Genomic DNA, 144179 nt, shown 5'->3' with positions numbered 1-144179 from the left:
AAGCTGAAAAGCAAACCTTGAAAGTATGAAACTGTTTTCAAGAAAATTATCTGTATCCCAGAACAAAGCTTAAATATATTTAAAGAAATATAAAAATATAAAGCACCAGATAAAGTAAGATTTGCAGTCCCATCCTTCCACTAAAAAATTAATAGACATGCAAAGAAGCAGAAAAAATATCATTCATAATAAAGAACAAAATCAACTCACAGAAACAGAGTTAGGGATTACACAGATGACAGAAATAGTAAAGTCATTAAAACAGGTATAATAAATATATTTCATATGTTCAAGAAAGTGAAGGGGAATATGCACATACTAAGAAAGATGTGGAAGATATAAAAAGAAGACCCAAATTGAACTTCTAGTGGTAAAAACATATAATGTATTTGAAGTTAACATCAGATTAAACACTGAAGAGGTTAATGAACTCAAAGATACAGTCGTAGATAGTATCCAAAATGAAACAGAAAGAGAAAAAAATACTGAAACCACATAGCAACAACAGAGCTGAACTACTTCAAGGGGCATAATATACATGCAAATATAGCCCCTGAAAAGGGAAGACGATCATATTTAAAGAAATAGTGACCAAAATTTTTCCAAATTTGATTAGTACTTTTAAACTACAGATTTATGCCAGTACCATGCTGTCTTGGTGATCACAGCTTTGTAATATGGCTTGAAATCGGGCAACGTGATGACCCCAGCTTTTTCTTTTTCAACAATTCCTTGGCGATTCAGGGTCTTTTCTGATTCCATACAAATTTTAGGATTGTTTGTTCCAGCACTTTGAAAAATGTCACTGGAATTTTGATCGGGATGGCATTGAAGGTATAGACTGCTCTGGGTAGCGTAGACATTTTAACAATGTTTATTCTTCCGATCCATGAGCATGGAATATTTTTCCATCTTCTTGTGTCTTCTTCAATTCCTTTCATGAGTGTTCTGTAGTTCCTAGAGTATAGATCCTTTACCTCTTTGGTTAGGTTTATTCCGAGGTATCTTATGGTTTTTGGTGCTATTATAAATGGAATCGTTTCTCTAATTTCTCTTTCTACAGTTGCATTTTTAGTGTATAAGAAAGCAACTGATTTCTGTGCATTGATTTTGTAACCTGCCACATTACTGAATTGCTGTATGAGTTCTAGTAATTTGGGGGTGGAGTCTTTTGGGTTTTCCACATAAAGTATCATGTCATCTGCGAAAAGAGAGAGTTTGACTTCTTTGCCAATTTGAATACATTTTATTTCTTTTTGTTGTCTGATTGCTGTTGCTAGGACTTCTAGTACTATGTTGAACAATAGTGGCGAGAGTGGGCATCCTTGACGTGTTCCTGATCTTAAGGGAAAGGCTCTCAGCTTTTCCCCATTGAGGATGATATTCGCTGTGGGTTTCTTATAGATGGATTTTATGAACTTGAGGAATGTTCCCTCTATCCCTATACTCTGAAGAGTTTTAATCAGGAAAGGATGTTGTATTTTGTCAAATGCTTTTTCTGCATCAATTTAGAGGACCATATGGTTCTTCTCTCTCCTCTTAATAATGTGTTCTATCACATCGATTGATTTGCAAATGTTGAACCACCCTTGCATCCCGGGGATAAATCCCACTTGGTCATGGTGGATGATCCTTTTAATGTATTGTTGGATCCTATTAGCTAAGATTTTGTTGAGGATTTTGGAATCCATATTCATCAGGGATATTGGTCTGAAATTCTCCTTTTTGATGGGGTCTTTGCCTGGTTTGGGGATTAAGGTAATGCTGGCCTCATAGAATGAGTTTGGAAGTTTTCCTTCTCTTTCTAGTTTTTGGAACAGCTTCAGTAGAATAGGTATTATTTCTTCTTTGAATGTTTGGTAGAATTCCCCAGGGAATCCATCAGGCCCTGGACTCTTGTTTTTTGGGAGGTTTTTGATCACTGCTTCAATCTCGTTACTGGTTATTGGCCTATTCAGGTTGTTAATTTCTTCCTGTTTCAGTCTTGGCAGCTTATAGGTTTCCAGGAATGCATCCATTTCATCCAGATTGCTCAGTTTATTGGCATATAGTTGTTGACAATAATTTCTAACAATTGTTTCTATTTCCTTGGTGTTAGTCGTGATCTCTCCCCTTTCGTTCATAATTTTATTAATTTGGGGTCCTTTCTCTTTTCTTTTGGATAAGTCTGGCCAGTGGTTTATCGATCTTATTTATTCTTTCAAAGAACCAACTTCTAGTTTCGTTGATCTGATCTACTGCGCTTCTGGTTTCTAATTCATTGATCTTTGCTCTAATCTTAATTATTTCACATTGATATACCACCTTACACCAGTTAGAATGGCAAAAATGGACAGGGAAAGAAACAACAAATGTTGGAGAGGTTGTGGAGAAAGGAGAACCCTCCTACACTGTTGGTGGGAATGCAAGTTGGTACAGCCACTTTGGAAAACAGTGTGGAGGTGCCTCAAAAAATTAAAAATAGAGCTACCCTATGACCCAGCAATTGCACTACTGGGCATTTACCCCAAAGACACAGATGTAGTGAAAAGAAGGGCCATATGCACCCCAATGTTCATAGCAGCAATGTCCACAATAGCCAAACTGTGGAAAGAGCCAAGATGCTCTTCAACAGATGAATGGATAAAGAAGATGTGGTCCATATATACAATGGAATATTACTCAGCCATCAGAAAGGATGAATACCCAACTTTTACATCAACATGGATGGGACTGGAGGAGATCATGCTAAGTGAAATCAGTCAAGCAGAGAAAGTCAATTATCATATGGTTTCACTTGTTTGTGGAACATCAGGAATAGCATGGAGGACATTAGGAGAAGGAAGGGAAAAACGAAGGGGGGGACATCGGAGGGAGAGATGAACCATGAGAGACTATGGACTCTGAGAAACAAACAGGGTTTTAGAGGGGAGAGGGGACGGGGGATTGGTTAGCCCAGTGATGGGTATTAAGGAGGGCACGTACTGCATGCAGCACTGGGTGTTATATGAAAACAATGGATCGTGGATCACCACATCAAAAACTAATGATGTATTGTATGGTGACTAACATAACACAATAAAATTTAAAAAATTTTAAAAAATTATAAATTAGGAAGAGTAACAGATCAATAGTAATAAACAATAAAACAGAGAACAATTATAACAATATGCTGTAATAAAAGTTATGTGAATGTTAAAAAAACTACAGATTTGAGAAGTTACACAATCCACAAATATAAAAATCACAAAGAATATTACACCAAGGCTATTGTATTCAAATTTCTTAAAGATAAAGAGAAAAATCTTAAAGCATCCACAGAGAGGGGGGAAAGGGCACTGTATCTAGAGAAGAACAAAAATAAGAATGAAAACGGAAACAGTGCAAACCAGAGAACAATGGAGTAATGCTGGGAAATTACTTGTGAATGCAGGGGAGGGAGGGTGTGTCAACCAAGAATGCTAGATCAGATGAATATATCTTCCAAAAATGAAGGCAAAATGAAGTCACTTTCAGAGAGACAAAATCTGCAATAGCCCATCAACAGTGGATCCGCAGTACATGAAATGTTAAACGTATTCCTTCAAACAGAAGAAACACACAGATGGAAATGGGAAACCACACAAAGGGATGAAAGAACTCCTAAAATGGTGACTATATGGGTACATATAAAGGATGTTTTCACTTATGTTTAAAAATCTCTTTAAAATGTTTAATTTTTTTGAAGCAAATTTTAAAAAATTAGTATGTGGCTTATAAATATATAGCAGTTTTTATCTTATTTTATTTTTCCTTCCACAGAGAGGGAGGCAAATCATAAGAGAGTCTTAATTGTAGGGAACAAACTGAGGGTTGCTGGAGGGGAGGTGGGTGGGTAACTGGGTGAAGGGCATTAAGGAGGGCACCTGATGTAATGAACACCGGGTGTTATATGCAACTGATGAATCACTAATTTCTACCCCTGAAACTAATAATACTCTATATGTTAACTACATGGAATTTAAATTAAAAAAAAAACATATAGCAGTAAAATGTAAGACAATCATAACACAAAGGGAAAGAAAGGGAAAATGAAAGAATACTTTTTTAAGATAAAAGGATAACCACTATAAAAATTAAACCAGCCACTAAAGAGAAAATACAAAGGGCTATTGCCAATAAGCAAATAAAGATAATTTGAATCTGTAAAGTATTCAGTCCAATAACTCACTGCATTCTCCCTGTTTCTGTGCTGGTTAAAATGTCATCTCTATCTGTTTTTGCTCCAGAATACCTGGTGAACTCCTACTCATCTCCCAAGGATCAGTTTAGCTAACACCTACTCTGGTGAGCCTCCCGATGACCTCTACAGTATGCATATTTTTAGAAAAATAATTATGTAATGACCTTAGTATTGTTTGTTTCCATGCTAACTCCTTACTAGACTTTAAGTTCTTAAGAAAAGAGGCAATTCATTTTCATGTTCATATTCAGCAAAATAGTGTAACTCTTCCCCACAATAGGTCCTTAGTAAACATTTATTGAATGAATAGAAGAGACTATAGTCAATGCTTCTATTATTTCTAAATTACCATATGGGTCTTGCCATCCAAAGCAGATTTAACTTGCTAGCACCTGGTGACCTCCTTAATTCTAAAATAATCTTTTGAAAGACTGACAACTCAGTTTAAATAATACTTATCCTTATTACTCCTGAGGTCATCAAATATTTCTAGTAAAATAATAAGACTAGCTCCAAGGAGAGTTCATGTGTTATCTAGTTCCAAGAAAAATCCAAGATGTCTTTGAGAATTTCTACTATTAACATGATCTATGAACTCCTTTCTGTCAATAGTCTGCACGGTTCCACTCAAATGATTCCTTTTCATAAAGTCTTCCCAGTTTCCCAAAATAGAAATAATCTTTTGCCTCTTCTGAGCTCCTTTGGCTCCTTGCATATCCATTTGACCATCAGTTATAGTATTTTTGGATATAAACTAATTCTGTGTGCTTAACTCTGTTCCTAGACTATGAGCTCCTTTAATTTTATTCATCTGCCTGTCCTTCTCTGGAGCATACTAACAAATTTAGCATAAGTTCAATTACCATCTAAAAAAATGAATGAAGGATTCAGAACACAATATGCACAATTTGATAAAGTTTGTCACAACTCTATGTAATAGTGAGGATTGACTGAACTAAGATTTATACAGGGAGAAACTGAGGCTTAGAGAAAAACAGCAACATAATGCCTTTGCAAAATGTTTTTTTTATCATTCACCTAAAATTCTGTATCTATTTTATGAAATTTTAGAAGATACTTGAGATTTCTTAACAAGAGGCCAAAATTCTATTTTTACTTTTGTTTTCTTCTTCAAAAATACTTTTGGAAATATTGTTAGAGATCCATACTGCTTATCAGTTCACAAGTCATTCCATTATTCCTTCACTCACCTCTTCTTTCAATACGTGTTCATTGTGGGTTATGTATGTGCAAGTCATGGTACCACTAAAGGATGAACAGACAAAGATTGATAAAATCACAGCCTCTGCCCTAAATGTGCTTCCGGTGATAGAAAAGATGCACATAAACAAAATATTAATGGCACGCATGTACAAACTTAATGATATAGGTACAAAGAAGAGATGCCTATCTAGAAAAAAGTGAGGGACAGAAAGGGCATGCCTGAAATAAAACCTAGGTGGGGGCAAGGGTATATAGTAGAACAAATACAACAGGACATTATCAAGAGAGATGTATATGCAAAATGTAAGTAAAAGACAAAAAACAAAATTTAACTTTATTCTGAAGACAGAGAATCACTGAAGTGTTTTAAGTGACTGACATGTTTATATTTGCATTAACAGAATGTCAGTGAATTGTATAGCGGATGTGTTGGAGAGAGAATGATTCCAATGAGAAAGATAATGAGTTTGCACTGGGATTCATTTTCCTTACCTAGAGAATGACATGAAAGCAACAGAGGATTCCAAGAATCTATGATTTTCTAAATGTGGTGTCTCTCCTTTGACATGGTCTGAGGGTCAGGTATAGCACTTGCCTCTAAATCTCATCATCTCTAAAATGAGGAATTTGGACAAGGCAATCTCTGAGGTCTCCTTTCACACAAATAATCCATGATCCTAAGGCCATTTTCTTTCTTTCTCTCAGGTAATAACAGAAGTGTCAGAGTGTATAAAACAATGTTCAATAATTTTTCAATTAAAAAAATACAGGAAGATAGTACTCAGATGTCTACTCATCTCCAGCAATTAGAAAGTAATTATACTGCAAGTTTTTAAAAAGTCTCCCCAAACTTGATAGCTCAGCAAGAATTATTAATTGAAACTAAAAATAAACATGTAATCCTCTTCGTGTTCCCCTTTTCTACTACCCTAGTGTGATATCCCCAGTGAGCCCCTCCCCATTTCAGCAAGTAAGAAAATATGCAACTAGCCTTCCATTATTGATTCTTTATTAGAATCATGTGTCTTGCTTGAACAGAAAACTCTGCGGGTGACTGAGGGCTCCCGGTGCCCACTGGGTAATTAAGCTTGGGATTATGAAAGTTGGAATTGCTTACACCCGCCCTGGAGCTCCTGGAAGACCATCACAGCTGACCCTAAATGCAAATGGTATATATATCATTTGCCAATGGGAAAGAAAATGTAAATTGGAACTCAGAAGTCCAGGCTGTGGTACAAGACTACCTCGGGTTTTCAACCAGCTCCATCTCTAAGAGTATGATCATGAGAAAACTCACAGACCTATGTAAAACTCAATCACTCCTCTAAAATGGGGATAATAATGACAATACCCCTATCATTTTGTGAGTAGATAATAAGATGCTTAGCTCCCTGTTTAATACTGGAAACTACCTCCATCTGCTACTGATCCCTCTCACTTAGCTCAACTTTTCCACTTACTGTGACACTTACCACCTTCCAGCATACCATATAATGCACTTATTTATTATTTTTATGCTTATTTCTCTTTTTTAAAAAGATGTATTTATTTGGGAGAGAGAAAGAGAGAGGGCTGGGGGCAAGGGCAGAGGGAGAGAGAGTCTTAGGCAGACTCCATGCTGAGCTCAGAGCTGGATGCAGGGCTTGATCCCACAACCCTGAGATCACAACCTGAGCCAAAACCAAAGTCCAGCACTTAACTGACTGAGCCACCCAGGCATCCCTATGCTTATTTATTTCTCCACCACTATGAAGAATATGTGATCCATGAGGGCAGAGCTCTTTGCTTTGTCTGATGATTATCCCAAATGCCCAAAATGTTTCCTGGCACAAGTAGGTACTTGATAAACAGTTGTTTAATAATTAACTCATTAATTAACAGTGATTTTGGACATTAGCATATGATGAATGTTAGACTAATTTATTATCATTGATATCATCATCAAAATTCTATGTAATTTGGTATTTTTTGCACTTATCAAGAATTGCCTTATTTACTCTTATTTTATTTTTCCACCACTGATAGCATCCGTGGTTACATTTGCAAGAGATGATGAAATCAGATTTGGTTCCTCTGGACTCAGCGTGGTTGACTGCCTACTCGGCCAGGCACTCTGCCACATGCTGGGGAGATGGAGAGAAGGAGAGCTAATTCCCAGCCTTGGAAGCTTACAAACACGGTAGTGATTATTACCTTGCAATTAATGAACTGAATCTGAAGCCTCTAATGAGTTCATTCCTTATCTCATTATATCACTTGTGATCCTCACATACACACACAGATAAATGGCCTTTCCTCTCCTTCCCTAACCCAGGAACTTCAAGGAGAACCTAAGGCAACTTCCATGGCAAGAATAAACAGGGACTGTGAAAATCACTGGGGAGACTTCTTAAATAGGGAAGGACTGCACCAAGAAATTCTGGCTCAGTAGGTCTGAGGTGGGGGTCAGAAATCTACATTTTTAAAAACATCTCAGGTGATCGTTTCCCAGTTGGGTTGCAGACAATACATGGAGAAATAGTGATTTAGAGGGTGTATTTCATCTGGGAAACAGTTATCAGAGCATGTGATAGTTTGGGATTGTGTGTATAGTGCTAGGAATCATGAATAATGTTTGCCAAGGGACAGTGGGGCTGAAATATGCATCAAGGTTGTCAACAGGAGCCATGGCTAAGGAAACGACTGAGAAAAAAGGGAGAGAATCCAGGAATTATCAAGAGACAGAGGACAGTCTTCCTAGGCGGACAAGCTTGCTCTCAACTTCAACTTTGGAAGGGGACTTGCAGCAGAGAACCATCCTGTCACCCTGCAGCTTCTTCCCTTCACTCAGTGCTTTCCAAGAAGCGGAGGCATGACCTAGGGTAAACTGAGGCAACAGCTGGTCATTGGCATGGCTTTCTGTTTGTCTGATTTTATTTTTAGTCTCTCTCTTTTTATTGATTGTTTGATTGGTCTATTTGAGGCGCTGAGGGCAGAAATGTGCCCTTTAGAGATAGACACTAATGAGGACAAGGCAGACTTTCCTCTAAAAATTCCACATATAAAAAAATAATAAAATAAAATTAAAAAATAATACAGGTAGATAGAAGTTTATTAGTATTTGCATCTATGCTTTTGTACTGGTCTATATGCTGTTAATTCCACATTTGACTCTTAAGATGTTCAGGATTCTAGATGCTAAATATTCTTATCTAACATTTTAAAAAAAGAGAGAGAAGTATGTAAGAGAAAATGATTCTTGTATCAGGAAAGTACCCAAGAGAGCCCAGTGTTCAGTGGGGAGGGAAAGGAGGCAGAGTTTATTAAGAAAGAACATAACCCTTTTGTAGAGAATCAAGCAGAAGGACCCTGAACCAAGACACTGAACTGGGAGTCTCAATTTCCCTCCCCAAAACTAAATTTGCTATTACCACACTGTGTGGTCTTAGGAGACATCTGTTTATAATCCTATCAGGGTCCTTAACCCCCATCTTCTCAGGTAGAGTCTTGGAGTAGACCACAGAGCTGTGTCAGCCTCATGTGATTATAGTATTAGATTAACATGTGAAGAAACGATGTGCATGAGATTTCTCCCTGCGACACATCGAACAGAGACAACTCCAGCTGTTCACATAAAATGCACGTTTCATTTCTGAAAAGCTCTGTCAAGCCCTCCACAGCTTTGCCAGAATCAGAGCTTACTCACAGCTGTGGGATGGTTTCATTTTATTGTCTTCCTCTCTACTCCCCCTCTCCAACCCACCATGGGCCATCAACAAAGCCTTCTTGCCATAACTTCCCTTGTGCACAAATTGGAAAACTTGATGGACCAAATGCCATTCGAGACCATGTCACTTTTTCTCCAGAAGGAGAAAGGAGTGCTGTTTCCTTCCATCTGTAGTGATGACAGTCTTCAGCCAGACCTGAATATGGTAATTGTTCAAGAGAGCAGCTACTTTTCCAGCATTTTCTACATGACATCCACTGCAGTTGTCCATTCTCTTTTCTCACAAAGATCCTGTAATATTAGTGATTTTTGAGGAGGCAGGCTTATAAAGGAGACATTTATGAAATTGGTGGAAACCACCCTGGATTCTTAACTCTGTGAGGCAAGGTCACAGGCTAACTTGCCCGGACAAATATTTTTTTGTCCTATTGATCTCCAGGTCGGGATCTGGTATACTGTTTCATTTCTCCTGTTTCGTGATTGGTGAAAGCATTACCAATGATAAACGCAATTCTCTTTTGTCTAGGAATGGTCTGTCTTTGTCTTTTCCCATTTTGATATGGAAGAATAATGCAACTGAAACAGTTGTTTGTTCAAGTGTTGCTGGCCCATGGGAAGTGCATTGAGTAAGAGGGATTCAATCATCATCATCAACCTTGGGGGGGGTGGTGTTAGGAATGTCTGAGTTCATCTGACACTATTTCAGTGCTTACAGGTCCGTTTCTGTACTGTATGTCACAAGATTCCTGAATTAATTATGCCACAATAAAAAGACCAGATCACTGAGGACAGAGATCTTCAGATTATGAATGAAGGTTGCATTGTACCTCTCCTACCCATCTCAGGAATGGTCCAACTTCTTGCCACAAAACTGCAATTGCTATGTGTCGGAAGAGAGCCCAAATCAGAGAAATGTTATGCAAGTCTTACACCGGGACCAAGGATTTTGGACTTTAGAAAAGTATACTCCTTGGGCGCCTGGGTGGCTCAGTTGGTTAAGCGACTGCCTTCGGCTCAGGTCATGATCCCGGAGTCCTGGGATCGAGTCCCACATCGGGCTCCCTGCTCGGCAGGGAGTCTGCTCCTCCCTCTGACCCTCTTCCCTCTCGTGCTCTCTATCTCTCATTCTCTCTCTCTCAAAAAAATAAATAAAATCTTTAAAAAAAAAAAAGTATACTCCTTTGAGTCAGGGTTAAATTACACATGGCCTGCTTCCATGTCGCCAATAGGCATCCATGAGGCTAATAAATTTGTTTGAGGTTCTATGAGCCCAAAGCATCCCTGATTCAGAACCAAAAATATGTTTAATTATTGTTATTGTCATTTTTAACGACTTCCATAAGTACTATGGCTGAAATAAAAAAATAAATATACTAGAATGATAAATGATCATATGATCCCAAATAAAACACCTAATATGCAAGAGACTTTTATTTAAGATAAATCTGGATCTCAACATAAATGAGAGTCATTTTACTTCTTAATGGCACTGGGGCATAGGCTACTGTGGGAAATAAAGGAGCATAGAAACTTGGTTGCTAAACCTTTCATCAGTTTCTGATGAACAGGGTGGGGGTGGGAATCTTGGGGAAATTTCCATTAATACTCAGGAGGGCACATAACATCAACCAAATCTGCCCCCCAGAGGAAATATTCAAATAAAACAATTTCCAGGTAAAAAATATTTGAACTTGGTAAAACAACAATAAAATTTTAAAATAGCATGCTATTTTGCTGGAGTGGCTATAGCCAGAATTCGGCAATTCTCTCACTGTTGGACACACAGAAATCCAACAGAATCAAATTAACTTTATTTTTGATCAAGATGAATAAAGCTGTAGGAATTTAGGGGCTGACTCAGTCAAAGGAAAGTTTGTTGAGGTGATGGCTGACTGAGGAATAAAAATGTTGCTGATAAGAAAATGCAGCGTCTTTCTTTTATGAAACAGCTCACCTCTTCCCTCAGGACTCATGCTGCATCTGATCTATAGTTTTAAACCAGAAAATATATAGGAACACCCTCTTCTAAGTGAAACCCGTATGCAGATATGAGGTAGCTGCACTAGAAACAGTAGAAGCAGCAATGGTCACACTAGTACTGATAATGGCAGCAGTGGTCAGAAGCGGTTGTAGTATCAGTTACAGTAGTAAGAGCAGTGATGGTAACAGCAGAGGTCATGTTTCTACCATAAAACCAGGGCCGGCAGACCGGGAGCCTACCTTCCCGTATGCCTCTCCCATTGTATAGACTAGGAAAACTAGTTAGGAGAGGACAGAGGGCTTATATGAGGTCTTCAAAGAAGTAAATGAAACACCTAGGAACAGAATTCAAATTTTGTAATTCTCAGTCTTAAAAGATGTTAAAAATAGAGCTAGCTACCCTACAATCCAGCAATTGCACTACTAGGTATTTAACCCAAAGATACAGATGTAGTGAAAAGAAAGAGTACATGCACCCCAAGGCTCATAACAGCAATGTCCACAATAGCCAAACTGTGGAAGGAGCTGAGATGCCCTTCAACAGATGAATGGATAAAGAAGATGTGGTTCATATATACAACAGAATATTACTCAGCCATCAGAAAGGATGAATATCCAACATTTTCATCAACATGGATGGAACTGGAGAAGATTATGCTGAGTGAAATAAGTCAAGAAGAGAAAGACAATTATCATATGGTTTCATTTATTTGTGGAACATCAGGAATAGCACAGAGGACCACAGGGGAAGGGAGGGAAAACTGAACAGGAAGAAATCAGAGAGGGAGGCAAACCATGAGAGACTCTGGACTCCAGGAAACAAACTGAGGGTTACAGAAGGGAGGGCCTGGGGGGATGGGCTAACTGGGTGATGGGTATTAAGGAGGGCAGGTGTTGTGATGAGCACTGGGTGTTATAAGCAACTAATGAATCATTGAACACTACATCAAAAACTAACGATGTACTGTATGTTGGCTAACTGAACATAGTAAGAAAAAAATAGAACATAAATCTATGATTCTCAAAGCCGTTCAAGAGGTAGAAAATCTGGAACTCATGGCGGTCTTTGTGGAGCACTGAGACATGTTACATAGCTATGCCTTCATATAAACTAAGAATATTCCCAGCAAGAAACCATGATTCGTGCTCTTTGTCTACAATGCATTCATTAAAGGGGGCAGGGGAGGAAGCTGCTAAGGTATCCTAATGAACAGTTTCTGAGTCTTTACATTAATATTTTTTTTCCTTAGTGAGCATTTATTTGGATTTTTTTAAGGAGGCCATAGGAAAATGGAGGTGGAATATTTAAACAAGAATATCTTGAGAGGTTGCAGTGAGAAGGGTTATTTAAGTGTTGAAAGAATCTCATGTGTTCATACATGTTTCCTATGAAAGATACATTTCCAGCTTGGATCCAATCTTAAAATTACTCTTTAAGTAAAGTTTTGGAGCTGTTGATGGAAGAAGAACCCAGAGACCTGAGAATCCAGAGTTCTCATATGTGAGAGAGAAATCCTTAAGACTGAAACAAGAGAGAACAGACATTTCCCAAGATGGCTTAGTGACAGCAGTCTTGTCTGCAGAGCATAGTATTAGGAGTTAGTTGGACAGTTTAGGTAGTCAGGGCTGGGGTCCCCAGTGAGAAAATATGGAGTCAGGACAGTTAAAATAAAACAGCATTAACATTCTGTTTTACAGCGTAGACAGGACCACACTAGCATTCTGATCTACAATCTTTGCTGAAATGACTTCTGCAAAATGTCCTAAAATAAGGGAATTAACCACAAAGCATTTGTCACTATCAGAGGCAAGGGGCAGTTTATAGACATAAGCCCCCAGATGTCAGCTGAGAAAGATCATCAGCACGTAGACATTAACCTAATAGGTAGACAGATACATGACCAAAGCCCTGATTGGCATGACTCAGCACACCCTGACTGCTTAAGATAGTTCTGCAAAAGAGCTCATAAAACCCCCTAAACTTAGAAATTCTGACAGCAACCCTCTCGGGTCCCCTCCCTCTCCAGGAGCTTTGTACTATTGCTCAATAAACTTTGCTTTGCTGCCCACCACTTTTGGTCTGGCATAACTCTTCATTCTTCAAAGTGGCATGACCAAGAACTTCAGGCACTAAAGGCAGAGAAATCCTGCAACAATAGTAGAGGGCTAAAAAATAAAGGTTGTTTGAGGAAGTCAACCTTTGCAGCACCAACTAACATGGGCTAGGATCACCTAGAATATGCAGAAGGGAATCCTCAGAAGATGGACAATCTAAGGAGATCAATCTTCAGAGTTCTGTTTTAAACAATTCTGTGATAAAAAGGGATTAGAAATTAGTATCAGACATCCCCAGGATGCCATCAGTAGTATGTTGTATATAATTATGCTTCAGTGAACAGTGTATTATACAGTGTCTGGTTCTCATTCCCGAGAATGGTTCCAGCATTCTCTGCTAATCCTGTCATCTCCATGAAATCTTGAATTACAGGACTGATTATCATAAACAGGGAGTTAGGTTAAGGGGACATTAATTGACCATCAAAGTCAAGATCCGTGTGTGCAGACTGACAGACTCCACACTGACAAAACGTTCGGCAGCTCCTTCCTAAATGTGTAATAACACGATGATACAGCACTGCCAGTAGATAGGCAATGGCAGATGCAAACATTTAAGGGGAAAAATAAAGGAAGGGAACAAAGAAAAGAAATCCACTATTTTCCCCTGTAATTTTTACAGAAAAAAAATCATTATTACTCTACATTAGCTCTAGATCACAGGACCTGAGAATTGTGTGACAAAAGATTATTTGGAGACAAACTTCTAGATTATTAAAGTATCTTTCTCCAGCCCTTCTCCTAGTCCGTTAAGCTACAGCTTCCTTTCTCCCCTTCCCACCGATCCACTACCCTACATTCTCCTCCCTTTTTCATCTTCCACTCCATAACCCATTGTCTTATAGCTGGTTAGCTCACCCGATCACCGTGGTCCAAGCTCTCAATCCCCTGTCCTCCCAAGAATTAGACCTCGTAGAACAAGGTTGCTTTCATGCTTTTGAAAAAAAGCACTAGGCACCTATCATCTTTAATGATAACTCCTACATTCAAGCATTTGAATAAAGATTTCCTTTGCAGCCTTGCCAAATGAGGAGAGGTACCCTTTGTGCTTTGCTTTAATGGGTATGGCAGACAGAAAGAGGAGAGGTTCCGCCATTATAAAGTGTGCTGGGGTTGCCTACAAAGACTATCAGTGACCTTTAGAGCAGACAAACAATGATATCTGGAGCAAATTTTGGTACTGTAATTCTGCCCCAGGCACGGCAGGAGTCTGCGGTAGAAGCCTCATGCTCAGAGCTAACTCTACTATTTGGCCTCGGGAAAAGTTTCCTGGCCAAGTTTAAACCCCTGGAGACTAGGAGTGTACAATTTAAGCACTAATATAACCTAAGAGGTAAGGCAACAATACTAGTGCTCCCATAATGGAAAGATCATTATTTTTAGGTTTGTATAGAAAGCAGAGCTGGCAGCTGTGAGGGAAAATGCACCCTTTGAAAAGAACCTACCATTGTTATATTTAAGCTGTTGGGATACAGCTTTTGACTTTGAGGCAATTGTCATCTGCTCAGAATTACCCCATGAACAGTCACAGGCTTAATGATTTTGAAAGTAGCAATATACAAACAAAGGAAGGTGAGGGGCTAGGACTTGAGAAGTGTTTTATGACCCATTAGTTCTTTGTCTGCTAAAGAATTTGTTGCCATACTAAGAGCAGATGGAGAAGGATAATGCCACCTTTTAAAGAAAGAAATTTATTTATTTATTTATTTTTGCTCATAAATATTTACCTGTCTTTCTTTAGGCAGGATAACAGAAAGGTTTAAGTACTTGGTCAAACAGACATCATTTAAAATATTAGATCTGCTACTCACAACTGTGTGGCCATGGATAAGTTACTTCTCTCAGTTTCCGGTTATTTATCTGATAATAAATGGACATAATATCAGCATGTCTCAGAGAGATGAGGCATAATGTTTCATTCACTCTACATATAGTCATTGGCAGCTACTCTATGTCTGGCAATATGTCAGGTGCTAAGGATACAACAGAGAACAAGACAGACACAAGATCCCTGCCCTCTTAGAACCTTATGATCTAGTGAATCAGATGAGAAAATAATGTGTGTTACTGAGCACAGTGCCAGGCAAAAAGTAGAGATACTTAACTGCATGGTAGGCTTTATTCAATGGTAATGCCTCACTATAAATTTCATTGTGCATGGGGGTTAGGCTGATCAGCTTTGATCCCAGTTCTACTCCAGAAGAATGACTTGGCTGGGGGTAAGCCATGTAAAATCTTGGAGTGTGTTTCTTGTCTGCAGATTGGGGGCAGTATCTACCTCCCAGTGTTGGGGTAAGGATGAAATGAGGTAACACAGTTTCTGGCATTCACGAAAAGTTTTTGAGTCAGAAATCCATCAGACTGAGATACGGACAAACTGATAATGGCAGAAGAGGACTGAATCTCTGAGTCTGAAATCCAATGAAACAGCTGGCCAATTCTGTCCTTAGTACTACCTGATTACCCTTTATTAACGACGGCTATATTCCAGGTATCATACTATGGGCTGTGCAGGAGGCAGAAGTTGAAAAGCACAGCTCTCTAGCTGGGAGGCCCTGGGATACAATCATGTCTGATTCCCAGGGCCATGTTGGTGAGCAGACCTCTAGACCAGTGAGTACAATGTAAACAGTGCTTTGTCATTCTGCAAGCATGGATATCTACCTGGGAGGACACTCACTGTCACATATGCATGCCACACTAAAGCCACACTAACCAGGTGGAGGAGACCAGAAAAAATAGCATCTGTGGGGATTCCACTGGGGGCAAGGCACTGGGCCAGGTGCATTAAACATCTCCCTTGATCCTTCCAACAATTTTGTGAGGGACATGCTTCTGTGCTACATTTTAAAGGTATGGAAACTAAGATTTAGAAGGTATAATTCACTTGAGCAAGATCAAATAATCAGTAAAAGACAATGCAATATGTGTACCCCCAGGTCTTACTGACTGAATTTTTTTTTCCCTACTATACATTGATGCTTCTCACTGGTCATGTATAGATTAAAGTTTTCCTTGGGGGGGGGAAAGTAAGTTAAGGAAAGAGCAAACAATTAAATAAATTGATTCAAAGTGTCATCCAAGTGCAATGCACTATTAATGTCAAAGATCCAAAAGAAACACAGAATTTTCCAGGTAGCATAATTTACCCAAGAAAGCGAGGTCTGTTTCAGGGCCAGTATTCAAGTTATTTTTGTGTTGATTTTTGCTTGATCCCTTTACAGGATATAATTGACTGTGACCATATGCAGTAGACTTCTAAAGGACATGAATATACACCTTGATTTTGAGTAGGAACCCAGGACATGATTCTGAAATCATTATGGTGGTTAATGAGCATATTAAAATGGTTATATCATCTGGAACTATTCATAAATTGCAATATAATTGGGTCAGTTGGTAGACATTATGGAAATACGGATTCAGGGAGAGAATCAAGGTAACCAAACAATGTGTGGCCAAGGATCAGGGTCTTAAAAGAGGAGACTTACTTGTCCCTTGAGAGGTCAACTCACCAAATTCATGAGATTAGTCATCTCAAGTGATTTTCTTTATGACAGATTTATCTCAATTCAATGGCAAGAATAGATGTGCTTAGAAATTCAGTCAAGGCTTGGCAGGATGTAAAAGAATTCTGTAGCTTGGTCAATGGTACTATTAAATCTGATGTTATGTATGTTAAAAAAAAAAAAAAAAGGAGAAGGGTATTTCTGCATCCAGGAAGAAAAATGGGAGAACAACACTTTGTCAATATTGATTCAGTATGGTCCAGGAAAACAGACACTAAGTAAAGCACTACCCATATTATGGACACCAGGGAGAGTTCAAGAGGTGTCTCTACCACCTTGAGATGCAAGATATCTTATCATTTTTTGATCTACTTTCTGTTCACAATGGAATAACTGCAAAATATGATGTAGATTACTGAGAATTACTGATGTATATATTCTGATTATTTGCAAGGTACAACCTGCCAGTATATCTTTGTAAATTAATACGTTGACCTCTGAATGCTACTTTGATCTCTTGTGATTTTGGTCAGTATGAATTATTCCCAAATGGTCACTTACCTCCGAGTGCCCTGACATTGTTTCTGAACTAATGATGCTGTGGCAAGACCCTAGGTCATGATGGTTACACCCAGGGTCCAGAGATACCTTGTCTGGACATCTGGCCAACACCTTTAGTGTTAAGATTCTAATTTCAGCACATGTGAGCATCGAAATATCACATTTTTTTTTAGATTTTATTTATTTATTTGACAGAGACAGACACAGCGAGAGAGGGAACACAAGCAAGGGGAGTGGGAGAGGGAGAAGCAGGCTTCCTGCTGAGCAGGGAGCTGGATGCAGGGTTCGATCCCAGGACCCTGGGATCATGACCTGAGCTGAAGGCAGACGCTTAACGACTGAGCCACACAGGTGCCCCACATTTTCTTTTTTTAATGTAGAAAGTTATTCCCTAGGCCTTAAGCTGGAAGACAATGGGTGTAGCTCTTTTTTTTTTTTTTTTTTCTGCTTCCAATCCTGTTTGGGTGGCTCTTGCTAGGTGACATTCAGCAGTCATACTGCCTTCCACATATTAGCAGGTACAGAAACGATTAAGACAGAAGCACCTCTCAATAAGTACTGAGCCAGGTGGAGGGAACCATTTGTGCATTCACACACAAATTCACTTATACTTGAATTAATCCATTCATTCATATACACAGTAAACAAATATACATTGAGTGTCTACTATATGCTAGGCTCTGAAGATCCTTCAGTGATCAAAACAGACGAGTTCTTTGACTTCATCATTCAATGAAGGAAGAAATAATGTGGTCCCTACTTTATAAAGAGTGGCAATGAAAGGCTTCTAATCAAGGGGACATTTAAGCAAAGACCAAAAGGATGTGAAGGAATGAGCTACATGAATAAACAGAAGAGTGTTCCTGGAAGAAGGAAATACCAAATGTAAGGGTAGGCTTAGCATGGTCAAGGCACAACATGGAGTGAAATGAACATATGTAATAATAGTAGGAGGTAATTTCAAAGAGTTAATGGGGGCAGGATTATGCAGGGATTTGTAGGTCATGATGAAGACCTTAGTTTTTCCTTGAAATAAAAGAGAACCCAGTAGAGGTGTTTGAATAGAGGAGAGATGTGATGTGACATTTTTACAAAGATTATTCTAACTGCTGTGTGGAGAAAAAGTTGTTGGAAAGCAAGGGTGAACATAAAGATACCACCAAATAACTGCATTCAGTGCTGTGAGAACAATTCTAGTCCAGCAATTCAGGAATAATTAGTCCATGTAGAGAAATCTGTACCTGTCTTCAGAAGCTGAGCCCATGGGCCAGGGATGACTTTTGCTCTGTTAGGGGGCTGACTTTCAAGAGGAAAAAAATAAATAGTGGGACATGATCTATGGAAAGAACACCAGTAAAGCATTTGCCTGGAATCTACATGAGGCTCAATAAGTTATCACATTTTTTTTAAGATTTTATTTATTTATTTGAGAGAGAGAGCATGAGTAGAGGGAGGGGCAGAGGGAGAGGGAGAAACAGACTTCCCGCTGAACAGGGAGCCTGAAGTGGGGCTCGATTCCAGGACCCTGAGACCATGACCTGAGTTAAAGGCTTATCTGACTGAGCCACCCAAGTGGCACTAACTTAAACACTTTTAAGCAAGGTAGGGATAAACAAGAATAACAATTCAGTCTACTACACAAAAGAAAACTCAAATGACTCACTTCTTACCACATTCCTAACTCCACTCTAGTCAGGGGACAATATAAATGTCCTCAAGTGGTAATGAAAAAAAATGGAGATCCCAAGCTGTCTTTACTAGCCGAGAAGCTGAGGAGGAGGGAAAGAAATAATAGGAATCGGGAGTGTCCTCCTTGGAGCTACATTTTAATTTTTTTCCAAAGGTTGAAATGGAAACCTCATTACCACCTTTGGGAGAGAAAGGCCATAGCATTAAGGATAGTGTTGGCAGAGGCAACTGGGTCAGCTAAGATGCCAACATTTATGAATACAGTGGCCTTGGGGATGGCATAGAGCTGGCAGGAGCGTCTGTGATGTGGAAAAAAGATGGCGAGAATGCCTCAGTACTAAAAGTGACTCAGGGCACTACAAATACAACCAAGAAAGAGCCAGGTCAGCAAAACTCTGACTGGAGACCCCAAGGCCATTCCTTTCTGTGGTCACTGCCAGATAGTAGGCAAGGCAGAAGCTGCAATGGAGGAGGGGAGATTAACAGATTCAGAGGGAGGAGGTTAACAAGAGGACCAGATGCTGATGGGAATTGGTAGAAGTGGGGTTTGGAGTATTAAGGTGGTGCTGGTGGGTGTCTCAATCCCCTCTCAATGATCAGGTAATGTATCACAGGTGCATACAATTCTTCCTTCTATCCCAAGCTGGAAAAGACTACACAGGATTGGGACTTATCTAAATGCTGAACAAAAGAGATACTTGCTCCATAATCTCCCTCAGCTTTATTTTTTTCTATTCTAACCTGTGTTGTTCTAAAACAGATGCATGACAAGGTCTGTGTTATAATAAATGTGGCATGTATCAACTCCTACTAGGTCTGGAAAATGGGAAAGGGTAGAAGGCATTATGAATAACTCTGGCTGTGAAAGGAACCACGGTCGTTAGAGAAGATGCAGCGCCACGAAGGATGAACTGGGCTTGTCATTGCAGGAAAAAGTTAGAAAGCAAGGCTGGTTTCTGGAGGGTAGCAGAAACCAGAATTCTTGGGGAGGAAGAGTCTGGGAAAGGAGACGCCTGGGAGAGGAAGGGCTGTGAAAAACTCTTTCATATACCTGGTAATGGAAAAGGCTAAGCACATGTTTGGGCCAGATACAGGCTCAGAAAAAAGTCTAGAAAACCCTATATTTTCACCTCTAGCTGACCTTCAGGCCCTGCGTGAACAGGGAATGAAGATTGAGGCAGAGTTGTAAAAGGTCCATCTATAAGCATTGGGAGTGCCCCAAGACAGAGTTAATCTGTAAAGACTGAGATTGTGTCTTTCTCTTTCTTTCTTACTTTTCTCTTTCTTTTCCTTTCTTTCTTTCTTTTTTTTTTTTTTGTTCTCGTTGCTTAAGGAAACTATCAAAACACTGACTGACTGGCAAGCAAACAGAATGCAGACTCTAGTGGCCACACATGACAAATAATACAAAATTTACAAAAATAGATTAGAAAGTCACTAGACAAAAAAACAACCACCCACAACAAGCAGCTACAATAAACCAGGGGGAGGCAGAGTATCTGATTTCTAGAGTTTCCACATTTTACTATTCAAAATATCTGGTTTCAACAAAAAAATTGATGCATGCAAAAATACAAGAAACTGGGGCACCTGTGTGGCTCAGTCATTAAGCGTCTGCCTTCGGCTTGGGTCATGATCCCAGGGTCCTGGGATCGAGTCCTGCTCTCCAGGAAGACTGCTTCTCCCTCTCCCACTCCCCCTGCTTGTGTTCCCTCTCTGTGTCTCTCTCTGTCAAGTAAATAAATAAAATCTTTAAAAAAAAAAAGACACAAGAAACTATGGCCCATTCCCACATAAAAAATAAATTAATAGGAACTATCATATATGCGGTTGCCCAAAAACTAGTATGACCTTTTTAATAGGTAAGTGGGCAAATAAACTGTGGTAAATCTGTATGGTGTAACACTAAGTCAACATTAAAAGGAAATGAACGATCAAGCCACAAAAATACATAGATGAATCTAAATATATATCACTAGGTAAAGAAGACGGTCTGAAAGGGCTAATATGAATCCAATTGTATTATGTTGTTTAAAAAGCAAAACCATAGAGACAGTAAAAAATCCATGTTTGCCAGTGGAGTGCATGAAAGGGGTAGGAATGAATGGGTGAAGAACAGAATATTTTATAGTGATGAAATTCTTCTAGATGATATTGTAATGGTGGATATATGACCCTATGCATTTGTCAAAACCAAGAGAACTTCACAGCACAGAGTGAACCTTAACATATGTAAATTTTAAAAATATCACTTAGGAGGACACAGGATCCCAGAATGAAATGTATAATGTGATAAAAGAATCTAACCATTTTATAAATTTTTTGAAATAACCATGTCTAAGGGGGTGGGGAAAAAGGATGGTGACCTACATAACTCTAGAATTGAGTAGAGTCTAGAAAATAAAGGCAAATGGAAGTGTACATAAATACTGCACTCTCATCAATAAACTTGTTTTCATGGTGGAGGGCTCATTAATTCTCACACATTATACCAACCACTGGAGTTGGACCCTTAAGTAAATAATGCTGAATGGTAGCAGCCAGGTTTCTCACCGTTGAGTGGGAGGTTACACAAAAGTAAAGGGAGGAGGCCAGAATGATCTATGTGGTAGAGATTTATAGTTAGAGATATCAGTAAGAATTCATGTTTAGCTTAATATAGATACAGGTGGTTTTATATAGAAATATTTACAGATATGTGTATATACACAGTTTTAATATACTTACATCTTCCCTGCTCTGTTCAAGAGAGCCTAGATTCAATGACACCCCAGTGACAATGAGCACAGTGAACTCACAGATGTTGGTTTCTAATGCCATTCTCCAACTGAAGGAAGCAAGGATCGTTGGTAAAATGGATTAAGACAAGACCAGAAAACATACAAGAAGAACATGGGGTATCTTTAGTGCCAGAAAGTAAGGAAGTGCTAAAAATAAATATCAGTAATGGGGGTGTGTCAAGGGGACACAGGGGCCAACTGAAAGAGCTCCCAATGGCCAGAGCTGCAACAATTTGAGTAACAAAATAAAGTAGCATTGGATAAAAATTCTGAGTATGAAGTGAAAACTGATGAATCCATACTGATACAAATAAATAACTGAATAAATAAGTCAATGTGGAAAAAGAAACAAATCTTCCACACAAAAGAATTCCAAATAATTTATGCAGATGCTCCAAACAAAAGGAGATGGAACATAATTCCCCATTTCTTTAGTGTGGAATCTTCCACCCAAAGGCTACAGGATGGAAAGATGGATATTAAGAATAATAACTTTTGTTTCCATTAATTTTTTTAATTCCTCTTTAATTTCCTGGTTGACGCATTCATTCTTTAGTAGGATGCTCTTTAGCCTCCACGTATTTGAGTTCTTTCCAACTTTCCTCTTGTGATTGAGTTCTAGTTTCAAAGCATTGTGGTATGCTTTGAAAATATGCAGGGAATGATCCCAATCTTTGGTACCAGTTGAGACCTGATTTGTCACCTAGGCTAATGTGATCTATTCTGGAGAATGTTCCATGGAACAAATGAAAATGAAAACACAACTGTTCAAAATCTTTGGGATGCAGGAAAGGCAGTCCTAAGAGGAAAGTATATAGCAATACTAGCCTTTCTCAAGGAATAAGAAAGGTCTCAAATACACAACCTAACCCTACACCTAAAGGAGCTAGAGAAAAAACAGCAAATAAAGCCTAAACCCAGCAGAAGAGAAATAATCAAGATTAGAGGAGAAATCAATGAACTAGAAACCAAAAGAACAGTAGAACAGATCAACGAAACTAGGAGCTGGTTCTTTGAAAGAATTAACAAGATTGATAAACCCCTGGCCAGACTTATCCAAAAGAAAAGAGAAATGACCCAAATCAACAAAATCATGAATGAAAGAGGAGAGATCACAACCAACACCAAAGAAATACAAACAATTATAAGAACATATTATGAGCAACTATATGCCAGCAAATTAGATAACCTGGAAGAAATGGATGCATTCCTAGAGGTGTATCAACTACCAGAATTGAACCACGAAGAAATAGAAAACCTGAACAGACTTATAACCACTAAGGAAATTGAAGAATCATCAAAAATCTCCCAACAAACAAAAGCCCAGGGCCAGATGGCTTCCCAGGGGAATTCTACTAAACATTTAAAGAAGAATTAATACCTATTCTTCTGAAAATGTTCCAAAAAATAGAAATGGAAGGAAAACTTCCAAACTCGTTTTATGAGGCCACTATTACCTTGATCCCAAAACCATACAAAAACCCCATCAAAAAGGAGAATTACAGACCAATATCCTTGATGAACATGGATGCAAAAATTCTCACCAAAATACTAGCCAACAGGATCCAACAGTACATTAAAAGGATTATTCACCACAACCAAGTGGGATTTATCCCTGGGCTGCAAGGTTGGTTCAACATCAGCAAATCAATGTGATACAATACATTAATAAAAAAAAGAACACGAACCATATGATCCTCTCAATAGATGCAGAAAAAGCATTTGACAAAGTCCAGCATCCTTTCTTGATCAAAACTCCTCAGAGTATAGGGATAGAAGGTACATACCTCAATATCATAAAAGCCATCTATGAAAAACCCACAGCTGATATCACTCTCAATGGGGAAAAACTGAGAGCTTTTCCCCTAAGGTCAGGAACACAGCAGGAATGTCCACTATCTCCACTACTATTCAACATAGTATTAGAAGTCCTAGCCACAGCAATCAGACAACAAAAAGAAATCAAAGGCATCCAAAATGGCAAAGAAGAAGTCAAACTCTCACTCTTTGCAGAGGATATGATACTTTATGTGGAAAACCCAAAAGACTCCACCCCAAAACTACTAGAACTCATACAGGAATTCAATTAAGTGGCAGGATATTAAATCAATGCACAGAAATCAGTGGCATTCCTATACCCCAACAAGGCAGAAGAAAGAGAAATTAAGGAGTCGATCCCATTTACAATGGCACCCAAAACCATAAGATACCTAGGAATAAATCTAACCAAAGAGACAAAGGATCTGTACTCAGAAAACTATAAAATACTCATGAAAGAAATTGGGGAAGATGCAAAGAAATGGAAAAACGTTCCATGCTCATGGATTGGAAGAACAAATATTGTGAAGATGTCAATGCTACCCAGAGCAATCTACACATTCAATGCAATCCCCATCAAAATACCATCCGCTTTTTTCAAAGAAATGGAACAAATAATCCTAAAATTTGTATGGAACCAGAAAAGACCCCGAATAGCCAGAGGAATGATGAAAAAGAAAAGCAAAGCTGGCGGCATCACAATTCCAGACTTCAAGCTCTATCACAAAGCTTTCATCATCAAGACAGTACGGTACTGGCGCAAAAAGACACCTAGATCAATGGAACAGAATAGAGAGCCCAGAAATGGACCCTCAACTGTATGGTCAACTAATCTTCGATAAAGCAGGAAAGAATGTCCAATGGAAAAAAGACAGTCTCTTCAACAAATGGTGTTGGGAAAATTGGACAGCCACATGCAGAAGAATGAAACTGGACCATTTCCTTACACTACACACAAAAACAGACTCCAAATGATTGAAAGACCTCAATGTGAGACAGGAATCCATCAAAATCCTAAAGGAGAACACAGGCAGCAACCTCTTCGACCTCAGCTGCAGCAACTTCTTCCTCGAAACATCGCCAAAGGCAAGGGAAGCAAGGGCAAAAATGAACTATTGGGATTTCATCAAGATAAAAAGCTTTTGCACAGCAAAGGAAACAGTCCAGAAAACCAAAAGACAACCGACAGAATGGGAGAAGGTATTTGCAAAGGACATATCAGATAAAGGACTAGTATCCAAAAATCTATAAAGAATTTATTAAACTCAACACCCAAAAAACAAATGATCCAATCAAGAAACGGGCAGAAGACATGAATAGACATTTCTGCAAAGAAGACATCCAAATGGCCAACAGACATATGAAAAAGTGCTCAATATCACTCGGCATCAGGGAAATCCAAATCAAAACCTCAACAAGATACCACCTCACACCAGTCAGAATGGCTAAAATGAACAAGTCAGGAAACGACAGATGTTGGCGGGGATGTGGAGAAAGGGGAACCCTCCTACACTGTTGGTGGGAATGCAAGCTGGTGCAGCCACTTTGGAAAACAGTGTGGAGGTTCCTCAGAAAGTTGAAAATAGAGCTACTATACAACCCAGCAATTGCACTACTGGGTATTTACCCCAGAGACACAAATGTAGGGATCCAAAGGGGTACGTGCACCCCGATGTTTATAGCAACAATGTCCACAATAGCCAAACTATGCAAGGAACCAAGATGTCCATCAATAGATGAATGGATAAAGAAGATGTGGTATATATATACAATGGAATATTATGCAGCCATCCAAAGGAATGAAATCTTGCCATTTGCAACAACGTGGATGGAACCGGATGGTATTATGCTGAGCGAAATAAGTCAATCAGAGAAAGACATGTATCATATGACCTCACTTATATGAGGAATTCTTAATCTCAGGAAACAGAAGGTTGCTGGAGTGGTGGGGGGTGGGAGGGTTGGGGTGGCTGGGTGATAGACATTGGGGAGGGTATGTACTAAGGTGAGCACTGTGAATTGTGTAAGACTGTTGAATCACAAACCTGTACCTCTGAAACAAATAATACATTATATGTATAAAAAATAAAAAAGAAGATAGCAGGAAGGGAAAAATGAAGGGGGGGGAATCGAAGGGGGAGTCCATGAGAGATGATGGACTCTGAAAAACAAACTGAGGGTTCTAGAGGGGAGGGGGGTGGGGGGATGGGTTAGCCTGGTGATGGGTATTAAAGAGGGCACGTACTGCATGGAGCAGTGGGTGTTATACGCAAACAATGAATCATGGAACACTACATCAAAAACTAATGATGTAATGTATGGTGATTAACATAACCTAAAAAGAAAAAAAGTGAAAAAATATATATAAATTCCTTTGCAATTTCCCTCAATATATATGTTAACAATCATCCCCCAAGCATATGGCCCACCAATACACATCTGAAGGGTGTCATGACTCAGGTTTTACTCGATGGTAATAAATGACATTTTCCCAACAATAGCTAGCCCTCTCAGGGTCCTAGAAACCTTGCTTCCAAATTTCTTAGAGACTAAGCTATCCCTAACCTCCACCCAACTTGAAAGTATATAATGGGCCACTCCTCATGACCCCAGGGCAGCTTTCTGCCCACAGTCCCTGCCCGGGTGCTTTAATAAGTCCACTTTTTTGCACCAAAAAAAAAAAAAGAATACTAACTTTACAGCACAGAAACTTGACAAGCACTACCTCAGTCAGGTGACCAAAGTTAACATCAACGTAATAAGTCATTTTGAGAGCATGTATGTGGTCTTGATATCATGGGAGGAGAATGGTACTTTACATCTGTCTGTAGTCTTCCTCCCCCAAACAAATAACTCCAGTCTAATCACGAGAAAGACATCAGACAATTCTCAATTGAGCAGCATTTTGTAAAGTGTCTGAATAGTACTTCTCAAAAATATCATGATTATAAAAAATAAGGAAATTCTGAGAAACTGTCACAGCCAGGAGAAGCCTAAAGAGAAATAATAAGTAGATATAGTATCCTAAGTGATCCTGGGACACATAAAAGGCATAGGTAAACAAGGAACTGAATAAAATGTGGACCTTAGGTAATGTATCAGTATTGCTTCATTAACTGTCACAAATGCACCATACTAATGCAAGATGTGCATATTAAGGAAAACTGGCTGTGGCGTCTATGGGAACCCTCAGTACTATCTTCACAAATTTCTGGTACATCTAAAACTGTTTTAAAATGAAAAATTTATGTATAAAATGAACAATGACTAAAATCATTTCATATTTCCCTCAAGTGCCTTTTCCTATTTATTTTATATGTACTTATATAATCTGTCTTTCAATTATTACATAGATATGCATTTACCCTTTTATTTAAAACACTGCAATTACAGCAAAAATATGTATGGATGTACCATAATTTACTTAATCTCTATTACTGTACATTAAGGTATTTTAAAACATCTTTACTTATAACAAACATCCTCCCCATAGTAGAGTAACTCAAGGATCAGATATGGGTGGGTTTTTTTCCACTGACTTTCAAAGATGAGTATCATCGATGTGACCATCTCAAGGGAAGACAGTAGGAAACAGTAGTATATGCTAAACACAATGCTTCTCACATTTTCACATACATAAGCTGGCCTACAGATCTTGTTAGTTAAAATGCAGATTCCAATTCAGGAGATCCAGGGTGAGAGCTGAGGTTCTGCATTTCCAATAAGCTCCCAGATGATGCTCTTGCTGCTGGGTCAGGGACCACACTGTGAATGGCCAGGTGGTAAAGAGCACTTGCCTGGCTGCATTTGGGTGAGCTGGATTGTCTGCTTTACCATTTCTCTTTTCTCTTTCTTGTGTGACCTTCAAAAATCACATGCCTTCTGAGAAACATATGCTCCCTCTCCCTGCCCCTACGACCTTGTTCCACTTTCCTCCCTCACCTGTTGTAATTTAGATCATGAATGTAAAAGTTCTCTGTGAACTAGGAAATACCTAGTATAAGTATGTTTGAGCTCTCTCTCTCCCCCATTGGAAAGCTCACTGTGGTAAAGCCCCCCACACTGCACATTGCAAACGTGTCTCAATCACAAAAATGGCAACATTAGCAACTAAGACATGCATGAAATGGCTGCAGCACCATTAAGGTTCTTACAGCTCTCGTTGCCAGGAGTCAGACCGTTTAATCCTCGTTAGGACTGATACCATTAACAGAAGGAGTTAGGAGACATAAGTGGCTATAAAATCTGAGCCTTGTTTTCAAGGAAATTGACATTCTTAGCAGAGCTGGGCAGGGTACGGGTTGTTAGGAATGGTGGAATCATCATTAAGCAAGAGCAAGTCAATCACACTGGAGACGGCAGGCAATCCTTGTGTTTTCCCAGAAATGGATGCTCTCAGCAGCATGTTCCCATCAGGGGCCCATGAAAGCCCTCTATCCAAAATAAACAGGCATGTTGTGGTTTGCTTCTATGTGCCTGGGATGTGATTGTCGAGTTGTCAAGTAACATGAGATCCAAGAGCTATAGATTCTATGCAAACAGATCCAGTGTAACCTCATAATAAGGAAAATATACTTTATTTCATTTACTTAATTGACTGGCAATTAATCAAATAAGGTATGATTTTATCTTATTATGAAGACTTTGCCAGCACTGATAGATAGATGGATGGGTGGATGGGTGGATGGATGGATGGATGGATGGATGAATGGATGGATAAATGGGTTAATAAATAAGTGAAAAACTAAGCAAGCGAGTAAGTAAAAGAGTGATTGAATAGGCATTTGACAGACCCAATCACTTGGGACTTGGTGAATAATGCGATTACATTTTTAACATGCCAGAAACTCCATTAAAACCTAAGGTTCTAACTAGTATATGAAGAGTGCTAAAGCTAATAGAAAGTAGGCAAATCAAATGTACCCACATGCAGATTGTGAAACTGGGAAAGAGGAAACAAAACAGTAAAAGAATAGACTGAAGAATCTGTGAGGGCAGGAACCAAGGCTATCTTATCCATGACTGTATGTCCAGCATTGAAGTATAGTTCTTGACACACAATGGGTGCTTAATGAATATTGTTTAAAGAATGAATGCACAAGTGACTGCAGTAATTGTTCTAAAACTTTAAAGTATATGAGAATCAGGGTGCATGGGTGGCTCAGTCAGTTAAGCGTCCCACTCTTGATTTCGGCTCAGGCTCAGGTCATGACCTCAGGGCCATGAGATCAAGCCCTGAGTTGGGCTCTGAGGTGAGTGTGGAGCCTGCTTAAGATTCTCCCTCTCCCTCTTCCTGTGCCCCTCCCCCTCCTCTTGTGCACTCTTGTTCTCATAGAAATACACATAAATACTCAAATAAAAATACAGTATACGAGAATCACTTGTAGAATACACTCAAAGGCTCCATTCCCAAAAATTCTGATTCTATAGGTCTGGGGTACTTACTTCTTCAGTAACTATCTTTGGATGACATTAGATACAGGAGAGCCTCACTGAGAAACCCCAACCAATTCTTTATGAAAAGTTATTTCCGAATGGTCCCAAAGAGGCACAAGACATGCCACATGGCATTCTGATATGGATAGTTTAATAGCTTAATATTGAATCTAGATCTTTGATTTCAGGTTCAAGACTCTGGAATGTTAAATCTGCCAGGCCACTGGCTGAACAGATAATTCTGTAAAGAAGATACACTGCAAACTACATTGTATGTTCAGAGATTTCTGTGTCCCACTCTTTTCCAAAATATCAATTAGTACAGATGTTCTTAACCCTGGGTTAACATTAGAACCATCTGATGGGGTGTCTGAAAAAGACCAATACCTGATATACACCATAAGCCAGCAAAGTCACAAATCTGGAGATAGGACTTAGGAATCAATGTGTAGACAGGTGTCCTCAATACAACCAGCTTGAAGGCCTGCCTCATCCATATCTGCATCACTTTCAGTGCAATAGCTCCTTTTTTCCTCTTCCCCACCATTGGTTGTTTTATTTTCTGAATTCTGCTAGACTCAAAGTATTTTATGCCCTGAATTCTGGTTAAAAACAAGGGAAAAGCCCACTGCATCAAAATGAACCAGAACAGAAATAAACTGGGAAAGTACTCATTTTTTGAAAATTAGTTTCATGTCATTTACTTTTATTTAATAATTTAGTTTGGCAAGACCACAGCATGTTCCATTGTCATGGAGTTTGGATTTGAGAGGTGGAAAAGTTTTCAAAGCCAGTAAGTGATCACTGTCTTCCTAGCCTACCCCTTGAAGTGACCCCAAGGCCAGGCCCGCTATCCTTAAGTGGGAGAGGATAATTCACAAATGCATAACCTCCCTTTATTAATTAAAAATACATATGTGCTTTATATATCTTCTGCCTTGTCCCAAAACAAATTAAGGAAGTTTAAATGCAATGCAGTATGTAAAGGAAAGATACATTTGGAAATAGTCTAAGACAATGAAACAGAGACAAGGGCACATCCATGCAATGAAGCCAAATATGAATCCACATGAGGACCCATTTTCCCCAGGCTTCCTGGAGGCTCCCAGAACCTCCCCAGCTTCTACAGCACCATCAGCCCATGCAGTCCTCTCCTGATGCTGAATCCATCATGCCGTCTCTACCTCTCCCCAGCGACACACCACAGCCATGTCCCAGTCTAACATTTGTGCCCCTCTAATATTCCTCCAGCTTCAGATGCATCAGAATCTCTTGGAGGGTTTATTAAAACCCAGATTTCTGGGCTGTTCCCCCTGAGTTTTTCATTCTGTAGGTCCAGGGTGGGGCCTGAGAATTGGCCATTCCCACAAATTTCCAGGTGATGCTGATGCTGCTGGTTTGGGGACCACACATTGAGGCCCACTGCTCTTACGGTCATGATAACATGCACTCCTCAGATGAAGACAAACTATTTCTCCTGATGCACAAGGCCATGTGGTTCTGGCTTCTACCTTCTTCTTTAGGTTTGTTTAGCAGCACCCTCTCTTAACTCTGTAAGCTCCTACCACAGTGCCCTTCACCCAGTATCTCAAGTGAACCATACTCCCTTTGGGGACAAGCCCTCTGCACATGCAGTTCTTTCTCACCATTAATCTCATTGCACAACCCCACCCCACCACCCTCTTCAACACCCTAATTGTCCTGTTAACTGTGTCATTTCCACAGGAAAGCCCTTAGTTTAAATCAGATTTTCTTCTTTGATGGTCCTACAGAACCCTATTCCTTTCCTGTACAATACTTATTTCAGCTGATAATTATACATTCATGAGTGTGATATATGGATTAATGTCTTTCTCCTCTTCTAGACTCCAAGCACCATGAGAGTGGGAGCCATGTTTGTTTTTTGTGCTTTCAATTATCCTTAAATGTTAGCACACTACTTGGGATAGAGGAAATCCATTTACTTTTAAAGGAGTAAGATTTCATACACTCGCTAAAGCTGTCCTCACATTTAGCTCTAACGTTTCAGCCACAATGTAAAAAAAAAAATCCTACAACACATCAATTATGCAACTCACAATCTTCATTCACATTACCCTTGAGTTTGCAAGGAAATCAAATGTTCCAAATTATCACAGCCATCTCTGATTATCAAACTGGGGTGGGAATTGCGTGCAACCCAAACATCCTGGTCAGCTAAAAGCAACAAAACATGCATTGACATCATCCCACCTACAAACCCTGTCATCATGGTCTTGGCTCCTGCCCTTCACTCAGCTCCCAGAGTGGGCCAGGGGAAGACTTCCAGAGCAGGCCATGGTGGTGACAGTTGGACAGAATATGATACTATGCAGGTACACTGCTGATGGTGTATGGTCTGGCTTAACCTAGAGTTGATTTAGAGTCCTCAGAGGAATAGATGGTTTCTACATAGTCCAGGCCATATTCCAAGAATATTGTTTCCCTTGCCAAAATCTTTGAAAAATATTGGACATCACCAGTGTGTTTAAGATTTTACTCCCTGGCAAGTCAGTGGAGGTTATTTTGATCGGCTTCCATTAAAGAGTAGAATCCTCTGCTTTATAAGCCAGCCCAGATGAGAAACCTGAACTTCAGACAAGCTGCCCAGGCTGCCTGAGGTAGTCAGGGTTACATCTATGATCATTTTATTTCTCATATTCTGGCCTCCCTGATCTGTAAGCCTAAAATTTACAGGCTCTAAATTTGCTGCAGTAAACTACAATGGAGGCACAAAAATTCATGTATTAGGAAGAATGTGGGCTGAACATGGATCACAGTAACCTGGGTTCAAATCCTGCCTACGTTAATGGCTGGCTTGATTACATTATGTACGCCATTTCTAAACACTGGTTGCCTCAACGGAAAACATTAAGTGTACTTTTAAAAGATGAAGAATAAATAAGATAATGTATGTAAAGTGCCCAGCTTATGAAGTATAAAGATGCTATTTTTGCTGTTTTCCATGACAACATGGATAATAGCTTCATCAGCTATTATTTTAATAAACCCAAAGCTTGACATACCACCACAAAGTGATGTCACAGGAACTTTCATTTGTAAAGTAAAAAAGATTTGAGGCTAAGCCTGGCTACCAGCCTTTGTTCTCATTCCCTCTAATGCCTTGAGAAAGACCCAATGGATGCTTTTTAAAAATACTAAAATAGAAAAAACGTGATTCCCCAGGGCCTAGTGGATGATGAGGCCAAAAAGGATCAGGTTGCCTATTGCTCACAGTCAGGTGGCATCTGGGCAGGCACCTGGGGCCCACCTCAGAGGCTTCTGCTTGCAGCGGAGCCCTGCAACTGCGGGTGCTCACGAACACCTTGTAATTCAGGTATTAACCTGGCTTGCTCAGCTGCCAGATCCTCTCCCTAGTGGTTTCTGCAAAGAGTTTTAAGTTTGTCAGCTCATTTTTCACTTGCAGCATCTAACTCTGGAAATGGCGAATGGTCTTGGGCTGCCCCCAACTCTGATTAGCACACACAGAACATTTTTTAACAGACTCTTCCCTTTTTAATATTGCTTGGAGCATCAGAGTTAAGCAACACTCACTGGGCATCAGGAGACATGGTTTTGAGCTGGCTCTGCCCCAGAAAGAGCATTCAAGGAGAAGGAATGGCATGTGCAAAGTTGTAGAAGCAACCAAAGGACCTGGGGTATGTAGAAAGCATTCAGAAATTCAGTGTGGCTGGAGCCTTTGCAGTTCAAAGTGGTGGTGGAGAATAAGATCAGGCAGGGATATTGGGAACAGACATTAAAGAGTCCTTCTTGTTCTAGGGTTCTTCTCATAAGCCACAAGAAATCAGAATGTGTAGGATAGACATGGATGTGTTAGCACAATCAGATTATGTTTATGAAATGCCACTCTCACTCTGGCAGGCTCTGTGAGGGTGTAGAAGAGATAATGTAGACACAAGTAAACAAAACACCAGTTAGGATATTTTGAAGTAGTTGTTGAAGTAATCCAGATTTTAAAATTTTATATACATATTTTTTTTTCCTTATGTAAACATCTTAACCACCCCTAACCATGCACATGTACACACACACACACACTGTTCAAACAGAGAAATCAGTAAGGATAAAAAATAGTCATTAAATTGAGGACATGATCCTAATGAAAAATCAACTGGATGTGGGAATAAACTGGGGAAAGATCAGGTTTTTCCTTTGCTGACTTAGGATGACTGGGCGGGTAAGGAAAATTATCATGAGGGAAGCTTTAAACAAATGGCATTATCTGAAGGGTCTTGGTTTTACCGTTTGTAAGATTAGCAGACTGGAAGATAGAACTTTATTGGGGTAGAGGGAGAAAGTGTGACCTCTGCTGCAACCACAGTCACACTGAAGGGGGCCCGGTCAGCAAGCAGCAGCTGTATTTTGGAAGGAAGTTGGTAATTTCAATCTATAGCATGAAGTTCTATATGCAAATGTTTTAAAATCAGGGTAAATGTTTCAGGGCATGTTGCATCGTTGAATCCCAGGACAAGAATTGTGCTTGATGAAATAATTCTATAACCTGGGATAGATAAACCTGGCTTCTCAGTGCGCCTGGGCTTTTTAAAGGAAAATTCAACCATTCCTCCAAAATGGTGAGTTCTCTGCAGCAAGCCTCCATGAGCTGGTTCTATGTCCTTAGATCATTTACATAAATTGCCTCAGCCTTTATTTCCTTGGCTCTAAATGGGGCTACTGATACTGACCTCATCAGACTTCAGTGAGGACAGAATGAGAGAAAGTTAGTAAAATGAGCACCGCACTGTTTGATATACACAAGTCACTTGAAGTTACTCCTTCCATCCTTCTGTTCAGAGGATGCAGCCTCATTATCATGGAATTTCTGATGATTTGGAGTCAGATAGCCCTGTAATCTATGGGGACTATAGTTCATAGTCTTATGAACCTCAGCAATTTAAGTTCCCCAAGCCTCAATTTTCTCATCCATAAAATGGAGCTAGGAGTAGTTACTTTGCCTGGTTGATGTAGCACAGGCAACAAGCTGTTTTCATTTACCCTTGTTCACTGTATGGTCACAATAAATTTTATCAGCTGTTACTGAATGCGCTTCAACAGGAAGTAGGGCGTGATTTTGGAGGCTTGCTAAGATAATAACCAATGCAGAAGAAAAAGAAATGGAGCATTCCCTTTAACTGAGTTAACTGGTAATGAATATGTGGGGGAGATAGAGTCTGAAGCTCTAAATCACTGGGAAAGAAGCAATGTCTAAATACTATTCTTTTTTGCACAATTTATTATATAACAGGATTATAACAATTTAATTAGCAGCAAACAATATATCTGAGCACTGATCGAACATTATATGGCAAATACAGTAGTAGATTTTGAGAGAAATAGAAAAAGAAGAAATAAGAATACACAAACTGAGGGTTGCTGGAGTGGTGGGGGGTGGGAGGTTTGGGGTGGCTGGGTGATAGACATTGGGGAGGGGTATGTGCTATGGTGAGTGCTGTGAATTGTGTAAGACTGTTGAATCACAGACCTGTACCTCTGAAACAAATAATACATTATATGTTAAAAAAAAAAAAGATAGTAGGAAGGGTAAAATGAAGGGGGGGAAATCGGAGGGGGAGACGAACCATGAGAGACTGTGGACTCTGAGAAACAAACTCAGGGTTCTAGAGGGGAGGGAGGTGGGGGATGGGTTAGCCTGGTGATGGGTATTAAAGAGGGCACATATTGAATGGAGCACTGGGTGTTATATGCAAACAATGAATCATGAAACACTACATCAAAAACTAATGATGTAATGTATGGTGATTCACATAACACACACACAAAAAAGAATACATAAGCTCTCACCCGCTTCCCAGGTAACATAACCCACAAGCAAATAAGAGTAAAGAGTTCAATCAGTCTTTCAAGTAATAGTAAACACATTTATAGCAATGCACAGAACCCACTTAGCTTTCTTCCTTTTCCTTAGATGACCAATACTTGCCTTTGCAAGGAGTTAATTCCTCAGTTAGGAATACACCCAACAATTTTGACTAAAGAGCTAAAGCACAGAGTTAATAGAAGATTGTGCTCTCCAAGAAAAGCTCACTCAGAGTCACAAAAAGACCCTGAACATCTACAAAACATGGGCCTCCACTGAGGGAAGCAGAATGCATTTTCTATTTCTAAACAAACTTTAATATTTTTCATCTGGAGTTATTTCTATACTGTCAGCAGAAAAAAAATCTTTGCATGTGGTTGTGTATTTATGAGTGAGTTTTATCTCTAAACAGATTTGTAACTAAAAACAGAAATATCTTTTTATGGGAGACAGCTGGTGGGGAGATTAAAGATACACATGGAGAGAGAGGGGGCTCAAATTAACAAACATTCCTAGACATAGAATGTCTGAGAGTATTAGGAATCTTTTAACTTATGACCTAAAAAATTATCTAATACCCACAAGTTTCCCAGGATAGATTTCAGCTTATTTGGCATTTAAAGAAAAAAAAATCTTGGTAAGCTAATACAGAGCTATAATTCTTCAAAATCTCAAGGAAATCATAGATAACCTATAAATACTATGTGAACATAAAATTCCTAAATATGCAGTTCCATTTATGGGATTCAGAAAAAAAATTAACCAGTCAAATCAGGCCAATTCTGGGCTTACTTTCTCCCTCTCAGAATACAAAAAAGATGTGCTTCTGAAATTTTGGATTTGATCTCCAAATTTCGAGCATCCGCCACATGTTTGTAATGGAAATGCACTGCCATTGCAATAAAACTATCCTTCGGTTTATTTTCCAAAGGGCACTGGCAAACATGAATTTTCAAACCTTTTAATTGAAGCTGGGTGAAACCCTTTGAATTTCATAAACCATCCCCCAAATTGGATTTAGGATATCAATGATCAAAACAGCTCCATTTATTTTCATCCTAGTCTAGGAATGACTTTTAAAATAAATGGCCAGAACTCAGGCTGGCTTTATCTGAGGCTCTGGTCACTGTCACGGGGACAGTGACCAATCACTTCCATGTGGTGAGTTCCATGCCCCAACTCATGTGCTTTAAGCTGATTTAATTTTTCTGATTTTCTGAATAAGACCAAGGCATAGAGTTGGCTACATTCAATGATTTTAAAAGTAAAAGTGAAGTTGCAGTCATCATGGTTGGCTGATACAGGAGAAATTATGCAGAATCCGTTTCCCACCCTTCTCCCAGTCTAGCTGAGTGTTTCTCAAAATTCCATTATTAAAATTGAAGTACATGTTTAATTTGTTTGAAAAGTAAATATATGCCTCTCTCATACATGGAAAACCACTACTGACTGCTACCAGTAGAAGGTCATATAAAAATAAATACATTAAAAGTAAAACAATGTTAGAAACTGTTGCTTCCTGAAGAAGCTCAGCCTGCTGCCTAGTCTTTTGTGGTGGTTGTTTAAAGGGAGGATAGCAACTCTTTTTTTTTTTTTTTTTAAGTAGGCTCCAGGCCCAGTGTGGAGCTTGAACTCACAACCCTGAGATTGAGACCTGAGCTGAGATCAAGAGTCAGATGCTTAACTGACTTAGCCACCCAGGTGCCCCGGGAGGATAGCAACTTGTAATAGATGTTAAAAACAAATTACCAATGGGGTGCCTGGGTGGCTCAGTCGGTTGAGCATCTGGCTTCCACTTAGGTCATGATCTTAGGGTCCTGTGATCAAGCCCTGCGTTAGGCTCTGCACTCAGCAAGAAGTGTGCTTATCCCTCCCCCTCTGCCCCTCTGCCCACTCAAGCTCTCTCTCTCTCAAATAAATAAATAAAATCTCTAAAAAAAAATTACCAACAAAGCTGTTGAATGGATTGATTGATTATAGCAGAAGTTATACTTTTGCACCTTGTAATATATACTGCCATGGGGTAATACTCCATGAACAATCATCTTTTCTTTTTTCTTTTCTTTTTTTTTAGGAAGCTCCATGCCCAGAATGGAGCCCAGTATGGGGCTCAAATCACAAGTCATGCGATCAAGAGCTGAGCCAAGATCAAGAGGGGGACACTTAATTGACTGAGCCACTCAGGTGCCCTGAAAAATCATCTTTAATACCGTCAAAGGCTTGTATTCTAAGCTTTGGGAAATCCTTCACTAGTGTACAGTTGCTACTACTATACAGAACTCGTATCACTTGATGAGGTACAACTCTTCAAGAGCTTAGCAGTCATTAGCACCTGGGAGTGGATAAAATTTAGATTCTTAATTTCTTCCAGCCCATCAACCCTGTCTGCTTCATTTTCATTCTAGGGCTGATCCCTTCTTTGCTCTTATATATCTCCACACTTTTATATACATACATTGCTTCTGTGATCTAGAAAATTCTCCTCAAGGCAGCCCTTCCCCCCACAAACATGACTTTGTGGGCTTAGAAAACTTCCACTCACCCACCAGAAACTTAACAGGACAAACTGATGACAGAGATATGTGCTACACTTTAAGGAATTTATTAATCAGGAATAATTTCTTTTTTTTCCATCTGCTTTGCTTTTTTTCTTTTTTTTATTATGTTAATCACCATATATTACATCATTAGTTTTTGATGTAGTGTTCCATGATTCATTTTTTGCGTATAACGCCCAGTACTCCATGTAATACGTGCCCTCCTTAATACCCATCACCAGGCTAGACCATCCCCATCCCCCCTTCCCCTCTAGAACCCTCAGTTTGTTTCTCAGAGTCCATAGGCTCTCATGGTTCATCTCCCCCTCCGATTTCCCCCCCCTTCATTTTTCCCTTCCTGCTTTTTTTTTTTTTAAACATATAATGTATTATTTGTTTCAGAGGTACAGGTCAAGATGTAGGAATAATTTCTTTTTTTAAAGATTTTATTTATTTATTAATTTGAGAGAGAGAGAGAGTGAGTGTGGGGAGGGGCAGAGAGAGAATCCCAAACAGACTCCCCCATGAGTGCAGAGCCTGATGCGGGGCTTGATCCCAGGACCCTGAAATCATGACCTGAGCCAAAACCAACAGTGAGACGCTTAACCAATTGAGTCACCGAGGTGCCCCTAATCGGAAATATTTTCTTGCAGATATAAAGATATGAGTGATTATTTTAGCATTGTTTGAAAAAACAAAAATGGAAGTAATGGCTATATCCATAAATCTAAGACTAGCTAAATAACCATGCTCCTGCCATGAAATATAATATTTTGAAGTGATTAAATATAATGGAACTATCTGTATTCTTGCATGTGAAGATAGCCACCTTGTCTATATAATTTACTGAGTGCCTCCTTGCTCTTTACCTGGATTGATCAATTCATTCACTGAATCCTCACAAAATCACTAAGGACTAGCGGTATTACCCCATATTATAGATGAGGAACTAAGGATATAGGAAGGTGAAGTCACTTGCCCAAGGTCACCCTGTTAGTGAAGAGGCATGATTTAATCCTAGGAATTTTAATGCCCTACATAGTTCTTTTAAATTTTAGACTATATTGTAGATTTTGAAGAACATACATCAAATTGTTAACTTCACTTCCTTCGAAGGAAGTAGCATATTCATAAGAGACATCTCTGCATCCCTAGCCGAGCACATGGTGTTTGTTCTCATTGCCTAATTGGCTGATGCCACTAGGCCCTAGTTAGAGGGTAAAGGAATGAAAGGGAACATTTCAGTTGATGTTCTGGGTCCAAATACCAGGCTCATAGTGTTACTCTGTGAGCCCCAATGTCTGGGACAAAGACCTTCTGAAAGGACTCACTGCAGCAGAACTGTATTTTCACAACCACATCCCTACGGATCTCACTTGGGCTTACTAGCTCCCAGTCACGATTCCTCCCAGTCACCACTTCCTACCTCCTTAAGCAGTTCTTGCACCTAGCTGTTTTGTTTTTACCTCTTTTAAGATGCGGGGATCTTCTTAGGGTTTCCTGAATATCAGAGCTCAACTTGTCCTCACTTTTGGTGGTGGGGAGATTTCTATTTCTAGAGTAATGCTGAGCCTGCACTATTGTCCCCAATTCAGGATGGGTATCACTGAAGGTGATTACAGCCTGTGGATTTAATCTTTGGATACCATCTGTCTTTTCAAGGTGAAGCACAGAGATACATTCTAGGGAGCTGTTGATGAAATCACTGAGACAGAGGCTGGCTTATTTTTAAGTACATTATAATAACTATTGGCAAATTTATTTTTATAATCTCTCTTTGAAAATGAAAGCTCTGGGCAGAATGACAAGCATTGTGATGTACCACCTTCTTACTGACAATAACCTAATTATTATTATCATGGTTATTATTCCACAGAGGTTTATTTGCAAACTTTAAGTGGCAGGTATTTTTTATCCGGTTTCCTGCCGGATATCAGATGTCCCCTTCTCTGTCTTGGTTAATAACGCCTGTAAACATCAATTGGAAATGAGTCTGCCATTCTGTGAACATTCCCATGATACAGAGTACCAAAAGATGACTGAAAGCCAGGGGAATGATCTTATGGCAACAAGATCAGCCTCCCTGCTGGGTCAGATATGGGGCAAACATTATTATGCTCTTCACATTCAGAATCTCTCATATTCCCAAGAAAACATCAAGGTAAACATAATGATCCCATTTCAGAGATTGGGATACTGAAGATTTGGGAGGTCATGTGATTTGACCAAGGTCATCAGTAAGTGGTAGAACCTGATTTCAGACACACACCTTCCTGACCTACCACCCCAACATAATGTCTGATTCCAATTTCCACAACCACAAACTTGATTTGGTAACCTCCCATCTTTGAAAGGAGTTCCTTTGAGAAATGTGAATGCTAAGGAAATTCTTATTTAATTTTTGGCTTGTGGCTACCATGAAAGGGTGGGGACATACGGGTAGGAGTTTGCTTTTCTCTCTCCTAACCACAGCTATGCATTTTGGGAGCTCCTAAACATCAACACTGTGCTATATCAGCACACAGCTGCAGGATGTCTTCCAGAAAAGATGTTTATTTTCACTGACCCTTCCTCTCCCACGCTTTAGTTTTATTTTATTTTTTATGGGTTTAAGTGTGAACAATCACCATCCACATGAAATATTCCAGCTGCTTCTGGAGCTCTTTGGAGACTAAAGTCTGAAAGCCAATAGTCTGCCCTGCCCTCTTGCCCTTAACCTCTGTCTCTGAGGGAAGAACCCTAAGAACAGGAGCAAGGCTGGAGGGAGCAAACGACAGGGAAAATACCCAAAGATGCCTCTGGACCCTTGGAAGCTGAAAGGGGCTGGCTGTCAGGATGATCAGAAGACATGGAAAGTCCTTCCCACTCTGCTCCTGTTTATTTCCCTACTAGTCCTCTTACGAATTTCAAAACTTGCTTCTAAGTGATTCTCATTTGGTCCCAAGCAAAAGGATCCTTTTGGATTCTGTCAGGAGCTACAACTTTCCATCTGATGAGAAGGGAATGAGAAGTACTGGATACATTCCAAGTGTGATATTACATTATACACTTTAATAAAACTTTTTAAAAACTGAGATAAAATTCACATAACATGAAATACACCATTTTCACCATTTTCAAGCATTCAGTGAAGCATTTTCCAGAACACCCACAGTGTTATGCACTGATTTCAGAATTTTGCCTTCTCATTGTCTCACTGAATCCCATCAACAGTACCATGAAGCATCTTTTTGTTTACACTTGACAGATGAGGAAATGGGAGTCTCAGAGACCTGATGTAACAAAGGTTACAAAGGTGTGAAGTGGTGCAACTGTGATTTACATACCAGAGTGCCTCACTTCAAAACTGAGCTGAGCCTGTTCACCAGAGACTGCTCATAGCAAGGTTACTGTATACGTGGAGATGCTTAAGTGCCATTAAAAGCTGTGATTTGCTTCTCATAAGAAACCCAGAAAATCAGATGGAGGAGAAACAGTTGGTGGCATCAAGCTTAAAAATCTACCAGGGAAAAATGAGATACCAGAAGACTGCAATCTATAACTTAGGATGGGGGTAGGAGGATTATGACTTTGATGTAAACAATGCAGAGGGTACAAATGAAAAAAACAAACCAGAAAAAAAGCCAATAAAGAGTTCCCACCAGAAAGTCTATACTTAGGGTGGATCAGTATCTCACTATCTCCATTTCAGGCATGTCTGCCAAACTCTTCTGTATACGTTACCCTTATGGATAAATGTGTTCTACACTTTTATCCAGGTATCAGTAATTTAGCCAAGAAACTGAGCATCTTGTGGAGGGCAAGGCCAGGTGAGTATAGATGTGGACCACTAGTTGGGAAGAATGGTTCCAAGTGTGAGAAGAGGTCATGCCAGATGTGTGATCACTTAGCATTAGGGGGGCATGAATTCAGGCAGGAAAGACAGGTAGCAGGTGTGACCCAAAATGGAGGGCTCTGATGCCTTGCATCACAAATGCTGTGGGCAAAATTCTAGAAGAGGGGAAACCTGAATAACCCCTGAGGCCACATCTAAACTTCCAGTCTTTGAGTAACAGATGTTTTGGATGCTCTCTCCTCTCTCTGTGTAACATTTTTTCTCTCAGACATGCTGCCCCTTCATTGCAGAGTCTGGTCTACATGGGTTCCCAGGGTAATTCTCATATCCTCTTTACACTGTGTTGGAGGTGAGAATTGGATGTGGTCTTCTAGAAGGACTTTTATCTCCCTTTGGATCTAGACGCCTGGCTTCAAGATCAGAGGTATAATTGTCTCCTTCTCACTGCTGGTCAGGATATTCCCTGGGGTTCTTGGTCTCCAAGTTTATGTTGGTTTGGGGTCTGAGGTTTGCATCTCAGCACTCAGCCTCAACACTGTTTCTGCAATGGTTCCTCCTTTAACTACACACACATTTTTTCAATCCCTTACTCTAAAACCACTGAATATCCCAATTTGAAACAAAATATTTAAAAACATTCCCTTGAAGAATCAATATAGTAAAGACGTCAATTCTTCCAAAATTTATCTATAGATTCAATGCAATTCCTATCAAAATCCCAGCAGATGGGGTGGCAATCCTTATATCAGACAAATTAGATTTTAAAACAAAGACTGTAATAAGAGATGAAGAAGGACACTATATCCTACTTAAAGGGTCTATCCAACAAGATCTAACAATTGTAAATATCTATGCCCCTAACATGGGAGCAGCCAATTATATAAGGCAATTAATAACAAAAGCAAAGAAACACATTGACAACAATACAATAATAGTGGGGGACTTTAACACCCGCCTGACTGAAATGGACAGATCATCTAAGCAAAAGATCAACAAGGAAATAAAGACTTTAAATGACACACTGGACCAAATGGACTTCACAGACATATTCAGAACATTCCATCCCAAAGCAACGGAATACACATTCTTCTCTAGTGCCCATGGAACATTCTCCAGAATTGATCACATCCTAGGTCACAAATCAGGTCTCAACCAGTACCAAAAGATTGGGATGATTCCCTGCATATTTTCAGACCACAGTGCTTTGAAACTAGAACTCAATCACAAGAGGAAAGTCGGAAAGAACTCAAATACATGGAGCCTAAAGAGCATCCTACTAAAGAATGAATGGGTCAACCAGGAAATTAAGGAAGAATTAAAAAAATTCATGGAAACCAATGAAAATGAAAACTCAACTGTTCAAAATCTTTGGGATACAGCAAAGGCAGTCCTGAGAGGAAAGTATATAGCAATACAAGCCTTTCTCAAGAAACAAGAAAGGTCTCAAATACACAACCTACCCCTATACCTAAAGGAGCTGGAGTCAGAAAGCAAATAAAGCCTAAACCCAGCAGGAGAAGAGAAATAATCAAGATTAGAGCAGAAATCAATGAACTAGAAACCAAAAGAACAGTAGAACAGATCAACGAAAACTAGGAGCTGGTTCTTTGAAAGAATTAACAAGATTGATAAACCCCTGGCCAGACTTATCCAAAAGAAAAGAGAAATGACCCAAATCAACAAAACCATGAATGAAAGACGAGAGATCACAACCAACACCAAAGAAATACAAACAATTATAAGAACATATTATGAGCAACTCTATGCCAGCAAATTAAATAACCTGGAAGAAATGGGTGCATTCCTAGAGATGTATCAACTACCAAAATTGAACCAGGAAGAAATAGAAAACCTGAACAGACCTATAACCACTAAGGAAACTGAAGAATCATCAAAAATCTCCCAACAAACAAAAGCCCAGGGCCAGATGGCTTCCCAGGGGAATTCTATCAGACATTTCAAGAAGAATTAATACCTATTCTCCTGAAATTGTTCCAAAAAATAGAAATAGAAGGAAAACTTCCAAACTCATTTTATGAGGCCACCATTACCTTGATCCCAAAACCAAAGACCCCATCAAAAAGGAGAATTACAGACCAATATCCTTGATGAACATGGATGCAAAAATTCTCACCAAAATACTAGCCAACAGGATCCAACAGTATATTAAAAGGATTATTCACCATGACCAAGTGGGATTTATCCCTGCGCTGCAAGGCTGGTTCAACATCCGCAAATCAATCAACGTGATACAATACATTAACAAAAGAAAGAACAAGAATCATATGATCCTCTCAATAGATGCAGAAAAAGCATTTGACAAAGTACAGCATCTTTTTAATTTTTTTATTTTTTAACTTTTTTTTAAAGATTTTATTTATTTATTTGAGAGAGAGAGAATGAGAGATAGAGAGCACAAGAGGGAAGAGGGTCAGAGGGAGAAGCAGACTCCCTGCTGAGCAGGGAGCCCGATGTGGGACTCGTCCTGGGACTCCAGGATGATGAACTGAGCCGAAGGCAGTTGCTTAACCAACTGAGCCACCCAGGCGCCCAATACAGCATCCTTTCTTGATCAAAACTCTTCAGAGTATAGGGATAGAGGGTACATACCTCAATATCATAAAAGCCATCTATGAAAAACCTACAGCGAATATCATTCTCAATGGGGAAAAGCTGAGAGCTTTTCCCCTAAGGTCAGGAACGTGGCAGGGATGTCCACTATCACCACTGCTATTCAACATAGTATTAGAAGTCCTAGCCACAGCAATCAGACAACAAAAAGAAATCAAAGGCATCCAAATTGGCAAAGAGGAAGTCAAACTCTCACTCTTTGCAGATGATATGATACTTTATGTGGAAAACCCAAAACACTCCACCCCAAAACTGCTAGAACTCATACAGGAATTCAGTAAAGTGGCAGGATATAAAATCAATGCACAGAAATCAGTGGCATTCCTATATACCAACAACAAGACAGAAAAGAGACAAATCAAGGAGTCTATCCCATTTACAATTGCACCCAAAACCATAAGATACCTAGGAATAGATTTAACCAAAGAGGCAAAGTATCTGTACTCAGAAAACTATAAAATACTCATGAAAGAAATTGAAGAAGACACAAAGAAATGGAAAAACGTTCCATGCTCATGGATTGGAAGAACAAACATTGTGAAGATGTCAGTGCTACCTAGAGCAATCTACACATTCAATGCAATCCCCATCAAAGTGCCATCCACTTTTTTCAAAGAAATGGAACAAATAATCCTAAAATGTGTATGGAACCAGAAGAGACCCCAAATAGCCAGAGGAATGTTGAAAAAGAAAAGCAAAGCGGGCAGCATCACAATTCCGGACTTCCAGCTCTATTACAAAGCTGTCATCATCAAAACAGTATGTACTGGCACAAAAACAGACACATAGATCAATGGAACAGAATAGAGAGCCCAGAAATGGACCCTCAACTCTATGGTCAACTCATCTTCGACAAAGCAGGAAAGAATGTCCAATGGAAAAAAGACAGTCTCTTCAACAAATGGTATTGGGAAAATTGGACAGCCACATGCTGAAGAATGAAACTGGTCCATTTCCTTACACCACACACAAAAATAGACTCCAAATGGTTGAAAGACCTAAACGTGAGACAGGAGCCCATCAAAATCCTAAAGAGAACACAGGTATCAACCTCTTTGACCTCACCCGCAGCAGCTTCTTCCTAGAAACATCACCGAAGGCAAGGAAAGCAAGGGCAAAAATGAACTATTGGGATTTCATCAAGATAAAAAGCTTTTGCACAGCAAAAGAAACAGTCCACAAAACCAAAAGACAACCGACAGAATGGGAGAAAATATTTGCAAAGGACATATCAGATAAAGGGCTAGTATCCAAAATCTATAAAGAACTTATCAAACTCAACACCCAAAGAACAACTAATCCAATCAAGAAATGGGCAGAAGACATGAACAGACATTTTTCCAAAGAAGACATCCAAATGGCCAACAGACATATGAAAAAGTGCTCAACATTGCTCGGCATCAGGGAAATCCAAATCAAAACCTCAATGAGATACCACCTCACACCAGTCAGAATGGCTAAAATTAACAAGTCAGGAAACGACAGATGTTGGCGGGGATGCAGAGAAAGGGGAACCCTCCTACACTGCTGCTGGGAATGCAAGCCTGTGCAACCCCTCTGGAAAACAGTATGGAGTTCCTCAAACAGTTGAAAATAGAGCTACCATAAGATCCAGCAATTGCACTACTGGGTATTTACCCCAAAGATACAAATGTAGGGATCTGAAGGGGTACGTGCACCCCAATGTTTATAGCAGCAATGTCCGCAATAGCCAAACTGTGGAAAGAGCCAAGATGTCCATCGAGAGATGAATGGATAAAGAAGAGGTGGTATATATACACAATGGAATATTATGAAGCCATCAAAAGGAATGAGATCTTGACATTTGCAATGACGTGGATGGAACTGGATGGTATTGTGCTGAGTGAAATAAGTCAATCAGAGAAAGACATGTATCATATGACCTCACTGATATGAGGAATCCTTAATCTCAGGAAACAACCTGAGGGTTGCTGGAGTGGGGGGGGTGGGAGGGATGGGGTGGCTGGGTGATAGACTTTGGGGAGGGTATGTGCTATGGTGAGCACCGTGAATTGTGCAAGACTGTTGAATCACAGATCTGTACTTCTGAAACAAATAATGCAACATATGTTAAGAAAAAAGAAAAAGAAGAAGATAGCAGGAGGGGAAGAATGAAGGAGAGTAAGTTGGAGGGGGAGACGAACCATGAGAGACGATGGACTCTGAAAAACAAATTGAGGGTTCTAGAGGGGAGGGGGGTGGGGGGATGGGTTAGCCTAGTGATGGGTATTAAAGAGGCACATTCTGCGTGGAGCACTGGGTGTTATGCACAAACAATGAATCATGGAACACTATATCAAAAACTAATGATGTAATGTATGGTGATTAACATAACAATAAAAATTAAAAAAATTAAAAAAAATCCCAGCAGTTTTTTTTTTCTGGGGGGGGTAGTTGGTTGTTTATTTGTTTGTAGATAGAGACATAGAGAAACTTACTCTAAAATTTATATGGAAAGGTAAAGGACTTAAAACAGGTTAAACAATTGTGAAAATGAATAAAGGGTCATCCTAACTGATGTTAAGGGTAATTATATGGCCACAGTAATCCAGACAGTGTGGTATGGGCAGTGGAAAAGACAAAGCAATGGAACAGAACAGAGAACCCCAATATAGATAGACCCCTATAAATATACCCAACTGATTTTTGACAAAGGAACAGAAGATTGGTCTTTTCAAAAAATGGTACTGGAGCAATTGGACATCCACAGGCAAAACCAAACAAAAACAAAGAAACAAAAACCTTGACCTAAAACTTACAATTTGTATAAAAATAAACTCAAATCACAAATTTAAATGAAAAATGTAAAACAATAAAACTTTTAGAAAAAACAGAAAAAAATCATCAGGATCTATGACTAGATTTAAAAAAAATGTTTAGACTTGACACTAAAAGCATAACCCTAAAGAGAAAATACAATAAATTGGACCTCATCAAGATCTTTAAAATTTGCCCTTCAAAGACCCTGATCAAAATATGAAGAGACAAGCTACTGGGGAAAAATATTTGCAAACCACGTATTTGGCAAAGGATTAATTTTTAGAATATAAAGAGAATTCTTGAAACTCAAGAGGAAAAAAAAAACTAACAAAAACAATTCAATTAGAAAGTGCGCAAAAGATATGAAGATATTTCGCCAAAGAGGAATGCTGATGCAGAATAAGTACATGAAAAGATGTTCAACGTCATTAGCTAATCGGGAAATGCAAATTAAAATCACAATGAGATATCATTACACACCCATCAGAATGACTAAAATTTCCTATAAAATTAAATATGCAACTATTATTTAACCCAGCAATTGCACTCTGACTTTTATCCTAGAGAAATGAAAACTTATGTTCACACAAAACTCCACATGAATGTTCATAGAAACTCTATTCATTATAGGCAAAACCTATAAAAAAACCCAAATGTTCTTCAACAGGTGAATGGTTAAGCACACGGTGGTACATCTATCCCCTAAATACTATGCAGCAATGAAAAAGGAACAACCTATTGACACATATCACAACTGGGATGGATCTCAGGGGAATTATGCTGAGTGACAAAAGCCAGTCTCAAAATGGTACATACTATTTAATTCCAGTTATATAACATTCTTGAAATAACAAAATTATAGAGATGGAGAACAGATTAGTAGTTGCCAGGCTTTAGGATTGGGGTGGGGGATGGACAGGTGTAGCCATGAAGGGATAAGAAAGAAGCCTTATGACAATGGAAAAATTCTGTATCTTGATTTGACTGCGGTGGTGGTGGTCATGCAAACCTACACACAGGACAAAATTGTATATAACTATATACACATACAAAGGAGTACATATATAATTAGGAAAAACTGAATAAACTCTGTGAATTGTATCAATGACCATTTCCTTATTTTGACCATTGTATATAGTTATACAAGATGCCACCATTTGGGGAAATTGGGCAAAGGATATATGGGACCTTCCCATACATTCTTTTATAACTTCCTGTGAGTCCATGATTATTTCAAAATAAAAAGTAAAAAAAAATAAAAATTCCCTTGAGCACAGTATCCCTACAAATGATCCCGTTTTCTCTTCCCTTGGAAAAAAAGCTTCCTTTTGCCTCCCATGCTTCTCTCTCTCCTTAATTCTATCACTTACCATCTCATTTCCCTCCTACCAATTCATTCTAATTATTTTCCTTGAGATCTCTGGCAATGAGTTGGTCTGTTCGTCTTCCAGAGAGATCTGATCACGTGGTGCATATTCACCAAACTCTGTCCTGAAGAACACTAATCTGATTAAAGATATATGAGTAGGAAAATGGGTAACTGAGTCAGTTATTCTAATACATTTCTAAAATGTTGAGTGAAACAACTTGCTTTACTGCTAAATTTCTGAGAGCCTTTAATAAGGTGATTTACTTCATGAGTCTCTAAGAATGTCAGAGCTTGAAGTAATCCTCTAAGTATCTTTCCACATAAGCTTTCTTTCAAGGAGCTAATTCATGGGGCTGGTGTTCCATATGAGACCACTTTTGGAAATTTTGCTATGCAATATATATCCCCAACACCCCTATATACCCCAATGCACTTACACATCATTCTTTTTATGCACTCTTTCTATGACCTCTGTGCTTCTTCATGATTCATGCTATCTGTTCCATTAAAGTCTCTCTAAAGTCTCATTATATTTCTTCCTTGCAATCTCCCATCCTGTTTCCCAAACGATAATCTTTATTGTTTCATGAGATTCAGTATTCAGGATACACATCTTTTTATTCAGCTTGCTCCATCTTGATGTCAGCTTTCATGGTTTCATTTATCTTCATGGGGCAGCTTTTAAATTTGTTTCATTAGTGATATGCTGCTTCTCTAATTCCCACTCATGTATCCAACTAACAAGTGGATATCTCCATTTCAGAGCTGTGAAAAAACCTCCAAACCAACTTGTTCACAATGAACTGCAATTTCTCAATCATGGTTGGTATAGACTGAATGTTTGTGTCTCCCCAAAATTCCTATGTTGAAGCTCTAACCCCCAGTGTGATGGTGTTTGGAAGTAGCATCTTTGGGAAGTAATTAGGTTTAGATGAGGGGGGGACCTCCATGATGGGATTTGTGTCCTTATAAGAAGAGGAAGACAGACCAGAGCTCTCACTCTCTCTGCCATGTAAGGACACAGCAAGAAAGCAGCCATCTTTGATCCAGAAGAGGAAACTTGCCAGGAACAGAATCAGCTGGCACCTTGATCTTGGACATCCCAGCCTCCAGAACTGTGAGAAATGAATGTCTGTTAATTAAGACTGCCATGGTATTTTGTTATTGTGGCCTGAGCTAAGATTCTGGTCTTCTTTTCAGTTTCCTCATTTTAGGAAAAGCCACCTCCACCAAGCCATTCATCTAAGTGAGATACCTGGAAGTGGCTCTAGACCCCTACTGCCCCCCTCTCCAAATCATAGTTTTAGAACTAGCATTTACAGAGTACCAGTACTTTCCATATGAATTAGGTCATATATACCCATACCCTTAAGGAAAATATGATTTAGATGTTAAGTTCACACAAAAACAAAAGTAATGGACCTATGTCATAAACCCCTACCTGTCAAACATCAAAACCCAGAGTCTTTTTGTATCACCATTCCATCTTTAAACTCATTTTTTCCACCACCTCTAGTATCATTCTCCCCTTCTATTTCCTCTGCAGTTCCCCATCGTTTCTTTCCTAAATACCTGCAACAGTCTCCTTAGCTAGCTTTTCACCTCCAGTCTTTCCCTTCTCTATTTAATATTTCACACCACCAACAGATTTGCATGATCTTCAGAAACATTTATTGGCTCCCATCAGCTACCAAATTAAGTTTATAATTTTTAACCTGGAATTTTAAAATTTTAAATGATTTACAATATGTTTCACCTCTATCTCATTCTGTATATGTAAAATTGTACTATTTCTTTACCTTTTTTATCAAGCCATCCCCTTTCTAACTACTTATTTATAGCTATGCTTTTGGTTTACACATTTATTTACTGGTGTCAGAATCTCTAGATTGGAAGCCCTGGATCCCACTCCTAGTCTTTATCTTGCTTAATCTTTTAACAAATTGTATAAAATAACCTAAAGAGCTGTTAATAACATATGTGGAGAGGAAAACAGATGGGAAAGAGTGTGGTAGCAAGAAGAGATTGATGTGAATTCAAGTCACAGTCCACATTCAAATCTAGAAGGAGCTGTAAAAGTGAGTAGAAGGATGGATGCACTAATAAGAAGCATACATGGATAGGTAGCAGATCACAGTGTGTGTTATAGAATAAGCCTCAAATATGTGGAAAAAAAATAACTTACTTAACTTCCTACATCACCCAGCCTGAGATACCAAGCAGAGAGAACTGCCTTTGCTAATCTCCTACTGATGAAGGTATAAAGGTCCTAGTGCTACCCAAGCCCTAATTTTCAGATTCCCCCTCATTTCTGCCATCCTAGGAGTAAGAATCACCTACTTACTCCACACAAAACAAAAAGATACATTGAAAAACCAAAAAAAAACAATGACAGGATATATTGTCCTGCCTCATCAGTGGATTTCCTACAGACTTAATTTCCTTATCAGTAAACTGAAGACACTGGATAAAATAATGTGGAAGGCTCACCCTCACCTTGATATGCTGATTCTCTGGGCTTCTGGCTGTGATTCAGCTGTTAGTGAATCTTTTTGCTTAGCGTAGCTTCCACTAGATCGACCTCAGAGTATCATGAATCACTTACTGCATGGGTAGGATGGGTTTCAGTAGATCACCTGCATCTATCCAAGCTTCCCTTGGGTGGCCCACCTCTCTGCTTCGTTTCTATTGCTGGTTTGGCCCCCTATGACAGAAACTAATGTTCCAGGAACTTTATTATGGAGCTCTCTTGGGATCATCACCAGTGGAAGGATAGGGAAGGAAGCAGAATTGAATAGATGGAGAAGTCAAGCGCACTGTAGTCTCAACAAAGGATTTCAGGGACTTTATGAGGAGCTCTGAAACTTGAAAGTTGGAATAGAGAAACAGGCCTTTAAAACACTGTGTCAACCAGACCCTGGTTACAGGTTGGTCCAGGTGAGCAAGGCAGTACTCTTCAGCCAAGACATTTCCAGAAGAGGGCTGACTGCTGAGAACTATCTGCAAGTGGCACTTTCAGTAGCTGGGTAATAGGCTCTTTACTCCTAAAAGAGGGTCTGGATGGCCCACGATAATGATGGTTCTGTTCCCAGGAAAACATGGTGTCTGGAAATCATTAATGCCTGGTAAAGACATAGGTAGGCTTCGTGCTGGCACAGGCATCTTAGAGAGTGGTTGGAATTCTTGTGTCTTTCTCACTGTGGAGAGGATGATCTGGCACTAGTTACAGCTATTTACAAATCCTTCAATATGCTCATTGTCATTGCCATAGGTAGAATCATTTATTGGCTGGCCTATAACCTCTTTTTTCCAATCTTTTATTGCCTGGCTACTTTTATTCTCCAATTCTCAATTCACATTTTGGCCAGGAAAAATAATTTTTCATTCTTCTCTGAATTAGGTACTCATTGCTCTTTTGGATGGATTGATTAAAATAGTTTGAATCATATAAGGGTGGCTTTATGGGTAAACAATTTGATGGGATAAATGGGGAAAATGGTTGGATTTATGGATGAGTGAATGAATATACAGGTATCCTCCACCTTTTGAGAATTTGCATTATGTCACTTTCGTTTTATGAAAGTGCTACATTAGTACCTGTTCTGCTAACTGAAAGAAAATTGAAAACAGCATTCAGCATTTGCTTTGCAGTGGAGTATTATGGAAGCAGCACACCTCGAGCAGTGAGATGGCACTGCCAAACTCTTTCCCCAGGAACCACACTCAGCATCTCAGCATCCAGCCACCAGAGCCTTGAATTGTGTCTGTGAGCATCTGTGTTTTATATCAATTTATGTTGTACATCCATTGTCAAGCTGTGTCTTAAGGTATCATAAAAGCCTAAGAGAGTTATTTTTTGGGTCTCGGAATGCTAAAACTTTTTCCATATGAATTAGTGGTAATTACTCCCTTGCTTCACGTCATTTTGGCTTATGAAGGATGTCACAGGAAATCTCTACTTTCAGATACTCTGGGATACTTTCATTTGATGAAAAACAGTACTCTCTGGCCAATTATCCTGAATTCCTCCCACTCTCCTTCTCTTGCAATATCTGGGAGAAAGAATGAGGTTGAAACTGGAACTTTGGTTGGAAAGAAGAGAAGAAAGTAAAATAAGGTTATGCAGTTCTCTCCTCCTCTGATTTCCTAGCCTCTACTCTTGTTCCATTCAAATCCCATCCATCTTTCCTGATCCAAAAGAATTCCCCTATTAGTATAGGGGAATATGCTTGTCAAAAGCCTTGAAGGTGCCAATGAAGATGCGGCCGTCTTGCAGGATGCACCTCATCTTGTAGTCGATGTGCTGCAGCATCTTGCTGCTCTTGCCCACAGTCATGTGGCGGTTCTGATGGCTCCGATTCCTGCCGGATTCCCTTCGGCAGAGGCCTAGATGCTGGCCAGTAGTCCGCTTCCCGTCGCCGCTACCAGAAGTGCCTTTTTTTTTTTTTGTCCTTCCAGCTAGGAGGCTACTGAGTTTTATTGAAAAGTTCAAATAAGGGAATTCTGTCTTTCAACAATCTACCTTATTCTCTGAACCAATTTAATACTCTCTGCCTTAAATAACAGAATTCTAGGGAAGAAAAATTCATTGATCACATATTCTGAGGGGGGAGCATATTATGCCTTCAAGATTATAAGAAAATGGCCCAAACTCAGTTCTTCTCTTAAGAAATTTGTTTTCCTTGGGCGCCTGGGTGGCTCAGTCAGTGAAGCATCTGTCTCTTGGTTTTGGCTCAGGTCATGATCTCAGGGCCCTGGGATGAAGCCCCCCATTGAGCCCCACATCAGGCTCTGAGCTCAGCGGGAATCTGCCTGAGGATTCTCTCCCTCTGCCCCTCCCCCACTCTCTCTAAAATAAATAAATAAATCTTTAAAAAAAAGAAGTTTGTTTTTCTTTTTTACATATTCAATAACAGTACTATAAGATATTACTGTAGAAGGTGCAAGACATGTTGACAGCAGGTGTAAAGTAAATGCTTGCTAAATTTCTTAAAATAAATGAATGAATAAAAAGGCTTGCATTTTAACAAACCATCTGGGATGGATGGATAAAGTTAGATACAGGAAGACCAGACTGCCTGACATGAGATCTTGAACTAGGATAATGGCAGAGAAGTCAGAGAACTAGCTGGATAGTCAAGAAAATGGTGCCCTACTTAGAGTCACACACAGCAGCTGTATCAGGAATCTGTCATCAGAGCTTGTTGGGTCAATGAATGAATGATGACAAGGTTTGCACCCTGTCACATCCAAAGTAATAAATTCACAAATCTAAAGAGTTTATTTCCTTTTTCTCACTATTTTAAGTTTTCATCTTGAATTTTCACATTTCTCCTTTTCCCTCAGTTTGTAGCAAATGCATGTATACTTCAATTTAAGTAACAGCATTTTTATAGTGATATTTTCACATTTAGATAATCACTCAGTTGTTTTCCCCAAACATATTCATATTAAGACATTTTGGAAGCAAATTTGTAGTTAGCCAAATACCAAACACATATGAAAGGTGAATTTTAGCAATTTACCTGTGAAATAAAACAGGTTGAAATCTGAGTGGTCAAATGGTCATTTTTGGTTCAGGAATGACCAACTGAGGAAGTGCAGGCCTTCACCTAAGCTCAGTGCTATAGCATTAAGTACCTCATTTCTTGCCAATATGTTTCATACACATAGTTTAAAATTTTGGATTTTGAAACAATTATGTCTCTTACCCTTACCCCCACCACACAAGCATACTCTCACTGGGCACAGGTTATAAAAGACAACTCATTTTCCCCCAAAGCACTGTGTGTTTTTCATTTGTTGTGCTTTTGTTCATAGGCTTCTTCAGTGACAAATGCTTTCTGTAACACTTCTTTCCCTATTGCTTAACTCCCAGATTTCCACTGTGAGAATTAGCCATTGTCTTCTCTGTCTAGCATACATCATATTAATACATGTTATTATTAATGTGTGGCACAAAGGATATGTTTGACAAATATCTATTGAATTAAATAAATGCAGAGATCAGAAGAGAAAATAAAAGACCAGGAAAGAAATGCATTTATAAAATTTCAATGAATGTGCACTTCAGATTTTTGCATTTCATTGTATATAAATCTTGATATGAAAAAATAATTTAAATAAATATTAAACTCTAGTTAGTAATGTGCATACTGAAGTGGTTATGGGAGGTGTATAGGTATTTACCATCTACTTGAAAATATGTAAAGAAATAGATGGATTGATGATGGACAGAGGGATGGATAGATGGACAGATATGTGATTTACAAAACAAGTAAAATGATCATGGTGGAAACTAGGTGGTTTGTATGTGGGTGGTGACTATAAAATTCTTTCAACTTTGCTGTATACTTAAAATTTTTTATAACAAAATGTTGGGGATAAAAAGCAAGGTGAAAAGGAAAGATTAACCAAAGAATGCACAAACACAAACTAAGTAATCAGTATGATCCCTGCTGACTCTGACAATAATCAGCATTAACTCAATTTTTTTCATTAACTTATTTTTAAGCACTCACTATGGTTCACATAACAATGTTGTGACACAAGACAGGAAGAAAAGAATCTTTGTAAAATATTTTCATGGGAGAAAGAAACCATGAAAGGCCACCCAGGTGGTCTCTGTCTTCATGCACACTTACCCAAAAATTTATGCATCAATCTGAGATGATAATATAACTCATAAGTTGAGAGACTGATGATGGCTTATGTGTGTTTTTGAGGCATGGGCAGGGACATTTTATGGAAACAACCCACCCAAGATTTGTAGTCAGATCACAGGGAACCCTGGCCTGAAGCCATTATATCATTCATATATAATATTTTATTTATCTGGATTTCAAGGAAATAAATTAAGGATACATTTGAGGGGTGAGAATGAAGCTCAGGAAGTCACATATATCTTTCTTCCAACTTCAGAATTTACAACAGACTGATAAATAAAGGGCTGTGGCTTGGTTAGATCTAAGGGGAATGGAGAAAACACTGCAATATTGGGAACCCATATTGAAAGCCAAAGGCAGCTAGTCCCTTGGGAAGAGCACCTAATTCACAAGCTAATTCACTGACCTCATACCTTAAGTATGCTACAAACTCCCCTTAATTGCCTCCTCTGAAATGGAGCAATAGGCTCTATCTGTACTTTTTAAGTACTCTGTGCTGACCAAAAGTGTTGGTTTGCTTCTGATCACTAGTAGTTCACTAAAATCAGTAAAACTAAAAAAGGCTCAAGCCTAAAAGGGCAAGGAGAACAAATGAGGAAATAAAAAAAAAAAAAAAGGAAACAAATTTGGAAGGCAGAAAACACATGGAAGAGTGAAAACTAACTAGAATGCAGATAGTAGGGGGAGCTAATGGAAGCAAGCCACGCTGTATCTGAGAATGTGAGTAGGTTCCAAAAATGGACGCCGCATTTGTCTCAGAAGAGGGAACGAGTTGCAAGACAGAACTTAGGAGGGCTTCTTGAATGTCTTTAGGAGGTTGCTCAGATCCTCAGGTAACCTCTCTCACTCTGTGGGACCAGTTAACCACCATTCCCCAACTCCAGTAGAAGACTGTGAGGTTAATATTTAAAGAAAGTGAATCAAAAATGCCAGCCTCAGGCCACGAGACCCAGATGATGATTTAAATGAGACAACATAACAAAAAAAAGAGAGATTAAGTGATTGTCTACAGATTGAAAGGTGAGGCTCCACCTCAAACCCCCTTTCCTTTTTTTGACTTCTGTAATTCTCCTGAGTAATTTTAGGATTGTAGGAGATGTGAAGGTTCTTCACTGGGAAGACTTACCAGGTTCAACATAAAGGGAAAAATAGATATATTAATAGATGGATGGATGGGCGGATGGAGGGAGGGGGGGATGGAGGGAGGGAGGGAGGGAGGAAGGGGGTAGAAGAGAGGGAGGGGTGAATGGAAGGAGGGAGGGGGAACACCAAGAGAAATACATAAAGATTGTTTTGGATTGTGGAGAGAGGGAGAGGGAAATGGGATGTATGATGAAGGGAAACTGGATATAAAAGAACTGGATCTCATCTTCACCCTAGGAAGTCAACCTAAAGATGAAAAAGAGACAACTTAAGCAAGAGCATATTATTTAGAAGTATAAAGATGAATACTTCATGAAAACAACCAAGGGATTTGAGAGCATTTTTTCTGGGAAGAAGATATAAATTTGGGGAGAGTTTGGGTAAAAAATTCCTAATTTTTGTTATCTATGTTATAGAACTATGTGATTTTGTAGAAACTATGCAGATATTTCACTTTTACAAAAATCTATTTAGCATAAGCATTAGGGCTTATCAGTAACAGATTATTACACATGGGGACAGTGGGGTCCTAGTGGTTAAGATGTAAGCACTGAGTTAGGTTGTCTGGATTCTTAGTCTGACTCTATTCCTTACAAGATGTGTGGCCTTGGGCAACTTATATACATTCTCATTGCCTTAATTCTCCCATTTGTAAAATGAAAACAATTTAATAATAAAATGCAGGATGTATATTGTAGTTTTGTTTTGGGAATTAGAGAAAATAATTTTGGTGGATTAGGACAGTTTCCAGCAAGTAGGAAGTATAGTGTCATTATTATGTAGAGCCTTTTAAGAATGATGTTTACATATAAACAGGTACAGTAATTAATAAAAGGATACTAAGGTCTATATTGGTAAGTTTGTTACATTTTTAAAAAAATGGGATAATCCTGGAAATATAGCAACATGTAACAATGATTTTCTCTGTCATGAAGTTTTCTGAACTTTCAAAATTTTCTATAGTGAACATATCTCACTTTTATAATCAGAAATAAAACCTTGATTTTAAAAATGCAAATGAGCTTTGGAAGATAAATCTGGCTGTTGTAGGGAGAAATGATGTGAAGATTAAAAGAGAAATGGTAACATCTGTCCAAAGGTAATATTCTGAAAACAAGATGACTTAACTGGCATTGTCCAATCTGAGCTCCAGCTGTGGTCTGGGGTCCTGGCAACACATATACCCATCTCCACCAATATCTGGAGCAATTCCTTTATTCATATGCATGCAACAGTGATAAATGTTTAGCCAAAAATTACTTAGGGGCACCTGGGTGTCTCCATTGGTTGGAACTTCGGGCTCTTGGTTTCAGCTCAGGTCCTGATCTCAGGGTCATGGGATCAAGCCCCACAACTGGCTCCACACTCAGCTCAGAGTTTGCTTGTTCCTCTCCTTCCCCCTCTGCCCCTCCTCCTGCTCGAGCGTTCCTGCACACTTTCTCTCTCTCTCTCTCATATAAATTGATTAAATCTTTTAAAAAATTACTTAAACCATTAGTCTTAAGCACTGCTATATACTCATGTTTAACAGGTAGAAAATAATTTAAAAGTATTTATTGATTGGACTGTTAAAGACTATTGAGATAAGAACTACAGACACCTTACTATATCATTATCTAAAGTGCAATTATGTAAAACATCCTAAGAGTTGCTGATTGTATTCCTGATAGAAACTTTTCATTCCCTATTCATTAGGGAACTATTCAACCCTGTTAACAACACTGTCACAGGGCAATTGTATTTGTTGAAATTTCTTCTGGCCTTCTTTCTTTAAAATAAGTTTCACGCATACAGCTTTATAATTTGACATATGTATGCACTACAAGGTGATCACCACCAAGTCTAGTTACCATCCACCACTGTAGTTTACTCCCTTCAACCACTATGCCCACCCTCCAACCACCTTCTCCTCTGGTAACCACTAGTCTGTATCTATGAGTTTGATTTTATTGTTTGTTCTGATTTTTTTAGATTCCACATAAGAGTGAAATTATATGTTTTTTGTGCTTTTCCATCTGACTTACTTGGCTTAGCCTAATACCCTCAAGGTCCATCCATGGTGTCACAAATGACAAGATTTCATTCTCTTTTATGGCTGAGTGATATTCCATTGTATAAATATACTACATCTTTATCCATTCATATATTGATGGATATCCAGGTTGTTTCCATACCTTGCCTACTGCAAATAATGCTGCAATGAACAGATGGGTACATACATCTTTCCAAACTGGTGCTTTTGTACGCTTTGGATAAATATCCAGAAATGGAATAGCTGGGTTATATAGTTCTCTTAATTTTTTGAGGAATCTCCATACTGTTTTCCATTGTGGCTGCATCAATTTATAATCCCACCAGTAGTATGAGGGTCCCCTTCTCTCCACATTCTTGCCAGTACATGTTCTCATTCTTTTTGACAACAGGCATTCTAACAGGTGTTAGGTGATATTTCACTGTGGTTTTGCTCTGTATTTCCCTAATAATCAGTGATGATGAGCATCTTTTCATCTTCCTGTTGGCCATCTGTGTGTCTTCTATGGAGAAATGTCTATTCAGATCCTCTGTCCATTTTTCAAATGTGCTGTTTGTTTTTTTGTCATTGAGTTGTATGAGTTCTTTTTATATTTTGAATATTAATACCTCATTAGATATATGGTTTGCAAATATCTTCTCCCTTTCAGTAGGTTGCCTTTTCATTTTGATGATGGTTTCCTTTGCTGTGCAGAAGCTTTTCGTTTGATGTAGTCCTATTAATTTTTGTTTTTGTTTCCCTTGCCTTTGGAGTCAGATCCACAAAGACATCACTAAGACCAAGGTCAAAGAGCTTACTTACTTATGTTTTCTTCTAGGAATTTTATGGTTTCAGGTCTTACGTTGAAGTCTTTAATTCATTTTGAGGTAATTTTTTATGTGGTGTAAGATGGTGGTCTAGTTTCATTCTTTTGCATGTGGCTGTCTGGTTTTCCCAACATTTATTGAAGATACTTCCTTTCTCCATTGTATGTTCTTGGCTCCTTTGTCATAGATTATTTGTACATACATGTGTGAGTTTATTTCTAGGATCTCAAGTCTTCCATTGACTTGTGCATGTTTTTGTACCAATACGATACTATTTGGATTACTATAGCTTTGTACTATAGTTTGAAATGGAGCAGCATGGTACCTCTAGCTTTGTTCTTTCCCAAGTTTGCTTTGGTTATTTGGGATCCCTTGTGGTTCCATACAAATTTTGGAATTACTTGTTCTAGTTCTGTGAAGTATGCCATTACAAATTTGATAGGAATTGCATTCAATCTGTAGATCATTTTGGGTAGTACGGACATTTTAACAATATAAATTCTTCTAGTCCATGAGCATGGAGCATTTTTCCATTTATTTGTGTCCTCTTCAATTGTTTCATTAATGTCAAAATTTTCAGTATACTGGTCTTTTACCTCCTTGGTTAAGTTTATTATCTCCCTGGTTAGGTTTATTCTTTGGTTAAGTATTTTATTCTTTTTGATGAAACTGTAAAGGGGATTGTTTTCCTAATTTCTCTCTCTGTTGCTTCATTATTGGTGTACAGAAATTCCACAGATTTCTGTATATTGATTTTGTATCCTGCTACTTTACAGAATTCATTTATTAGCTCTACAAGTTTTTTGGTGGATCTTCTGGACTTATTTTCTTGTGATGCCCAAGTTCTGCTTGGCATCATTTGCCTCTATTTACTTCTTTTTGGTCCTTTTCACGTTGATCTGCATTCAGCTGGTCAATCTATTGTATCAGAGCCCTTGTAATATTATGAATAACATTCCTGGCTCTAGCGGATGTTCCCATTAATGTTCACTTTATGCAACTTAACATTGCAAAGGAAACTCCCTTCACTCTAAAATGTATGCCAAATATTTTCATTGACTCATCCATTCATCCATTTTGTCAATGACTGAGTACTGAGACCATACTAAGCTCCTGATGTTTTCTGATGAATAAAACATAAATCCTGACCTCAGGAAGCTTAAAGCTATAGAGGCAACAGTCATTTTACTTTACAAACATAAAGGGGTGATGCATGCCTCAACAGAGATAAAGACAGGTTGCTAATAGATATGTATAAGAAGCACCTGATTCAGACAAGGTGAGTCAGGGTGGACTTCTTGGGGATGTAAAACTGTATATCACCTTCTGTCCCACCTCTCTAAGTGGAACGCTTTTCATTGTTCCCAACTCATGCTACATTTTAACCCTCTGTTCTTTCTGGGACAGGCACAGTCTTCTGATGCTAATGTGAGTTATAAATCTTCCATTGGTCTGAAAAATGATCTTCCTAACACATCAGTATTGTCAAATAAGCCCTACATTTATAACAATTCAGGGTCTTCTGTTTAACTGTTTCTCATTCAATTACTCTAAGCAAAATTTTGATTTCCATAAGGGCTTACAAGCAAATTTTTCTTAATGTTTTAACACAAGTGTTCACACTATTTCTCACATAGTAGGTATTCCATGAATTTTAGTTGAATGAGTAAATAAATGAATGGACCATATAAGATAGTCAATGTTCATTCATCTACCAAATGAAAGGGCTGGATGAAGTAATTGCCAAGTCCTATTTTAGCTCAGGAATGCTTTAGTTACATCTCAAGTGAATCTTTTCAGAAGAATGTTGGACCCTCTGGGCTTTCCTTCAACTTGCCATCAGGTGCTTCAAAGAAAATACTTCAAACAAAAAATCAAGGGGTTTAGAACCAAATGCTTATAAACGAAAGGTATGGCAGAATGGACATAGGACCTGAGTCAGACAGACCTGGTTCTGATCCTGATGCTGCTAATTACTAATTGTAAAGCCCAGGATCAATTCAGACCCATTCTCTGGCTTTAGCTGGTATCATTTTCAAAAGAGAGATAGCAATGTGTGCATGATATATAGAAGGCACTGTTTGTTGAATGAATAAACTCCACAGAGAACTAAATGAAACAACCTATCTATATCACCTGACATAAATGTTCAGGTGTTCAATTCCTCCTTCCATGCATTTTACAATCAAATACAAGTAAATAGGATAATGGCAGGAATGATGAGTCCTCTGATATTGAAAATAAAAAGATGCATCATGTCAAATTTTTAAAGGAATGAAACCACAAGACTTTCCTACTTTCCCACAGAATTTAAATAAAAAAGAACAAGTGAAAGGAGACAAGAAATTTATTAATCCATTTCACAACGGGCCCATATTACATTATCTTCAGGGTCCTTTAACAAACAAAAATTAATTTCTAGACCCACAAGTTGTTGGCACATGGATAGGCTCCTTAATTATAGAGTCTTTGGTTTAGAAAATAATGATTGATTATTTTAAACTGTATTTCACTTAGTTATGGATGAGACCCTGAGTATTTGCACAGAGAAATTATTTCAAAGTTATGATTAATAAGTGTTATAGACAGGATGTCTGAGTTATTGTAAAATCTGAGACAATGAAAATAATTTTCTAGAGTATCAGTATTTTTTCTGAAGTAGATGACAGGAAATTGGGAAAATGAATTGTGCTTCTGTTTACTTATTCTACAAATATTTACATGATAATTTCTAAATACCAAACCTTGTGTTGGACATGGAAGATAAAAAGTTAGACGAAGTATGATTCCTGTCCCAAAGAAGATCAGAGTAGAATGGAGGAAACCAAATCCCAAACAAATAAATGCAATGTGGTGATAGAAGTGCCCTGATAGAGTTTGGAGAGGGGTATCCAATGTGCAATTTTATCTCATGTCCTAAACAAATAAACACCACCTCACAAAGATGACATGAGCTGATGCTGGAGAGATGAAGAGGGCCTTCTTGGGTGGTGAACAAGGGCAAGAAAGATGTGCCAGATTGATGAAATAACATGAGTAAACCTATTGTTATGCTTAGAGAACACTTCCAGGGACTTGGCTACGGAGTAGAGGATACCAACCAGTGAATGGCAAGGATGAGGCTAGGGAGATAAACTGTCCAGTGGAAGTTTGCAAACAAGCAAGGAAAATAATCACATCACATTTTAAAGAGACCATTCTGTGTCAACAAGAAACCTGAAAATGGCTAAAACTGGCTCCATGAGGCTCTTTGAGAAGCAACATGGATAAAAAGGGGAAGGACAATGCTGGGGTCCAAACTGGCAGTGGGATGCAGTAAGATGGCCCTCAGGTTTCTGACTAAGGGTACCTGGTGTGGGGTAGGGAGTGAGGTCATTCATAGAGCTATGGAACTCAGAGACAGAAATATATTGGATGGGCTGGATAGATTTCAAAAAAAAAATCACAGGGATCTGAACTACAGGTGTTTTTGTTCACTTGAGATATATTCTTAACTAGATGTGATAAAGTATTTGATATAAAAAAGTCTTTGTTTTCAAAGTAGGGATTCAGGCTCTCTCAACCCTCTTGTTATTACAATGCTAAGCAATGTGAAATGCTTAATGTTTTAACCTTGCCAATGGAATATGAGAGGAAAGCAATTCACAGTAATTTTGTGGTGTTCTTTCTTTGAGATTCATCACATGTTGTAAGGAGAGAGACTCCTACCTGATTCACAAGGCAAGGATATCAAGAAGGTATGGCCAGGGGTGAAGAAAAATACAGAAACTCATGGCTTCTCTTAAGCTTGGTTCCAAGCCCATGATTGTGTGTTTAGTTACATAGGAATAAAAATTACAGGAGAGTACAGTCTAACTCCAGGGTAACTTATGTGACTTCCATCTTCTCTCTACGAGTAATCCTTGAGATGTGGTTCTGTTTGTATTTTGTCTGTCCCTTTTGTGTTCATCTGCATCAAATCCCTTGGCAGGAGGAGCTCAAGGAAGCAGTGGGGATAAGAGAAAGAAGATGTCGCTGGATGACCAGCTAAGAGTGCACCAAGACAAATACCATGAAAACCAGTTTAACTTCTATGTGTATAGATAATATAAATGGGAATTGTTCCAGGAATTGAAAAAAGCAAAAATTCAGAGAAGACAATATAATGCCCTGGGCAGAGTCTTGTTATTTTCACTTGCAACCTTTTTGGTGCAATACCCCTTAGACCAAATTCTCCTGGAGAAGCAGCCTTGTGTACTGGGACCGCCCCCCCGAAATGGGTTGGAATGCTGGCTAAACCACTTGCTACCTATATAATCTGGGGACAAATTATTAAATCTCTCTGGTTTTTACTCAGTAATACATTCATTCATTCATGGAGGCAGGGCAATACAATTGTCATGTATTAGGCAGTGATTAAATGAAAGACTGAATTCACATTTTATAGGTGAGGAAACTAAAATATATAGAGAGGTTACAGGGGGTTCACAGTAAAGACTTGATCCCAAGTCTACTGATAGTGACCACAAGTATTTTCCATAGGAGATGGTAAAGGAAGACATTATTCTGCTTCACAGGAACTCGATTTGGGTTCTTTGGAATCATATCAGCATTTTCCCTCTGTTTTCAGATCTATTTAGGGTTGTGGGTCTTCAAGAGTAACTTGAGCAAAAATATTTGAGTAATTTATCAACTCTCCACTTTGCTTAGGCTGTGCAGCTCTGGCCTAAGGGAGTCAAACCAGGAGCCTTGCTCACCAATGAAGCCCATCAATCATTCAATCCATCCTTGTCCCCAACCCACAGAGAAGAGCTGGAGTTGCTAAAGGGAAGTTTGCTATCATTTAGGGAACAGCCAGCACATAAATATGGTCATTCAAGATGCATGCCTTTAAAAAAGAAATTGTTTTGCAATAAAAAGAAGTAATGATTATCAGGGCAAGAACCATGAAACAGCAGATTGGAAGTAAAATATGCTTTTATTAAGTCTCCATTTCTATGTGGCGGAAAGGGAAATAACAGAATACAGAGCTAGGGGCTGAGAAAATACTGCCAAGGGTGGAGTCTAATGACTTGTCGGTGGAACAAAGAGCCAGCTCTGGAGAGAGTTAAATATGTTGGTGAAATCAAAACGGATTTTCAAGTTCTCCACTGACCTTACATGCAATGCTTCTTCATTTCCTGACTTTCAAGCTCAAGATGGACCCTTTATTTTTTTTCTTTTTTCTAATCTCTCTTGATTTCATTTTAAGAAGTACTTAGCCATTGTCAGGCTCAAATAAATCCTCTGATTCATTAGGATTCATTGAGATTTTATAATATGGTATTTTAAATAATACTGCAATTAACATTCTTTGTGCTCTGTGTTTTTATTCTCTGATAATCTTTCGTCTCACCTCCATGTGCTGTCTTGAAGCTATCATAGTCAGTTTCATATATATGAAATTATACACACACACACACAAACACACACACACACATACACACACATACACAATTTTGCTGGTAGGTTGTCCAGGCTAGATTCTGACTGCTTTTCTTTTGTAGGTCACTGCAATGTCATATTCATATTGAAGTCTTTAGTAAATTGTGCTTTGTGCTAGGAGAAAAGTACAAAAATGTTAATTTTCCTTCTCTCCTATCATTTAAAAAAACCCCTCATTTTTAGCATCTTGATGAATTTATAAATCAGACTTTAAGGTTTTATTAAGTTTCAGGTAACAGTAAATTAAAATCTCATTCACAGATGCTTCATTAATTTCATTTGTTACCAATAAATGCATCTACATTTCTTGATACATTTGAATGTGTCCTATAAATATATATTAACAATGAATTCCCAGCAAAAAATATAACACATTGTTGTGTAAGGCATATTATAATGACAAGTATTTTTAAAGTATGTGTTTAATACATAATTCAAATTATCAAAATGTGGGTGTATAAATCACAGCAGAGTTTAGAAATGAACTTTTCAAATTTGTATATGTAAATTTCTAGCAAGAATCTTCCTATTTTTCTTGTGAATGTGTGGGTTTGAATAATTACTTGATAGGCATCCACACATATTAATGGTTCCTAAGCATGTCATAATTAATCTGTCTTCCTAAATGTAGTGTGGAGATATTTTTTTCTTTTAACTGCCTTAGCAGCTGCAATAAAAATGCCCCAGCTTATGTTTACCCGATAGAATATTCTAGCTCTAGACCGAATATTCTCCTCTTGGTTCAGTGAGCAGTTCAAACACTAGATAGGGTGGGTCACTATTTTTGCTTTTGTGTGATTCAGACTGAGTGCTCAAGAAATTGGAATTAAAACTGAAGAATTAAAGAGCCAGAAACATCCATGCCATCTTCTCTCCCTGGATGTTGTTACTTCAAATATTTATCCCAAGGGTGTCAAAAATAAGAATCATCTGCAGAGAAGGGGGCTAGCATTGGCTCTAAGTAGACGACATGAGCTCAGTCTAGTCACAGAGGATTAAATTTGAACCTCTGGGTGAGTGGGATTGGCCCAGCTTGAGAAGGAACATCTGACCAGCTAAAGGATCCTACCATGAGGGAGACAGCCTAGTGGGAATGAGTTCCCTGCTACTGGAATTACTGATGCAAAGGCAAGAAAACAACTTGACAGGGAAGGTGGTTTCCTCTAGTTGGCCATGAAAGGTTCTTCCAATTGGGTCATTTTATGATTCTTCCTGAGGCCAAAGTCTTCAGAGGGAGAACAGTAACTCTCGTGGATTCTTAAATCAACAGGTCAAATAGTTTTTTGGTCACCTAGGTTTTATCTTCTATGAAATACATGTGGAGTCTGGTTCCTCAAGATCTTAGAATCTTAGAGAGTGCTTCCAGACATTTTCTGGCAGAGAGAGGTCAAGTTAAAGGAACTGGTGTTGAAGGATAGAGAGTAAAAATGATTTAATTACAATTACAAAGCAAACTAAGGTAAAGCCTTGTTATGGGTTGAATTGTGTTCGCAGAGAGTCACAAGTTGAAGTCATAACCCTCAGCACCTCAGAATGTCACTTTATTTGGAAACAGGGTCACTGTAGACATAATTAGTTAAGATAAAATCATTAGGGTGGGCCTAATCCAATTTGACTGATGTCCTTTTTAAACAAAAAAAGAAATTTTGGAGACAGATTTAAGTGCATACCAGGAGAAGACTGAAGATATGTTGCCACAAACCAAAGAACTACCAGAAACCAGGAAAAAGTCCTAGAATACATCCTTTCCTAGCATCCTGAGATGCAGCATGGCCTTGCTGAATCTTGATTCAGACCTAATGGTTAGGTCTCCTTTAAAATATATCCAGCTCCCACTCAAGTCTAGAGACAGATCAAGAACAGACTTCCTTTTCATCTAAAATGATATCCTTTTTTAATATTTGGACATTTCTTTTTTTTTTTAGTTTTTTTATTAACATGTAATGTATTATTTGTTTCAGGGATACAGGTCTGTGATTCATCAGTCTTACAAAATTCACAGCGCTCACCATAGTACATACCTTCCCCAATGTTCATCACCCAGACACTCCATCCCTCCCACCCCCCTCCACTCCAGCAACCCTCAGTTTGTTTCCTGAGATTGACTCTCTTATGGTTTGTCTCTCTCTCTGGTTTCGTCTTGTTTCATTTTTCCCTCCCTTTCCCTATGATCCTCTGCCTTGTTTCTCAAATTCCACGTATCAGTGAGATCATATGATACTTATTTTTCTCTGATTGACTTATTTCGCTTAGCATAATACCCTCTGGTTCCATCCATGTCAATGCAAATGGCAAGATTTCATTTTTTTAATGGCTGTGTAACATTCCATTGTGTGTGTGTGTATATATACACACACTCCATATCTTCTTTACCCATTCATCTGTTGATGGACATCTAGGCTCTTTCCATACTTTGGCTATTGTGGACATTGCTGCTATAAATATTGGGGTACATGTGCCCCTTTGGATCACTACATTTGTATCTTTGGGGTAAGTACCCAGTAGTGCAATTGCTGGGTCATCGGGTAGCTCTATTTTCAACTTTCTGAGGAACCTCCATACTGTTTTCCAGAGTGGCTGCACCAGCTTGCATTCCCACCAACAGTGTGGGAAGGTTCCCTTTCTCCACATCCTCACCAACATCTGTCATTTTCTGACTTGCTAATTTTAGCCATTCTGACTGATGTGAGGTGGTATCTCATTGAGGTTTTGATTTGTATTTCCCTGATGCCGAGGGATGTTGACCACTTTTTCATGTGTATGGTGGCCATTAGATGTCTTCTTTCCAGAAATGTCTGTTCATGTCTTCTGCCCATTTCCTGATTGGATTAGTTGTTCTTTGGGTGTTGAGTTTGAGAAGTTCTTTATAGATTTTGGATACTAGCCCTTTATCTGATATGTCATTTGCAAATACCTTTTCCCATTCTGACGGTTGTCTTTTGGTTTTCTGGACTGTTTCCTTTGCTGTGCAAAAGCTTTCCATCTTGATGAAGTCCCAAGAGTTCATTTTTGCCCTTGCTTCCCTTGCCTTTAGTGATGTTTCGAGGAAGAAGTTGCTGCAGCTGAGGTTGAAGAGGTTGCTGTCTGAATTCTCCTCAAGGATTTTGATGGATTCCTGTCTCACATTTAGGTCTTTCATCCATTTTGAGTCTATTTTTGTGTGTGGTGTAAGGAAATGGTCCAGTTTCATTCTTCTGCATGTGGCTGTCCAGTTTTCACAACACCATTTGTTGAAGAGACTGTCTTTTTTCCATTGGACATTCTTTCCTGCTTTATCGAAGATTAGTTGACCATAGAGTTGAGGATCCATTTCTGGGCTCTCTATTCTGTTCCATTGATCTATGTGTCGGTTTTTGTGCCAGTATCATACTGTCTTGATGATGACAGCTTTGTAATACAGCTTGAAGTCCAGCATTGTGATGCCGCCAGCTTTGCTTTTCTTTTTCAACATTCCTCTGGCTATTCGGGGTCTTTTCTGGTTCCATACAAATTTTAGGATTATTTCATTTCTTTGAAAAAAGTTGATGGTATTTTGATAGGGACTGCATTAAATGTGTAGATTGCTCTAGGTAGCATTGACATTTTCACAATATTTGTTCTTCCAATCCATGAGCATGGAACATTTTTCCATTTCTCCGTGTCTTCCTCAATATCTTCCATGAGTATTCTATAGTTTTCTGAGTACAGATTCTTTGCTTCTTCAGTTAGATTTATTCCTAGGTATCTTATGGTTTTGGGTGCAATTGTAAATGGGATCGACTCCTTAATTTCTCTTTCTTCCGTCTTGTTGTTGGTGTATAGAAATGCAATTGATTTCTGTGCATTAATTTTATATCCTGAATATTTGGATATCTCTTGAAAATAATACCGTTTATTAGTACTTTCCCAAGATATAAAGGATGAAGCATGTCTTTCCTTATTTTCTTGCTCCATGTTGCAGACACTACCAGGTTATGGAATGTAGGCTCTCTCCATTTAGAACAACCCCTGACTTGTGGGGTGAAAAAACAATGGTGGCATCTGATACCTGGGTCCCTCTGAACTTTTATTTATTTATGTTTTGGCTGATTTGCAAAACACTTTGACCCTTCAGTGACCTAATCCCTTCCTATTATCAGTTCCAGAAAGTAGGCAAGAGGGCTGGTATTTCTATTTTATATTAAAAATGGCCTCACTCATAGAAATATTAAGTGGACTGCTTATGATCACACAGCAAACTAATGACACATTAGGGATGAGAGTATTGGCATTTTGTGCCACATGATTTTCATCCAGTAGATGTCTGCACATGTTTTAATCTTCTCCTCTAATTTTTCAAGATGTTTGCCTTCTTTGATACAGGACTCTCCAATACCTATTGTATCTGCCTTGGAGATGGTTTAATATCTTGGCCTCATTGCCTTCTGGTCTGGCTGTGCGATTCACCTGGTGAATGAAATATGAGTGGAAGTAACATGTGCACATGCAAGCAAAAACTTCTTTTTTTTTAAAGATTTATTTTATTTGAGAGAGAGGGTAGGGATGGGGAACAGGGAGAGGGAAGAAGACTCCCCACTGAACACAGAGCCTGACACTGGGCTTGATCTCACAAGCCTGAGATCATGATCTAAGCCAAAACCATGAGTTGGACGCCCAACCAACTGAGCCACCCAGGCGCCCTTGCAAGCAGAAACTTCTAAGTCACTGGGTGGTCATAACATTCATGGTTCCTCTGGCATAAGAGTGGCAATATTCCCAAGAAAAACCTCTCTCAGCTTGAGTTCTGCATAAAAGTGGTATGGCACAGGCCACATTCAACACAAGATGGTCATGTTCAGTGGATGAGAATAATCCTTGGTTGCAAACTACTGAGATTTGAGGGTACTTCCTTAGCATAACATAATGTGTGAGCTACCTGACTAATACAGACTTCAAAGAAGTTGCCTTCTCTATCCTGCCTCTGGAGGGAAGAAAATGTTTTACTGTTATTCAAAAATCAATATAGTAAAAATAGATATTAAATGTATTATGCAAGCTTTTAATTTATGATGTGCTCTAATATATTAATATTAGGACTAGATTAAATCCCTGTGTGTGATTAAGACCTAAAACCAATTGAGTATCTACTATGTTTCTAAACACTTTATGCCTCATTTTCTCTAATACTCTCACATCAACCCTGAGATGTGGTATGGCAGATGATAGAAAGGTTGATAAATTCTTCCCCTTCCTACACCACGCCTTCACAATGTAACACAGCAGGTCCTCCATATGATGTAAGAACTAGGAAGTTTTTTTTTTTTTAATCATGTTTCCTTCTTTTGAAAATGTAAGAATTAAATCTCAAAGACAGGAGGATGTTTATTTAATATTCCTTACTGAAGGTGTGATAGAGGCAGTACTAAAACCCAGTATTCTCTGCATCCATGTTGCATAACCGACTACTTCGGTAGAAAGAACTTTCTAGAGAAGTACTGAGTTTGTGTTATTTCCCTCTCATCTTTAACAGTATTTATCTCATTTCTCCAGGTCTAGAATGCTGAATTTCTCCTACTTTGCACAAAAAATTTACTTTTAAATCATTTTTATGATTGGTATCATCAGGGCCTAAATTACAGAACCATTTTATGATATGCAAACAAGAAGGAGCCCAGGACCTTAAACCAAAGTTGGAGTAGAAAAGTTTGAGACAGGATTCTAGTGAATTCTCAGTTGTAAGTGTATCTGTGAAGATAACTATGTACGTGTGGAACTAGGTGGCCAAAAAAAAATTAAAACAAAACAAAACAAGTATACAAGGCCAGAGACAAAGGTGGAGGGTAAAATCTGGTGGAGTTCCCTGAGGACCCAGAGGGTCATCACACTATTTTTTTTTTTTTTTTTCAAAAAATCCTTATCTGTGGATGTGGACACAGGTGCTGACCTGGCCCCGCCAGCCAGAGGTGGGAGATGTGACATCAGCAGTTCAGGGGTAAGGGAAGTGCAGGGGGCTGTGGATTTGTAGTGGTGGCAATTTAAAGGTCAGTAGAGAAGATAGTCTCTTGCGACATGCCTCATAGAAAACTACAAAATAACCCGAGAAGTGAGTGCAAGATATAGCGATGTCATCACTGCAGCTTTGAGCACGGAGATGATGAGGAGCACCTGTCCTCACGTCTCACAGAGGGAAAAACAGTACTTGTGAAAACATGAGAGGCCTGTAAAAAAATACCCGGAGCAACTCCATAAGTGGTAAGACATCAATCACTATTGATATCTTTTTTTTGGGGGGGGGGGCATCATGTAAAACTTGAACTACTGCAACAAGAATGAAAAGCAAACAACAGGGAAAACCTGTAATGACCAGGCTAGAAGGAGGAGGAAATTCAGGAGAGCAATACAAATGTCTTAGGTTTAAGAACAACATGGACAAGCATATGTGTATTCTGGCATACAGGTGAACAGGAATGCTTGTGAGGGCACAGGGCGCCAGAGGATGGGGAAGGACGTGCAAATATTTTAGTACCATTCAGCCCATGGCCTGGTGATTATCACCACTTGCCTCTGCACCCCTTCTTGCTAAAATCACAGTTCTTTCTAGACCAGCCACTCTAGAAGATCTGTATGATCTGATACAATGAAAAAAAGAGGCATTTGCAGGAATCCTTTCTGCCTCCTGTGGTTTCTCATTCTAATGAAGCTCACCCACAGTCCCTAAGTAAAATCCTAATGACTGAGGCCTTTTGACTCTCTCTTTGAACATTTAAAGCTTTGCTGAACTGTCTGAAAATTCATTATACTTTGACTTCCTTTTATTGTACAGAAATAAGGAGTCCCTGATGGAATTCTGGAATCAACATGTTTCAGGAATTGCACACAGCAAAGGAGAGGAGAATCTTTAAAAAAATGATGCTGTCTGGAAGGCAGTTAAGCTTTTATATACACTTCTATGTTCATACACATGTACACACTCATGTGTGTATCACTCGTGACATGGTTACATATTTCCAGGGAAGCCAACTTAGCACACCTTGAAAATGAAGTCTACTCATCTTTAAAATAAAGCATGCATGTGGCAAATTACATGGGAAAAGAAAAAAAAAACAAAGTCAAAAAGAAAGCAATTCAAAAGGGCGATAGAATAGAAAGTAGTGGTTAATTATGATTTATAAACTTATTAACTTGCTAAGCATTGTAATGAACCAAAGAACAAATTTAATTTTAAATAACGTTAAAGAAGCAAAGGTGCCTAGATGAAAACACAAACCTAGAAATGTACTTCAAGACTAAGAAATCACATTTTTTAAGAAAATAGCCCAAATGTCACCTTTTAATTCAGCTTTCATCCATTTAACATGAACACAACTAGAACTAATAAAGAATAATAATGACTCAACATTTCCTAGATAATTATTAAGTGTAATAATGTGTTTTTTTTTCTTCCTTTGACACAAGTTAGGTATTACTTGCAAAAACAAATTACCATGACAGTTTATAGTTTTGAATTCTAATGTTCTTTGTGTGCCTACTCTGTGCAAAGCATGGTCTATCAGTCTCTATATAACACATGTATAATTAAGCAGAAGAAAGCATCATATCCTCTACTTTGGAAGCAAAAATTCCCAGTAAAATAATATAGATATTTTGATATTATAGAAATTACTTGAATATGTGATGGCAAAGTAACTTAGTTACATTTGATTACATAATATCATACCTAAGTTGCATTATAACTTAGGTTATTAGGAAGTTGCATTGAACTTCCCTGTGTTTGCCCACTAGCATGTGAAAACAAGAAAATTATAGTAGAAAATAAGACAAAATGTACTTCTTTAGGCATATCCCACTTGCCAGTGCTCTAGCACCTGGGAAGCGATTCTTTTTCTACACCATTCACTCCAATTTTAATGTGGATTGATGATCAGAGATGAAGAGAATAATGATGTCTCTCTATATACTTCATAGTTTTAAGGGATTAAAAACTTGACATACCCTCACCCTTTGTTTAAGGATGAATACTTCTGTACAAAGCACCAGAGTTTTAGGCTCATTTCCTCTTTGTTCTCTTCTGAACTCCCCAGGCAGACCTAATCTGTGACCATATCGAATCTAGCTCTTTCTTTTTGTTTACATAATAAAATTGGACATGTGTATATTGAGCACTTATTCTGTCAGGCACTGTGTAAAGGGTTTTATAGAGACAATCTAATTCCTCAAAAAACAAAAAACAAAAAACAAAACCCAAAACTATGATGGAGGAACTAAGTATTAGAAACTTTAAAAAGCCTTCCTAAACTCATCAGGTTGTACTAGTGGAGCTGAGAGTGGATCTCAAGCAGGCTAACTCCATATGGGGTTCTTAAATCTCATGCTATTACTGCAGTGGGACCCATTTGGTGGATGGGTGGATAGCTGCTGAATTAGTCAGTTGGTTGCTTTGTCCATTGGTTTACATGCTGTTCCCAATAGACTGGGAACTTCCTGAAAGTACAGATGATAATTTATTGATTTATTCTGGAAGCACTGATTATCTACTACATACTAGACACTTTTTTGCCTAATCAAGGTATAAAGAGGAATAAAATAGAAAAAACACCACAGCCTATTGGAGCCTACTTTCTGGTAGGCGAAGAAAGACAAATACAACTTTATAAAAAGATAGTGTGCTTGGTATTATAAAGTGCTATGGAGAAAAATAACCCATGACACAGGATAGAGAGTACTAGTGATTAGAAGGCAGAGGACCTATCTTATAAATGGTTGTTAAGGATGGCTTCATAATAATGTGTTACTAACTGCAGACAAAAGATCAGTTATTGCAAAGACCATGAAGCACTATGGACTATGAAGTATGAATATGAACTATATAAAAGAAATCCCAAAAAGAGCAGATGGTAGCAGGAGAGGTCAGCAATTCAAAATGAAGGAGGGCTCCATTAGATAGAACCTGAAGGCCATTTTAAAAACTTTGGTTTATGTATACAGCATCTGATACCAGTTTCCATTCAATAGGTTTTACTTTATAATAAAAACAAAAAAAGACTTGACCTTGACCAATAGGTCATTCCTTGTCTCAATGATGTAGAATCATCATCAGATAAATGAGAGGGGTGGTAATGGATTCCTCGACCTCTACAAATATGATTTTTAAGTTTCATCAGTAAATTCATGTTAGTATAAAAATCTATTCTTTAATGACTTAATAAAATAATTTTTAATCAAGATCAATAAAGTCCTATGAGAGAGATGACCCTAGACCAATCATAGATGAACTATACTGTGCTCAAGACTATGGTTTTTAAGAATCTGGATATTTATGGGATAATTTAAAGTGTTATATGAGGAATTAAGCTTAATAATTGTTATAGGTTATTACAACATTCAGAGCAAAAGTGTATGTGAGGAAGAGAGAGAATTAAAAGGAGGAGAGAAGGAGAGGGAGGAAAAAAAATGGTAAGAAATGATTTTCCTGGGCGGAGCAGGATGGCGGAGGGGTAGGAGACCTGGATTTCGTCTGGTCTCAGGAATTCAGCTGAATAGGGATCAAACCATTCTGAACACCTACGAACTCAACAGGAGATCGAAGAAAAGAACAGCAACAACTCTCTGAACAGAAAAGCACCACTTTCTGGAAGGTAGGATGGGTGGAGAAGTGAATCCAAGGCGATATTCAGGAGGATAGACGGCGGGGGAGGGGGCCTCCGTCAGCCGCTTCTGTCAAGTGCTAGAGCCGCGGAGCACAAAATCGGAACTTTTAGAAGTCGGCTCTGCTGAGGGACGTCGCTCCAGTGGCTAAGCGGAGGGTGGAACCCTTGTGAGACAGCGTGGTCTCAGGACCCTCAGGGTCACAGAAAGACCGGGGGTGCCTGAGTGCGGCAGAGCTCCCAGGTATGGGAGCGGGGAAGCCGGCTGCAGAGACAGAGCCGAGGCGTGGGCTCTCAGCTGGGGTTGCCATAAACTGTGATCCGCGGCCCAGTCGGGCCACTGCTCCTCCAGCAGGGACCCAACAGGCGGCAGAGCCGGGGAGACTCTCCTTCCTCCCCCAGGAGGAGCAGCGCAGGAGTGCACTGCAGGGATCTGCTGCATTTGGAGACTCCACTCGGGGTCGGGGGCCAGAGATAGAAACACTCAGTCACAGGCCGGGTGAGCACGGAGTGTGGCCGGAGACCGGGGACGCGGGAGTGACTGACTGCTTTTCTCTGGGGATGCACTGAGGAGCCGGGCCCCGAGGTCTCGGCTCCTCCGGGCGGAGATTGGGAGGCCACCATTTTCACTCTCGTCCTCCAAAGCTGTACCTAGAGCTTGCAGGGAACAAAAGCTCCCCGAGAGCAAACCTGAGCAGATTACTTAGCCCGGACCCACAAAGGCGGGGCAATTCCGCCGCCGGCAAAGACATTTGGGAACCACGGCAACAGGCCCCTCCCCCAGAAGATCGGCACGAACAGCCAGCCAAGACCAAGTTTACTGATCAATGAGAATGGGAGAACCAGCGCTGGGGGAACACTGCACATAGAATTCATGGCTTTTTACCATAATTCATTAGTCTTTCAAAGTTAATTTTTTAACTTTTTTTGTTAATTTTTCTTTTTCCCTTTTTCAACCAACATCTTATCAATCCCGTTTTTATTTTTCATTTTTAGAGTCATATTCTATCCCTTCATAGTAGTTACCCTTATTTTTGGCATATATATATACATATATATATATATATATGTTGTTTTCTCTTTAAAATTTTGAGATACAGTTTCTTCTAACAGATCAAAATATACCATAAATCACTAGTGTATGGCTTTGCTCTAGTCTCCTGCCTGATCACATTCTCTCCCTTTTGTTTCTTTCCTTTTTAAAACTTCTTCTTTCTTTTTTCAAACAACTTCTTTTCAATTCCTTTTATAAAATCTTTTATAATTTTCATCTTTACAGTCATATTCCATCCCTTCATTGTATCAACCCTTATTTTGTACATATATAAATCCATCTTTCTTTAAAATTTTAGGAGGCACTTTCTTTTTTTTTTTTTTTTAGGAGGTACTTTCTTCTAACAGACCGAAATACACCCAAAACCTAGTATGTAGCACTGATCTATGCACTAGCCTAATCATATTTGATCATATTCTTTTTTGTTTTGTTCTGTTTTTGTTTTTATCTTTTTCTTTTTTCTTTCTTTCCCTTTCTTTTTCCCTGGTTTCAGGTCTTTTCTGATTTGTTTAGAGTATATTTTCTGGGGACGTTGTTAACCCGTTAGCATTTTGTTCTCTCATTCATCTATTCTCCTCTGGACAAAATGACAAGACAGAAAAATTCACCTCAGCAAAAAGAACAAGAGGTAATACTGTCTGCCAGGGACCTACTCAACACGGACATTAGTACGATGTCGGACCTAGAGTTCAGAATCATGATTTTAAAGATATAGCTAGGCTTGAAAAAGCACAGAAGTTATTAAGAAACCCTTTCTGGAGAAATAAAAGAACTAAAACCTAACCAAGTCGAAATCAAAAAGGCTATTAATGAGGTGCAATCAAAAATGGGGGCACTAACTGCTAGGATAAATGAGGCAGAAGAGAGAATCAGCGATATAGAAGACCAAATGATGGAAAATAAAGGAGCTGAGAAAAAGACAGATAAACAACTACTGGATCACGAGGGCAGAATTCGAGAGAGAAGCGATACGATAAGACAAAACATTAGAATAATTGGGATCCCAGAAGAAGAAGAAAGAGAGAGTGGGGCAGAAGGTATATTGGAGCAAATTATAGGAGACACCTTCCCTAATGTGGGGAAGGAAAAAGGCATCAAAATCCAGGAGGCACAGAGAACCCCTCTAAAAATCAATAAAAATAGGTCAACACCCCGACATCTAAGAGTAAAACATATGAGTCTCAGAGACAAAGAGAAAATCCTGAAAGCAGCTCAGGAGAAGAGATATGTAACCTATAATGGTAGAAACATTAGATTGGCAACAGACCTATCCACAGAGACCTGGCAGGCCAGAAAGGACTGGCAGGATATCTTCAGAGCACTAAACGAGAAAAATATGCAGCCAAGAATACTATATCCAGCTAGGCTGTCATTGCAAATAGAAGGAGAGATAAAAAGCTTCCAGGACAAACAAAAACTAAAGGAATTTGCAAACACGAAACCAGCCCTCCAAGAAATATTGAAAGGGGTCCTCTAAGCAAAGAGAGAGACTAAAAGCAACATTGACAAGAAAGGAACACAGACAATATACAGTAACAGTCACCTTACAGGCAATACAATGGCACTAAATTCCTATCTTTCAATAGTTACCCTGAATGTAAATGAGCTAAATACCCCAATCAAAAGACACAGGCTATCAGATTGGATTAAACAACAAGACCCATCAATATGCTGTCTGCAAGAGACTCATTTTAGACCCAAAGACACCCACACATTGAAAGTGAGGGGGTGGAAAACCATTTACCATGCTGATGGACACCAAAAGAAAGCTGGGGTGGCAATCCTTCTATCAGACAAATTAGATTTTAAACCAAAGACTGTATTAAGAGATGAGGAAGGACATTATATCCTACTTAAAGGGTCTATCCAACCAGAAGATCTAACAATTGTAAATATCTATGCCCCTAACATGGGAGCAGCCAATTATATAAGGCAATTAATAACAAAAGTGAAGAAACACATTGACAACAATACAATAATAGTGGGAGACTTTAACACCCCCCTGACTGAAACGGACAGATCATCTAAGCAAAAGATCAACAAGGAAATAAGGACTTTAAATGACACACTGGACCAAATGGCTTCACAGAAATATTCAGAACATTCCATCTGAAAGCAACGGAATGCACATTCTTCTCTAGTGCCCATGGAACATTCTCCAAAATAGATCACATCCTAGGTCACAAATAAGGTCTCAACCGGTACCAAAAGACTGGGATTATTCCCTGCATATTTTCAGACCACAATACTTTGAAACTAGAACTCACTCACAAGAGGAAAGTCAGAAAGAACTCAAATACGTGGGGGCTAAAGAGCATCCTACTAAAGAATGAATGGGTCAACCAGGAAATTAAAGAAGAATTAAAAAAATTCATGGAAACCAATGAAAATGAAAACAAAATTGTTCAAAATCTTTGGGATACAGCAAAAGCAGTCCTAAGAGGAAAGTATATAGCAATACAAGCCTTTCTCAAGGAATAAGAAAGGTCTCAAATACACAACCTAACCCTACACCTAAAGGAGCTAGAGAAAAAACAGCAAATAAAGCCTAAACCCAGTAGAAGAAGAGAAATAATAAACATCAGAGCAGAAATCAATGAAATAGAAACCAAAAGAACAGTAAACAGGTCAATGAAAGTAGGAGCTGGTTCTTTGAAAGAATTAACAAGATTGATAAACCCCTGGACAGACTTATCAAAAAGAAAACAGAAAGGACCCAAATAAATAAAATCATGAATTAAAGAGGAGAGATCACAACCAACACCAAAGAAATGCAAACAATTATAAAAACATATTATGAGCAACTCTATGCCAGCAAATTAGATAACCTGGAAGAAATGGATGCATTCCTAGAGATGTATCAACTACCAAAATTGAACCACGAAGAAATAGAAAACCTGAACAGACCTATAACCACTAAGGAAATTGAATCTCCCAACAAACAAAAGCCGAGGGACAGATGACTTCCCAGGGGAATTCTATCAAACATTTAAAGAAGAATTAATACCTATTCTCCTGAAATTGTTCCAAAAAATAGAAATGGAAGGAAAACTTCCAAACTCATTTTATGAGGCCACCATTACCTTGATCCCAAAACCAGACAAAGACCCCACCCAAAAGGAGAATTACAGGCCAATATCCTTGATGAACATGGATGCAAAAATTCTCACCAAAATACTAGCCAATAGGATCCAGCAGTACATTAAAAGGATTATTCACCATGACCAAGTGGGATTTATCCCTGGGCTGCAAGGTTGTTTCAACATCTGCAAATCAATCAACGTGATACAATATATTAACAAAGGAAAGTACAAGAATCATATGATCCTTTCAATAGATGCAGAAAAAGCATTTGACAAAGTACAGCATCCTTTCTTGATGAAAACTCTTCAGAGTATAGGGATAGAAGGTACATACCTCAATATCATAAAAGGCATTTATGAAAAACATCCAGCGAATATCATTCTCAATGGGGAAAAGCTGAGAGCTTTCCCCCTAAGGTCAGGAACGTGGCAGAGATGTCCACTATCACCATTGTTATTCAACATAGTTTTAGAAGTCCTAGCCACAGCAATCAGACAACAAAAAGAAATCAAAGGCATCCAAATTGGCAAAGAGGAAGTCAAACTCTCACTCTTTGCAGATGATATGATACTTTATGTGGAAAACCCAAAACACTCCACCCCAAAACTGCTAGAACTCATACAGGAATTCAGTAAAGTGGCAGGATATAAAATCAATGCACAGAAATCAGTGGCATTCCTATATACCAACAAGGCAGAAGAAAGAGAAATTAAGGAGTCGATCCCATTTACAATTGCACCCAAAACCATAAGATACCTAGGAATAAATCTAACCAAAGAGGCAAAGGATCTGTACTCAGAAAACTATAAAATACTCAGGAAAGAAATTGAGGAAGACACAAAGAAATGGAAAAAAGTTCCATGCTCATGGATTGGAAGAACAAACATTGTGAAGATGTCAGTGCTACCTAGAGCAATCTACACATTCAATGCAATCCCCATCAAAATACCATCCACCTTTTTCAAAGAAATGGAACAGACAATCCTAAAATTTGTATGGAACCAGAAGAGACCCCAAATAGCCAGAGGAACGTTGAAAAAGAAAAGCAAAGCTGGCGGCATCATAATTCCGGACATCCAGCTCTATTACAAAGCTATCATCATCAAAACAGTATGGTACTGGCACAAAAACCGACACATAGATCAATGGAACAGAATAGAGAGCCCAGAAATGGATCCTCAACTCTATGGTCAACTCATCTTTGACAAAGCAGGAAAGAATGTCCAATGGAAAAAAGACAGTTTCTTCAACAAATGATGGGAAAATTGGACAGCCACATGCAGAAAAATGAAACTGGACCATTTTCTTACACCACACACAAAAATAGACTCCAAATGGTTGAAAGACCTAAATGTGAGACAGGAATCCAACAAAATCCTAAAGAACACAGGCAGCAACCTCTTCGACCTCAGCCGCAGCAACTTCTTCCTCGAAACATCGCCAAAGGCAAGGGAAGCAAGGGCAAAAATGAACTATTGGGATTTCATCAAGATAAAAAGCTTTTGCACAGCAAAGGAAACAGTCCAGAAAACCAAAAGACAACCGACAGAATGGGAGAAAATATTTGCAAAGGACATATCAGATAAAGGGCTAGTATCCAAAATCTATAAAGAACTGACCAAACTCAACACCCAAAGAACAAATAATCCAATCAAGAAATGGGCAGAAGACATGAACAGTCATTTTTCCAACGAAGACATCCAAAGGGCCAACAGACACATGAAAAAGTGCTCAACATCGCTCGGCATCAGGGAAATCCAAATCAAAACCTCAATGAGATACCACCTCACACCAGTCAGAATGGCTAAAATTAACAAGTCAGGAAACGACAGATGTTGGCGGGCATGTGGAGAAAGGGGAACCCTCCTACACTGTTGTTGGAAATGCAAGCTCGTGCAACCACTCTGGAAAACAGTATGGAGGTTCCTCAAACAGTTGAAAATAGAGCTACCATAGGATCCAGCAATTGCACTACTGGGTATTTACCACAAAGATACAAATGTAGGGATCCGAAAGGGTACATGCACCCCAATGTGGGTTTTTTTGTATTTTTTAAATTATTTTTAATATTTTTTTTAAGATTTTATTTATTTATTTGACAGAGAGCACAAGTAGGCAGAGTGGCAGGCAGAGGGAGAGGGAGAAGCAGGCTCCCCGCCGAGCAGGGAGCCCGATGTGGGGCTCGACCCCAGGGCCCCGGGATCATGATCCGAGCCGAAGTCAGCCTCCCAACCGACTGAGCCACCCAGGCACCCCTCACCCCAGTGTTAATAGCAGGACTGTCCACAATAGCCAAACTGTGGAAAGAGTCAAAATGTCCATCGACAGTTGAATGGATAAAGAAATGTTGTATATACACACAATGGGATATTATGAAGCCATCAAAAGGAATGAGATCTTGACATTTGCAATGACGTGGATGGAATGGAGGGTGTTATGCTGAGTGAAATAAGTTAATCAGAGAAAGACATGTATCATATGACCTCACTGATATGAGGAATTCTTAATCTCAGGAAACAAACTGAGGGTTGCTGGAGTGGTGGGGGTTGGGAGGGATGGGGTGGCTGGGTGATAGACATTGGGGAGGGTATGTGCTATGGTGAGCGCTGTGAATTGTGCAAGACTGTTGAATCACAGATCTGTACCTATGAAACAAATAATGCAATATATGTTAAGAAAAAAAAAGGAAGTTAGCAGGAGGTGAAGAATGAAGGGGAGTAAATCAGAGGGGGAGAGGAACCATGAGAGATGATGGACTCTGAAAAACAAACTGAGGGTTCTAGAGGGGAGGGGGTTGGGGGAATGGGTTAGCCTGGTGATGGGTATTAAAGAGGGTACATTCTGTGTGGAGCACTGGGTGTTATGCACAAAGAATGAATCATGGAACACTACATCAAAAACTAATGATGTAATGTATGGTGATTAACATAACAATGAAAAAATTTAAAGAGAAATGATTTTCCTAAGGATAGAACCTGGACTTTGGAATCAGTCAAATCAGGGTTTAAATCCCAGTCCCTTCACTTGGACATAAGATGATGGGCTGCTTACTACAGACATTCCCATCCCCCTTCTTCCTTGCTCACCTTGATCTTGTCTTTTTTTTTTTTTAAGATTTTATTTATTCATTTGACAGAGAGAGACACAGCGAGAGAAGGAACACAAGCAGGGGGAGTGAGAGAGGGAGAAGCAGGGTCCCCGCTGAGCAGGGAGCCCGATGCGGGGCTCAATCCCAGGACCCTGGGATCATGACCTGAGCTGAAGGCAGACACTTAACGACTGAGCCACCCAGGCACCCCATTGATCTTGTCTTTATTACCTGCTAAATGGACATGTCCTCAGGGAGACTGAGCCCACCTCAACTTCATGATCTGAATCTTTCTTGGTCTAAGGTCATATCAGGATGGTCTCACTTATCTTGCCAATTCAAATGTTTAGGTGTGTCTAGGTATAAGATCTATATGAATCTATAGTAAGGATCTGGGAGAGCTCCTAGAAAAGTTTTCCTTGATCTTAAAGAGATATTAGATAGGAATATTCCCTTAGTTCAGCCTCCAAACAGGGTCAGCTTCATGTGCCAAGCTGCCTTATTTGGACAAGCTACAAGTTAAGGGTAGCAAAATGTGAAACTGGTGGAAAGCGAGCCCACTGGGATGATGCTGAGTCATTGAACTAAACTGTCTTGGACTTGAAACAACAGTAGTGTCATTAAGCCACTGTCAGATGGGTTTTTTGTTTGTTGCAACTAAACTAAATTCACAAGATATCTACTAAATCTCATCCACCAAATACTTAGCACGATTAACCATACTAGGAGTGGGGGTACAATGGTAATAACGTTTCTTAGTCTGGTTGAGCCTTAATCTACTAATTTTAAAGTAGTATTACCAATACTGACCTCATGAACTTGCTATGGACATTAGGTTACTATTTTAATCTTGAGCTTTAGAAACTTTAAGAAAATCAGCTAAAGGATTACTATCATACAAGTGGAAATGTTTAGTGGATGCCTCTAGCCAATAAAAATAGTTCCAATATGAACTTCAGTAATTGAGAGATAACCTCTCTTCAGAATATTAACACAAATGAGGATGTTTATAATGTAGATAAGTTTTAGCTTTGTTTTGCTTTTTTACCTGAAGATTAGGCAACACCACTGCAGTGTCATGGAAAGAACTCAGTTTGGAATCTGCAATCCAGAGGTCTCTATGATTTATTGCTATGTGACTTGGGAAAAGAACATAATTTCTCTTGATTCAGTGAGAAAATAGAAGCTATATCAGAAGAGAAAGTTCCACCTGCATTCATCACCAATTACACCCAAGTCCCTCCATCTAAATGCACAAGGGCATGTGTTTGCTCTTGTTATGATGAGTGAACTCAACTTGCTTCACACACCAACTTCTCCAGTGTGCCCTGGGCCCTCTCTCCCCCCAGCCAAGGACATTTCTTTTGCTGTTATCTTCTTCCTTTCTTGGATTTTCAAGTTTCCTCTATTCATTCTATCATTCCCATCATCCTACAAAAACACTGCAGTATTTCCCATCTCACCAAAAGCTTTCTCTTTATCACAAAACCTCCTTAAACTGTTGTCTAATATCTCTGTTTCCCTTTACAGGAGAGCTCCTAGAACAAGATGGACGTTCACTATGTTGACGTCCCCCTTCCCATTTCACCTTGTATCAACTCCACTTAGGCTTTGTTTTTTTTTCATCTTTGTTGACCATTGCTTCAGGTCATTGTAATTTATTTATTTTTTTAAGTTTTATTTTATTTACATTTATTTACACTCAATTAATTAACATATTAGTTTCAGTGATTCATCACTTGTATATAACACCCAGTGCTCATCACAACACGTGCCCTCCTTAATGCCCATCACCCACTTACCCCATCCATTATCTCCTTCCCCTCCAGCAACCCTGTTTGTTTCCTATAGTTAAGAGTCTCTTTTGGTTTTTCTCCCTCTTTGATTTCATCTTGTTTTATTTTTCGCTCCCTTCCTCTATGCTCCTCTGTTTTGTTTCTTAAATTCCACATGAGTGAAATCATATGATAATTGTCTTTCTCTGATTGGCTTATTTCATTTAGCATAACACCCTCTAGTTCCATCCATGTCGTTGCAAATGGCAAGATTTCATTTTTTGATGGCTGAGTAATATTCCATTATATATATATATATATATATATATATATATATATATATATATGTATGTATATATATACACACACACCACATACATACCACATCTTTTTTATCCATTCATCTGACAATGGACATCTGGGCTCTTTCCATAGTTTGGCTATTGTGGACATTGCTGTTATAAACATTGAGGTGCAGGTGCCAATTAGGCTTTTAATCTGATCTCTCTGCTGGAACCACTGTCAATTATTTGTTCCCAAATACAATGGCCATTTATTAGTTCTCTTTCCACATGTCACATCAACAGACATCTTTAAATACTTAACTTGGCTTCTGACACAATACCCACCCAGTTCTCTTCCTGCTTCACTGGTCATCACCTGTCAGTTTCCTTTCCCCCTTTCTCCTCCTCTTCTCCAGCTCTAAGTAGTACTGAAGTGCCCCACGACTGAGTCCTGGAACCCGTTTCTTAGCTAACTATACTTAACCCTTAGGTTATCTCATTCAGCCGATGCTGAACTCATGTATTTATTTGCCTATTTGACTAAGTATCTCAAAATTAATCCATCCCCAACCAAACTCCTGATTTCTTCCCATCTCATGCCCAAAGAGGCTCTTCTACAATCTCTTTCAATACATGGCAATTCTGTCTTCCCAGTTTCTCAGTGCACAAACCTGAAAGTCATGACTGAGTCGTCTTCTCCCTTCACATCCCATTTCCAATTCATAAGCAAACAGTGTCAGATTTGTCTCCGGAGTATTTTAAATTGGAACATTTCCTCATTTCTTCCTGCTGCCATCTCCAAGTCCAAGCTACCGATTTCTTATCTCATTTTGTTTGGGTTACCCTGCTTTCAAACTACTCCCCTCACTGCAGCCAGAATGACCCTTTTACAGATCATACCACACCTTAGACCAGAATCCTCCAATAGCTTTTTATCTCTTTCAGAAGAGCCACAGTCTTGACAACTGTCTATGAGGCTTACAGGAATCCCCCTGCCACCAACTAACCCCCCACTGGCTGCCTCTCTTCATACTCCCCTCTTCCTTACTTCATTCAGATCATAATTGCTTCCCTTTTTCTTGAAAGACTCCAAGTACCCCTAGGGTCTTTGTGTCTGGTGTTCTTTCTGCCCAAATATTTGTCCCCACTTACCCACCTGGATAGCTTCCCCACTTTGTTCAGGCCTCTACACAAATATCCTCTTTTCAAGAGACCTCCCATGATCAACATATGTGAACTAATCCTTCATCAACAGCACTGTATTCCCTTATTTTATGTAGGTTTTCCCAAAGGGTTTTCACCAACTAACATACAATGTGTTTATTTTTCACATGTCCTGTTCTTCATTGTAAGGAGGACAAGGTAGCAATTTGGTTGATTTTGTTCACTCCTGTGCCTAGAACTATATCAACAATGTTGTAGTCTCTCTACAATGTCTACTGGGAGAATAAATGAAAGAAGGTACTAATAATCTATGGTCATACAGACTACATACACAAATAGTTATGTCATATATGAGCAGATTTAACATTTGTATGCATTTCTGTATTATCTTTTCCTACATGTTCATGTATCTTTGTTTTCTTTTTTTTTTTTTTATTTGACACACAGAGAGAGAGAGAGAGAGAGAGAGAGAGAGAGAGAGGAAGAGAGTGCACATAAGCCCGGGAAGCGGCAGGGAGAGGGAGAAGGAGGCTCCCTGTGGAGCAAGGAGCCCCATATGAGACTTGATCCCAGGACCCTGGGATCATGACCTGAGCCAAAGGCAGGCGCTTAACCAACTGAGCCACCCAGGCATCCCTGTTTGTTTTCCTATTCATTTGTCTTACAGAGGGGAAATATTATAATATACTCCATCTTATATTCTAATTGTTTCACTTAACATGAAAGCCAAATCATCTTTACACATGATTTTGAACTTTGTGTACATGAGTCAGATTTTACTTATCTATCTGCCCATTACTGGACATTCAGGTTCTTTCCACATTTTCTTCATGCTTCTTTTTAATAAGATGAAAAGCAACCATACCAAGTAATTTTTTTTACTATTTCAAATAATGTCCTTGGGATCAGATGAAAACAGAAAAGGAGTGGGGTTGAGTTCTCTGAGTGAGATATCCAAGATTTGTTGGACAGCCTCCCAGAAGGGTTAAACTTACTTGTACTCCAACAGTGGTTTCCTTGGCCAGCCTTTAACTTTATGCTGATGTAAATGCATTGCCTTGGTAAACTCTTTTCTTATATTATTACTGAACTGATTGATTTCTCCATTCCTAGCCATTTCTAGAAATACATGCTTTGATCTTATTTCTGATGCTCCAGAAATAGTGATAAAAAATATATATATATACGTATATGTATATATATATATATTTCTCAAAGGAGTTGGATCACCCATATTTTGACCGTCAGTGAGATTCACATGCTTTTCCCTACGGAAAAGGCATAATGTGGAGTAATTTTGCTATTTTTAGTACCATTCTGCTTCTAAAAGAATTTAACCATTTATATCAGTCTTTCCATGCCCTGCTTTCTATCTGCTGAATCAGTTAATATGAGTGTTCATATTGGGTCTTGTTATTTAAAAAAGTGACTTGCACAATAGGATTTTGGGCTTTGCTTTGTCCACACGTGAATGTGGGAGTCATTACGCTGTCTTGGGGGTAGCGCAGACTTTGAGTTAGTTGGGCACAGATGCAAACACCAGCTCTAATACACAATAACTCTGTAACTTCAGGTAGGTTACTGAGTCAGCCTGAACTCAGCTTCCTCAGCTATAGCAAAAGTAGAACGATATGTGTCTCATAGGTTGTGGTCAAGACGTAATGACAACTAAATGAGAAAGCATATAAAGTTCCCGGTAAACTGGAGAGATATTCACTCTCCTTCTCTTTCTTCAACCACCTTCAGAGTATTTCTCTTTGCCAACTATTCCAGTTTCTTGTTGTCATTATGGGGGCCCTCTCCAAAAGAAGACTATGCAAAACTACACTGTCAAACTGAGGGGACATATGAATTGCTTTTGCCAATGAAATGTGGACAAAGTGATGAGTCATTTCTGAGCAAGAGCAGCTTGGTCCATCATGCTTTGCAGTATTCTAGGTCATGACAATGATAAAACCTCACCATTAGCATGGGGCCCAGAGTGAAAATGAGAGGACAGAGCTATACCTGACCTTCAGTGAAAATGCAGTACATGAAAGAGCAATTTTTTGAGTCACTGGGGTTGGGGTACATTTATTACCACAGTCTACCCTGATTACCCACCCCAACAAAAAAAAAAAAAAAAAAAGGAAAGGAAAGAAAAGAAAAACAGAAGCATCTAGTATATTCAGATGAGAGAAAAAGTAAAAAATAAACAAACAAACAAACAAAAAAGCCATACTTACTTAGAACCTAGGTAAGAACAAAGCTCTTTGTGAGTTATTAAAATTATTTATAGATGCTATTTGCCCTCAAAGAGATCACAGTCCATTATTCAGCATATGTTGTTATAAATTATCTCTTTTCCATTCACACAAGGGAAGATGTTCTCTGACCTGGAAACATGAAGGAGATGTCAAAAAATGTACTTCTGCCAAAAGGTGTGGAATGAAGAGAGATTTTTCTCATTGTATCCACATCTTTTTCTACATATAGCCCAAAGTGACTAGCTTGCTGCAGTGTCTGTTATTGTAGAAAGACAAAAAGCAATTCCACGAGCTATTTTAGTTTTCCTAATGGAAAAACTAGATGCTACAGATGAAAGAGTTATTAGAAAAATAAGTCTTAGCTTTTCTATAAAAGCATCCGAAATGGGCGGCACGTCTTGGCCAGTCCATCAGCACTGTGAAGGTGTACATTAACAGAAAGGATCTCTAATCAAAATCTATCTTATATTTAAATACCTCTTTTTCCCTAGAAAGTAGTCTAAGAAGAAAAAGAGACAGAAAAGACACTTAATGTTGAATGAACATGTTTCAGCCCAATTTCTGATGCACGCTGCTCCCAATGAGAAGCCTTGTGGCTGGAAGTCCCCCAGGCCACTCACCCTACTCCATTTTCTCTCCTCCCATTCCAGCCATTACGGCTCCTCGTCTCCATTCTCAAGTTCTGCTTTTGATCATGTGCTTCTCTATCCCTGATCCTTGTCATTTCTTCTTCTTTTGTTCAAGTTTAATGGTGAAAAAACACATGTAACATAAAATTTACTGTCTTAATAATTTTTAAGTGTACAGATCAGTGGTGTTAAGTATATTTACACTGTTGTGCAACCAATCTCCAGAACCTTTTCATCTTGCAAAACTGAAACTCTGTACCCATTAAATAACAACTCCCCATTCCCTCTCTCCGTTCCCTGGCAATTGCCATTCTTACTTTCTGTCTCTATGATTTTGGTGACTCTTGACATGGTGTGTAAGGGAAATCATACAGTATTTGTCTTTCTGTGACTGATTTCACTTAGTATGATGTCCTCAATTTCTATCCATATTACAGCATGTGCCAGACTTTCCTTCCTTTTTAAGACTGAATAATATTCTTTGTGTGTGTGTGTGTACACACACCACATTTGGCTTACCTAGTCATCAGCTGATGGACATTTGGGTTGCTTCCATCTTTTGGCTACTGTAAATAATGCCACTATGTACATGGATGTGCCACCTCTTCTTACTTTGCACTTTGTGCAGAACTTCAGCACAAGATAAAATGAGTTTTCTTTTCTACCCCCAGTTGCATTGGGGCAGGAATAAAACAGCAGAGCTGGGAGTAGAAGTAGCTGGGGCATGTGTCTTGGGGATAAAGTTTAAAGGACTCCAAAAATATCTCAGCAATCAAGGGCCATGGTATTTCAATGTACTCTTTTTAAAATATCAAAATTAATGCAAAAAATCCATGATAGACAAAGTATAAAAATTTTAAGTAAAGAAAGGAACAAGAATGGTATATCCACAAACTGTATACAGCTGTATTAGAATCAAAAGCAAAAGAAAAAATTAGTAACACTGATCCTGCCTTTACTTAAAATTCACCATTATGTTCATAATGGAAATTTGCATTATTTTTTAATTATGCATCAAAACATTATTTACCTTGATTACTGAGCTCTTTGGAACCTCCTTTAGATAGTGTGACACTGGTGACATGAGCCTCACTTTCCCCACCCTAGTCCCATCCCTGTCAAGGGATGGGACTAGGTGCTTATGTTCCCCATTGGCTTTATAAAACTAGATCAGGCCAAGCAATCGCTCCTTTATTATTATCTTTCTAAATCTGAGAAACAGGCCAGACTCCATAGTGTAAGTTATCATCAATCTGGCCCATGATCCTGTCAAATATATAATTTTTTGAAACACACCTTTTGGTGAAAATAAATTTTTCATGGCCAAATTCTTTTGTAAATAATCAGTCAAACAGAGCTAAACAGATATTACTTGAGAATGTCTAGGAATACATATGCTGGACGTGCCAATGTATACTGATGTGACATACATAGTATGAATCTCTGAGGCAGGTGGAACCTGCAGTATTTTCATATTTGAGTAAGAAAGCACCATTTTTAAGGGCAATCAAACTTGGACATCCAGGGAAATGACTCCACAACCTTGGGGAAGGGATCTCACTAAGCTCTCTTGGAAAAGAAGCACACAGCTTATGAAAAGGGAAATTGATAACAGGCATGCTGACACCACCTAAAGAATGGTGTCACAACAGAAAGTTGAAAATAGCTCACTTGCCACTCTGGGAAAATAAAGTTTACGTTGCATGATTTAACATCCTCCTGTTAGACAACATGCAGCTTCATGTAGAAGAGAATAGGAGAAATGTGAGTTATTATTCACAACCCTTTTATAGCTGACATACTTTCATTGACAGAAAAGCACCATTTTGCTAATTTCATTTTAACTTTCATAAGATCATCATTTAGAGTTGAAAGACAGGGTCATAGCCAGCTTTCCAACAAGGTAGGAAAAGAACTGAAAGTGATTAATTTGAAGGCATGGAAAAAGGCTCCTCTTTCAGCATTGCAATGGTGAAATCCATTTCTCTGGGTGAGACAATGCAGAGGAGTTTCCTTTTATTAGATACTAGCAGATCAGTGGTCTTAAAGACATCCCATCATAAAGAGCAGACGAAGTTTATTGGTTGCTCTCCATATGCCAGATCCTATACTAAGCACTTATGTGGTTAGTATAGGTAGAAACTATAATTACCCCCATTTGACTCAAGAGGAAGTTATGTTCAGTGAGGTTAAGTCATTTACCAAACTCACATACTTAGTAAACGACAGAGCTTGGATCAGAAGCCAGGCTGACTCAAGTTGGTCCATAACCACGAGAGGCTAGAACCTTAAAATCTTTGCCTTCAAAGTATCAGCTGACATTACGCTGGCATCCAGCTGGCAGCAAGTTCAGGTGGGAATCTGGCTAGGACCAATGTAAATAATGCTATCTTGAAGGAATGAAGGAGCAAACAAGGGAAGTGGTGGCAGAACTGTCAGCATCAATATAATAGCTTCTCACTTTTCGGGAGCACAGTAGTCAAAGACAAGGAAAAGTACTCCATGCCAAGGTAGAGATATCATAGTAAAGGTATCACTTCCTAGGAAATCAGAAGATTAAATCTACTTCAACTGCATCAAATCCACAAACTTCTAGAGAAAGAAACGTAAAGGAGAATGATTCTCAAAATTTTCCTGTGGCAAAGACATTGACTCTACTTGGAAAAACCTATGTTCTCCTCCATGTTTTTCCATTCTCTTCCAAGAGGGTCATGTGATTAGTTCTGACCAATGAATTTAGCAAAGATTTAAGAGCTAGAGCATGACCTTCAGCTTTCCTTGCCTCCTGCAAGGACGTAAACATTTCAATGACAGAGACAAAGATAGAGTATCTTAGATTGTTACTGCAAAGAGGACATTTTCTGAATAATATTCCATTGTATGTATATACTACATCTTTATCCATTCAGCCACTGATGGATACTTAGTTGTTTCCATATCTTGACTATTGTGACTAATGCTGCAATAAACATGGTAGTGCAGCTATCTCTTTGAGATCCTGTTTTCATTTCCTTTGGATAAATTTCCAGAAGTGGAATTGCTGAATCATATAATAGTTCTATTTTTAATTTTTTGAGGAAAACTCCATACTGTTTTCCAAAGTGGCTGGACCAATTACACTCCCACCACCAGGCACAAGAGTTCTCTACATCCTCATGAAATCTAAAAAAGCCAAACTCATAGAAATGGAGAGTGGAATAGTGGTTACCAGAGGCTGGGAGGTGGGGAAAAGGGGGAGGTTGGTCAAAGGATACACACTTCCAAGTTATAAGATAAATAAGTTCTGGAGATCTAATGATTACAGTGATTAGAGTTAATAATACTGTATTATATCCTTAAAAGTTAACTGAGAGTAGATGTTAAATGTTCTCACCACACACACACACACACACACACACACACATCACAGGTCCACACTCCAGTCTACTAAATCAAACTGCCAAAGGTGGGGCTTGAATCTCTGTCCTTACAAAGCTAGGATATTCTAATGATTATCAGTTTTGAAAAATAGTGTCAGAAACATTGTGAGACACAATCGCACTCAGCCTTCCAATCTGTTTTCTCTCCAAAAGCATACCATTATCAATATAAAAAGAAACAAAAGGAAATCCACAGATGCTGAAGCTAAGTCTTGGGTGTCCCAGCATAGTGTGGCAAGGAGCATGGGTTTGATGACCACCTTTGCTATTTACTACTGGTGTGACATTGGCAAATTATTTAACTCTTCTAAATTTACTTTTTTTTTTTTCATCTGGAATTGGAGCTAAAAATGGCATAGTTTTCTTCTTTTTTTTACATTTTCTATCACATTTATATTTTTTGAGTATGTGGTTAATTCAGCAACAACATTTTCTATCACATTTATATATTGTGAGTATGTGGGTTTTTTATAATTATTTTTTATTATTATATTGTTAGCCAGCATATAGTACATCATTAGTTTTTGATGTAGTGTTCAATGATTCATTAGTTGCATATAATACCCAGTGCTCATCACCACATGTGCCCTCCTTAATACCCACACCTGGTTACCCCCTCCCCTCACCCCCCTCCCCTCTGTAACCCTGTTTGGTTCATAGCAGCAATGTCCACAACAGTCAAACTGTGGAAGGAGCCAAGATGCCCTTCAACAGATGAATGGATAAAGAAGATGTGGTTCATACATACAATGGAATATTACTCAGCCATCAGAAAGGATGAACACCCACTATTAGCATGGATGGAACTGGAGGGGACTATATTAAGTGAAATAAGTCAAGCAGAGAAAGACAATTATCATATGGTTTCACTCATATGTGGAACATAAGAAATAGCACAGAGGACCACAGGGGAAGGGCAGGAAAACTGAATGGGAAAAATCAGAGAAGGAGACAAGCCATGAGAGACTCTGGACTCCAGGAAGCATGGTTATCTTCTTGATTGAAGTATTAGCTACACAAATGTGTACATTTGCCAAAACTTACGAAATAATACACCTAAGATGTGTACATATTGAATGTAAGTTTTACAGTAATAAATAGTAATAGTAACAATAAATACAGCACCTATTTGGCAGAAGCATTGTGAGAATTATATCAGATAGCCACAGAGAACACTTAACATGATATCTGGCATCTTTTGGATGTCTAGTTACTATTAGAAAATGTGCTTTATATTATTTATTATGTACCATTATCAGAATGTCTTCCAAAGCTACACATACCTAAAGTATGGTAGATTTGGTAAGTTGGGAGGAGAACTCAGACTATGTTAGATTGTTAATTGTGTTATCAAGGTATATTTCTTCATGTTTTAAGTGCATAAATTCTCTTTACCAAAACTATTTCATGAAACAAATTTCATACTTACTGTGTGAGTTTCTTACAGAATGTTTTGGATTCCAACCCCAGCTTATTCATGATTTATAATTTTGCAAATGGAGCATGTTCCAACACACAATATATATTTTGTTATGCCTTTGTTAATAATTAATCAAGCAAAAAATGAGTATTATATTTCCTAATGACAACTTTGTGCCTGCAAAGAAAAACCCTGCCACAATGTTAATACATCTATATGGTCGCCTGCATCAAAATGTACAATCCTTCATTCTAATTTCAAGCTTTAATTGCTATCGGCCATAATAATAAAAGATTTTTGTAAAAAATTAGACTTTGTGTAGGCTTTCTCTTTAAGAAATGCAACACAGTATAATGATAGATGACACACAGAAAACCACAGGATAAGGAATATCAAGCATTGCAAATGTGTTTGGAGAGAGAGAGATTAAGTTGCTACAAATTTTAATTTACTGGAACCCAAGAAAATACACTTAACAATGATAGACTTTAAGGCACAAGTTTTTGTTGTAAGAAATGCGTAAAATGTAATATAAACTCTTCCATTAAGAGGACCCCAGGAAATATCTGAGTGTTTATTGAGCTTCTATCCTGTGCCTTGTTCTGTGTGAGAAATTCTAGGGACGGTATCACTGGGAAAAGCAAGATGCCTTGCCCAAGAAATGTATATTTTGTGTAGGTAATGTTGCCTATAGTTGGGGTTTTGATAAATTGCCAGTCTCCTGTCTCTGGAACTCAGAACAATAGCAACAAGAACAAGCTGAGATTAAAAACCTTAAAATAAAACAAATGATAAATATGATTATCACAAAGAGACAAATGACTCCTGAACAACAGCATCACCTGGCTGTAGCAAGATTGCTTATATTAACATATCTGAAGAAATGTATGGCTATCAAAAGCAAGAAGAGCAGGAGATGAGACAGATTTACAATGTATCCCAGCAAGGCATGGGGCGGGAGGTGGGAAAGAGAGGCCAGACATGCCTCTTTCCCCTTTGACAGGGCTAGTCCTATTACAGGAAAGGCAAACAGGTTACGAGTGTGAGGCCACTGACAAGTTGGATGGATCATCCCTGTGCTCTCCTTCATTTGTGAGGCTTCCCAAATCAGTAACTTAACAAGTCTTTTCAGGCAATTCCCAACACACATGCACACGTGCACACACTTCTTAGTCTTCTCATTGTTACCAACTTCATTCACACATTTAGTTTCTTATGAGCACTTGATATAAGTTGGCTTTCCCATAAGAAGATAGAAAATACATGTTGAGTATGTACCATTTCCATACAGTTTACATTTTGCTTTTGTTCAATCCTCTTAACAGCCCCAAAAGCTAGGTATCATTACCCCATAATTACATGTAGCCCAAATGTCCTCTCCTTCTTTAGTTTATAAGGTGCAGGGAAAGTACCAGACTCATAGCTCACTCAGTCCCTTTAAATACCCCACCCCCTCAAAAAATAATCCAGTGTCATAAAAGCATTATCAAACATGATAAACCTCACTGAAGGTGTTTGGCAGGAAAATAAGAGGACTTACATTGCATCTATAGGGGAAAATAAAATCTCCATTACACATTCCTCTTCTCCATAGTCACTTCCTAGTTTTGATATCAGTGGTACCACCTGCATGTGAGATGTAGCAGCCAGGTACAATTTATATCTACCTTGACTCTGACTCCCAATTTTTTACCTCTCAACAATTCAAGATGCTTAATCAAAACCAAAAAAATATGGAGCTATCCTGTCCTTGAGAAAGTAATTTGGGAACCATTTTTCTCCACCTGAACATTTTCTTTCTGCTCACTATTCATTCCACATGTTAGTTATTTGTTTGGAACGTATATGGGACTCCTCTTAGGAGAAATTCTGGTGAATGAAGTTGTCTTCATTGCTTCTGAAGTAATTGGGATTGTGAGCAACTGTTTTGTCCAGATCTCCTCCACTTAACATTGAGATAACTCAAGTGTTAGGAAAGTATAATAAATATTCTGATCAATCATCTTCTCTGGGACTCAGACAAGACTGAATTCCTGGACTTGCAAAGCTAAAGGTCAAAGTCAAAGTTAGTTTACCCTGTCAAGTCATCTGAAGATCTACAGTTAGCATTTCCCCAGTGATACTGCAACCTGCTATGTGCATCTCCTCCCACTTGCATGGGAAAGAAAAGTAGACACATAGAACATGATTCTGAATCTAATTTTGTGATGCGGAGGATAGCTTCTCTAGGAGCTTGAAAGAAAACCCCAGGAATCAGAGAAGTGAATACAGACCTCATAGTGGTGGTAGCTCTTGAAAGATGGTGAGCAAAAGGACATGTGAGAAAATAGGCACAAGCACTTTTTATACGCTTTCCATACATTGATCCCAATGAGGCTGGCTGTTTGTCTGAATCAGCTCATCCACAATAGGTTCTTTAAGTACCTTGGGGGGAAGAAACTATCAAAATTGCTTAGTACCATTTGTCTTTGGATACATGCTTAATTTTATTATTCTTGATATACTGATAATATCTCAAAATCTCATCTTTGATCTTCCAATCCTATTCAAGTTCTTCTTCTTACCCTAAGTCCCTCTTGATTTACCTTTTTGAGAAGATGTGTATGATCCACACACATAACTTAACCTGTTCTCATGCAATTGTGAGGCAGCTCTTCCTATGAAAGTGGCCACAGAATCCAATGGATTCATTAGAAAAAGAATTAAAAAATTAATTTGTCACTGATAATTGCAATCTATACAACCAGTAATGTAGAGCTAGACACACAAGAAATTAGAACATTTCAGGAGCAGAGTATCATCTTTTCCCAAAATAAATCTGACTTAAACCTAGAATTACTATATATTTTTCCCCTCTTTTGATCTCTCTTCTCCTGTACTTTCCTCCTTTTTCTTCTCCCCTACCTAAAACAGAGAAACAATTGAGTTTGTGGTCAGATACACAATGGTTGGAGTGTTATTATCTGGCTAACCCTGTAAAGATTGCTTCGTCTCCCAGAGCCTCAGTGCCCTACGACTGCAAAATGAAATTGATAACACTGCCCATTCAGGATGGCTGTGCAAGTTAAGTGACACGGTGTATGCAAAATGCAATGTGTCTAGCACAGGGACTATGCACCTGTTACACAGTAGCTACTCTCCAAAGGGCACCTATTATATGACTATTAACAGTAATTGCAACAGTAATAGTTTTAACATTAATAGAAATAAACTTTTGTTCAAGGCATATGGTACTCTAACTAGACCTGTTACAATTTCTATGAAAAATTGTACTGAGAAGAGATGGTGGTACTGTAATACTCCCCCCCCCCCCATTTACAGCACAAGACCCCTGTGAAATGTGAGAATATCTGTCAGAGGGACATACAGTCTGGGTTCCTCTGCCTGAAATGAACCAAAGCTCTCTATTCTGAGGAGCACAACATCTAGTGGCAGAGACCTTTTCTGGCCAGAAATCCTTCCAGAGACTGAGCAGCATTCGCTCTCCCTCTCCAAAGCCTCCATCCATTAGTCTCAGTTTTGTACCCCTTGGGGCCAACAAAATAAATCTAATCACTCTTCTTTATGACAGCCCTTCAGATATTTGAACAAAGTGATCATGTACCCCCAGAGCATTCTCTACTCCAAACTCTACATTCTCAAATCATTTCTCGATGTGGCTCACATTCCAGGCCCTTCAATGTCTTGATTGTCATTGTGACATCCAGGACCGAAAACTCTGAACAGTCTGTGGCAGAACACAGAGGGCAAAGAAGCACCTGTTATTTGTGCTGGGTGTTTATCAATGTGGTTGGCAGTCTCTTGTGTTAAAACTTATCAAGTATATGATTAAATAAAATATCCAGATCTATGATGTGTGAAAGTTTGCATAGGTAAGCTGTATATGTATTTTTGTACACATTCCTCTCCCCCCCACTCTCTGTACCTTCCTCCCTCCCTACCTCCAGTAGAAAAGATCCTTTTCAATAGTTTCAATCTCACATTCATGTTATGAGAATTAGATGAGTCTACATGTAAACTACTTAGAACAGTGCCTGATCTATGTAAGCACTAAATGAATGCTAGATATTATTCTTATTTTATCCTCACATGCACTGTGACCGGCTCTAAGGATATGTATAAATCTGGGAATATGTATCCCCAAATTATGTATAAAAAATGGCTGCTACCCTTAATGAATAAGAGCCTTGGGAAGAATTTTTTTTTTAATAAATGACCAGTCAAATGCTATATCTGAATTAGGCATATGGTGCACAGAACATAAAGGAAGGATATTAAATTAATACTGTTGGCAGGAGAGAGGGAAGGGCAAGGAGAATCAGGAAAATATTTCTGGAGGACAGGATACCTGACCAAAAAGTTTTCAAAGAATATATTGGAATTAGCCGGAGCATGCATGGGAAAGCTTATTCTAAGCAGAGGGAACTGGGTATGAAGAGACTACGATGCTATGGGCATTTGGAGACAGAGTTTGACAGGTTTGGCATTCAGGATATAGATGCATTATAAGATGTTAAATGTCCAGTTTCTAGGAAGTGTTCATCCTATCAGACTGAATGCTCGTCAGTTTACAACTGAGAAATACCCACATGAACTGGAATGAGAAAGCTATGTGAAGACACCCATGCCCCACAATGTCTAAGCTGTACAAATTTGGACATACAGCTTATCGCCTAGTATTGTAGTTTCCCAAAATGGGGGTAATAAGAGTGAGCAATAATATGGGGAGGGCACCTCCCTTCTCCTTACTGTTTAGGATGCTGCTGCCTTTGCTACTATGGATATTTTCCATTTAAAACATGATATTTAAAACAGATACTGGCCAAATAAAACATGTAAGTATTCTAGGAGCCACACTCTTAACAAAAGAAAAGTAAAAGATGTTTATCATGGAAAAGCAATTACTGGGTGTTGGCATGAGGGTGAGGGATAGGGTTAGGAGGAAGAGCGTAGAGAGAGGACTACTATTTTCAGCTGCTTTCCTGCTTTGAAATCATACCCCCATTTAAGTGATGGTTTAGCTAAATCTCTCCACGCCTTCTACCAGAATCTTTCGTAAATACACAAGCTTTTAGCTGAAAAAAGATAGCCGTACTTCATTTTATACATCTGCAACATCCAAAACAGTTTTATCTGATGATTGATTATTTTGTAGCACATCTTCCCATGTTTGCTTCCGTGACTCATCTGACTTAAAGAAATTAGACTGGCTGGATGCATTTTCCCCCTTCCGTTGATGTAAGCAAAGCTATAGGAGGAGAGCACTTCAGGCTGTAAATACACATGGTAAATTTTGCTTCTTTTGATAAACATTTCTTAGTCAATCAAGACTTGCTTGTACTAAAGACTAAATGATAAGTATATGTCACAAGGCAGAGAACTATTAATGCAATTTGGGCCAGTTAATGGATTCGAATTTTTACCATTTTTCCTTGATACTCTATACCAAAATCTCTTTTGAGGAGCTGGCATGACATGTGGCATTTTTTTTTTCCTCTTCCCTGTCATCCCTCTTCCCAGCCATCCTTCCTAAAACACCTTCTCTGACAGTAACGGTTAGCACACATTTATTGAACACCTACCATATGCTTGTATGCTTGAGATGCAGTGATGAAGTATCAATAATTATTGGTCTCAAGATATCTCTCACAGAGAGATGGGAGTAAGACAAGCAAACAGGGGATAATATGCTGTGGCAAGGTCAAATTATACACAAGATTCTCTGTGGCAGGGAAAGGTCAGGGGATATTTTCTGAAATGTTTGATCCCTTAGCTCAGTTCTGAAAAATGTACAATAATAAGGAAGAGAAGGCAAAGAAGGGAGGAGAAGAGGGAGAAACACATTCACTGAATATTTACTATTTTTTAGGCACTGTGAATTGTCACCTTTCTAACTTAAAATACTTCTCTGAAGTAGGTACAGATGTCATTACAACTTTATAGATGTGGAAACTGATGCTCACAGAGGTAAAAGCTTTGCCCACAGCCAGGAAGGGCCATAATCAGGAATCAGACCTGGGCAGCTCAGTTTCCAAGCTCACTCTCTGTGCCGAGGAATTCTACTCCCTCCCCTGAGAAGAGCAGAGAGGAGGAAACTGGAGCGAGCAAAGGTGTGGACACTTTAGGTAGGAAAAAAGCTGCTGAAAATCCTTAGATGCCATGAATAGCAAAGAATTGTTGACAAATGGCCCTACATGGTGACATGAGGGAATCTGACTGACCGCTGCCCTGAGCTCTGGGGTAACTTGAATGCCTCTGTGTATCTTCTGGCCATTACCACTGCCCCACGTCCTATTTCACCTATGTCTCAAGACAGGCCTCCAACGGCACAGTCAATATAAATGTATCCTTTGGACATAGTTTTGAAAAACTGTGCCTGGAGTGACCATCATCAGTAATCATGGGCTTTTATAGAGAAACAGGAATGTAGACATCTTTTGGGCAAGCCTCCTCATTCCGGACAAAAAAGAAGTGGCTCAGAGTGAGGCAAGTATTTATCCAAAGCCAGAGTTCAGAACCCAGGCCTTCTGCTCACAGCAGAATGATTTATATTTTTTAGCTAATTAAACATCAGCTGACACTGCCTTCTTGACCCAGGAGGATATTTGTGGGCACAGGAAAGGAGAGCAGCCTAGTACCTAAAATGGGTTCATAAAACTGCAGGCTGGGGAATCTTACTTCCCACACTTGGTCTCATACTCATACACCTGGTCATCCCACAGACTTTTAGTCAATAATAAGCACCTATATCCACTCAACTGGTTGAGTCACTCACATGAGAATGATCCTTGACATCTTTCTCTCTCTCATCTGCCATAACCAATTCAACATAAAGTCCTGCTTCCATTTCCAAAACACACGTAGGGCATGCATCCCTCTTTGCTGCCATTGCATCTTCCAAGCCAGCAGCCCTCTCTCCTGTTTAACTGCAATGGATTGCCATGCATCCATTCTTGCTTTCACTGGCTCACAGCCAAAATACTCTTTGTCAATAAATACAATCAGATCACTCCTGCTTTAAAAAAAAAAATCACATTGCCCATTGCATTTGGGGTACAATTTCCTTGTCCTACAAAGCCCTGGATTATTCGTCTCTGTGTACTTCCTCAGAGTACATTAAGCATCAGGCTTATGAATCTTTTTTTGGTCCTCAAAAGCCCCAAATCCCATCTTGCCTCAATGCTCTTACACAATCTACTCCTTCCATGCAATGTTCTCTCCCTGTACTTATCTTAACTCTTCTGCATATTTTAATTCTCAGCCGAAAAAGAATACCTTTAACAAAAGCTTCACTCACCTCCCCTTACAATCTGTCCCATATAAATCATTCTCCAATGATATTCCCTTGCAGACTCTGAGCAATTACATCACATTTAATTATTCATTTATTAGCAAACTGTTTGACCTTGAGTGAGCCGTTCAATTCTCCAAACTTTCTTGTCCTCGCCTATAAAATGGGCATACTTTGTAGAACAGTTGTAAGGACCGGAATTAAAGCACTTAATAGGCATTCAATGAATAGCTATGTTATTCTTAAATTCCATCCATAGCCCAAAACAATACTCTGTACAATGGAAAATCAATCATGGCTTAAGACCCAGAACTAAGGTGACTATCAATCAGAATAGAGAGACTTTTCTGGAATACTGTCTCCAAGAAGAAAGCTCTGGGAGCCACCTGTACATTCCAGTCTGACCTACGGAAACACCACAATTAGCTCTTAGCTATGAAAGAGGCCACTGAAAAGGGGAGAGAAACATACACAACTGGGGAAAACACTGAAATACAGCTTATGCTGTGTAAGTTTATCTGTCTTAAGCTGAGGACACTAAAGAAAGATATTTGTAAAAAGCTTTCTGCATTGGGTAACAGTGATTTCTGCCTTTTCCCTCTCAACACAGTCAATGTTCCAACGTTCATAAAAATTGGAACACAGAGCTCTCTTAAATCCTGTTGTCCAAACCATAGACTATTTGCAAAGCAAGACAGTACCAATCTTGAAAAACATTTCCAATGGTTCTCCTAGAGCACAAACACATTTAAATGCGCCTATTCACAAGTTTAAAAAAGAATGTAAATGTATGCACATACGAACATTGAAATAGCCTTCTGTGAGGCCATTTAATAAGCCAGTCTCTTAGTCCACACAGCAAACAAACTAGAATTAGAAATCAGAAGCAGAACTGTCATTATGCATACCTGTAATTCATTTTAGGAAGTTCACACGTTCCAGAAAAGTTGTCTGCATACCACCATTTTGTAAATTGGATTATATTTTTAAAAGCACTAAAGGAGGTAGCTGTTTTAACTAGCATTCAAATGAAACCTTCGGTAATGTGAAGAATCGTTATTTGTAATATGAATAATTGGCATCATTAAATTCACTTTGTAAACAAGGGACACTTGTACCATGTTTAGATTCAAGCAGATGATCCATCTGCTCTTGGTTTTGGGATTCATTCATTCAGTTAGCATTTTTCATGCATTTACTATTCATGTATTCATTCTACAAATATTTACTGAGTGCTTACCATATGCCTGGCACTGTATTAGATGCTGAAGATACAGGAATGAACAAGAGAGACGATATCCTTTGCCCTCCTGAAGCTTGTACCCTAATGGGGCAAGGTGATGATAAACACAGATAAATAAAAATATACAATACAATCTCAAGTAGATATATATGTTACAAATAAAAACAAAGCAGTCTCAGGGGAGAGAAAGGGATGGACTGCAGGGGACTGGAATGTTGGGTGGGTGCTTCTGCTGATGGAAGAGCCAGGGAAGTCCTGGTTAAAGAGGCAAAATGAGGGAGCAAGCCAGGAGAAAGACTTGGGGCAGGGTGCTTCAGGAAGAAGGAACAGCAAATGCAAAGGTCCTGAATCTGGAATATGTATATGTTTGAACAATAGCAAAAAGTAAAATGTGGCTTGAGTGATCCGGGGAGAGGTGGGAAGATCAGCAAGGTACACAGAAATCACCCCATGATGGACCTTCTAGACTATGGATGGAGGTACGCATGAGGCAACTGTTCTCAGTACCAGTAGGCAAGGAATAGAAGACTCAGAATCCCCAGATTTCTGCCCACCATGAGAGGGATGGTTTTCCAAATAAATTAATACACTTATATCTTTTTTCTTGTATCCTCCTAATTCTGCTCTTACCTTCTCTGCCTCTATTGCCCTTCCCACCCTTCCTTCCTTTCACCGTTTTATAAATATTTATTTTGTACATATTGTGTTTCCAGGCAATGTGCCTAGGGATCTGATGGATGCCCTCTGCCCTGGGCATAGAGAAAATTCTCCCTTTTCCCCACACACGTCCCATTCATATCAAAACTAGAATCTGTTCCATGAGCTTCTCCACTGGGATAACTTGTGAGTCAAACACATATAGGTTGGAATCCCAGCTCCAATACCTGCTGTATTCTATTAGGCAGTGCATATAATTTTCCTGTTGTTTCAGTTCTCTCATCTGCAAAACAGGGATAATAATACACACTTTGATGGAATTTTTTTTAAAGATTTTATTTATTTATGTGACAGAGAGAGACACAGCGAGAGAGGGAACACAAGCAGGGAGAGTGGGAGAGGGAGAAGCAGGCTTCCCGCGGAGCAGAGAGCCCGATGCGGGGCTCTATCCCAGGACCCTGGGATCATGACCTGAACCGAAGGCAGATGCTTAATGACTGAGCCACCCAGGCGCCCCTTTGATGGAATGTTTTAATAATTTCTAGTTTTATCTATAAGCCAGTGATTATTATTACATTACTATTTCTGCTTGTTTCTTCCTTTACAACTTGAGCCTCAAAGTTAAAGGAAGGACATAGTTACAAGGTTTGGTATGAGGCTGAAACTGTCTTCTAATTCTGTCTCCTCTAATGTTCTAGAATACTGTATTCCTGATTATAGGATATAACGCATGGGATCTGACAACCCAAGATAACCCAGCATGGAAGCAGGCTGGAAAGCTGTTTGTGCCTGTGGGAGATTGTGTTAACGGCCTCAACTCTTCATCCTTCCCTGTATCTACACCCTTTGCCATACAACTCTGAAGTTCCTCTCACTAAAAAAGCAGATTATATTTTTCTACCCCTTATCTTTTGATCTGGCCATGTGGTATGCTTTGGCCAACAAAAGTGTGAGGTAGAGGGGACAGTTTCCGGTCCTAAGCCTGCACCCCAAGAGGCCATGCATGTTTCTGCATGACATCTTGTGCCATTGCCATGAGAATATGTCCAAACTGGTCCCAGGAGGAGGGTGGGAAATACAGGGAGCTGAGCAGTTACCCTGGCCTAGCTCCGTCTGGACCAGGCAAACCCAGCCAACCCACGGAGGAGAGCAAATAATTGTTATTTTAAGCCACTGGATGCTGGAGTCATTCATAACCTAGTATTATTATGGAAATATTTGAATTACTGTCTTAATTTAATAAAAATATTTATTAATAAACATTATCATTTAATCAAATATATTTATTGGACTTCTACATTTAATACACCAGGTACTGAGGATACAGGCATAAATCAGAAGGATATTATCCCTGCCCTTGGGGAACTTACAGTTTAGGTGAGGGAGGAAAACAAAGAAATGCTACTGGTCAGAGTTGAAAAGGGTCTGTTTCAGAGAAGGGGGTTGCCTGAGATGACTGGCTGACTACTCCTAGTGGTAGAAAGGGGAACTGCACCTAAGAGATGCTCTCACTCAATTAAGAGTAGGACTTAAAAACCCCAGAATGTCAGTTTTGGAAGGATCCCTCCCTGAACTTATTTTGGGTGAGCTCTCATTTACAGCTAGGCTCAGAGAAAGGGAATGAATTACTCAGGGTGACTCGGAATCTGTGGCAAATCTAGGACAGGGCACCCGTCCCCATAGTAGACACATCTAATTCTAATATGACCTCAACTGGGTCTTACAGTGTTAGTAAACTTTGAACTGCCATAAAATTCTTGGCCAGAAGTTTTATTACTAACACCATTTAAAATAAGATTAATCTCCACAATTATTATAATTTATAATTGTAACATGACTCCTTTCTTGCTCCGGGCATTTAAGGTATGATAATAACCTGACCTCATAATTAATAATAGTAATTAATACCTTTCATTTATTGAGCCTCTACTCTAAGCACAGTTTTGATGGCTTTAGATATGTAGGCACATTTAATCCCTGCAACAATCTAGGCACAGATAATAATCCCCATTTTATAGAATTGGAAACTGAATCTCATGGAGATAAAGTCTTTGTCAAGTCTTACAGCTAATAAGAGGCAGAACCAGGAATCAGACACAGATCAAAGGGCTGTGGTTTTTCTACTTTGCTCTGCAGACCCAACTGTGGCAACCTTTATCTGAAATGCTGGTTCACAAATGGCATTCCTGTTCATCTTTCTCAATGTTTTCCCTCTGCCTAGAGAAGGCATGATTGGAACCCACTGCAGTGTGATAAAACCATCTTCCTGCTTGGATCTTGCCTCACTTTTTACACCTGACACCAAAGGATGCCTCTGGAGCAGGAAGCTTTGAGAAGACTGGGGGGAGCCTGGAGCTTCTAAGTGGAAACAAGGAACTGACTCAGCAGGGCCTGGCTATCTTCAGAGTCTGAGGAGAGGCTCATCAAAGGGAGGACAGCCTGGCACCTTTGATGAAGGAACCAACAGGAAATTATTAGCCTCATGCTGACAAGGACAAAGACAAGAAAAGGGCCATTTGGGCCTCATCTCTGTCTGGACTGGAAGAGGCAGGAAGCATAAGGGGTTGTTTAATCCTGGCTCCAGAGCAACGCGAACCCTGGCTTCCTCTCTTGAAGAAAAAGGTGAAGGAAAGGTGAGGTAAGTTAAGATAAACACCCAAACTTCTGGCTGCCTGGATGAACTGAATCTTTTAATTTAAGCTGTCAGTGGGTTCTTTCTTCTCTCTCTCTTTTCCTTTTTTAATCTAAACTGTAATCACACAATACTCCACCCAAGTGCTTGATATGGATTTCTAAGACAGATCCTAACATAGTCATAAAAAAAAAATCCCCTCTGAAATGTGCACTTTGTACTGTGTCTATGTGTAGGTGTGTTTAAAATGTCACGAACTGGAATACCTAACTCTAGTTCCTAGGAATTAATCACTTAGAAGAGTGAAAGGGGGAAATTAACTTGCTTTAACACTTACAAGACTCTCCAAAGCAGGCGCCAAAATAGAACTTACTGAATAGACGTATGGTTATCTTTCTATAAGAACTAAAACTCTTAAAAAAAAATAAAACATTTTTCTCTAAAATTGCCTTGCAAAATCCCCCCTCCACCCTCCCCTCCCACCAAGTTAGGGCTCAAATGCAGGTCAGACTCTCACAGATTCCTCATAGGGAATAAAGGTGTAAAAAGCTTTTTGGGGGATGGGAGGTGGCCTTTTTTAAAGTAACAATTCAATGAATTTTAGCTAAATGTGTAAATTTGTGCAACTACCACCACCATCTGATTTTAGAACATTTTCAACACCAAAGTTCCCTCATGCCCATCTGTAGTCAATTCCTATTCATATGCTGAGCCAGGACAACCACTGATACGCTTTCTGTCTCTATAAATTTACATTTTCTGGACATTTATATAAAGGCATCATACAATATGTGGTTTTGTATCTGGCTTTTAGCATGTTTTTAAGATTCATTCATAATGTAACATGCATCAGTATTTCTTTTCTTTTTAATGCTGAATACTATTCCATTTTGTGGATATACCACATTTGTTTATTTGGCAGTTGATGGATATATGGTTTATTTCCAAATTCTGGCTGCTAGGGATAATGCTGCTATGAGCTTTCAGATACATGGCTTTGTGTGGATATGTTTTCCACTCTCTAGAGTAGAATCAGAGGCACAGAATTGCTGGGTTGGGCAAAGGGCTATTGACCACTGCTAGACACTAGGTTTCATCTGATTCAGATATGCCATGTCAGTGAAAATCTACCAAACAATTCTTAACTTATCTTTAAAATCAACTGATACTACCTTTCATGAGTGGGATGGTCTAAAAAAAAGTCCCAAGAAACAAATAACAACCAACCAACCAGCCAACCAACCAACCAAACAAAAAAAACCCAACTGCTCTCATTTGATGAATTCTGAACAGCAAGTGGAGGGCAAATTCCAACTAATATCAGATCACATGTGCCCAGGCTCCGTCTGTGGACATGCCTCCAAAACGGAATTGATCGAAATTTTTCTCATGGATCAAGAGATGCCCTCGCCATCACAGATGCTGGACATCTTTGTGTACGTGTAATTAGACGGACGATGGCTTCAGGGTCCCTTTTATGCCCAACGGAAAGGATGAGACAATCCTGACAATAGCGGAAAAAGCGCAAAATCCAGGTATCTCTGAAGGAGAGTGTAACTTCTCTCCGGTGTAACTTCATTCCCGGGCGAGGGGGCGCAGTGTGAGCACCCCATCACCGCCGCTACGCCCCGCCGGAGTGAGGGGACTTGCGGCGGCGGCCTAAGACACACTGAAAGTTTTAGGGCTGAAGGCACACGGGAGTGGCAGATGAAAAGACAGCACCAAAGGGGTTGGGAGGAAGCTAGAGTGTGGAGGGGCTCGGGTCAGGGCCCAACCTGAGGCGGGGCCGAGACTGGTACCGCGTGCGACTCACCCGCGCGCTCCGGAGAAGCGCTGGGCCTCCTTGGCCTCGCCAGTCGCTCGCACCTGGTGTGAGTGAGACCGGGGGAGCGCGGCGTCCAGGGTCCAGAGGCCCGTCACCTTGAGGCCTCTAGGACGTGGAGGTGGGGGGGGGGCAGCACAGCAAACCTAGCGCCCCAGCCGAGTAAGGCGCAGTCTAAAGGCCACCGCCCCACGGAAGGCGCGGGACGCGCGCTGAGGGGGCGGTGGGATCCCGAAGCCGCGAAGACGGCGGACGCGCCGAGGGGGAGGGGCGGCGGGCGAGGAGAGCCCGCCCCGCCCGCCGCCCCCGCGCACGCTGCCGCGCGCCGATCAAACCCACCGAGGCTCGCGCGCTCGCAGCCCTCGGTATGGCCGTGGCCTTTAGACTGCCTATTCCTCGGCCGGGCGGGCTTCGGCCGCCGTCTCGCCTCGCGCGGCGTTCCGCTACCTTCTCCTTTCGTGGTCCGTACAAGTCTTTCTCACTCTTCCTCGTTTTCCGTTAACTCCTAGGCTCCTCTCCTTCCCGTCGCCCCTCTCTCCGTCCGCGCCCTGCTTACCCTTCTCCTACGCGGACCCGTCACCTCTCCCCCAGTTTCCCATCCTGATCCCTGTCCCTCCTCGGGATTCCTTTCCCCCGTTTTCCCTTTGCTTCTTCACCGTCCTTCCGCCTCTTCTTTTTCCGCCACCCCCCACCCTGGAAACTTGTTCCAGCTAGGGCTCCCCACCAGGTCACAGTCGTTCCCCTCCACCACCAGGCCCGCGGAGTGTGTGGCTCCCCACACCGCTTCGGGTACCACAAGCGCCCCGCCCAGTCGCCGGCGTGATTCCGAGGCCCCGACCCTGGCTGCCTTTTCTTGCCGCGGCTCCGCGAGGGCAGCGAGCGCCCCGGGGCTCCCTCCCTCTAGCGGGTCCTCCCCGAGGGATAAAAGAGAGGACTGAGGGAGGATGCGGGCCCTGCACCCTCGGGCCCTCTCCCCCGCAGAGCCGCGCTTCCCGCAGAGCGGTGGTGGGGGTGCGGCGAGGGGGCCCTGAGGCAACAAGTGAGGCTGCCTGAGGCGGGGCCCAGGCACCCTCGGAGGTGGGTGGTGGGCGCGAGGCCCACTCTGGCGAAACGTTCCCTGAGCTCCCCCTCCACACACGAAGCAAGGCGGGGGCGGGGGGACGGAGAGAGAACAGAGAGACTTGGCTCTTCCCAAGTCCGAAGTCTCCCTCCCCAGGTTTCCCTACCCGTGCCCAAGCAGAGTTTGCGAGAAATGAGGGAGGCACAGGGCAGAAGCCGCCGACGTGGAGGGATTTTCGGAAGGTGGGGTGGTAGAGTGAGGAAAGACAATTCCCGATTGCCTCCCCCGCTTGGGCGATGCTTTCCTCCAACCCACTATCCAGGCCTCCCGGGCAAGGGCCCAGCCTGGCCAGCTGGAGCGGATTTGGGCGAAGGAGGAAAAAGGGGCTCCCAACCCCTCCCCAGTTTCCCTCCGCCGCCCTCCCTGATTGGCTGTGCGTCCCTGGAGCCCAACTTCAGTCGCTCCAGACTCTGAGCCCCAGGGGAGCCGGAGTGCAGCGACCGGGGGCAGGCCACGAATCCAGGGGTCGGCATCTGTGGGGCCCCCAGGGGTAGGGGTGCGGAGAGGGTCGGCCCCCGCAGCCTCCGCCAGGCCCAGCTCGCCGCGTCTCGCATCCTCGGCTCCTCTCCGCCCCCCGCCCTTTCCTTTCCCTCCCAGCAGCGGCCTCCCTCCTCCTCCGGCCCCCCCACCCCGCCCGCCCGCCACCTCCCCCCGGTTTCTCATTCCTGCCACTAGCGCGCTCGGCGGCTCATTCCGCGGCCGCCGCCAGCCGAGGGGAGCGTCGCGAGCAGATGCCGCGGGGGCCGCTCGCAGCCGCCGCCGACTTGTGAATGGGACCCGGACTGGGGTCGGGGCTGACACCGCTGCGCTCGTCTTGTGCCAGGGACCGACGGCCCGTAGCTCGCGCCCACCCTCCAGGGCCCCAGGTGAGGCTCGCCGCCAGTCCCTTCCTCTCGACTGGATGGGGCTTCGTGGGGGGGGGGGGGTGTCTCTGGATGAGCATGTCTAGGGTTGGGGGAAGGAGGTCTGACTGGAGAAGGTTTCACTAATGCAACGCAGAAACGGGGGGGGGGGGCGGAGGTAAAAGAAGATTTGTTTAAAAATCAAAAAGGGAGAAGGGAGCCAGCTGTGGGCGCGGGCGGCGCGGAGAGCAGAGGCGCCAGATGTGCGCTCCAACCTCTCCCCCGCTCCGGCCTCCTCGGGTCTGCGTGGAGGCCGCGGGAGAGGGGCTTTGCGCCGGGCTGGGGTAGAGGCTGCAGAGCTGCGCCCGGGACGCGGCCGACTGCCCGCGGTCGGGTCTCTGGGGAAAGTCGCCCCCGGCGCGGGGCTGACCCGCCCGCCCGCGCTGCACCTCTTTCCGAAAGCGGCGACGTGACCGCTTTCTGCAGGGTTCCTACCCCTTCCTCCAGGTCCCCGCCGAGCGCTCCGGGGCTCAGTCCTCCTTGCGGGACCGCCGGGGAAGCCCCGGAAAGCGGAAGGAACGCGGGTCGGGTCGGCTGTGGCCCCGCACTTTAATAGCCGGTCTTTGGGTCCGCTGACTGCGGCTGAGGGGCGGCCGACTGCGGTGCGCGCTCCAGCCCTCCAGCCGGAGTCTGCTCGGGAGCTCCAGGGGCCGCCTGTTACCTCCCGCCAGCCCAAGGGGAGGTCCGCGAGCGGCTCAGACTCAGGCTCGGCTTGCCTGGGGCTTGCGAAGCCTGCCAGGGTCAACGTTAACTTTGCGAACCAAGCCGTGCCCTAAGCCTGCGCCTCCTCCCAGAGCGCGCCAAGCCTCTCCCGCTCCCCGCACGCACGGCCCTCCTCCCCTAGCTTTGCCCCGGAACGCGAGCCGGCAGGATGGGAAGGGCGGCAAGGAGAGCACCCTTTTCCCCCTCAAGCCGGGCAGAGCTGTAAGGAGGGCCCGCTTCGCTCTGTGAAGAAAAGAGTCCCCAGAGAAAGTGGGATCGGGGAGGCCCCCCCCCCCCGGTCGCACTTCTTTATCCCTTTCTCGCCAAGGCCCTGCTTTCTCGGGGGCGGGAGGGTGTTTGTTGGGGGGTGGGGGCGGGTGCTCCACACGCCTCCCTCTCCCGGGTGAAAGGTTTTCTAGGTGCTAGAAAAAGCCCTGTTGCTTTTGCTGATAATGCAGCAAGAATTTCATGGGCCATCGCACTGCTATTAAGAAATTGCATCTTTTAATTATTTAATAATGCCCTCCCTGCATGACGACGGATTGTCCCTAAGGGATGAAGATGGAGGGTTGTTCCTGAAACCCTGCTGTAGGGGGTTATAGATCTGTCTAAAGTCTTCCCTCCCGTTTCCCCCTAAAGAAATCTTGTTCGGGTGGTTCTGAAATCTTTCCTTGTTTTCCTCTTCGGATCTTTCCTATCAGGTTAATATGAGGCAGGGAGTAAGTTTTCGGTTTAATCAGAGGGAAGACACGATAATTAATCTGGCAAGAGGATGGATCAATTCTTTATCACTTGGGCTTGCATTGATGGTTTTGCGGGGTGTCTGGCTTTCCGGGGAATGGGAATGTAGAAGCATTCTCAGGAGCGAGGATCAACCAGCATCGCATCAGCACATTTGCCAGGCTGGGCTCCGAGCGCTAGAGCCTAACACCGTTAGGAGAGTTGAAGAGAAGGGACTGACCTTCATTTCATTAATCCAGGAATTATTTTTCCTATATACGTGAGATGCAGACACCAGAACACAGAAGTAGTCTCAGCCCAACCCTAGCTGCAAGGAGCCTGTTCTTCTTCTAGCAGAACAAAGGAATAAAAGTTGCAAAACAAAGGGACAGAGTTGTGGTCAATACCAGACGGATTCTGAAGCTCCTGGTCACTAGATTTCTTTACTTCTGAGCTCTGATTCCAAGTTTTAGAGTTGGCAAATGGGCCCTGGAATTCGAACCACTGTGCAAAACTGAAATCCTGCCTAGTACAAAGAAATGTAAGTAGTTTACAAGTATAGACCAGGGAAGGGCATCTGAGAGGCCAGGAAACTTTGCTTGAGTAAGAATTATATTTACATCTTACTTTTGAAACATTGCAAATTAATGCATTAAAAATGTGTTGCAGCCAGGCTTTATTGTTAATAACTATTACTATCATTTTTGTTGTAATTTCAGAGTCTGCATAAGCTGGCCATTTTATTGCATTGTATGAAAAAAAGGAATAACCCCCCACACACACACACACCCACATCCCTGGAGTGGGGGATGGGGAGGGAGAATGAAGAGGATGGAGATTGGATCATCTGTTGAGGCCCAAACATGTAGATTTACTCAAACTGGGTTTATTGCTTACTAGAAAAAAATAGGCTTTTTAAAAATTGTTCTAATTGAAGCATTGGACCATCTTGATAGCACTTCAGAACTTCCATTATGTTCAACATTCTTATCAGAACACAAGACAGTAAAATTACTAGAAACCTAAATTCTATTTTCAATTAAGATGCAATCTTTTGTTAATTTGAGAATAAAAAAAAAAAAGTCACGGCTCTATTTTTTTATGTCCTAGAACTCTTGTTTCCTCTTTGCAGGCGTGGCAGTGGATGCATATGTTTGTTTGTTTATTTGTGAGAGGAGAGGGGGTAGGGTTGGAGAGCCCTGCCATGATTTGGGGGAATACAGATCAATTTCATGCTCCTTTAATGCACTTGTCTTCATAATTCATGGTTTTTCTTCCTCCTTGAATAGAATTACATGGCTGCCTTGTAAAAATTCTGGTTTGGGGGACCCTCTATGGGAAACGCCATGACTTTGACCTCAAGGCTTGATTTATAATGCCAGAGCTACACTCCCATGAGCGTAGTGTGTCTCAGAACCTTGCCCATGGATGTCTGTGACTTACGAAGTTGACAGTTCACATAAACTTTGATCTGTGATATTCAGATCTATTTTCAGAACCATCCAAAGGAGATCTGCAGGTCTGATTTTAGTTTTCCTCCATTTTCAATACATTTATATAGGCAAATGTTCAAGAAGCATAACCATTTTGTTTATTTTCAATATTTTTTTCACTTTGATCATAGGCATACCTAATCATTAATAATGATAAAACACTGGTCTATGTAGTTTGAAAGTAGGTAACAAACATTTCTCTTAAACTATCAAGTTTGCAGAATGACTGTGAATTCCCCAGTGTTTTTCCTAGAAAATAGCACTGTGTAAATTCATATTTCAGTTTAAGGGATTGAAATGTGGTTGGGATGTTCCCCTCCCCTTATGAAATTGGTCATTGTTTCAGGAAAAGTTACCTAGTTTGTCAGGAGCCCCCATTCTAGATCTGCCAAGCATTTGGGTTGTTAACCTTTCCAGTCCAATGTTATTGCCCCTAAAATATGTAAAGATCTTTGGTCTATGTGGGCTAGGGGAGAGACATCAACAGGTATGTTAAAAAGAAAAAAAAAAATCACATAAAGCTAGAGAAAGTTGGACAAATTCTGGCGCACCAGTAGTACTAAGAATCCATGAGGATTCCATCAGGATTACTGTGATAGCCATCCACAGCCTCTTCTATGGGCAGGAAGGACTAAAGAAAACACTCGAGGAGGATAATTAGACATCTTTCTGCTATAATTTTACCCTGACATTGAGAGCCTTGTGCATCTCTGGAAATGGGCTCCTTCGCGGAAGATTGCACTTCTGGCCACTAGAGGGCAATGGCGCCCTTCTCCAGCTTTCTGCATGGGGCCCATCTGCTTTTGAGGGCACCATGAAAAGCGGTTTTGTTAGCACCAGCCTTGTCTGGCCCTCTCAGGAGAGACCGAATTCAATCTAGCTATGGTTGAGGCTACCGCCTGAGCAGTTTGTCAGGATTAACATCTTTCTAGTCGGTGGATCCGTTACCTTCGGCCTCTTCTTCCCATCTCGGAGTTTACTAGAAAGTTGTAAAATCTTGTAACTTGAGATTGTCTGAGCAGGAGATGCGTGGGGGCTGGGCTGCATGATACACCAGGTCAGCGCTCAGTGAGGCTGTGATCTGGGAGAATTTCTGGCTTTTTTTCTTTTTCCTGCCAGAAAGAGCATCATTTGAGACTCCGAGGGGAAGCAAATGAATAAAGAAGAGAAATAAATATTAGTGAGATTGCTGTGTATCATTGCCTATTCTTTCAGGAGGTTTTGAAGATGTCTGCAATTCTAATTTGCAAAAAAAAGAATAGCAGTTGATCTTTGGTAAACACTTCGGGGCATGGAGTTTTAATATAACTGTAAATGTTTTACTATTACCTTTAAACCATTCTTGATATTGCTGTAAAAACCCCTAAATTTAGCAGAGAGTAAAATTCAATTCAAGATTGGTCCTCATGCCCTGGAGTTTAATCATTGGACTTTTTTTTCCCCTCAGTGATATGGAAATTACTGCTTATGATTAAATTGCATATTTCGGGCTGCACAAATTTATATTTGTTACTGTTTGATAGTGTCATTATGAAAGTTCAGAAGAATAATGTAAAAAAAAACACTAACGCTATATTATAATTAAGAGGAAAGCTCTATTAAAAAAATAAGTACTGTCTTAAGTGGATTCTTGTTTGTATTTTTTTAACTGAATACAATTGCCTCCCTGGTGAGTCAGCAGTGCAGTTCCTTGCAGCTCTGAGTGTGTAGGAATGCAAAGGCCGTTGATGAAGAAGGAATCAATGCAAATGGATTATGGGAAGGAGTATTAAGTAACTCAGTGGAAAGTAAGACAAAGTGTTTTGTAAACCAATGCTCACTCACCACCGGACAGTTTATTTAACTGAAAAAAAGAAAGTGCTTTTAAATTGTAAGTGCTTGTGAATAATGCATGTTTGTTAGAACTGGAGGCAAAATTTCATTGTTATTTGGTTTAATTAGTCATCAGACTGTTGCAGAGTTCCAGAATTCTTATTGAGATAAATCATTGTTATTGTGGTCTGTCCGGTTTAAGTTTCAGCTCAGGCAGAGAATCTGGTACCCCAAGATAGTAAGTGAGGTAGGCGGATGAAAGAGAAAGGAGGAAAGAGGTAAGGGAAGGAAAAAAAAAGTGTGAGAGAGACTAATGGTGCTGTTGCTCACGGTGGGCCAAATACTGGTGCCCCCTCCTTTTCTCTCCACTCCTTGAGACTCATGTGAGGTCCTGAATCTAAAAAGCTGGCATAAACAGATTTATAGTCCACAGTAAATAGTGGCCAGGGTCTTATTCTATTGCTTTCTGGCACTGAGAATGCCTCACAGGATACTGTGAATTTTTCTCGAATTTTTCTGGTTTTTTGCAGGTGAAGAAAAACCTTCATTTACTTCCTCCACGAATTCCCTTCTTTGCCAGAAATCCGCATGATGTGGTCCTCTGCACTTGCATGATTTCACTAATTAAGAATTTGTAGGAATTTCTGGAAGATACTGGCTTTGGGTGCAATGTCTTCCACACTGATGATTACCTAACATAGCAACAGGAGTGGTGGAGGCTGCTCCCTGGTTTTAGTTTAAGACGCATGAGATCTCTTTTCAGCCATCATTAGGCTCTATCAGTGAGTGCAAACAGTGAGAATTTGGAGTAGCATCCCCGCCACCAGTAGTGTTTATCCTCAGTAAGAACCAGCATGGATGCAGGCAGGGATAGACGTTCAGATATCATACAGTGCAAACCACCCCCACCGTGGATCTCTGGGAAAACATTACCTGTGATCACGTCCTAAACTCTCAGGCTACTTCCATCATCCCTGAGGCTGAGGCTTGGACCAGTTATTCAGACAGCAAGAAATTAGGATGAGGAGCATGAGGCCAAGGTGTGCAAGGGCAGAATCAGATCCCTGTCTTTGATTAACATTTTGATATTTTGTTCATCATGGACTTTCTCCCTCCAACATGATTTTTAAAATATCGCATTACCATTTTGTTATTATTATTATTCATCTTAATTACTGAGTTTTTTGGCAAGCCCTTGTATTTTGTGCCCAAGGACAGTGCCTCACCTGACTCACCCTAATTCCAGCTCTGCCCAGTACTTTGATCCTTCTCAGCTCCAGCTCCAATGCTTAGAGGGTATGTGACCAAGATTAAGCAACATAACATCTCTAAGACTCAGATGCCTCATCTGTTACAATAGAAACCATAATAATACTCATGTCCTAGAATTTTTGTGACGATAAAATGGAGAATGTAGTGCAGTGACTGATTCATGATAAGCACTCACTAAACACTCAGCCCTTTTGTCCTCTCAGACCTGGGATTTGGTTTTATAGAATAATAGTGGCAGGTGGCAGTTCTTCCTTATAATTACTAGGCCAAAATCCTGCACTGAATGTTCTACTTTAGATTGAGGCCTCTCCCAATTAGGGATGAATTGTTTATTAGTGCCTCCCTTTTTCTGAATTATTTCATAAGTTTAAGTGATCCATCCCTCTTCCATTTAAAATATTCAAGAGGCAGTTGAGATTTTAGAGATAATTACGGCTTTTGAAAAGTGCCTGCCTCCTTCTCCTACCTGTGCATTTTCTCTCTGTTCATTTTACATATGGTTTGCCGTGGTTAAGTTGCCCTGAAGTAATATCTTACTGGGAAAGTTTGCTAAGCATGTGATGTTGAGATATTCATCACAAGGTTTGCTTTCATTTAAAAGGGGCTCATTACTATTCCAGACTAGCTTAAATGATAATTAGCCCCATGATAAATCATCTTCATTTCAAGCATATTCCTGTTTGTTTTTCAGGTAAATGTAGTTTGGGAATTTAAGGGGGTTGAGCAGTGACCATTCTGACTGATGAAGAGACCACAGCTGAGTAAGGTCTTGCCCTGCTTCTGGTCTTCCTCAGGTCCAGGCAAAAGCACAGTGATTTGGTACAGCATTGAAAATAACAGGAGCCCCTACCACCCCACCTGCACCCCCAGCCCCAGCCCTTAATGGTTTTCCAACTGTTTTCACACTCAAGGGCACAGTCAGCCTGTGCTTTCCAAGGCTCCTAGAACTTCTGGGTCGTCCTGCTGTGGCCCTTCTGCAGCTTTCTTGTGTCATGTGTTTCTACCTCAGCCCAAAGTCCCTCCTGAGTGCCCCTTGAAAGGAAAGGAAATATCTCCCTGTGTTTGCCTGGAAAAGGGAAGGAAGAAGAGCCAACGTGTTCATATCCTACCATGTGCCAGGTGCTGTACCTGACACCTCATTTATTCTATGCCCTCACCTTGTGGGGAGGGTATGAGCATCTCCATGGTACAAACGGGGAGGATTCTGGACCCTTGTCTAAGCTCCTGGGGCTTGAGGAAGGAAAGCCGGATTTCCCAGTATGTCCTGAATCCACATGCCCAGAAGCTTTCTTCTGTGTGTGCAAGCTGGGGCCTCCCTAGATTTCTAGAGGAAAATAGCTGGACCGAGAACTGAGCTGACTGCTCAGACCACGTGCCCCTATAAGATCCCAAACCTTATCTATAAAAGAAGCTTCTGAGATCTTCTCTGACTATTCTTTCCACATGTTTTCTGTTTGCCATTAATCCTGCAGCTTCGTACATGTTCTGATGACCGCCTGCTAACCACCTCTCAGGGAACCCATCACACTAGCCATGACCCATTAACTCTGTTCATTAAAATTCCCCATTATAGGAGGACCTAAAATACCCCTCTTTTGCAACTTTCTCCCAATAGTTATTCTTTGCCTCTGCTCTCTATCACTTTTTCCTCCTCCTGACAGCCCTGCAAATCTTTGAAAATCAGTATCAAATAATAGTTAAAATCTAGGATTTATTGAGCATTTAGCTAGTTTCAGGCACTGGGTTAAGAACATTCTATATGAGACTTACCCATAGTAACTCTATGAACTGGTAAAGATTATTGCTAGGCTCTTACAAAGAAGAACAAAAAACCTGAAAAACAACAACAACAAGAACAACAAAATCCCCCATGTTCCACAACCAGTAATTGAAAAATGCAAGCCCAGAGCCTTTCATTAAAGTAGGTGACAGAGAACTTGGACCTGCTACTTCCTGAGTGAGGAGTGGACATTCCACTTTACCAAGGAGGAATGAGATGTGTGAAGTCATTAATTGGAATTATCAGCTATTCCGGTCAACCTTCAGTTAGAGATGAGGGTCTAGAGACCCAGAGAGGAGCCACGACTTGCCTGAGATCACATGCTCATTTAGCGCAGATAAAGCAAGAACTGGGCAATCGTGGCTCTTAACTCAGTCTCTTACCAGTGTCTAGAAGCAAATTTGTTTTTTGCTTTTTTTTTTTAGACTATATTTACTGGCGTTCTGATTTTTATTTAAACCTATCACTAGCTCCGTTGTCTATCTATCTTTCTATCTACACAAAGATATAACCTGTTACATCATTAGGCAGTTAAGTTGTGACAGCTATATATGGGGCTTTCTGCGAATCTCTATTTGGAAGTCATAGTCAGCCAATCCAATGTCATTTGATAATATTTTGAAAACTGTAGCATTTGACCTTGGCCTTCAGGTCTGTCCTACCTTATAGTCACTATCATTAATATCTCCATTCCATGTTTGCATAGATAACAGAGTAGAGTGGCATCTCACCTTGCCACCTCTTGCAAGCTTTCACAGGGCTCACTGGAAGGGTTTGGTCTGAACTCGATTTCAAACCCATTTCTTTGTCACCTGCTTTAATGAAAGGCTCTGGACTGGGCACACAGAAATAGTCAAATCATAAGGCCTTCCCTCAGGGAGCTGCTATATCAGTGGTGCGGAACATACTATGTCTGTCTATAACAACTCAAGGTTGCAAACAGTTAGTGCAGCAAAGGAAGTACAAATAAATGAGACCACAGGACTGATGAGTCACAACCAGTGCAGTGATCAAGGATGGTCTGGGAAAGGAAGGCATTTGTGGCTACCATGTACTGATGATGGCTGGGGCATCATTAGTGATATGGGGTGCATTTCCCCTGGTGCAAATCATCTCGGCATTGAGAACTTTCCTTACCAGAAATACTTCCTTAGGTGGAGCCAAACTGTCTCTCCAGAGGTCACATTCTTTGATACAAGGCTTTGGTGCCATGCAGAATGGATGTAGTTCTTCCTCCACATTTGTTACTCAGTATTTATTGTCTTCCAGGATGCCTTCTCCCCAGGCTTAACATCCCCAGAGTGAACACCATTCATTTTTGCTCCAGCCCTCCACGGAGGGAAGGACTGAAGACAAAAATCTAGGCAGCTAAACACTAGACTATCCCCTCCTTTCCACACACTTCTTTTATTGCAGCCTGAGGCTACATTACATTAGCTTTTATTGCCAGTCACATCACCCAGAGGACTTATGCTCCATAGTTTATTTGTTTATTTGTTTTTTCTTATGTGTTGCTGTTAAGTCACATTTCCCCACCTGTCCCTGTGCACATAAGACATGACAGGCACTTTCAGTGGTTGTTAGCACAGGCTCTGGAGTCAGACTGCCCTGCTGCAAATTTTGGCCTTGTCACTTCTTAGCTGTGCAGATCACTTTAACCATTTCTCCCCTTCCCCATACATATGCTGGGTTAGTAATATGTACATTATAGGGTGGCTCTGATATTAAACACTATTAATATATAAACGCGCTTAAACCAGTGCACAGAATGAGATTGCTGTTACTATTGTCTCCGTTCTATTTCATATTGTTAGGTTCAGTCCACGGATCCAGTCTCCCAAAACATTTTTAAGTTTAAATCTTTAGTCTGTTGTCCAGAATCTCCGTCATCCCTCATAGCCTCATGCTATGAGTTGCTTTACTTAGTTACCAACCTTGCTTGGTAAAAACAAAACAACAATAGCAATAAAAATAACCAGAAAAGGAGCAGGGGCAGAATCTTATTAAACAAGACACTTCCTTTCCATTGATTCAACAGTTTGGAATACACTATTCTACATGTTAGTCATTCCTGGTATTGCATATTTGTCATCTTGTTTGCTTGTTTGTTTGTTTGGCTGCATAGCAGTGGGAACCCCTCCTGTGTTTGGAGAATAGCTCACAATAAGTTTCCCAGTAGAGAGAAGAATCCTCTCTCTACTCCAGAAGCCTGAAGGGCCAGAGAGTTGCTTCCCTAGCCCTCCTGCAAACTAGAACACGGACTCAGCACCAACTTCCCAGTGTGTTTTAAATTTGGATTCAGTATCTTATATATATGCAGACATGAACATACACATATGCATAGCCACTGGCCATTAAGCATTCGTTCTGGTCATTGTGGCTGTGGTTGCACCAGCATCTGATTTCTGGGGCCACTGGGGTGGTAGAATAAAGCTGTGAGTGTCCATGTCCAGCAGAGACAGCTGTGGTACCCTCACCCACCTGTTCCAAGGAAGTGTCTGGTCTGTGGCTCTGAGTGTCCCGGACTCCTGACATCCCTCTCCAGTTTCCGAGCCTGCCTCTCTAGCCTTCCTGGCAGAATTGTGCTACCCTCGGTCTGTTTCTGTTGCTCTGAACTGAGAAACCCAAAAGACTTCATTTCCCTACATATTTTTGCAAGACTACTGTGAGAAATCTTATCCAACACTGAGTGGGGTATCTGGCTTTTGAGCTCCTTTTGAATGCTGAAGAGAATGTTGATAATTAGATGCTAGGGTGTGAGGGTAGAACAGAGGGAGCCTTTATTAAACATTGAATAGTTTAATTTGGGCAAGAAGTAGGCAAAATGTCAAGACCTAGGCTGAAGCCTACTGATACTGCTTAGTAAGATGAGGTGGGATTTCCATGGGAAGCTATGGCAGACAGCACAATAGCTAGTCACGTGGATGGCAGATGATCTGTTGGAAGGGATGGGGCAGGTTGTGTGGACAAGTGGCCCACGGATGCTGGCCAAGGAGTCAATGCAAAATTCCCAAAAATACTATCCAGAGGAAGCTAAGGCCAGAATCCAAATTGGGTGGCACCTGGGTGGCTTAGTTGTTAAGCGTCTGCCTTCGGCTGAGGTCATGATCCCAAGGTGCTGGGATCGAGCCCCATGTCATCAGGCTCCCTGCTAGGCAGGGAGCCTGCTTCTCCCTCTCCTCCCTGCTCCTGCTCTCTGTCACTATCTCTGTCTCTCTCAAATAAATAAACAAAATCTTAAAAAAACAAAAAAAGAAAGAAATCAGCATTACCCTTCCAGAGAGGGAAGGCTTTAGGGCAAGCTCAGAATTTCAGAACTGTCTAATGGGCCAGGTTGTTGAACATAGAACGGCTTTGATTTTGTGGCTGATGAAGCCCCTTGCCCACACCTGACTCTGTTACTACCAAGCTGCCCGGGACTCTTGGAGCCATGCATTTCAATTTCTGTCTGATACTCCCTGACTGGTCACCATGGACACAAATCAAGACCACAAACCACAGATGACTAACCAAACAGGTGAAGCTGGGTGAGCAGCTGTGTTAGTAGGTATCAACTTTCTATTATCTATTAAAGCGTGCATATTTAAAGGTTTTAAATATTTAAAAACATATTTAAAGATTTTATAAAATATTTATTGACAATAGCAGAAAAACTGTATTTAAAATCCAAATCCAAGCTGAAAAATCAGAGGTTATTTCTGGCAACAATTCCAATTCACAACAGTTTGACCTAAAGTATCCCAATGGTGATGGGAGATTGCTCTTGAACTGGCTTACTCCCCTATATACTTCACATATAGACACGGCTGTACTATAAGATACAGTTTTCATTGTTCTATTATTCTTGGGAACCTAAGGAGCAGTATATAAATGAAGTGTCACTATTAGTATTATTATCCTAGAGTAAAAATTGCAATGTAGCAGTTAAAGCTGGGCACACTTGCCTTTGAAATAATGCATTGGTGATTCTTGCGTTTTATTCATCGCCGCTCCTACTGCAAACATCGCAAAGAATCTTCTGCTTCAGCAAATCTCAGCAGTGCATTTGGGAGCACTAGTCAGGAGACTAATGCAGCTGGAGAGAACGTGTCTTTGAAGTGAGGGATGGGTCCTATGGAATTATTTCAGTTGCCCTCTCCCCATCAACCCCATTGCTGCCGTGCCCTGCATTACAAGACAGAGAAGCACCCAGTTTTCACTTAGAGAATCATGCCTTGTGTCCTTTTCTTATTGGATGCATAACATCTCATTTCTCATGAACGGAGAAAGATCACCTGTCAGCAAGTTTGCCGCCAATTGCTGACGAATTTTCCCTAATAGGCTGCCAGGTGATTCCCTCCCTCAAGGAGGACTAGCCTAGTACCGCCCTGACATTGCTGATAAATAGCTGTGTGGCCTTGGGCAAACCAATTAACCTCAGTTTCCTCATCTGTAAAGTGGCCTTTGCGGTCCTTTCCAGCTCTAAAATGGTCTGACACTCAAATCTTCCACAAATCCCTTGGCACGGTGCTTTTCGACTGTCACATCTCAGCATTCTAGAGAAGGCCACGTGAACAGAAACACCAGAAGGGGAAGGCACAGACTGGGTTTGCCTGAGCAGAGCATGCCAGCAAGTGATAGTGGACAGAGTATGCCTGCAGGGTAATAAGTTTAGGACTCTGTGGAGTACATTGAATGCCAAATTCAGGGCTTTGGACTTCAATCCCTAGGCCCTAGGGAAACTTTGAAGGGTTTGGAATAGGGGAGTGATGTGTGGAATGCATTATTAAATGATTTCTGGAACAGCATTGAAGATTACTGATAGAAAGAATAGAGACCCTAAACAGGGAAGCCAGCAGGAAGTGGATTACAGCAGAGATGATGAAGCAGGGACTAGGGTAGCAGCATTCTCACAATAGCTGATGTGCACTGAGCACTTACTATATGCACACACTGTGCACAGTGCTTCCCATAAATTATCTCAGTCCAACCTCATTACAACCTCAGTGAGGTAGAAGCTATAATCATCCCCATTTATAAAACATAGAAACCAAGACTTGGGGTACTTAAGCAACTTTCCCCAGTGTTGTGCAGTTAATAAGTGGACAAGCAGGAATTCCATGAGATTCCATGTTCTCCAATGCTCTGTTGTAGGTACACAGAGGTAAGCAGTTTTGAGGGGTTCATGAGACTTGCTACTGATCGTCAATGAGGAGTGGGGATGGATATTTGGTGAGGTGCATATGGAGTGCCCTGGACTTGACCTTCCAGGGATTACCTCATCCCATCTTCCCAACCTCATAAACAGGAGCCCCAAGGATCACACAGATAAATTGTTGCAAAGGATTTGAACTCAGGACTGAAAGATCTAGAAAGCATTTCCTGTGCCTCTTCTAATGTTTCTAGGATTGATGGGTTCTTGGCTTTCTCCCTACCCAGGATGATTTGAAGATGACACCAGTGTGTTGAAGATGTAAACACCAACGTGACAAAGCCTTGTTCAGAGAGACGAAGGCCTCAGGGCCTCTGTGCTTGGCATTTCTTTAACTGATCTAATATTTTTGGAACATTTTCATTTCTATATCCCCTTGATCTATCCTTTTTACCCATTCCTTCTTTGTTAACCAACTCACTGTGAGACAAGAGATGGAAACTTGCTTCCTTTGCCTGGACTCAAGTTTCCTCTTTGGTAGAAGAGGTTAGAATGGAAAATCGCCTTCCTGCAGGAGGGATCTGGAAGAACAACTGAGTTCTATTTTAAAAGCCAAAAAAAAAAAAAAAAAAAAAAAGCTCTGGGTGCCTAGCTTGACCCAGAGAATACATGTATTATTCTCTTAACCCAGCTCCTGTGATTGAGATTTTTATTTGGACAATGGAAACCAAATTGATGATAGGCTGTTGGGAACTCAGGACTTATTTCTCAGTTCTGGCCAAGAGCCTCCAAAACCTGTCCCCTGACTCATTTAAATTAATAGTTGTAAAAACAAAGGCAAATAAGAAAAGCTTTGTGGATAAGAATGTGAATTGATTAAATTCATGGAAATAGCATCACTCTTCAAGGATTGCCTGTCTTTGCTTAATGTTGAAAATATTGATACTATCTCCAGTATTGTTTCCCCTGTTTTTACATTTGCATGGGAAACAATTTGATTAACATTTTCTCTGAAGATGGTTTCCTTCCGAGAAAGTTATATTAATTGTATCAGCTTGGGCCACTGAGCCTGCTTTCCCAGGCAGTGCTGATTTGGATGCAAAACAGAGCTATTTTGGAAACAGTAACTTTACCTATATTGTTGAACATCTTTCCAAGGCTCAGTTGGGTTTGCTACAGTAGAGCATTGAGGATGCTTTTCACGTGGCACACATTGTGCTAATACAGCTTTAATTTTCATATCAAATTGGACAAGAAATGAGTTTGCCAGAAATAATCAAGCCTATTACAGAGGTGCTGGGTTGGATAGTTACTGAGATGTGACTGTTACTCCGTGAAGTGACCTTGTGTTGTGGGGATCTGTAGATGGAGGTCATTGGGCAGGCTGGACCCAGTTACACCCCTGGGAAACTCCTAGAGGCCATTCCTGGCAGTGGTTCAGTGAGTTAGGAATATTCCCTAATCTTTCACTGTTACTTGGCTCTGCCTCTGTCTCATTCCCAGTGCCCTGCTGGGCTCCTTGCAAAAACAAATCCAAAACAAAATGCTTTATGTAAATAGTTCAATTTCTGTGAAATGTATGCTCTACCTTAAATAAAAGATATTGTGACTTGATGGTAGGTCCACATAGGTGGACCCAGAAATCCAACAGAGTGTGAGGGAGAACTGGGAAGAAAACATACAAGTGATTCCTTATACTGAGCATGTAGGAACTGATTTTAAGCCTTTTAGTTATCTATCCTGTTGACTTCATATTTCATAGGTGAACTTTTGAATCTATTTCCCCAGAACACTCAACAATTCTTACAGGCTCCAGGATACTACCAATCTATCAGAGTTTTCAGAGTCCACTTAGGTTCCTCTTCATCTGTTTGGGTCTTTCTTTTGAGCTGATGGGGTACAAAATGACTTGAATACTATATCCTGTCAGTGCTCTGTTGTGCCTTGCAACAATAGACATGGATGTTTCCATGGCTTTGGCATGTGCTTTAAATTCACTGGCTCAGGGGCGCCTGGGTGGCTCAGTCGGTTAAGCAGCCGACTCTTGATTTCAGCTCAGGTCATGATCTCAGGGTCTCGGGATGGAGCCTCAAGTCCTGCTCTATGCTCAGTGGGGAGTTTGCTTAAGATTATCCCTCTCCTTCTGCCCCTCCCCCAACTTGCTTGCTTGCTGTCTCTCAAATAAATAAATAAATCTTTAAAAAAAATCCCTTTGAAAAAATTCATTGTCTCACTCAGGTCTCAGGACAGCAGCGAAACCTGATGTGAGTGATTAAAAGCTCAAAGCTGAAGGGGTTCAGACTAAAAGCTTTCGGATTCCACTGCCACCAATTTTGAGCAGTGTGGCCAGGCATATATGAGTTCTTTTTGCTTCAGTTTCCTTATCTGCACCATTGGTATGACAAGGACATGTGCAAAGCCAAGGGAGTACTTGATAAATGTCAGCGACAACTCTGTGAGTTAGCCGTGTATTGTTACTTCTGCTCTGCAGAGAGGAAGTGAAGGTGCAGTGAGCTTGCACATCTTACTTGGGTTATATAGCCAGTAGTGACAATGTGGACTTTGTATCCAAGTTTAATGGCTCCAAATCCATTTTCTCTGCTCTGTTCCTTCCACTCAAGTTTACTAAGCTATTGTAAAACCTCCCCCCCCTTTTTTAAGATTTTCTTTATTTTAGAAAGATAGAGGGTACATGAGCAGGGGGAAGGGAGGGGAGCAGAGGGAGAGCGACAAGCTGATCAGATCCCAATTGGGGCTCAATCCCACAACCTCGAGACCATGACGTGAGCTGAAATCAGGAGTCAGGTGCTCAATGGACAGAGCCCCCAGGTGCCCCAAGCCTTCTCTGGATTAGATGAGAGCTAGCTTTCAATCACTTGTGAAGGTTTCATGCTTTTCTTTTAAAGAAATTGACATAAATAGTGGTCTCTTTCCCAGGATGAATCATATTTGTGTAACTGTGAAGATGTTAAGAACTCATTTTTCTCCAACAAATCCTTTGTTTTTAAGCTTTTACATGTTTATAATTGAAATTCTAGAAGGATAGCTCTCCAAGCAAATGTTGTCCTTAAGACATGTGACACAAGTCTCAAATGTGAGCCATATATGCAATTTTAAATTTCCCAATAGTCCAATCAAAAAAGTAAAAAGGAAATAGGTGACAATGTTAATGATGCAGTTTATTTAAGCCAATATATCCAAAATATTATGACATGCAATCAATATAAAATTATTAATGTGCTATTTCTCATTCTTTTTTCATACTAAGTCTTTGAAATCTGGTGTGTGTGTATATGTATAACACATCTCAGTTGGGACTAGGCACATTTCAAGTGCTCAGTAGCCACATGCACCTAGTAGATATATAGATAGTGTAAGTCCTGATTTTTCAAAGGACAATTTATACAACAATTTTTTTAAAAATTTATTTATTTATTTTAGAGAGAGGGGAGAGGGAGGGACAGAGGGAGAGAGAGAGAATCTCCAGCCTACTCTGAGCTAAGCACAGAGCGGTGCTCGATTCCAGGACTGCAAGATCATGAGCTGAGCCGAAACCAGGAGTGGGATGCTTAACTGACTCAGCCACCCAGGTGCCCCCATCTCAGGACCTTTTAAACCACAGCTGCAGAAGCCACCTTCTTAGCTTTATTGCAGCTTTCCTGAATCTCCACCCCAAAGCTGGATCTAACAGAAGGATCCATAGGAAGGGGATGACCAAAACAGGGTCATTCTTATCTACAATCAGAGATAATCATGACTTTCAAAGGTATGAGTGAGCTAACACTGAAATAAGCTTTAGACATTGCAACCTGACTTTAAGATGTGGGATACCTGTGAGTATAGGTGGCCCTGAAGCAAAATACATTGCACTAAAAATGTGTCATCCATCCATCCACTAAGCAAATATTCATGAGACACTGATAAATTAATTAGGCTGGAGATATAAGGGTGGCCACGGTAGAGAGTTTCCACTCTCATGGACCTTATATTTTAGTTTGAGGGAGCAGAAAATAAAATACAAACAAATGAACAAAATATTTTTCAGTAGTGGTAAGTGTGATCAGTAAAACATGACAATGTTTTGTGATGTATTAGGAAGTAACTGACATTTGAGAATGATAGCCACCGTCTCTGCCCATCCCAACTGAGTACTGCTGGTACAAATGAGGAAGACAACTGTGAGGATATTTACCATTATTGGGGGCCTACAAAGTGATGACCATGAAGGGAAGAAGGAAGAAGGAAAAAAGAAAACAAAAAGAGGAATAAAAATGACAAGGAAAGAAGGAAGGGAGAGATGGGGGAGGCAGAAAAGGGGGACAAGGTATTAGTATCATGACTGATACTTTTCATTAAGTGATGACAGGAAATCCCAAACAACTATACTGAGAGTTGGATTCCCTAAAATTGAAGGGGAGCCCCGCAGAGGGAAAGGACTTTGACCAGCATCACATGTGAGTTTAGGGCTCTTCCAAGAGCAGAATCTGGCCTTCTATGTCATGGCATCTGCTTGTTCACGCTCATGTCTCCTGGTGGGTGTTCATTGCCTTTATTACAGGGAAAGTCCTTCTTAGTGAGAATGTATTAAGAGAGTAGTATGCATCTCTCGGGGGTTCTGAGGAATCAGTGAATGTGTAGAACAACCTTGTATAAGTAAATGGTTGGAATAGATAAAATTACTAGGACATAATTCCTTTGGTTAATGGATAAAAGCTTAGAGATGGTGCCTGATAGAATATAGCCCACACATATCTGGGGGATTGCTTTGGGGGAGAAAGTGATCAGATTTTCACCTGTGACAAGAAAAAAAAAGTGACGAAACATCCATCTGCGGAAGAGATATTTACACGAAATCCCTTGATAAGAGGTATAGGCTGTGAGTGGAAGAACAGGAGATGGTTTTCTCAGGGGGCTTTAAACATAGTAATTTGCCTACCCATCTTGGGTCTCCCAATAGATGCCACTGTGGCGGGAGATCCGTCTCGTGTCCTCTCACTTCAACCTCCCCCAAATTCAGTGTCTTTTCTTTTTTTTTTTTTAAAGATTTTATTTATTTATTCATGAGAGGCAGAGAGAGAGAGGCAGAAGGAGAAGCAGGCTCCCAAGCAGCAGGGAGCCCGATGCGGGACTCGATCCCAGGACCCCGGGACCATGACCCAAGCTGAAGGCAGACGCTTAACCATCTGAGCCACCCGGCGCCCATCAGTCCCTTAATTTTTCTTAAGATGCTTCTCTGTCTCAGAAAAAGAGAAACTTTTTCTGATTTACCTTGGTTGGACACCCATCTCAGCCTTTTCTGTTAAATATTGGAGATTCTTAGTGCTTTTTTCCTTCAGGATTTTATTCCAGACGTCTTCTCTTCTATCACACTTGTTCACTGGGATGATGCACAGACTTAATAGCTTCACCTACCATCCTGACACTGGCGAATCCCCAGAATGCATACCACACTTAACTTAGCAAACCTTTAAATGTGATCATTTTCCTGTATTCCATATTCCAGTGATATCAGTGTTATCTGCCAAGGTATCCAAGCAGAGGCAAATGAAAATACAGACATAAATCTCAAGGGGCCTCATTTCTGAGACCTCACATCTAGTCTATGGCCAATTACTATTGATTTGATTTCTGACTCCTCTCACCATATGGCCATTTTTCTGATTTTGCTCTTGTCCCGGTTTCATCCTTTGTCATTTCTCTTGTGACATTTAAGATTCATCCTTCTCTTTCCTCCTCGCTTCCTGCCTTTGATCAGAGCCCTCTGAACTTCTTTAGCTCCAACACTCATGGCTTCTTTAGTATTTGGCACATAGCAGGTTGTAGTGGCTACAGGTTACAGACCTCTAGCTCAGAAGAGTTTAATAGGAGAAGTTTGGGGCTGTGTAAATGGGAAGTTCGTGAGAGGTCTAGCTTCTGGCTGGACTAGATACAGGGCTTCACAATCTTGAGAAATCTGTCCTACATTTCCACATGGTGACCTCTTCATCTCCTTATCTCTGCTTCTCTTTGAGTGTTAGTCTCAGACTGTCTTGCCACTGAAAGGTTTTCCTATGTGACATAAACAAGGACACCGTGACCACTGGCAGGCTCAGAACATGTTTATACTTGAAGTTTGCAGGAGCAGGAGAGAGCTCTCTCTCTGCCTCTGTATCAGAAAATTCCAAAGAAGGACTGAGTTTGCCTTGCTTGAGCCACATGCCCATTTCTGAGACCATTTTCTATCTTCCACGAATACTCTTAAGGACCCAACTTGGGCCATGTGTTCATCCTTGTGGTTGACAGTGGGATTGGGGTAGAACACAAAACCTCTTGAGCACATAGATGCTCAAAATTGTTACTGGATAGATGGACAGATGAATGGATCAATGAAATGGTATTTGGCTTCCCTAAACCTTTACTGTGTTTTAGTCAGTTTATGCCTGTATTTGTGATATTTACTCTCTTTGAGAGAAGAGATTCATGTCATCTTCCAATATAGAGTTCATTATGGTATAGCTGTCTATGTGTTGTTCCTCAGTGGCTGTGGATTCCATGAAGCCTAAACCAGGATACCATCTCACAATTCATGGTACCCATAGATGGTTGAGTAAAAGAGTAAGGTACTGAAAGTATAAATAAGTGAATGAGAAAATAGATGGTTATAAGGCATTTCTGTAGTGTTGGGAATTCTGCTCAATATATCCTTTAGAATCAAAGCTCTGAAAATGACCTTGAAGGGCATTTGATTAATTTACATTTGATATTACATTTTACATTTTTAAACAGACTTAGGTGCTAATATTTAGAGAAATTGGAGGATTACCCCTAAAATCACATGACATGATGATGGTGGAGTCAAGAACAGGGCATCAGCACTTTTAACTTCCAGTGAGATGCACTTTCTATTACACAATTTCTTTTTTCAACTAATACACATTAGATAAGCACCTACCATAGCCCAGGTCCAATAGGAGATGCTCTAGGGGATAGTAAAAATGAAAAGACAGAGCCCCAATTCTCAAGCAGCTCCCAGATGAATGAGGGCAATTTGGTAAATGCCCAACAGCATGACTATTATATATCCAGATAAGGAGTGTCATTCTGGCCTGCTGCCTGGATATTTTCTTGCTGAGTAGGACTTGAATAGCTCATGTAACTGGATGACCAAAGTTGTTTTACAGAGCATCCGAAGATATGTCAACTCTAGTATGTTTGTCTGCCAGTCCCTCATGTCCAGGGAACTTAGGCAAACAAGAAGGCTGTCATAACACCTGGGGACACATTGAATTTCTCAGACGCTCTGAAGATACCACATTGGCCAGTTTGGTTCTCCTAGCTGTTGCTCTGCCCAGTCTCATGACCCTCTCTTCTCCATTTGATCTCTTTTGACAAAATTTCTTTTCTCCAATTCAGACAAGCTGAATTTTCAGGTTGGGAGGAGAAAACCGTAAGGGTTGCCATTCTTCTACCAATATTCCTGGAAATCCTCCTCTGGGTTTGGGTGGCTTACCTGCTATTTTGTGATGATTTCTAGTTAGATGATTATTCTAGCACAGTTTTGTTACCTCAGAAAAAATCACATAGGAAACCACTATGGGGTAATCCATTTAGGGGTAGTCCTCCAATTTCTCTAAATTCAGACTCACATTCTGAATTTCCTCTTATGATTTAAAATTTATGCCTCAATTTCACTGACCCAAAGTCCCCAGTAGTTACAAAAGGAGAGCACGTCAGGGGCTTCCTGTGGAGGGTGGGGGAGCTCACAGTGTTTTGTTCTTTGTTATAGGGCTGATAACAGGGTCATGTTCCCTTAGTGCAAATTCATAAAACTATGATCTTCTATATATATTTGATATTTAAAATTATAAGAAAAATTTAAAAAGCAAAAGCAAAAAAAAAATAATAGTAATAATTGCATGCCTATAGAGCAGTAGTTATCAACCTGGGATGATTTTTCCACCGGGGGACATTTGTCAAGGTCTGAGACGTCTTTGGTTGTCACCACGGGGTAGGGGCGTGCTACTGGTATCTAGTGGGTGGAAGCCAGGGATGCTGCTAAACATCCTATAATAATACACAGAGCAGCACCCCGTCCCCCCAGCAAATAATTATCTGGCCCAATAGTGCCGACATTCAGAAGCCCTGCCCTAGAGAATGCAGATCAATCTGAAAGATTAATTTTTGAAGGGCCATAGCAAGCACCATTCATAGAAACTTGTATGCTGGATTATATCTTTATTTCAGTCGAGGAAACTGAGGCTCATAGAAACTAATCCATCCAGAGTCATTCATTTAAGAACCCATGAAGCTCAAACCCTTACCCTTTACACCAATATATTCTCTTGCCTATTATCACTTCTCCAGTGCAAAAAATCATAATTTGAAAACTGACACATATTTTTCTCCATAACTAAAATGCTTTTTGTGTAGAACAACCAGATAAAGGCATTAATGAAAAGAGGCTTTACAGAAATATCATCCATATGATCTTCTGCAACAATGGCTTTGTAATAAACTACTCTGAATTACTTTTTCCAAGAACTTGTAAAAAAATGTGCAAACTGGAAAGCATAGCATTCTTGTTATTGAACCAGTTGAAATTTGACTTTTGGACATAAGTAAGAGGACTGTCATTCAGGGGAATTAGAATGCTTTCCTGGCTGCTATTGGGAGATTGCAGAGCCTCTTCCATTCCCTTGAGTTTGAAGTCTGAAGTTTCCTATCTGTAAATGCTGATGTACACATCGTGTATCAGTAAGGATACACTGAGGGTAATAGAACCAGTAGGATACACGTATATTAGGAGATTCATTGGAAGTAACTGGCTCAAGCAATGGCAAGGGTTGACAAGGCAAGTCTGAGGTCCACGGGACAGGTGGGCAGGAAGGGCAGACTGGAGCCGGAGGATGGGAGCCGTAGCTACAGTCCACAGGTGGACTTTTCTCTTCATTAGAGTAACTTCGGTTCTGCTCAGAAGGGTTTTCAGCTGGTTGAGTCAGGCCCACCCAGACTATCGAGAATAATCTTTACTTAAAGTAAACTGATTATAGACTTTAATGACATCTACCAAATATCTCAATTAGTGTTGGTGTAACAAACCCAGCCAAGTTTACACATAAAGCTGACCACCATGCACAGTAAGTGTAACTTTTTTCTAAGCCAGAAGTTATTTTAGGTGGTGTAGTTCAGTTATCAGAAAGTATAATGAGTGTGAAGTAATGTAAACTACACTATTTCTCTTAACAGCATGAGGATGTGGTTGGCCCTCCCCATCTCACTATATAGGTACATGCATGCCTAAATATATATGTATTGTGTACAGACATGCACACATTTGTGCTGTAGTTATTTTAGTAAGCATCCATTTATCCAACAAAATATCTACCATGTAATAAATAGCCACAGTGGTAGGTACTAGGCACACAAAGATAAAACTCTCATAGTCCTTACCTTCAAAGTCCTAATAGTCTGGAGGAGAAGGATATAATTAAATTGGTAATTTTAATGTGTTTTGATACATGCTACAATGCGCACATTTAGAAACATTAAAAAGGCCTCTTGAATGTTGAATAACTGAAAGCAAAATTAATTAGCTAGAAGACTGTTCTTTGAATATATGCTCCTTGGATGGATGTTAGGACCAACTCTTCCTTAATAAGGAATTACTGTTTGTTAGGGTTTAACTAAAGCTCTGGGCAGAGTGCCAGGAGAAAGGTGATTGGATTCCCAGCGGTTGGCTATGTGAAGAGCTCAAACAGTATGGCCTATTTACTTGTCCACTTATTTATGGCCTTTCCGGTTCTCAGGAGGTGTTGATGTGGCCTTCATAAATACCAGCAATGTGCTGAGATTTCAACAAAGGAAAGTTTTAAAGAAATTAGAATGAAGGGAAAGTAAGAGTAAGGTTGAAAGAACAAAGGACTTCATTGAAGAGCATACCATAATTTATGACATAGAGCATTGTTTCCTAGTAACCAAGTAACTGGAGAAACAATACAACCACCACAAAATAATAATATGGTAGTGTCCAGGTGAGACAAAACATTTCTTGACATTGAGGCCAGTAGAATTTCTCCCAAAGAACCTTATAAAGAGACCAGTGCCTTTAACAATTACCCAAGCATAAACAAAACACTACACATGCACATGGTGCATATGTATTTACATATAGATGCATGGATGTATATACAGGTGCATCTCTAGGGTTGTTTAGTTCAAGCAGGGCCCCGGGTATATGAGTCCAGCTCAGTGGTCAAGATCCTTAGATAGTGACACTTCTGTGGGATTTGTAGGGTCACGTCTCAGCCCAGGCTCTCCCCTGTCTTTCTCTCCATGTTCCTTAGATGCACTGCGCCACGGCTTTCTGCCAGAAGGAGCCAAGGTGATACGGAGTAGAAATAGAATAATATAACCCAGTGAACCAGAGCTTTGCTGAATGTTCCAGAACCGCACCACTCTCAGATCCACCGAGAGCCCTGAGTTCGGGGAACCTGTCATTTGCCTCTTGTAGTAACTTCAGATAAGGCCATTCTCCTTTGTGGCCTTAATATTCACCTACCTGGGAGTGGGTCACTGGGCTTCTAAGAGTCTTAGGGTCTCGGAAATAAATACTGAACAGGTACAGCATCTGAGATGGGTTTTGGCCTTAGGCCTCCCATGAACCCTTGATAAAAGAGAAACAATTTGCTGCTGTCATTAATGGAAGTTCGATGAATCTGTTAAAAAATACATCACATCACTACAGAAATGACATTAACACAGGGTTCTTTTTTATATATTTCTTTCCTTCTAATTAAATTCTCTCAAGGTGAGAAGAAACCACTGTCCACTGCCAAATCACGGTTCATGGGTCTGTGCAGGAATGAGAAAAGGAGTCTGTGATTTGAACTGGTACAAGAGAACTCAGGAGATGCACTTTTGGACTTGGTGAATGGATGTCTGGCACCTGGTCTGGGCTTGGTCACATGGGTATGGCCATGTTCTTTAGCTCTTTTGTGTCCCAGGTGTCTCTATCAGTAGGAAGAAGATAGTAATAGCTGCCCCATCTTTATTAAGGTTGATATGCCAATGGCTGTATAAAGACACTATTATACTTAGATAGGGGTTAGATAGTGCCAAAGACAAAGAAGAGAGATCATGTCAGTTTGTTTCAAAGCATTGTTTTCTCTGTGGGCTCACTGGGAGTGAGGGCCTCCTTCTCTGCTCTGGGCTCGGAGGTGGCCATCATTGGGCAGCTTGGTAGGAACCCTGGCCTGGGAATTGGGAATTGTAAATTCACATTCAGATTCTGTCATTTTACATACACCTTGGACAAATAACTATCCCTCTTGGGGTATCTGTTTACTTTTTTTTTTAAATAACAGAGCTAAACTTGGTGACCTCTAAGAACCTTTCCAATTCTGAGGGGCTACAGTGTACCATTTACAGTGCTGTGGAATAAAGACTTAGGAGTGAATAGGACAGACCCCGACATCTGTGAGAGCTCTGTTGGAAGAGGCAGAGAGCATCTGTGATGGGACAGTCTCAGATTGTCTTACAACAGAGTAGTTGTAAGGAAATAAACAGAGTTGTATAATAGAAAAAGAGGAGAAATGGGTCTTTCTTGCTAAAGAGAGATGAAATGGGTCATTCTCCCAGGAATACTTCTCTGAGGAGGTGACATTATTTGATCTTCCTCTTTATTCTTGCAGAGTAAACAGTTAAAATGACATCTGAAAAAACATCTTTGTCCTTTGCAAATCCATCTCAGCATTAGCAGTAGAAGACAGAATGGATTTAAGAAAAGGTTTCCTGTCTTAAATTTTTTTGTGGAATGTGTGAGGTATGAATAAAGGAAATAGAGAAGGATCTTTGCAACATGAGCAGGAGATACATTTATAGCTCTGGGGCAGAGATAGGATTTGGTAAATAATTTTCAGGATATATTAGTTGATTCAGTGAATGTTTATGGAGCACCTACTAGGTGCCTGACCTTAAGCAGAGAGCTGAGACTAAGGTGTTTAATCATCTAGAATCTTCCTGAAGAGAAGCCTAGCTTGGAGGGAGAAGAAGCATATAGAAATAAATATCTCTGTTCCATGGTAACAGTGGTGGTGGGAAGGATTCGGGATAATTCAGGACATTGGTAATGGGGCTGGCTTGAGGAAGTATGAAGCAGTTCACAAAAAATGCTAAGGATGAGTGTTTAGGTGAAAAATAAACCACCAAAATTATTTTGAAATAATGATGTCATTTCTGCTGACACTAATATTCATCTCACTTTTTTTGGAACTAATACTAAAGAAATATCTTAAAATGTTAAAATAATTACATATATCAAGTATTCAGCATAGGAAAACAAGACGGGAAGAAAGAACAAAAGAAAGAAAGAAGAAAGAAAAAAAAAGAAAGAAAGAAAGTTCTTAAATATCTAACAAGAGATTGGTTAAATAAATACAGTATATTTTTACGATGGGCTGTAATTGTCACTGGTCATATTAACAAAGAATCTGTCACTACATGGACATATGCTTAGGATAAAATGTTAAGAGGTGCAAAGTAAGCCACTGAATTATCTATTCAGTGTGATTTCAACTTTCTCCACGTATAGCAGACTATGGAAGGGTATTATTCTGAAATAGCAATCATGGAGGGATGGTATGATTAATTATTTTAGTTTAATTTTAAATTTTATTCTTTTTTTGATTTTTCATTACCACACATTCGCACTTGGGAAAGAAGCACATGGAAAACTACTGCAAATCTGGGGGTATTTGATAAAGAATGGAAGAGCAGTTCCTTCCAGTTCAATCTGTTTCTGATGAATTAGTTTTTATTCCTCTGGAGTAGAAGTAAACCTTGAATTTAAAAAATAAACTTTACGTTTTGTCTTTAATTCTAAGCTTTTGTGATACTGCAATTCATTTTTACTGTCCACAGTTTTCCCCCCCGCTCCACATTTAAATGAAGCAAAACTAGAAAGCAATGTGAGTTTAGAAAACCTGGTTTTGTTGTGTATTTCTGATGGCGCTCAGGAAGAGCCACGGAAAAGGATGGAAGGTCTGTTGGAAATAAAAAGACCTTAGCAGAGTCATTTCATGGCTGAGAGCTCTAAAGCCTTAAAGATGAGGAGTGATTTGCTCATGGTCACATGACTGGTTTATAGGGACATTAAGCATCATCACGGTGATGGGGAGAATAAGACTAAAAAGAATTTGGCTCAAGATTTGTTGTTGTTTGGGTGGTGATGGTGGTGATGGTGGTATTGGTGAGGCAGAAGGAGGAATAGGGCTCACGCTCAGTTCAAAGCTACAATGTGGTTATTGTAAGAATGTAGAACATTCAGGATACATTCTTTGAAAAGTGGAAGTACAATGTCAGAAAGGGAATTATAAATCTGATACTAAATCAGGTGAAACTTAAAGTCTGGGTTTTAAGCTTTGCTATTCCATGAAAACTCAGAACATGTCAATTTTCAGAATAGAAATGTTTCTCTCCATATCTGAATTTTAAAATTCATTGTGCATATGTTCTGTGATTTAAAAGTAACAGTCTTTTCCATTTTTCTCATTCTGTTGCAAATTGCAATCGTACCATGTCATCAAAAAGTTATTTAGTGACAACTTATGGGAAGCCAAAAAGTTTCCTATAATTTGCATATATTTTCCACATTTGGAATGTTAGTGATTAAGTTTTTTTGTGTTCACTTAAAATAATATATTATTATTGAAAATAAATATAATAATAAATGCAAAATGTTGCTTCTAACGGCATATGCTAAACACTTCCACAGTGCAGCACAGCATATGCTTAGTTCTTCATTAAGAGATTTTAAAATAACTTGTATTTAGCAAGAATACATTATCTTTTATTCAGAATTAATTATATGCTGTTTTGTGTACCATAATTTAAAGTGCTACCCACTTCTAATATGTAATACGCAAAAGAAACTATGGTTACAATTCATTAGAATTGGCTTCTTTCCTTTGCAATTTAGTGACATAATGAATACATAGAGCTGAAATGCTATTTGTTACTTGAATCAAAAGTTACATGAAGTGCTGATAACTAACAGTTACAAATCCTTCATTTTTTTTTAAATCACAGCATGCCTCAGGAGAATGGAATAAGTCATGAGAGTAATTCATGCACAATTAGTTATTTTACCATTCTTTGATAGTTTTAAGAACAAGTTTTTAGAAAGGCTATTGGAACAAGAAGGTAGAGGAACATTTAGAAATCATTTTTGTATTATTAAAACACCATGTTACTTAATTGTTTGGTATGCCCAGATAGACACTACTTTGAAAGCAAACTCTGACTTGTGTAAAGGACTTGGTTCTAGGTGTCTGTTAAATCAGTGTAACATACCTTCTTAAAAATGAAACCCCTGTCTCAAAAAATGACCTGGAGATATGTTAGTTGTCTGGTTAAGTGTCTGTAACCTTTGTCTGATCATCTTCTATCTCAACCATGTTTTTAGTGATGAGGAACATGATGCCCCGAGATGCTAAATCCTTAGCTGGGGTAATATAGCACATGACTGGGAACCTGGTGTTGGAGTCCAGCTTTCTTAGCTTAGGTAAGACTCTTATTTGGGAGGCATGCAACTTACTTATATTGTCACTTTCAGCCTGAATTTTTACCAAGAATTTCAATAAGGGAAGTCCATTTGAATAATACATTACCTTAACTGAGCAGGATGAAAGGACAAACACAGCCAAAATGCATCAAAAGTGAAAATGAAAATTCTTAAATGCAGTTTCTATTTTTGAACTATATGATGACATCTGGATTTTTTCATTAAAAGTGACAGAACCTTAAGTAACAATACTAATATTCATGCTGACTAGGGTGGAATGAGGTGAGCACTCTAATACTTTGCTGATGGGATTATAAATCAATACCAGAGGGCATTTGGCAATGTTTTTCTGGAAAGGAAACATTTACTGGCCCTTTGTCTTCTTTGTTTTACCTCTGGATATCTAGCCTTAGGAAACAGTCTGAAACACAAAGATTAAATCATGAAAACATGTTTTTCTAGGTAATTTCTTACAGTATGTAAATTGTACCTCGATAAAGCTATTAAAAATGACTCATCACATTTTTTTTATTTATTGGAGGTAAGCATAAAAACATGCTAAATGACTACCCCTTCAAGGAAATCTTTAAATAGTGACAGTTCAATCATACAACCTAAATTTGAGAAGTCACTCATCAGATTTAGGAAGAAAGTCTCAATAATAGGGAAAAATACTTGCAGTAGAGTATTTATCATCAGGTGCATTATAAAAAATTGTGTGTAAACCACAATTTCTCCTTTGACAATTTTTTAAATGGTTAACATAATTAGAAGGTAATAAATCAGCATGGTAACTAATGATAGTTATGATGGGTGATAAGATTGTCCATTCATTATCCTGTCATTTGTTTATGTAGTCAGTCAACTTTATGTAGTTTATTTAAAACCCCTACATTTTCAAAATGTTCTTCCTTGAGGATTAATTACTACTAAAAATCAGAAAAAAAGGCATTAATCAGTGCCAAAGTGCGGAGACCTCACACATAGATAGCTTGGCTATATGAAACAATGACACTGCACACTTTCTAGGAGATTGAACTGCAGTCTTAAGACTGTCCTTACCTGGCAGAAGGACCCAGTTAAATAGGATTGGCAAAGTTCACCAACATTTCCCTTTCTCAGTCACGGTGATTGTGGATTAGCCCTGAGAACACCGTGTGGAACAGGTTGCATCAGGAACAATCCACCTAATGCCATCGATTTATATAAACTCTAAATTTCTTCACATTTAGCCCGTGGTGGGGTTGTTAATTTCCACCATTTTTATCCACTGTAATCAAAGTGTTAAGAGCTCAGAATTCAGAATTTGCGTGCTACAGCAGCATGTGGTGAATGATTGGCATTAATAATCCAGGCCTTGCTGCTCGATACCTTCACATGGTCAGGCCCTCTGTTCCAGGCCAGGATGAAAACGTGTTTCCTGCAACTTGTTAACTCAATTACACAGTCCTCTGAATTACAGCAAACATTTCTTATACAAAGTCACTTGCATAGTCTCTATGGTAGCTGACACTTCATAATTCCTAAGGGAAGATATGAAGAATTAGACTAAATTCCCTGGATTCTGAAAGAAAGAGAAAGTGATTAAGACATTGAAATTGCTCCAGCTACGTTGCTGTGGTTGTTGGAGGAAGTGATACTGTGTCAGGTGCAAAATGTAATAGCTCTGACTACCCAGTACCTATCTTCTGGGACATTTCCAATTCACACCTACCTCTGAAGGCTGCTCTAAATCGAAAGATTCCAGAGTATGATGGTCTAGGATTTCCTTTCATCTCAAATGATCTCATTTTTTCTCATTTAAAATTCACCCTGAAGATCCTAAAGTCGAATATTTGACTTAGATGTTTCCATGAAAAAAAAAATTTTTTAATGCACTTTCTCTCTCTTACGGTCTGTTTTGCAATATCTAAGCTTATACAATTTTGTGGGATACCCAATCTCTAGACAAAACCCTGGCCTTCAAAGCCAGGGGTCATGGGACATATTTCCTTTTATGCTCTGGGACTTGACTGTGCGTTACGAGGTTTTGTAAGAGGTGGTCTGCACACCAATCTACTTCTATGTTACCTGGGGATCTTCTTTCAAAAGAAGCGTCCACAGCCTACACCCAGGCTTGTGTAGCCGCAGGTGGGCTCTAAGAAACTGCATTTATAACAAGCTTCCAGGTGATGGTGAAGCCCTCTAAAGTTTGAGAAGTGTTGCATTAACTTGCTTTTCTTTTCAGAAAGGCTCCACCCTCACTGTCCCATTCTTTACTTCATAACAGCTTTCTTGGCAGAGGCTCGTAAATTCGCAGCAAGAGTGAATAACCATCCTAATATACCAGAGCCAACAGGAGCCTAGACTTGACTTTCAAAGCTGTGCTTGACTTTCTTTTTTTTTACTTTAAATTTTTTATTGTTATGTTAATCACCATACATTACATCATTAGTTTTTGATGTGGTGTTCCATGATTCATTGTTTGTGCATAATACCCAGTGCTCCACGCAGAACGTGCCCTCTTTAATACCCATCACCAGGCTAACCCATCCCCCCAACCCCCTCCCCTCTAGAACCCTCAGTTTGTTTTTCAGAGTCCATCGTCTCTCATGGTTCATCTCCCCCTCTGATTTACTCCCCTTCATTCTTCCCCTCCTGCTATCTTCTTCTTTTTTTTTCTTAACATATATTGCATTATTTGTTTTAGAGGTACAGATCTGTGATTCAACATTCGTTGTGCTTGACTTTCAAGCTGTGCTTGGACCGGTGGCATCAGACATCACCTGGGGCTGTGTTAGAAATGCATTTTGGGGGACCTACCCTGTGATTTTCTGAATCAGAAACCCTTGGGGTGGTTTTAAGAAGCCAGCCAGGTGATTCGGATGGTTTGTAAAGTTTGAGGAACACTGGTCTCACGTGTCGGTTTTCAGTCTCCAGTGCTGGCCAGCTGCGTACCTTCACTTATACAGTTCATTCACCTTCCTGATTTCTATAAAGGACGAGACAGTTCTTTCTTTCAGACCATGATTCCTTTTAGAGAATTTCACATACCAAGAGATCTAGAAATCCAGAAGAGATTTTAGAATCAATGTCCCAGGCAAATGATGCCTCTAAAACAGGTAATGGTCCTACTAGGAAGATAATGGTTTGGTCTCTTAAAAGCAGCATCAAAATAGCATGACAAGACCTACTGGGTTTTAACTGGATGACAGGCTCCTATGTTAAAGCTAGTTCGGTTGAATCTTGGTTTTGACATTTACCAGTTGTGTGGCTTTTGGGAAAGCTAAAGATTATCTGGGAGCCTTACTTGTCGTATGCGAGAGAGAGTATAATAATAGTTTCGCACGGCGATTTTGAGCATTAAATGAGGCACTGGGAGGAAAGTGCTTTGCTGACGGCCTGGTAATCAGCAAATGCCCAAAGAATGTTATAAGACATGTAAACCATGGGTATGCATTGTAGTCCTGTGACCTTGAGTTCCCTCATTTTAAATTGAGAGTAATTGTCATGCCTAAAAGTGGTGAGTTTCAGCCATAACATGGAACTGAGTGAATCTCTTAAGCTATAGAATCTGAGGTTTTCCTATGAAAGATGAAAGGATGGAGTCTGGCCTCTCTGTATCCCCAGCCTCCAGGACTGGTTTTGGCACCTGTTCAGCACTTGATGAATAGATTATGTAAGCAATTATTCAAACTATTTTCAGAATCCAGTTTTACAATCTTTGGCTAATATTCCCAACAAACCCAATGAGGATGACCTAGTTACTTATCTCATTTTATAGAAGAAGCACCTCCAGCTTAGAGAGCTGGAGTAAATTGACTAAAATGGCACTGGGTTATCCGACTTTGGGGCTCCTATGCTTAATTATTCTGCTATGCTGTTTTAACTTCTGTGAGACTCCGGCTGGTAATCTGTAGCAAGAAGCAACATGGATGGGCAAGGTTAGAAATAATTTTTAAGTACCTGTGGAAAATACAGAAAAAGAAATTAGGCACTTGGATGAATCAGCAACCTTTTTTTTTTTTTTTAATTCAGTAGCTATAAGCTAATTAACTCCTAGCCAAAGTGAGGAGAGAGATACTTTTTATTTTGTTGCTAATAGTATTTTAAACTATGTTCTTGTTAGATTTAATACAGAAAACACATAAAAACAATTGTGCAGCTGAACATGTTCTTGTCAGGTGAACACCTTTGAACCACCCCCTCTTGAGGAGGTAGAACCTAGCCAGATACACTGGAAACCCTCCCAGGGTCTTCCTTCCGAATGAACATGAACATTTCCCTCACCTCCTCATTGCCAGTGTGTACAGCCCCAAACCCTATAATTTAGTTTAGCCTGTTTTTCTTTTCTTTTTATCTTCAGAAAGACGTTTTGAGTTTTTTTAATCTATAAGTGTCCCTCACCCCTGTCACTGAGGCAATGGAATAATTTATCCTATAATAAGGGTTTCTCAACCTCAGGACTGTTGACATTTTGAGGATTATTTTTTGTTGTGGCAGTTGTTTTGTGCATTGTAGGTTGGCTACCAGCATCCCTGGTCTCTACCCATTAGATGCCAGTAGGATCCCCCTCCCCAGTCATGACAACCAAAATTGTCTCCAGACACTCTCAAATGTCCCCAAGAGGCTAAAAGCTCCACTAATTGAGAATCATTGCTATAGAGTTTCCTTTCATCCTCTTAATTTTCTGAAACTGGATCTTGCATGAGAGTCTTAATCAGATTCAGATTCAATTTTTGTATTTGTTTTATTTATTCATTGCTAAGACTACATCTTAAGGGGTGGCGTGTACTTCCCTCTGAAGGCACATAATGTCAGTGATTTCTCTTTTTTGTGATATTAGTCACCACTGATGCCCAGTGCCTAGATCCTTTATAAGGGGTTGCAGCATGTTGACCTGCCAATTCTGTGAGCCCTTCACCACTGAATTGTCAGAATATCTGTATCAAGAGAAGCCTGCCTCAGCTATGATTTGGTTTCCAGTATGGTTTAAGTGGGGAAAATTCCCATTTTCCTGGGTTATCTTTAATCTAACAGCCAGCCTTTTCCATTCTTGCCATTTAGACACACACTCGTCTCAGCTTTTAAGACCCAGCTTATCAAATGAGTCAGGACCAGTGTGGCTCCCTGGCCCCATTTCATGGAGTCAGTCACTGCTGGACTACTTAGGCTGTGTATGAAACTTACCAGGTGGGGATAATAATTGGTTATAATGGATTCCCAAGTCTCTTTTCTCCCACTAGTCAGTGAGTGAGGAAAGCAAGATTGTCTCTCATTGTTCCTTCATTTCACTGCCTAGATTTGAACCAGGCATCCTCATACCTTGGAAAGAAGCTCAGGCTTTGCAGTGAGACAAACCCAGACCCAAACTCTAAATCCGGAAAGTACCTGCTGGATAATTCAAGTTTTGGGGCTTCAGTGTCTTCACTGTCAAAATAGAAAAAGTAAGATCTCAAAGAGCTGTTTTTTACAGATCAAATCATTTGGAAACAGTGCTCGCAGGAGACATGTTCAATACACATTTACGATGCTCTTTCCTGTTATAATGGTAGCTTCTATTCAAGGAGTACTTGCTATGTGTCATCCTTTACCATGTAGGGCCCCATGTCTGCTTTCTCATTTGATCCACCTGCAGTGTCCATATCTTGTTGCACAGGTAAAGAAAATGAGGCTTATAGAGGTTAAGTGGCCTGCCCAAATTTCCAAGCTGATGTGAGTTGACTCTGGACTTTAACTCAGACCTTCCTGATGCCAAAATCCTTTCTATTATCCACTAAGCATTCTGCCTTTGAGTGTTAAGCTTTGAATGAATGAATGACTAAATAAATGGATATGAGAAGATGATACCAGAAGTTTATTAGCAAAGAATTCTTTCCTCCCAGAGGGCTTTGTTTCTCCTGGAATTCAATTCAATCTGGACTTTGCATTTCACATTTGGGTTGAGGCAAAAAAGAGTAGAGCCATGACTTTGCTGTGGATTTGGGGGTGGGGGGTAGTGGAATGTCAGGTATCCATTCTGGCTTCTCTGACTAGCCAGGGGTTTGGTCTGTATGTTCCTCACCTGTGCTCAGACACTGCTTGGCCCTTGTTTTTCTAACCAGCTGCTCCCACTCTCCTGATGAGGGGCTCACTAGTCTACCCTCTCCTATGGGCAGTACAGCATCTTGGGCGGGGCTCAGGTCCTTGCCCCTTTCCTTCTTCCTCTCTACATAGCTATCACTTGTTAAAGTTGTGAGGGTCCTAGTTAGCATCTGGGTAGACAGAGCTCAGGTGAGTCCTCCAACTGGCCAGATGTCAGGGTGCCATTGGGAGGATTTAACCTGGTAGAGCTCAGGAAGCTGAAACTTTCTTAAAAAGATTGTGGGTGGACCAGCAGCTCTGTGGTTTACTCCAAGGGGTGGGGAAGGTGAGAGACTGTTATTTAGCGAGCTCTGACTGAAATGGGAAGCAATAAGACTAGAGAAAGCATTGGGCACAGAACGTCGACTCGAGTGGGTTGTCAGCACCTTCTCTCTCCTTTGCTCCCCTCCCTCTCTGCGTAGATTTTGTATGACATTTCCTTGAATCCATTCTATGTCTCACTACAAGTCATATCTATATTTTTAGTGGATTTCAGAACACATCTGTAGAGTACATAGCTATTTGAAATCAATACCTTTTGTTTCAGAATATATTCAGAGTGAAGATTTTTGAGTGATAATGATGTCTTTATGGTTTGAAGAATACAAAAAAAAATATTCAGGCTCCCTTTGGGGTGTTCTGGGTTTTGATACTGACAAATCGCATTCTACACTGATAGATAACCAAAGTAACCCACCATTTGATAGGCTCTACTGCATTGCAATCAACAGCAGATCCTACCTATCTTGTGTGAAAGGTATCATTACCACTACACGGAATGGCTCATCCTTGGAATTCCATTACATTTTTATACCCATTCTCAGAATATGTGGTTTGATGGATCAATTTAAATATTTAAGATAAATATTGAAATATAGAATATAGAGAGGTATATATATGCGGTATTATCCAATAGTAAATATATTCAATATATATAAATCTTAAATATGTGCATTTTAATATATAAAAGCAAATCATTTGAGAGATTACTTTAGTAAGAAAATACAATACACTACAATCTGGCAAGGATTTATTGAGTGATGATTCTATTCCGGGTGCTGCCATTCCATAAAATTCTGTAGACACAGAGATGAATAAAGTAGGACACCTGTCTTAATGGAGGTCATGGTACATCAGGGAGCCAGGCAAGTGAAGAAACAATCATTAAGGAAAAAAAAATCATGGAGTAAAGAATGGACAAATTAAACTGCCAACTTTTGTACATCAAAAATATCATAAGCAAAATTATGACTAAAGAGCACATCTGGAAGATACTCAAAACAAATAGGACCTAAAGAAGTATTCTAGTATTTGAGTAAAGAGCTCTTGTAAAGGGATGAGAAAAATACCATCACCCCATGAAGAATTCAATTGTGTTACTATTCAAAGAAAGAGAAATTCAAGCAATGATGCCTTTTCACCTGTTAAAAAAAAAAAAATCTGTGGGTAGAGGGATTGTTACCATAAGGGGACAGGGAGAATGTAATGGACATTTCAGTATCATGTTGGTGGCTGTGTTAATTAAAATATCTTTTCTGGAATGAATCTGCCTTATGTACACTAGAGGTTTAAAATCTCACCTCTTTGGATCCAGCAATTTTGCTTCTAAGCATCCATTCTAACAGAATGAGTGGGTTCATGGGCAGAGATTAATGTACAATTAAATTTGCTGCATTGTTACTTATAATAGGACTTTTTAAACTACCAAGTAGCCCAACAGTAGGGGATTGAATGGTTAAAAAATTTGTTGTATATCCTGACAGGCCATTATGCTACCATTAGAAACAGGATTCCCAAAGAATGTTTAGTAGTGGCATAGTCAGAATCAATAGAAGATCTCAACTGTGTAAATATAGGAGAAAAATCGTGAAAGGAAATGCTTACTTTCTCATTTATGCATTTCATTTCCCAAAATTCTGACACTGAGTATGCATTATCTGATAATTAGAAAAATATCAATAAATAAGACCTAATAATTGTATGGATAATTATAATGAAATGTGAAGTCAGAATTATAAAAAGCAAAGAGAAGTTTCCAGGAGCTTGATCAATTAATACCACTTGATGAGTCAGGCAGAGAAAGTTGGAGAGAAGAGATGGATTTTAAGGACTGAAATAAAATTTGCCTCATGGTTAAAAGAAAGAAGGTCATTTCATTTCGCACTGTGCAAATAACAGAAGCATAAACATACCTGGCATGGTGAAGGAATGAGATTGATCTGGTGTGACTGGACCGTGCACTTGGCAGGACAGAGGGCTCAGTTGAATCAAGAAAGGTGAGAGACTCCAGGCTGTGAAGGGCTTTCCATTTTCAGGCCGTGCTAAGGAGTTTAAGCATCAAAACCTAATCACAGAATCTGGGAGACTCACAGCTGAATGCTGATTGGAAAATAGGCACACATACATAGGGTGAGATACATTTCACTACAAGTATCAAAGTAAAGGCATACATATAAATATATATATATATATACACAAAAATATATGCAGAAAACATCTTGGGGGAAAATTGATGTTTTTCTCTATGTTAAAATTCAAAGAAAACCATGGTAGGAAAAAAAATACCATATTTAAAAATACTATTTTTTTCCTTAGGGCTCATTCTTTTCTGTCCTTCAAGTCTTCTCACTCTTGAAATAATCTGCTGGAGAGGGTTTTCTGACCAACTATCCTATAACAGCTGTTCCTTCCTATTTGTTATCTATTAGTAGTCACTAATTAGATTATAAACTTCATGCAGAAGAGAGATTTATTGTATATATCATTGTATCCCCAGCTCCTAGTATACAGTGCTTTCTCATTAATAGTTGCTGCCTGAATACATTTCACAATGTCCCTGTACATGGAAGGCTTTGTCCAAATTCATAAAGTTGATGATGATGTCTGAAACTTCACATGACTGGAGCACTCCTCGTTTTTCAGGAATAAGTGCAGGCATATTGCGCTGGGCTGATGTCACTTTTCACTTACAAGGTGGTATTCATTTTGAAATCATTGTTAGGCTTAGAGACTAAGAACAGCCAGTGACTACATTGCTTGAGGTTAGGCAGTCAACAGC

This window comes from Eumetopias jubatus, unplaced genomic scaffold (assembly GCF_037043125.1).
Source record: "Eumetopias jubatus isolate StellerSeaLion01/CBP00866 unplaced genomic scaffold, mEumJub1_p1.0 scaffold_10, whole genome shotgun sequence".
Classification (NCBI taxonomy): domain Eukaryota; kingdom Metazoa; phylum Chordata; class Mammalia; order Carnivora; family Otariidae; genus Eumetopias; species Eumetopias jubatus.
The sequence above is the reverse complement of the archived record's forward strand: the minus strand, read 5'-3'. Positions refer to the sequence as shown.